At 40.5% G+C, this 107,169-nt stretch overlaps 6 protein-coding genes across 7 annotated transcripts; 2 read left to right on the forward strand and 4 right to left on the reverse strand.

Moving 5' to 3' along the window:
• Window positions 1–847: 847 nt before the first annotated feature.
• trim59 (tripartite motif containing 59) lies at window positions 848–12,104 on the reverse strand. Its single transcript, XM_028573003.1, has 5 exons — window positions 10,559–12,104; window positions 8,697–9,002; window positions 8,333–8,554; window positions 4,138–4,347; window positions 848–2,629 (listed from the first exon to the last, which is right to left on the reverse strand). The coding sequence occupies exons 2-5, from the start codon at window positions 8,949–8,951 to the stop codon at window positions 2,015–2,017; spliced, it is 1,302 nt and encodes a 433-aa protein (XP_028428804.1). The 5' UTR covers window positions 8,952–9,002; window positions 10,559–12,104; the 3' UTR covers window positions 848–2,014.
• Window positions 12,105–12,414: 310 nt separating this feature from the next.
• kpna4 (karyopherin alpha 4 (importin alpha 3)) lies at window positions 12,415–24,915 on the reverse strand. Its single transcript, XM_028573002.1, has 17 exons — window positions 24,641–24,915; window positions 22,824–22,868; window positions 22,534–22,623; window positions 20,485–20,514; window positions 20,317–20,369; window positions 19,494–19,589; window positions 19,110–19,195; window positions 17,998–18,084; window positions 17,728–17,897; window positions 17,283–17,327; window positions 16,991–17,122; window positions 16,746–16,874; window positions 15,937–16,041; window positions 15,738–15,809; window positions 14,109–14,271; window positions 13,912–14,006; window positions 12,415–13,525 (listed from the first exon to the last, which is right to left on the reverse strand). Exons 1-17 carry the CDS (start codon window positions 24,707–24,709, stop codon window positions 13,430–13,432), a joined length of 1,563 nt encoding a protein of 520 aa, XP_028428803.1. The 5' UTR covers window positions 24,710–24,915; the 3' UTR covers window positions 12,415–13,429.
• Window positions 24,916–25,591: 676 nt separating this feature from the next.
• On the reverse strand, window positions 25,592–28,807 carry LOC114552315 (ADP-ribosylation factor-like protein 14). Its single transcript, XM_028573005.1, has 2 exons — window positions 28,315–28,807; window positions 25,592–26,656 (listed from the first exon to the last, which is right to left on the reverse strand). The coding sequence occupies exons 1-2, from the start codon at window positions 28,627–28,629 to the stop codon at window positions 26,345–26,347; spliced, it is 627 nt and encodes a 208-aa protein (XP_028428806.1). The 5' UTR covers window positions 28,630–28,807; the 3' UTR covers window positions 25,592–26,344.
• Window positions 28,808–31,619: 2,812 nt separating this feature from the next.
• On the reverse strand, window positions 31,620–77,981 carry ppm1lb (protein phosphatase, Mg2+/Mn2+ dependent, 1Lb). Its single transcript, XM_028573008.1, has 4 exons — window positions 77,007–77,981; window positions 43,389–43,605; window positions 34,282–34,443; window positions 31,620–32,299 (listed from the first exon to the last, which is right to left on the reverse strand). The coding sequence occupies exons 1-4, from the start codon at window positions 77,403–77,405 to the stop codon at window positions 31,959–31,961; spliced, it is 1,119 nt and encodes a 372-aa protein (XP_028428809.1). The 5' UTR covers window positions 77,406–77,981; the 3' UTR covers window positions 31,620–31,958.
• Window positions 77,982–79,613: 1,632 nt separating this feature from the next.
• Window positions 79,614–91,982, forward strand: nmd3 (NMD3 ribosome export adaptor). 2 transcript variants are annotated; one of them, XM_028573006.1, is made up of 16 exons: window positions 79,614–79,747; window positions 80,150–80,239; window positions 81,278–81,412; window positions 81,585–81,681; window positions 82,370–82,450; window positions 82,955–83,083; window positions 84,030–84,120; window positions 84,810–84,888; window positions 85,350–85,446; window positions 86,104–86,221; window positions 89,075–89,220; window positions 89,563–89,675; window positions 89,761–89,833; window positions 90,064–90,170; window positions 91,334–91,404; window positions 91,524–91,982. In XM_028573006.1, exons 2-16 carry the CDS (start codon window positions 80,196–80,198, stop codon window positions 91,655–91,657), a joined length of 1,515 nt encoding a protein of 504 aa, XP_028428807.1. In that variant the 5' UTR covers window positions 79,614–79,747; window positions 80,150–80,195; the 3' UTR covers window positions 91,658–91,982. The 2 variants fall into 2 exon arrangements, with proteins under 2 accessions (XP_028428807.1, XP_028428808.1); XM_028573007.1 differs by having other exon boundaries at window positions 79,614–79,714.
• A 5,984-nt stretch (window positions 91,983–97,966) lies between these two features.
• sptssb (serine palmitoyltransferase, small subunit B) lies at window positions 97,967–98,209 on the forward strand. The gene has a single exon (XM_028573956.1). The coding sequence runs from the start codon at window positions 97,967–97,969 to the stop codon at window positions 98,207–98,209; it is 243 nt and encodes an 80-aa protein (XP_028429757.1).
• Window positions 98,210–107,169: the final 8,960 nt, after the last annotated feature.

Here is a 107,169-nt window from a genome sequence, read left to right on the forward strand (position 1 = left end):
ACCGCCAACAAGCCAGCAGCTTCACAGCGGCAGTCAACGAGGAGAGTATAGGTAGATACCAACATTCTGCTGATAAAGACCTGATTACAGAAGCACCGAAAGATATTTTTGTAAGTTATTTACAAAATTTTTGTGCATAAAATTTTATAAAATCTTTTGTGACTTGGTAGATTCCTAAATTATGCACGTAAACTTCATAAACCCAGTGAAACCAACTCCAAAAGGCTATATTCTAAATGTTTTATATTTATTTATTTTTTAAATACAACTTGTACACTGGTAATGTTCTGCTGTGATGGCTTGGACACCGTACATTTCACACTACAAAGACAATTGTAGCGAGCTTCATCTCACTGAACTCCGTGCACCACTTTGAGACATGCTGCAACACTAACTGACTTGTAACCTCAATCTCAAACTGGTACACAGATGGCTTTTTCTTCAAATTATGAATACAACAAAACTAATTTGTTATCACTTTTTAAAATACACAAACTGCAAAAAAGTTTAGAAAAATACAACCGCCACAATAGGTGTGGGTTAGAAAAATGGCTGAAACGTGATTTTGTTTTCGGTATGTGATGCTTGCTCAATGTATAAGGATTAAAGTTGGCATAATACCTGTGTACATAATATTTAGGAATGCAGCTTGGCATACTAATATCTGTATGGATCGGTCCTGTTGACGTCTGCTTGAGCAAAATAAAGGGTAACACTTTACTGGAAGCTATCTACATAAGAGTGACATGACACTGGCATGAACACATGACCCCTAACCCAAACTTGTCATGACAAAAACCGAATGACACTTAATAAAAGAAGCGTTATGTAATAAACGTTTATGACTGTATAATGTTTATGACATGTTCATGACAGTGTCATGTCACTCTTGTGTTGATACCTTCAAGTAAAGTGTAACCAAATGTAAAATAGACCCGGTTAAAGCTTTTCTAAAGGCTAGAATCATTTTTAAAATGTACTGTACATCAGTGCACCACCGTAGTAAAACGAGCACTGAGCTATACTGGTGGAATACGGTCCACAACAGTAAGGCTGGCTGGTGGGGCGTGGTATAGTTGTGATGGTTAAAAGGCACGGCGTGGGAGCCACTCCGAGCGGTGCGTCACTGCAACGTGATCTCAGGCCCGCCGTTGAGTCTGGTTCCACTCGCCACAGGCTCTAGCTTTCCGTTGCGTCAGAGAGCGCGCGTATCTCCTTACACGAGACTGGAGCTGGATGTGAACTTTAGTATGGAAAGCCAAAAGGGTCACAATTCGTAAGGCGTTTTGAATGGCGTTTGTCAAAACGCCTTGCGAATTGTGACCCTTTTGGCTTTCCATATACCGAAGCGTCCGGCCCGCTGCATGATGGGGAAAGGGGACTTTGCCAACATTCATCCATGTTAAAAATGTTTGATTAGTGTTTGACGTGACAAGAATCTCAGCCACTTTAGACAGCGCATGTGACGTGGCACGTTGCAGAAAAATACGCAACTAGCAACCTTTTCCGACGTTGTCACTTTTTCCCCGACGTTTTTGGGCGCTTTTTTTTCCTATGATGGCTGAGGAACTTTTTCCTGACTTCTTCGACCAAACTGTAAGTGAGAAGACTATATGACACATGCAATAAGACAGTCAAAGATATTTGACTTTTTTGATTAAATAAAAGCGTGTCAATAAATGTCTAGCCCTGGATGTGATTCTTATTTTCCAGTCTTAGTGAAGTTGAGTTTGACACCACTGATCTATGTGGTTAATGCATTTAAAAAGGTGTTGGTTATTCTTTCTACTCAAATCCGTTTTTAGTATTTCACTTTTGTTATATTGATCATTTTTGTTCTATCAATTTTCCCCTAACGTGCCTTGAATGTACTCATTGGCAGATCTTTTTTGCCAGTACAGTAGCAGCTGTTTAAAAGGTGTAATAGGGTGAATTTGTTCCTCTACTACAGGAGTGTGTACGTGAGGCTTTCTCAGCTTCTGGATGAAATCGGAGGGCTCCAGTTTGGTGCGTTTCAGTGTAATATCAGAGTTTTGAAGAAGGCCGCCAGGTGCTGGAAGACCTTTTCACCCAGTGAGGAGAGCTGAGAGCTCCATCTTTCTACCATGGCCTCCATCACTGTGTGCGCTGAGCACACCGTGTCCCAGAGAGAAGTGATCAGTTCGCTGCTTAGGCCGTGGACTAACTGACTCAACTGAGAGAGCAGAGAGAAACCGAGTGATGCCCCTCCGACCGGGTTGACCCACAGCGCTGCCAGCAGCAGCAGCAGCCCCACCAGCACCACAGAAGAAGTAGGCCGCAGCTCACGCCACAACTTGTGCGCCCAGCTGACGGACTGAGCCCTTCCGGCTTCCGCTGCCTCTCCGGCCTCCACGCAGCCACATCTGGCGCAGCAGCACACCTTAGGGACAGGCGCTTCCTCCAGGCTCCCGATGGTCACGGCAGGCCAGTGCTGCTGAAGGTGCTCCGCTGCCCGCGGGGTGACGGAGAGGTTTATCACGGAGGGCAGAGGGGTTTTAACAAACTCCTCCACCCTCTCTCGGAACAAATGCACCTGCTCCAGGAAGACCAGTGGCGAGTCCTCCTCCTCTACCGATGAACCCAAGGACACCAGGTCCAGCTGTTCTTCCTGCAGGACACATGACGGTTAGCAGTTCTTGTTCCTGCTATGTTCGGGGTTTGGATTGTCACTCAGTCCCTCCAGAAAAACGCGATTATGCGATCGCAAAATTCAATGCATAATCAGCCAAAGTCCACGTATTTATGCAGGGGCCGCATTTTTTGAAATACGCCGCACTTTTGCCGCATAAATTGCCGATTTCCACGCAAAATATGCGGGGCTTGCATGATTTCATAATCCCTGCATTTTTGTTGCAAAAAAGTCACATATATATCTTAGTAGAAAGCTCAATAATGTTGCGTTTACTTCACACAAGCGCAGCCATTTTCCCCTGTTGCCATGGGAGCGTTGTGAAGCGACACAATTACGCGATGTGAACATCATCGAAAAGCAGGGTGTTGGGGGATCACTTGTTTTTCTCTTCATCAAACCGCAGTTTTTGCAAGTTCCCGCAATTTCATCGCATAAAATTGCATAAATATCCCGCATATTCCATCGCATTTTTTAAGAAAATGTGCCGCATAATCAAGGATTTTTGCCCGCAACGATCACAAAAAAACTCCCCATTTTTCTGGAAGGTCTGATTACTACAAACAAACAGTCACTTAATATGTGACAATGATAGTGTGTGCTTAGTCTGACTATCACCAGACCAAGGCTCAATCTTTTAAGAGTGAACATTGGTCCGGGGAGTCTGCTCTGTATTTTATACTGCACAAGCAACGTGGCATCGTGACTTTGCGTAAAACATACATACTTTCCTAAAGCCAAATGGCGTGTTATCTGTACGCATTTTGAGCGGTCCACGTGTATGCCTACGCTGTATACAGCGGATGTAGACATACACGCCACGTGGCAACGCCTGTATGTTTTCATGTTCAAAGGTTGGGTTTAGGAAAAGAACAGTGGGAAAGGCTTTAGGAACACAAAAAAAATGGTCTAGGACCGGTTTGGTCTAGGAAAGAAACATTGGGGAAGCTGTTGAAAAACACCACAGGCGGGACGCGATCCCGGCTCTCCTGTGTTTTACCCATCCAACCTCCTTCCACGGACCTACGTCCTTTCATACTACTCGCTACGGCGAAAATGTACACGTAATGTAGGTCAAAGGCGGCCGAACGACGTTGATAAACACGCTAAAAAGCGATTATGTGTCTTGATAACAGACCAAAGTGGCATACGAATTGGCGTGTCATACATACGCCACTTTATGAGATCAGTCTGGCACAAGAGGCGTGATCAACGGGCGTAGTTCAAATGACTCCGTACGCAATTGGATAGTCCTTCAACCAATCAGACCAACGATCCGGGTGAGGTAGCAGCGACAGCGGCATCAACGGGTTGCTGCGCTTCGGTGGTCGCTTCTCTATCGCCATCGTGTTAAACCCGCCAATAGCGCGCCAGGTGGATAAGCCAGTTTGTGATTGGTCCCCGCAGATTCGTAACGGAAGCAGAATAGACAAATGGACAGCTTTCCAGCGACGTGTGCTATGACTGGATGTAAATGAAAAACACACCTGTAGCTCCTTCACTCGGTGAATGAGCGGGTCGTAGGCCCGGGACACCTCGGCACCAGCTTTATCCAGGGCGTCCAGGTAGGCGTGCCTCTTCCTGGCCAGCACCGCCTCCAGCGTCTGAAAAAACTGATTGACCTCCTGTCGGTCCTGCCTCACCAGACCCTCACAGCGGGCTTTCTCCTGCTCCAGCTGCTCCCCCAGCTCACACACCTGACAGGGGGAGAGGGACAGTCAGCGCAACAGGAAGGACTTTTTTTTTCCCCTCAGGGTTTCCACGGGTTCTTAAAACCTCTTAAAATTTAAAAATCCAAATGTTAGGCCTTTAAAAGTCTTAAAGGGATATTTCACTGATTTAGCATTAAGCTTAGTATCAGTAAAAACCCGGTAGTATTTTTGAATGACCGTGCTTCCCTCCCCTGAGACGGGAGATCTCTGTATTGTCGGTCTGGAAAAAAAATGTTCCGATGACGTAAAACGACAATTTTTGCGTCATTGGAAGATTTATTTTTTTGCCCAGAGGCAATGGACTACAGCCAAGGGGGTAATCTTCGCTTCAGAACTAGAACCTCCGATGGCGCCATTTTGTTGCTACAAAAGGTATCACCTCCTGTTAGCATTCCACTGACCGCCATTTTTTTTTTACATCATAACTTGACATCTGAAGCGTTTAAAGACTCTATTTGTCCATTGTTTAATTCTAAAGAAACATGACAATGTATAAAAGGCTCCATTACCTTGTACCTCACGTTATGGCTCCGTAGCAGACGCTTTTGTAAAAATAGGCTAACGATTGTGTCATAACCAAGTGACTTACAGTCGCATAGTAGAGGAATTACCGTATAGTACAGGAGAAGCTTGCAGGCAGTTTTGACTTACATTAGCTGTTTAGGTTTAATTACTAATGTTAACTAGCATGTTAGTTAGCAATAATTAGCCTTTGCTCATGTTATCTCCTTACATATACCTACACTCTCCTCTCTGTAAGATTGGAAATGATTGAGATTTCTCTTGGCACAGCTCCCAGAAGACTTACAACTTTCAGACACGTTGCTCACGTCACATTTATGTTGTCTCTGTCAGTTGGAGGCTGCGCAGTAAAGCAAGAGATCACCGGAAAAGTGCTTCTAATAGCCTTCACTGGTCTCCGGCTGTCAGTACCCGATCCGTTCCACCTGCACAATCCGTTCTGCGCAAGATGTTCACGCATGTGCAGATGATAATACCGTTTTACGACCTGCCCGATCTGTTCCACGTTAGCCTCCACCCAAGCTAACAGCTAATTCGGCTAACCGCTAGCCGACAAATAACGCATGCGCCGAATGGATCGTGCAGGCAGAACGGACAGCTAGATTCAGTCTAAAATAACGTTAAGTCAAACATAATGGGAAAAGCAGGCTACAGCAAAATTAAGACTTTACAGTAACAATAAAGACAAGTATAGAGTGATTGTATTTTAAATGAGCACAAGTAAAGTAGAACTGACGTAACAGCTGTTATATATGTTAACGTTTGTTTTGAAGTTTTATTTTGAGGGTCTTTTAAAAGTTTGCATGCTGTCTCAGCTACCGGTTAGGTGAATTAGCGGTTAGCTAAACTAACGTTAGCTTAACTGTGGAGGCTGACGGACGGCAGACCGCTACAATCAGCTAGAGGTTAGCCAAATGAACTGTTAGCTAAAGTAACGTTAGCTTCCCAGTGGAGGCTAACGCCCGAATTAGCTATTAGCTAAACTAACGTGAATTAGCTATTAGCTAAACTAACGTGAATTAGCTATTAGCTAAACTAACGTTAGCTTCCCGGTGGAGGCTAGTGTGGGAACAGATCGGGTAGTGTCGTAAATCATCGTACCACAGCGCATGCGCGAACATCTTGCGCATGCGCAGAACGGATTGTGCAGATGGAACGGATCGGGTACTGACACCTGCAGTTGGAACGGATCGGGTACTGACACCTGCAGTTGGAACGGATCAGGTACTGACACCGTCCAGAGCAACGGGGTCTATTGGTCCATTATATATATATATATGTCAATGACTACAGCCAGTAGTAGGAGCTACTTCCGCATGTTTTCAACCCGCCCACAGGAGGGTGGGACCGTCGTCTTTACCAAAGATTTCCGAAGCAAAACGAGCGTCAGCCATCTTGAAGCTTCGCTAAACAAGCTCTGTCTTTTCAGCAGAAACCTTTTACAGCAATTATGTGCGTTCAAACTAGCGCACACTTGTACCACCAGGATACATTGGTACAGATCGGAGAATATGCAGGACACTTTGTTACAGACTGAATACTCCACACACTACGCGAGCCCGATGCTGCTAGCCGGGGAAAGGGACCTCGACAGCGGTGTGCAGGAGTGGAAAGCTAACGCTAGGTGGAAAGCTAACGCTAGGTGGAAAGCCAAAGCTAGCCGGCCACCTGTCCCATCCACATTTATGAACTACTGCTCTTAACTGAAACCATTCAACGAGTCACTGTCATTTGCAAAACAAACAGTTGTACACGTTGCATTAAAAGCGAGCAGTGGAAGTTAATATAACTTAGGAAATTTATATTGTAGCCCATATGAGAGATGGAGGAACAGAGAGAAAGATATATTAACACATCATATTCTAGCGTTATAGAAAATTGATCCTCATGGTAAATTTCTGCTCACTTTTAAGGCAAAGAGTACAACTGTTAATTTGTGCAAATGATTAGTAGCCTAATCCTTGAATGGAATGATTATGCTTCAATTCAGAGCCGTGGTCAATTAACGTATATGTTTAGGCTACTTACGCATTCAGTCGGCCCGTGATTGTCCACTGCGCTTTTTCTCGCCGTTTTATTACAGCGGCCGTGTTTCTTTTCTTTTCATACAAATGTGTTTCACGTCATCATACTTCCACAAGAAGCTGCTGCTCACTCTGTATAAAGTATGCACAATGCGTATATTTGAGGAAAGCAGTGGACGCCCATCTATCGGAATTACTTCAGCCTGGCTCGACCTAGTCTCTCCTCCTCAGCCTGGCTCGGCCTTCGTGAAACACACCAAGCAACGCTGCACAGATTAGACTAGGTCAAGCCTCGCTTTATCGGTTATCCTGGATTTATATATTCTGCTTTTGTGAAACAGGCCCGAGGCCTGCTAGCCCTGCTGTGTCGCCAGATAAAACTAGTGGAGGTGGGCTGTGTTAACACGGACTGGTGCTTGTATCCAACTAACTGCTGGTGGAGTTTGTGACTGTTAAATGCCGACCATTCTACATTCCACGCAAATTCACGGCTGTGTTTATACTTGGTGTTTATAGCTCACCAAGCGCTAATGCTAGCATGCGTTCCTGAACTTTAAGGAGCCTATAATGTGTGTGCACTAAATGTAGCGTTTCGTATGTTGTTTTTATATAATGTCATTTTTATATATTTTAAATGTGTAACACCACTTGAGCCACGTTGAAACGTAGAGTATCTCACTGTCCGTCTGTCCGTAAAATGGTAGGCGTGGCTTGGGAGTGGACTCTAAAGCAGCAAAGCAAGTGCATTCTGGGATTTGGTGTCTTTCATCCATATGAGCCAAAAACACATTTTCTGGCTTATCTCGGCCTAGAAGGCACAAGTTTCTTAAAAAATAAATAAATCCCATTTCTACTACAGTACATAAGTGACCCAATTTAAAGATATATTCGTCTTTCCAACAGTGAAATATCCCTTTAATATTTGCTTAAGTACTGTGTTCTAGGTCTTCAATAATTTTAAACCGGTCTTGATTTTCCTACTTGAATGCAACGCTACCTCTGACTTTCTGTCATTCCGTGGTGTTGTAGTTATTTCGTTCGCTAGTTCAAATGTAATTCGCTGTATTATGACTACAAATGAGACCAAAATGTACCTCATATTGCAGCCAATCACCTTTCATGTTATTGTTGAGAGTCTCTTTTGGATTGTACCTCAGACATAAAACTGATTTTATTCTTAGAAAAAAACTTTAGGGCTCATTTGATGTTGTGATAAAGTCTTAAAAAGGTCTTAGAAAGTCTTAAATTTGACTTGGGGAAACCTGCAGGAACTCTGTTCCTGGAACATGCATTTATATTAATGTATTTAGTTAAACAGATTTCTAAATGAACACACCATACAGGTTTTATTTTTTTTATAGAGTATCTTTCCACATGAATTTGCCCCCAGTTGAAGCACTGGCCATAATGACAGGATTCCCCACCTGTGCCCATCTCTGCTCAGAGAGTCTGGCCAGCAGTAGCGATGGGGTCTGTTTTTCTCTGAGGAATGCCGCCTGCAGGTCATCTATGGGATGGCCCTGGTGCTGCCCGACAGTCAGACACAGTCCACAGATCAGCTGCCGATCCTGGATGCAGTACATGTTAAGAGGCTGCCTGTGGTGCTCCTGACAGGAAGGGGGTCGCGGCCCAAGGTCGCTCTGGTACTGAGACAGCAAACGAGCGAACAGACATGCAAAAGACGGGTGAGCACAAGCAGCAAAGTATCAAACCACTAAGAGGATTTCATTTTGATAGCTAGCCAAAGGCTAAACGTTTCAGTTGAACAAAAGTCATTTTCTCTCCTACTTTCTCGATGATGGCCCGCAGGCATACGTTGGTGGGCAGAGAGTCTACGCCCATCGGGGGCAGCTCCACCACGCTGCGGCAGTTGGGACATTTAAGCGGCAGGCGGAGTGGACGCCAGATGGAATAGTTGGTAGACACCTGGAGCAAGTTGTCCAGGCAGGTCTTACAGAAGGTGTGTGAGCACGGCAGGACTCGCGGATCAGAGAACAGAGAGTAGCACACAGAGCACGTCAGGTCCTCCTCGACATTGTCCATGGTGGAGACCAGAGGCCGGGCTCAGGCCTGAGGGCTTAGGGAGAAGAAGATCTGACAGGACAGCAGGACGGATGAAAATCTATATGCTGTTCAGCTAAACACATTAACTTGCTACAACTGTACAGTGAAATTAACCTGGTAGTGATGACTTTAAATGACAGTAAGGTGAATACCTTTGGGTTTTTGGACTGTTGGCCGGATATTAAATAAGATTTGATTGATTTTCCTGTGTAAAGCCCATTTTTTATTACCATCTCCAGTCTGTGACTGTCCGTGTGCATTTGTGTTATACACTCAGTGGCCACATTATTAGTAATCCAATACAACAGTCATAATTCTACCTCTATAAAGCTCATAATGTTCAGTTTTGTAAATTAAATATGTGACTGTTACGGAGGTCAAAGGTGGTGTCATACTAGACTAAATTATTTCGAGAGGTGTTTCTAATCCTCCCTATTTACATACATGAGGGAGGGGGACACACCAATATTAGAAAAAAAAAAGTAAATGTAATGGAGTCCAGTACAACACCACTTACTAAGACCCCAATGCTTGAACTACAATTTAATCAACTTATCTACTGTATATTTAAAAAAAAAAAAAAAGTATTGGATTGCACAGGTGTGTCTAATAGAGTGGCCACTGAGTGATTGATTATTAAGAAAAGACTAATTATACTAATCAATTTTATTTGTCAAATAAAAACTTGTACACATCAAATCCCATCAGCTCCTTAAACTATTAATAGAAGGTTTTAACAGTATAAATCTAACCACTGTGTACTGAAAAAAACAAGAAAACGGCCAAAAACCAGCTCAGCCCTATTAGGGGATCAGATTGTGTGTGTGTGTGTTCGTTCTCCTCTAGTTACACCAGTGACAAAAGGAGGCCTTCTGCCAGCACCCACCCAGTCCACACACACACACACACACACACACACACACACACACACACACACACACACACACACACGCTTTGTAGTCAGGGACAGGCTGTTCTGTTGTGCAACAGACACCAAAAACCTGATCCATTTACTGAGTCAAACTGCAGCCGATTTGGCGCCCATGTTCAAACAGGTAACAGGTGTCCTGCTATTGCCAGATCAATATGATCAATTCATGCTCGTTCACTTAATTTAAGGCATATCCACATAATTGATACATTTATTTTTTTCTACTTTTCTGTGAATTGCGAAATGATGTCGCTGCGTTAGCCGGTCAGGTTAAGTTTGAAGAGTTAACTGTTGCGTCAGTTTTACTTCATAACATCAGTTTTTTAATCAAATCAGACCGTTAACTGCACCGTTGTTTTCTTTCACGTGCTAAGAAGCAAATAAACTCTCTATTTGGTTCATGGAGCATCATTTCGGCGACACCTCAACCAACCATGAAATGTAGCTAGTGTCCACATGATAGTGTCTTTTGAATACTTTTATTTTTATCTAACTTTGCACTCCAAAATACTAGTAAAGTTAACGTAGTTAGCAGGGACATGTCAACCATTTGTTATGATCCCCTTTTAATCATCTATACGTTTTACTATTGGTGACACAACGTACACAATTTAAAAAGACGCTTTGAGCAAGACATCTTCATTTAGAGACTCACCGTCTGCTCGGAGCCACCTCGGAGCGAATGTCTGTCCAAAACAAAGCTTTCATTTCCTGTTCTTTCTCCTGCTGCCTTCAAGTGCTCTCAGTAAAATTCCACTGCTGAGAACAGCGGTAGTTGGAAATACTAACAGTTATTAAGCACATTCAAATGGTTGTCTAGAAACTACAAAAGAAAAAAGAAAATAGGTTTTGATTTTTTTTTTTTCTTTAGACTTCAGCTGTTTAATTATATTTCCTTTATTAAAAGGAAATGTATACTTAATGTAGTTCCACCTATGAAACGTTTTGTCTTATTTTAATCTTGAAACAAATCGTGGCCTTTTCCGCTCATGTCCGCATTTCCGATAGTTCCGAATGCATCCTTTTCTATTTTCTGTAGTACGCATGCGGATAAACGGTCTCCCTGGCCAATCAGGATACGCCTTTCCTCGATTTGAATTCAAGCTCTGCTGAGAGAAACGAACGCATTTGGCTGTTTTTTTTTTTAGGAATATAAGCAAATAAACGCAGGATTAAATCATACCACTTCTTCACAACAGACCGCGCGCGCACACACACACACACACACAGTCTCAATTTGGGTTTCACTATTTATTTTCTCGAATACAACCTATCCTGTAGCCTCCCCTCCCCCACCCCCCCCCCCAACAGGTTTTTGGGCAAACACCTTTTTTTTTTTACCTTCCATGTCATACTTTTAGATTTGAAACCACATGTTTGCTAACAAGGAATGCTGCAAAAAATACCCCCTATGTTCAACAGAAGGTTTATGAGCGCAATGAGCAATCATTTACTACAGTGTTTGAAGTTAACACAAAAAAAATGGAAGAGGGTAAGCTTGTACACCTAGCAGGTATAAGAGGAGTATGGGGCTAAGGACTCTGCAAGGTACTAAAAAGGTACAGCAAACTTGTTCATGGGTTTATTATTCAGGAGAACCCACTAAGGACATCTCCAGTCTGACATGTGGGACACCCTTGGCCTTGAGAAAAGGGAGGCTAAATCACCTCTTAGTCTAGCTGAGATACATTAGCAGATTCATTACTGCTGCTCCTGAAATTAAGTTGTTCTTTTCTCAAGTATCACTAAAAAGCATAATTGGATTACTCTAGAAAGACAACAAAGATTGTGGTTGAGTGATGCATATTGTAGAGGTTGTTGGCAAGTCAAAACCTATGAAACTGACCAACACGCCTTCAGAAAGACTTCAGGCCTCACTTTGCAGTACATGTGCAAAACCAAAGATTATTTAGCAAATTGGACACTAGTGAGGGGTAAGGGAAGAGGAAACATGTAACATTTAAGCACAGTTTTACTTAAAATGAAAAATTACACTGTATCCACAGCCTAAGGAAACTAAAATACCCTAAAAATTAACTGTGCCATAGTTTAGTACATGCAAAGGTTATGATTCACAATCCTACGTGAAATGGCCATTGTTCTCTTCTCCCTTGGTGATAAGTCAAAGCTATGGCAACAATACTGCAAAGCAGTGATTTTGCGGAAAAAATTGAAGGAGAAATAATGAAGTGTCACAGGGGGGGGGGAAGAACAGGTCATTTGGGTGATTATAGTGATGGTGTCAGAATTTCACAGCATCAAGCCCATGTCTGGTGCGTAGGTTAGGGTTCTGGTGTGAGGGTGGAATACGATCATCATCAATCACCTTTACAGAAGCAATGAAACTAAAAGCTGAAAATTAAAAAAAAAAAAAAATAATAATAATATATCATAAAAAGGAACACACTGGAGGCAAAAAGAAAAGCCCGAAAGCCACCAAATGCATCTTAACACAATGCACTGCTGCTCTACACCTGCAAATAGCATTGTCCAGTGTCAATTAATACTAACTTAATAATTCAAAACAAAAAGAATCCTTGTGATGACGATGATTTTTTTTTCTTTTTCATATCCATAGTTCTTCCTTTGAGGGATTTGCGAATCGGCCTCTTTCAAAAAGGCAGAATTTCTTTTCCTGAAACCTTTGCTAACCTCATTGTTGCAATTTTGTTTCTCTTCAGATGTTGTATTTTTTTTATTTTTTTTCCCGTCTCTGCATGCGTTCTCACCCAGTCTTGCATACTCCCAGTCACGCACGCAGCCAAGCACACAACTCATCCGTCCATTCTCTCGCACATGCGACACGCGCAGCCGGACTCCTGGCCCCGCCCACCAGGGGGAGAGGATGGTGCCCTATCGGGGCGTCTCGTTGGAGGAGATGAACCTGGCTCCTCAGCACTGAGTCCAGACATTCGTACACAATGGGTCCATTCACACACATGTCCGATAGCGTGGCCGATTGGGGGAGGGGCACATTGAGGGTGGCGCCCTCTCTAGTCGGAGGACCGCAGAATTGTGATGGTTCGTGGTTCATCTCTGTTCATAATTAAAGTTGTATTCATGTCTGCATTTTCTTTGTATAGTATTATTTCAAGATCTCTTGATTTCTTATTTTTGGATGTCCTTGGTTCTCCCCGGGCAGACATCGAGTTTTTTTTTTGTTGTTGTCGTTTGAAGTCGTTTTTCCGAAGGCGACCGCTCCAATAACACAGAAGTTATGTCGGCATGTCTCTCAACGCATTCGATGTAGATGTTTTGCTTTTTTTTGCAACATGTAGCCACTCATTCTCACTCGCACCCACTCGCCATCTCAAACTTCATTTGGGCTGGTTCCCTTGGAATGCCAAATGAAATCCACACATTTTTCCTCTCAGATAAGATGCAGCCATGGATCCCACGAGCCAAGCACAATGGATCAAATTTCTCACACTCTCGCGCTCTCTCTCGCTCTTTCTCTCCTAATTTTTTTTTATGTTGAACAGAGTGCTGCATCGTGAACAAAACTCCAGAATACCCCAGATGCCATCTAGAACTGGAATCCCTCGGCTGGCACGTTGGCTGAGTTAAAGCCGTAAGTTCCACCTTGGATGGCCTCTGGGACCAGGCTGGTGTCTTCATCAATCTATATGAAAAGACAAAGGTTTAACTTGTGAGTCATTTTATTTAATATTCATAACAATGTGATAGTACTTAAAAAGTACTAGTACTACTGAAATGTGATATCAGTCTAAAACGCTCAATGGTGTTTTTTTGCCCCCAACTGCTCCTTCCAGGCAGCGCTGCGACCGCTGCCTTCAAGGCACCTAACCCTAACCAGTCCCTCCCAACAGTGCCTTCCAGGCAGCGCTGCCTGGAAGGCACTGTTGGGGGCAAAAAAAACACAGATAAACGTCTAAACCTTCAACTTTACAACACAGCAATACTATTGAAAACCACCAGTAGACAGATCCTTCCAACGTCCGTGACAAAAACAACTTTGAAAAGGGAAATAAATCACTTTTAACTTACATCATCAGATGAGAAGAACTGATCAATAATTTCGTATGCCAATTTGTAGATATCCTCATTTTCGTGATTCTGCAGTTGCTCCACTTTTTCCAAACCTGAGGAATAAAAAAGAAAATTGATTTTATACAGCATTCAATCACAAACGAACACATAATGTTAATAAACACAAACATGATAAAACCCTTGATGGGACTTACCTCCACATTCCTCAATAAGGTTAGCAATCGTTTCAGCCTCATCATCTGCCATCTTGAGGATATTGCTGAGGCCATCCAGAACAACCTGTACGACCTGGGCGTCCTTCACTATCAGCAGGTTGCAGAATGGAGGGATCACCTGCTTCTCAATCAGGTGGGCCACCTGCAGGTAGCAGAGAGACAAAGAGGATCATCAAATGTACACTTTTTGCTGTATGATAAGGGTTTTAATAATAAAACCAGTGGCGATTTCTTTAAGACTGCAAGGGAAGCTCAGCTTCCCCTAAAATGTCTAAAATTTAAATGGTCAAATATGTACTATTGTGTTAACATTTTCTTGACTAAAATGCGTTAGAATACGTTCATCTCGAAGACGAGTTGGTTCAGAATTGGCTGACTCGATTTCCTTCTCATACATTCCCATAGCGTCTCAGTGCATTTCCCCGTTGAAGCCTAGCGTCCGTTGACTTCAATGGGGCTGCTTCGAGCAGTTTTTTTCAGCGCTTCGAAACTAGACGGTCATTGGTTAAATGCTGCGATTATGTCCCGCCCACGGACGCTCAGCGTCTCTGGGGGTCAATGGAGCAGTGGGCTGGCCTGGACGCTGGGTTTCTGCGTGGTGATTGGAGGGTCAGTCGAAGGACTATATCTCCTTTTGATTGACAGCCATTTTGTACTATAAAAAGTCGCCGAAGCTGTTCAACTTCAAGCAGAGCTCAGCTCAGTCCCATCGCGGATTTTACAAGTCTAGTTGAAAGACGAACTGCTGCAATCTGTTTCTTGGTATTTGCTTGGCGAAATTGCTAGCCAATTTTCATCATACATTTCATACAATTATACACCACATTCCTTGTTTCAGTTTAACCTAATTCCCACATTTCCTCCTTTGAGTTTAATATCGTTTTGTTAGACCGTTTGTTCATTCATTCATACAGTAGGCTAGGCTAGTGTTGTAGGGGTGAGCTAGCCAGCTAGCAAACTCCACACGATGGCAACAATGCTAATATTGTCGACCTGATTTTGGCGAAGCCATTTGAAAGTCTTCCTTATGAGGAGAAACTTAGAATTAAACAGCAGGGTTAGATCAACACTTAAGATTGATTTAGTGCAAAAGACAGGGCAAAGTAACAGGTATGTTCAGCTCTCCTGGTATGACAAAGTTAGCTGGCTGTGACAAAGAAAATGTACTGCTGGCCATTCCGCTTGATGAAACCTTCCCATGGATATATTATTTTTATTTATATATATATATATCATAAATAAATGGACAATTTGTATGATGGAGGCCAAAAATGAGCTTCCCCTCTTTGAATGACCAGCAGCCACCACTGAATAAAATTAACTAACTTTTTCTAATTTCTGTTGTATAAATTAAGAATTTCAGCAGACTAAACAAATAAAATGAGTAAAAATCAGTTTTTTTTAAAGAGTTTTGTGATGTGTATCGATGTTAGGGGAAAATATTTATTCTAATTAACATTGTGAAATGGATTTCAACCATATTGCCTATCCTTTTCTTCATACGGTTTCCGTTTCTCATTACTCAATTTCCTTTTCAAAGTAGGTGAAATTGAAAGTTTAACTCCAGCACTGGCAGAGTACAAGGTGATTTGTTGACAAGATTCTCACCTGATCTTTCCTCCCACTTATTGTCAAGTTGCTGATGGCCCAGGCAGCTTCCTTCTGAGTGCCAAAGTCACCCTGAAGAAACAAAAAAAAAAAAAATGATGCATTCAAAAGTGAGCAACGCATACTACCTATACGCTCTCCAAAAAATGATCACACACGACCCACTTCACACAGGGTTTATAGAGGGATGGACACGCACCTTATCGAGCAGGTGAATGATCATGGGAACTAGCTTGGCGTCAATGACAGCCTGCACCTGTTGCTGGTTGCCTGCTGTGATGTTGGACAGGAACCACACTGCCTCCTACAGGACAAAAAGCACAAATACAGTCAGTGACAGTTTCCTACTGCAGAGAGTCAAGCCATGGAGAGTTAAGTGTATGCAGGTTTTCTCCTAACCAAAGAAGCCAAAAGATTTTACTGTGTCACACCTTCAACTAGAGGAGGAGGAGGAACTTGCCCGCTAAAGACTTTGAATGAAAATGAGATATGACAGACTCCCCGTTTTTCTTCTCGAAGCCCGAAACACTTTTCTTTCGTTTCCGCACTGGATCAGAATCCAGAGGTCCAAGCTGAAAGTTGGACCTCTGGTCGAGACAGAGTGCTGTGGGCGGGGCAAGGGTGGCTTTTGAGGCTCTAATCATCGTCCGGGTCACAAAGTGGGCCTCGTTTTTTTAGCGACTGGACTCAGATGCACTCCGATATCAGCAGAGACACATTGTCTTCAGCACCCTCCGACCACCAACCCATGGTATCACATTCAATCACACGCAATCACCCCCCCCCCTCTGATCTGTCTCACTAACTTCTACTGGAGGTCCTCTTCGTCTTCTTCATCCTCGCGATTCTCCGTGATGCGAATATGGCTATCTGTCCCATCTATACCTTCCACACAGCTTTCATACTAGCACCAAAGTCTCTGATTTCATCACTTCCAGACAACTCATGTTGCGGTAGACAGGCGGGTACGTGGGTAGGAGGAGAAGCCGAAGCTAGAGGATGTATTACCTTGTTGATTTTCTCCTTCGGGTGTGTGAGCAGTGCAGGGAAGTGGCTGAGAGCGTCACAGTTGAGCACCACCTGGGTCTGTTCGTCTGTGCCAGTCACTATGTTCCCAACAGCCCTCAAGGCAGCAGTCTGGATGTGGAGAGGAAGTGTAACACTGTTTAATCCTAAATATAAATCTCGTCTCCAGTGTCCATGTCTGAAGTTTTATTAATCTAATCCCAAACATAAGCCGTGTCTCCTCATACCTGAACTTTGACCTCCTGGTGACTGAGCAGAGGTACCAGATGAGGGACGATGCCAGAGTCGATCACCATTTGGATCTGCTCGTTCCCAGCGTCCGTCAGATAGGACAGAGCCCACACTGTGTCTACCAAGATCTGGAGGCAGTGAAGAAGAAAAATGAATACATTCTCATCCATCCTGAACAACTTCTTAACACTTCAGACTGGGTAAGAATGGAGCTCTGCTAATAGTTAAGTGATGCCCGGGCAACATGGCCTGCTTTAAAAAAAAAAAAGTCTACTACAGTCTACTCACACTGACATCAGTGTGGTGGATCAGCACGCAGAGAGCTGGCAGGATCTGAGAAAATAATTAAATAGAAGAAAAGACAGGTGGGATCATTAGGTGGAGAAAATGACAACGAAAACATCAGTTCCCATGTGATCAATCAATAGTTGAAATGGCTTCATGTGCATGTACTCTGCAATACCTGCTACACCTTAATTCATTTCAGCACATAACAGCAACCTGTTTTAACCAGCCTTCATTTAACCATCTTAGGTAGTAGACCGTTGATAGAGCGCTTCCTCTCCTCTTTCTCCCTACCATCCAATAAACACATCTCTCTCTCTCTCTCTCTCTCTCTCTCTCTTAGAAGACTGAAATATTGCCTTTCCATAAACACCCATGTTACCCAGCAATCTGGCGCACACAGACACAAACTGCTCGCGTGTTCTCGCTTCTTAACGCGCATACACACCTCCTGGATCGTCTCCATGGGTGGTGGAGGGTCCTTGTGGCGGCACAGGTTGACCATCACCCATGTGACATTGCGGAGGAAGGTGATGGGGATGGAGGGACTGATGAAAGAGAGCAGGGGCTTGACCACACCCAAGCTGATCACATAGTCTCTGCATTGAGGGCCATCACCTGCATAACACAGACAGACACACAGATGGAGCGCATGTCCTCTCGGGATCGACTACACGCGTTTCCTTGACACACTCATGTTCACACCAACACGACTCACCTATGATGTTCCCCAGGGCCCAGACGGCCTGTTCGCAAACATTCTGGTGAGGAGAGTGAAGCAGCCTCAGGAACAATGGCACAGCATCTACACAAAGAAAACAGAAAGGTGACAATCATAAAGAAGAGCATCGAATGATCTGAGGGGTTGCTTTAATTCAGGTACAACACCATGTTCCTCACAGAATGTATTGACAGCTCTAGGAAGAGATAAAATGGTCAAACTTGAATACAACTTTAACTATCTGACCACACACACTGAGTCCACAACATGCTAGAAAAAAAAAAAAAAAGGAGGTGAAGACTACAATCTAAGTTATTTTGTTGTATATTGCTTAATGTGGATTTAAAACTAATTCATATTCTTAAAATCACAGCTTTAAAAAATAAACATGCAAGCTGAGAAAGCTGAAGATACAGATGAAAGGCTTCATTCAAAGCCAGAGATATTTAAACTCTGCTGTTAAGACTGCATAATTAATCATAGATTATGATGTTATGCATTGTCAAGATTAATAATTTTGAAGTCCACTGATTTATTTCCTTTATGTTCCAGCTTGTTGCAAGTGCTGCCATCAAGATGGAGAAACAGGCGGCTTCATAAAGAAAGAAAAAAAAAAAAACACATTGACCACTTGACGAGTGGAAAAGAATGAAGAGACCACATGTTACGGAAAAGAACAAAGAACTTCTATTTGAAAATGTCCCGTTGATGAAAATGCAATGCCACGCTTACATGTGTGTGAACACATTAGTTCTTTTTAGGAATTTGTTGACATATTACCCATAATAGGACATCATTTCATAATATATTGTTGTACAAATGTAAAAATTTACTTCTGACCAATAATTGTTTTAATGAGTTTTCTTCACCTGGTTGAAAATGTCATCAACTGACAAGGTGACAAATGTGAACATATCGTTTACTACGTAACAAAATAAGAAAATACTACAGGTTTAAATTCCAGCATAGAACTGCACACCCCACTAAAATAAAAGCACCAGTTAGTGGAGTATTCAAAATCTTCCATAAAACACGCTACAGATAAGTGAAAAAAAAAAAGGGAAAGCGAGTTAAAGAAAGTGGTTTGGTTAAGATAGAATGGCACTTACTGGACTGGACCACAGCTTGGGTCTGCTCTGATGTACCAGATGCTATGTTGGTAAGAGCCCAGGCTGCCTCAAACTGGAGAGATGGGCTGTCAAGAGGTAAGAGATGGATGGAGGCTGTGGTTAAAGTGAGTGTAACTGGACAGGGGCGTCAAACAGCAGGAGCATGCTGATGAGTCATTTATATTTCTGCCATTCCTGGAAGGTGAAAACTAGAACACATTTACATAACTGCTATAGATGTAGGCTGGGCTAAAGCCTGCTCAGTCATTTGCATAACTTTGAAGTGTACATGAACTCAACATGATCGTACTATAATTAATTATCGCACATGAAAAAGCGTGATGCCCTGCTACATGCAGACAAACTGAATTTCAGCCTGCTTACTTGTCATCTCTGTCCAGGCAGTGGACCAGTATAGGAAGGATCCCAGACTTAATCAGGTCATCTATGGGAGGGTTACGGTCACTGGACAACAACTTCCTACAAAAACAAAAGAGGATACAAAAGTCCATTACTCACACACTCATACTCACGTAGCTTTACTGACACATACCAACATGAAGAACCAATGACACACAGGGAGAAACAGCTAAAGAATTTGAAGTTAATCACAGTCCCAGTGACTGTATGACAGGAGACTCCACCTGCTCATGACCCAACATCAACAGGTAATGTGGGCATGGTAAAACGGCAGGCTAGACTTTAATGGGGGAAAAGAATGTTGATCATGTTTCATGAATTCCGCTAACGCATTCTGCACTTGACCCAACTACTGAGCTGCAGTGCCATTTACAATGTCCATTAATCAGAAGGGGCTGACTTACTGTTAATCACCGCTGTCTAAACTGAGCTGGAAAAAAACATTCCAACCCTGAAATTTCAACACTGAAACTGTATTTTGCAAGAGGCCATTCCATTTTAATCAGGGAACCTTCTTAAGTATTGGTGTATGGGTGCAGAATTTATGCCGCACAATAACCAGACAAACCAGATGTGAATCTGGATTATATTAAAACTCAAAACTTCAATATTATACAGCACAATAGTTTATTCATAGTGAAAATTAGGTTAAAGTGGTAACACGATAACATTTTACACTAAATGATTATACAGGGACAATAAACACTATTTAATTATTGGCTACCTGTGTAAACTGAAGTGATAATGAGTAGAGTCCAAAAGGGTGAGGGTGTGTGTGTGTTCCTACCTGGCAGCCTGAACAGCACTCAGCTGGACGCCCTGATTATCACTGGTGGCATTCTTAACGCAACACAGGAAAGCCAAGGACAAGGAGTTAAATTCTGATGCACAATAAACACACGGCCCATAAGAGGGGCTGAATGACAAAGAAAAATAAATCAAACATCCTACTTACTTGTACTATTGCTTCAAGAGAGGTGTTTTGCTAAAAAAAAAAGAAAAAGAAAAAAAAAAGAAACATTTGAGAGTCAATAGTCTTGAATCGTGTTTTGACACACATTTTTAACACATACAGTATGTAATGTCAAGAGTTAGAAGATTGTCAGTAACAGGTACATTTTAAACCGGTGGCTAGGCCAGAAAAAGCCATTTGAATATCCTAAAGAGTGCATAGCCTGGCAGTACCAAATGAGGGTGAGCAGTCTGTTGGTCTTTTCTAAAACTGCTTTTGTTGACAAAGCAGGAAGGAAGGCCACCAAAGCACCAATGAGAACAGGGGAGGCTCGCGGTTGGGGAAATGCCACCAGAACAATGCAGCGACCTGCATTCTCATTTTAACCAAATGTGATGTTTTGGCGCAACAGTCAGCAGGCCGCAAGTGAAGGCCAGCATCCAACGTGATAATATGCTAACTGGCAAGCTCACCGGACGCCCTCTACCGTAGCACGTGGAGTATCTTTCTTACTTTTAATCAAGCATTGACCATGACTGCCGGCCCCGTTATATAAAGTTGGCTGATGCCTCCGATAGCCAGCAGTTACAGCTGATTGCCTGTGCACCCTCAAATAAAGGGCGGCAGTAGATTTGCAACAAAAGTCAAACCAGAAAAGAAAAACATTCAAACAAAACCCTGCATACACAATATGCATGAGACATCCGTAATGGATATAAAAAACAGTGGTGACAACTCAGACAGAAACAGAAAAATAACAAAAGCTGAGGGAAAGTGACGATTTAGGAGCCATCTGATTTATCAGCAGGCCCACTTTTTTTTTTTTGTGAAAGAGCAAACCACAAATAGCATCTGACAAAAAGAAAAGGCGCAAATGTCCTCAAGGCACAATCAATGTGTTATTTTAGACAGACTGAAAGTCACAAAAGGTCATTGGATGTTTGGTATTTATACTAGATTGACCAGCATGCACAAAAGCCTATATAATGTCTTGCAGTGAGTCAGAGCAGCATGCCATTGTTGATGTATTGCTAAGCAGCCCATTTCAAGTCGGCCCTCTCAATGCCACTCCGCAGTTACTGTGATTGAATTTCTGAACTGCTGAGTGGCCTTTTTAATCCAGCAATACCACCAAACCTAGAGCCCACTTAGTGATGGTGGGATTCTAAAAACATGCACACATCAAGAGAGGATTTCTGAGACATTTACTGTTGAGCTTTAAGCTTAAACTATAACGAGCACATGGCCTAAAGTTTTGGCTCATCAGTTATGGTAAGATCGGTACTTAATTGGCCCCAATTTGCAGGCTAATTTTCAAGCTACCATCTGCATTACATTTCATGTATGTATCAAAACTGTCACCACAACCAGAACTATTACTACCAAAAGTGATTACAATATTAGGCATTTTCTTCTCTGGTCCCAACTTTATACCTGTTGTCCTTTCATCTGAAAATGGAAAAATAAAAATCCACATAGATGTTCATTGCAGAGATTACATAAGCAGGGATTTCATCATGGCAACAAAAAAATGCTGCATAACCGGAATCCGTCTCAAACATTAATGGAAGTACTGGGCCCCAAAAGCACAGAAAAAAAAAAAAAAAAAAAAAAAAAAAATAGAGGAACACAACCCTGATGAGGGATAGTTTCACTAGTTGCATTTTACCTATTTTACCAAGGAAGTTCTAGATGCATTGGTCTCTTACTTTGAGAAAATGAGACACCAACCAGCACAGAGAAAGACAGACTGCATGTTTGTTCACACTCCTGCCCCACCCAACGACATGGAGCAAGGAGCCAAGGAGGCAGCATCACAGGGACAAAATGCCGGCATGTCCTAAACCTCTGGAGTGTTTAACCATTGAGATTAACCTAATGTGCAAAACGCCTAGGACAAACATTTATGCTAAGCTGTCATTCTGAGTAGTTATCAGTTGTACCTTACAGAAGGGAAACTATTTTCTGCCTTTAAAACACAAAAGCTAAAAATGTGAACTTGGTTTTCTGGTAGCAGCAGACGTATTTTGAGCAGAGGATGCAAGACCGTACCGATCTGAAATCTCCGTCAACATCAGAGTCCTCACAGATGTCCTCGTGAGGCACATTTCTCCGCTTCAGAAGGTGCTCATCTCTTTTGTTCTGTGGTGGAGGAAACAGAAATATCACTTCCAATATGCACATTCCAGCAGAAATTAACGATGATAACAAGGAAAACGCTGCATCTTTCAGTGCATTCTTTTAAAAGACACACTGTAGGTGAAAAGGTCAGAATTTAATGTAGTTGTAAAAGTCTTAGTTGGAATAGGTAATAGCACAATATAACACAAATGTATATTTACCTTTCTGAGTTCCACCACTACCTCAGTCCTCTGTCTTCTCATAGTCTGTGGGCGAGATGGCATATTAACATTATACAACAAGAAACTTTAATCCCAACCAGCCATTGCCCAAGAGAGTGACACTAGCTACGAAATCAAATTTGGGCACAGTGTGAGATCAGGATCCATTTCATGCGACCAGAGCTGATGCGCAGTATCAGTCATACCTGGAGCATTAAGTCAAAAGCCCACACTGTCTATGACAGCACCCAAACACATTTAACACGAGTCCGGCCTAAAATGACCCATCTTAAGTTACCGCAAGACCATTTCATGTGCAGCTAACTCACATATTCTTTGATATATATACCATTTTTATTGATATTCTTACACATAAAACACATGAAGTTGCAATTAGAGACACTCAGTTGCCAATTTATTAGCCACATCTAGCAAAAACTACTGCAGTTAGTCCTTCACAAAAGGTTTTAATGATCACTCTGTTGAAACTGTTTGAAAGGTGCGGATTCTGATTTGTGGTCTATATTGGAGAGTAGTTTGTGCTGCTGTTCAATTGTAGAAGTATTGTAGATTACAAAGCAATACAATTTAACAGCAAGAAAAACTACAGCCTAAAAAATGACCATGAAGTTGAACAAAGAATGTAACATTATATTCGTAGGCTTTATTGCAGGAATGCTGTAACAGACGGCATTAGTTTGAGCTTGGTGTAATGTTAACCAACAAACTGAGTATATAACTGTGTAGGTTTATTATATAGCTCACGTAAAGAGCAGACTAGTTTCGTTTTAGTTGCAGTTAAAGAGTAGATGTTTGTCGGCAATGACAGTCCTCCGCCATGGTGGAGATTAGTTATTAACAGGTTAGCTACTATATCCATGGTTGCTAAACGCGACTCGTGTGGTGGCCTAGCTCGTAACAGATGCGACTTGTCAAACTGGATGAAAGAGTATATCCTGCTCATATACATGTCAAGGGAGCCCGCCTAAAAACAATAACATCCCCTAACAATATTAAAGCATAGGCATGCTGAGCTGACTGTAGATCAGCTGGTAACTTATGGATCCAACGTTAACGTTACCAGGTATGTGATCGTGTTAACAAGCTGGTCGTGTTAACCTGGTTTTCTAAGCACGTGTAACATTGTTAAGCCACGGAATAACATTTTAACACTACGCCACAATTTAAAAGAGCCAGATAACTGGCCAGCTAAGAGGCTAGCTAACTGGTTTCCGCCATTGTTTTTGGTGATAAAGACGGGGGATGGGTGGAACTGCAGCCACCAGCACCACCAAGCTTAACGCTAGCTGTAAGCAGGTTAGCTAGCTAGCTAACTGCAGTATCACTATAACGTTAATATGCCGCTATGTTAGCTTGACAAACAAGCAAATATTTCCACAATACAACCTGAAACTTATTTTTATTTACTTTGAGATATAGCTACAGTTAACTAGTTTTCCCTAGCTTACACGTCGACCTAAACCGGTGGACGATGTGCTTCAGTTAAACTAGCATGTCCCCCGTGGGCCTGGCTAGCACTGAGCTAGCAGAACACAACCAGCGGAGGCGATGAACTCTGACGAGCGCTTCTGACATGTTTTATAACCAACGCAGTCTAATGGCGTAACGAAACCAGTGAAACCAGAAGGGCAACCGCCCCGCCAAGGCCTGCGATCTATAACTGGTGATCGGTAAAGGCCCTGGCCGAGGCTTCGGGTAAAAAGTTCCCGATGGTGGAAATTAGAAACGACGTCACAAGGAAGCCGTGAACATAGCGGCGGAGAGGAGATCCTAGACACCAATCTGCATAACTTTACCTCCAAATCACGGCCCTTATTCTTGAAATTCTTCAACCGCTGGTTGTCCAGTTTCTCGTTGTCAGCCATGTTAACGGTTCTGGTTACGTTAAACGCAGTCTAACTCTTGGATTGAGCTGGCGAGCTACCCTTTTCTGGTTCCCTTTTCTCAGCCTTTCGTTAACGGACTATTTTTCGCTGCTCTGTCCGCGGTGCATACTGGGATTGCCGGTGGTGGAGGCAGCCTCGCTCTGGCGTAGAGGAAGGGTGGGGAAATCCCCTTCACTCTCATTGGTTTCACTGTTAACATCTATCTGCAGGGCGCGCCACATAACACCATACAAACTCATGTTTGATCATTGTAGTCAATGACAAGTAACGTCCAGAATATACATTTAAATACATGTATATTTCATACACTAGCTAGTAGAAGGAAGTACACTTACTGTAAGTACAATGTTGAGTACAGTATTTTACATCTATTTTATGCCACTACTACGTCTCTTTACTCTTTTTTTTTATTTTTTCATAGATACTTTGCAAATCAAGATTTTACATGGTCATCTTAAAAATAGATGCTATGTTTTACTGTAAATCAACTATCAATTAGTATAGCCTATAAACAAGGCTGAGTTACATACCAGGCAAAACAGACTAATTGTCTCAAATTGACTGTGAATGTGTCAATTGATTTTTGGTAAATTGAACTCAGTGTGGCCAGGAGCGACAATTACAGTGACCAATAACTCTTTCAATGTACATTTGGGCATGTGAGTATTGTTTTAAGACTTATCTTAAACTTTAAACTTATCCTTTAAGGCCCTGTCTTGTATTCTATGTCAAAATCCCAAATTTTCATTATCAGGACTTATACTGTACATGCAATGTAATATTTAGCCTACATCTTTGTATTGCAATCTTTAAAGCAAAGGATCTAAGTAGCCTACCTTTCTACTATTTATTTGATCACACACTTAGAACCACCTCCTTTGATTCCTGATATTTTAATATCTTTATTTCATTGCAATAAATGAACAACACTGAAAGAGCGCCAGCATAACATTAAACACACATGTTGAAATCATGACATGACTTGACAGATTTTACAGTTCTGCCATGGCTTTTAGTTTGATGTAACAACATGTATACTTTACAAAACTATATGTTTTAGTCCCATTTGTGTTGCTGAAGAAAATCTATACAATTTAACATTTAACGTAATTCCAAATAAATAAATAAAGCTTGTATGAAATATTAAGCACATAATAAGTTTTTATATTGCATACAAATAAATACATAACAAATAAAACTAAACTAAACTGAACAGATAATGCACAATTGAAGAACAACATTTCACTTATCAGTCCCTTTTTCATGTAAGCCTACACATACACACTCAGACTGAATTATCGCCAACATAGTATTTTTCAAGCGGCTAATATCAGCTTGTGATACATCAGCTGTCATAACCCAAGATTACTCACAGCATCCTCATGGGTTACCACCACGGTTCAAAGGCATTTTGTCTTCACCAGGATTGAGTAAAAGTTATTTGTGCCACTGAGATTAACACTTAAAACTAGGATAATCTCATCCCTTTTATTATCACCTCCTCTCATTTGAGCCTGTAGACGCCACGGTGAGGCCATTTGCTGACGACTTACACAGGCAGACGAGAAGGAATCCTGAACATCATTTGAATGAATCTCCAAGAAAGATTTTCATTTAACATCTGCTGCATCGCAAGACTTGTTTCACAGCTGTGACACTGAAGCCCTTAGACTTCATCTTAACCTTAATGTCCTCTTGAGTCTGTTTAAATGGAGTCTTCATCAGATAGACTATCCTCCTGAAACCTTCCTCTAGTCCCATGCCGGTGGTGGCTGAACAGGGCTGTATAAACCAGGCCCTGCCCTCGCACACTTTTTTCAGGTCCAGTGTCAGGCAAAGCGCTTCTGGACTCATAGCGCCATGGAGGTCCTGTTTGTTGCCAAGGACTACGAGAGGAACTCCTCTGAGACTCTCGTACCTCAGGACCTAGTAAGTGGAGAAAACAAAGTAAAGAACACTTTAATTACTACAGTGTAAAACAGAGATCTTCAACAGGGGGTCCGTGACCACTAGGGGTTCCTTAGAGTTAGGGCAAGGGGGCCGCCAAATGAGGTTTAATATTTTTTAAATATGTCTGAAAATATACATTAATATGAATTCAACATATGAATAGCAAAGATAAATTGGCATATTTTTGAAAAAAAAGAAACATTTTCACATTGAATATAAGCTTACTATAGGTAAGGTAGCCACACAGTTGACCTGTAACTACTGTGTTTACTGTTTTTTAGGTATTTATTGAGAACATGGAATGAATGTGTATGTACAAGATGAATGTTTATGTGCGAGATGTGCTTGGGTGAGAATGTGCTGGTGTATGTGTATGTATGTATATATGTGTGTGTATGTACATATATATATATATATATATATATATATATATATATATATATATATATATATATATATATCTTTTTACTCTATGCTGCTATTAGGAGAGGGTGGCTCCAACAGAATTTTGTTGTACTGCATACAATGACAATAATGATCTATCTATCTATCTATCTATCTATCTATCTATCTATCTATCTATCTATCTATCTATCTATCTATCTATCTATATTAAGGATTCACTGTGCCTTCAACATGTATATTTAACATTAAAACATTGTGTATAAAATATATAATAATATCCATTAATTTTCATCTATCTGTCCCAGTTTAATATGCAACTCAATTGTATAATATATATTTAGTACTTACTTAGTATTTACTCTGTCTCTTTTTTCAGCTAAGGGGTCCGTGGCCTAAAAAAACGTTGTAGACCCCTGCTTTAGATGAACCAGTTTATTGTGTTCAATCTTACCCTATTTAGCATTAAGCGGTATGAACACTCAATGTATGGTTTGTAACAAACTATAATACACTGTAATGTATTTATTAATATGTGGGCAAACTGTTATAACTCCTCCTATGAATAATCTGTGCATAGGCAGATCATGAGTGATTGACAATAAAACAAAGTTGCAATGAAATAGAGTGTAGCCTTTTTTTATTCATTTATTTATCAATTAAGCGTTTATTTATTAGGAAATAATTGTTCTTCACTCTACGTGACAACTGAGCAAACTCCATCCTGGTAAAGGCCTCAAGATCCTGCTGATATATCTAGTAAGTGGACCCTGAATTAAGAATGTATTTTTTGTCAAACTACTATATTACCAAGCTTAAGAATGAACCTTGAAGATCAACATGTTTTTCTGTGAATGATTTGTACATGTATAAACAAATAATGAATGCTTTTAACACACACAAGATATGTTCATGCATATATATATATATATATATATATATATATATATATATATATATATATATATATATATGTATACATGTATATGTATACATGTATACATGTTTATCATGGTTATGGAGTTATAGTTTTTGACAATTACATTAATAAAATAAACACGTGTTCTTATATTTGCTTAAAGTGTGCTATAAGCAATTTATTAAGATTAAAACTCTGCACACATCCTTCTGCACAATGAAACATCCAAATGAAGTAACACATTTTTGACTGGAGGAAGACTTTAAGTGTTACACTTATTAAGAATCAAATATATATTAATATATTTAATTACCCGGTGAAGTTCTTTGCGGGCCTCATCCAGCCGCCTCTGATCCCAGCTGTCCACTACAAACACCAGTCCGGCTGTGTCAGTATAGTGATGCCTCCAATGGGGCCTCATCTTCTTCTGGCCCCCCACGTCCCACACCGTCAGGCCCGGGCTGCTCCTGTCGGTCTCCAGTGTCTCCACGTTGAAGCCCACAGTTGGCACGGTCACCACGCTCTCGTTGTACTTCAGCCTATAGAGCAGGGTGGTCTTCCCTGATCCGTCCAGACCCAGCATCAGGACCTGTGCTTGTTTCCGAGGCTTGGATCCATGCATGCCCATGTCCTAAAAGTGCAGCTTGTGTCTATATTCAAAAAAATATATAAAAAAGTATGGCTTCTTCTTTTTGTATAGCTGTGTAAACTAGCTGCCTGCACCCAGTGGCTCCCTTTGTACTGTCTATGTGTAGGCTTAGTGTGTCTGGCCTCTTATGGAGACTGTCTACAATCAGTATGCTTTATGTACGCACAGGCAGAGTGATCCCTCCCCTCTGTTGTGATGGGATTCCTTCTGTCCCTGCGTAGCTTTCAGTAAAGCTATTTATATCCAAAGTGACATTGCAACTAAATACATACAGGTCTCTGGTTACCACAGCACAGTTAGAGGAGTCACATCACACCTGCTACAGATCATCATACACACCAGCAGCCAGGAAGTCCATGTTTGGTCAACGGGAAGATTGTGTTTCTTTCTGACTGGATGTCCTGTAGCAATGACATCACAGGGAAATTCTAGTTAGGATTATTCGCCCCAAAATGATGGGTAAATATAGTTTCATCTTTAGACTTATGACTTAGACAATATGAAGGTTGGATGTGCGGCTTCCAAAATCCTCTCAGCAAAATTTTTTTCTGGGAATTGGTTATTCATCTCGAACGAGTATGCATATACATAAAACATATTTTGAGTTACTATGATAGACTATAGCATTGCACAATATTTTACTACAGTAAGACTTGACAATATGATCCAAATGATAAATTGTCACAATTAGTAAAATAACAATAAATAAAACAATGTGTATTACATACTAAATAATAAATACATCACGTGATCTGATTAATTGTTTGACATTCAGACAATTTATTAAACTTGAATTGATTAGCGAATCATAATGTCAGTAGCAAAATAAATGCAGTATATTGGCCAGCCCTAACATCATGTGGATTGACGTAATAAACATCACATAGACGGACTAAAATCAAGCTTTTCAAACGTTTAGGGTCATTGGCCATTGTTTAATCTATTTTGCTGCAATAAACAAAACAATGACAGAGAACTTAATGGAAAAACTTGGCTAAAGAACATGATATGGATATTTAATGGGGATATTAATGTTCATTCTTTTGTTTAGTGCCTTCTTGCATGATATAGATTTAACCAACACGCAAATCTGTATGCAAATCCAGCATACTGTGTGCCCAGGATATACTTTACAATATGTAAGGCTATGGCTTTTATTTTTCTTGAATATCAGTATATAATTTTTCTTTATTCATCTACGTTATCTGTATGTGATACTTTTGATGTTCATTTTCTTTAAAAAAAACAAAAACAAACACGGGCACAGAGAAAATGATCATTTATTATTTTAATGTTACCTTTTTGATTTACATTTTAAAATTACAGAATTATTTTTTTTGTACAGTTTATTAAAGTCAACAAAAACAAGTACAAATGCCACATAAACACTCTGTAAGGTACATTATCAAGGAAGAATGTGAAATGAAAAAGCACAAACAGTTTTTTTTATATATATATATATATATATATATATATATCTGAAGTTAAACAATCCAGGAACAGGTACACTGCTTTCTTCGTTACTGTAAAAACAGTGAAGGGGTGATACTAACACGAGGACAATATGTACATTCATCTTACAATTTCATGTCTCTTGGAGACATTTCTTTCAATGCTAATCCATATGTGAGTTAACGAGGTATGACACCGAGGTCGTGCAGTGTGCCTGGCATGATCGACTGCATTACATAAAAAAACAAAAAAAATACCAGAAGTAGTTGGCAGCAGATTTCGTAACAGGAAATGAACAGTAAAAAAATAAGGCAACAATGCATTTCATTCAAGGGTTTGATAAGTTTTTTTAAATACATTTCAGGGAAATGTGATATGTGATCTGTATCAGGATGAAGATTACAGGGCATTAACATATGACATTGTAACAGTGAGTTGTCAATTTCAGTACATTTATATCTCATGTAGATTGTAGTCAATGATAATGTAAGAAAAGTCAGATAAGGAATAGCATATCAATATGTAAAAAAGAAGCCTATTAGAAGGGTTGTAAAGCTATATGGTAATCTAAATTCCTAAATAATTTTAAAATCATAACTGCCAATTATGTAAATTATTTTATGTGATAACTCATTTATTACCTTCTTCTTACATGTTTCAATTAACATTCAACGTTTTTATATTATCAGATGGCTTGTGACAAACTTTGTAAATTAATAATTAGCAGGTACAGCAGAGTCACAGCGAGATGTTACAACATTATCACCAGAAGGTATTGCTTTAAATCGTATTACATTTTAAATCACATTTAAAGTGATATTTGGTTTGACAACTACTGCATTATCCAACAGTTATTACAGTATCAGTAGTTCCATTGATTCTGATAAGATGGGGATTGAACTAGAGTCTAAGCTTTAAAAAAATCTTTAACTTTATCAACAATCAAAATATAAATGAGACTTTATCAGCACAGAAATAACAGCAATCATATAAAGTAAAGAAGGACATTCAACACCTAAACTTCCGAGACAAAACAGAGAATTCACACGTTCAGCAAGTGTGATACGGCCATTGTAATTCATTCTATTGCTGTACAATATGAAGTCTGATATTTGAACAAAGATATGCATATTCAAATGTGTGTTGCTCATGTCTATAGGGAAAAAAATATTATTTGCACAAGTGACATGTATTTGATCCGGGGAAAAAAATAACCTTTTCAGTGCAGTCGCTCGGTAGACGTCAGTTTACAATTAAATGATGCAGAAACACAAAGTTAGGAAACTAAAATTATAAAACTTAGTGGTCACACAGACTTTTAGTGAAAGACACCACCTTTGAAATAATGTGGACGTGTCCATGTCAGCTTGTATACTACAATATCTATCATTACTAGGTAGACAATGAATAGGTTAACGTTCACGTGACATCTATCACTGTTTCTCCTCTCAACCACACACACACACACACACACACACACACACACACACACACACACACACACACACACACACACACACACACACACACACACACACACACACACACACACACACACACACACACACACTTCTAAATCTGTTTATTTGCATAACAGTGACCCAGCTTGCATTAAACTGCTAAGCCTAAATGAAAGACGTTTTCGGAAGTGTCACTTTTTCAGCAGTAAAAGTAAAAGGAGGGGGATGTGGCGTGGTTTGATGCTTCGGTGGGCTAACTTCTGTAAATATCTGGGATAGAAATAGTTCTCGCTCAAAAAGTTGCAGGCTCAGTTTTTAAATCTTTCATCTTAAGCCTATCTTATTCTTACTTATATTCAAACATGATACAGATACTGTGTGTCGTAGACGGGTGGTCTACTGCTCGCTGGGCTTGCCTTTAAACTTGACCACCATGACGGTGATGTTGTCAGGGCAACCGCGATAGAAGGACTGGAGGACGATGCTCTTGGCCCCAAAATGAGGCTCGCCCAGTCGTTCCCGGATGAAGCGAACCGCCTCCTCGTTGCTGAAGGTGTCCCACAGGCCGTCCGACGCCAGGATCATGAACTCCGGCTGCAGCTTGTTCAGGTCAAATGACATGATGTCAGGATCAGGAATAACCACGTTGAGGTTCTTCAGGGGGTAATCGCCCAGAGAACGAGACATGGCCAAGATGCCCTGGACACGCCACGAGCCGTTGAAGCTGATGAACCCACCTGCGGAGGAAGACAGAAAAAAATGGTTGGAAAGGGATAAAACAAGGAGCAGGAAGTAAAATACAAGGTGGAGGGGGGAGGTGCTGGAATGTGAGGAAGTAAGCAGGATAGACGAACACAAAGGTGAGAGGAAAAGAGGAAAAACAGCTGTTGTTCATGTTACTGCCATTAAACTGTACGATTATTTTTGTTCCTGTGAACCAACTGGCAGCATTTCTATTGTTCATTTCTATCAACTATGAGAGTGCTGTGTTCACATCAAAGTGTAAATAATAATATGGATCAGTACCATTGACATGTTTTCACTCAGCATTCATGCTCACGGAATGCAATCGTTTATGTTGGATACATTTCAAATCATGTCACATCCTGCGAGTACAGCTGTGAGCCCTCTGTGGCTTCAACAGATTTGCCATGAGGGAACTGTACTGGAAATGATAAGATGAAAACTTCCATACTACGTCAGGATGCCTCCCTAGTTCCTAATGAGCAAGGCCATAGCCAGGATAAAAAAAAAAAATAATAATAAAAAAAAAAAAAAAAAAAAAGTACTGGAGGTTGAGAGTTCAGGCTATGAAAAATCCCATTATGTGTATCTTTCTATTTCCAATGCTAGTTAGCTTAAATCCCCCAAATCCCAGAAAAAGCAGAGGACATGACCTCTGTGTCCTCAACAGTAGCTACTTTAGCAGCTGCTGCCTCTTTAGTTAACTGCTTTGACATAATTGTTGGGAAATGTTATGTAGAAATTGCAATTGGAAACAAGAGTGACATTATTCATTGAGGTATTAACCTAAGCAGTTAGCTGCGGAGGGCAGCAATGAAACCAAATAAAGCACTAATTAACTAAGGAACTAACTAACTTTTCTACCCTCACATTATCATAAGATTCTATTTATTTGTCTTCACATACTGTAACATGGCTTGTAGTTATTTTCACTTCATGGATTTAATTATTTAGTTCATTTTCATTCCCGCACAGTCCGCACTAGGTTGATTGAAAATGCAATGTTTCAGTCCGAGGACTTCGAAAATTCCCCTTGAATTGTTTGTGATTTGACTCTTTTGTAATTGGGTGTTGCAGTCTGTGACTCTAGAATTAAGATGTCATTGTGCCTTTGTCATTGATTTCTTTAGCATTTAGGAGCAACAACACTGTCAACAAAATCAGGCTTCCCTCGTTAATGTGTAAATGTATGCAGCAAGGTGCTCAAAAATCTAAACAGATAATCAGCTCTTCCCATGGAGCCTTTGGTGTAGCTCTGAAGTTTATTTCAAGAATTGTTTTGGAGTATCTGTGTTTATAAGAATGTGTCGCACAGAGACAAACATGTTAACAAGATAATGAGAGGACTACTGTTTAAGCAGTCTTTATTAGTATTCTAGTGTGGTTCCTGTATATGAGAATCTATGATTAAATCATTAGATGCCCCCTTCACTAAATAAAAAACAGTAGGAGGGAAATCATCTGTAGTATCATAATTTCAAGCATGTTACATGAATAAGTAAACAGCAACATAATGCAAACTAAATGTATAAGGTTTTTAGTACCCAATCAGACCATTAGATGGAGATGGTGGGCTATCCTGACAGCGACCACACTGACTTATCTGGCAAGCCGCCATCAAACGCCTTTCAGCACAGAGAGTATGCGGATATGGTCGATGGGAGAATTATGCCTTCAAATACACCTTAAATTCTGTGCACTGTCTGGCTGCATTTGATAACATGCTGCTTTAGGAGCAGATTGTGTTATCAGTCACTAGGGTTTGATGTCAGCCTGAGCACAGAGACACAAGATGTGGAAAGAAAGGATAATGGTGCTTAGCTTTGATCGTAAGAAAACTTTTTCTTTTTTTAATGCTTTCCTGACAACAATCTAAGTTGTGATGGTTGCCTCAAGTTTGAACTAAAGCCTTGTTCTGCTGATCAGAATCAGTTGAGAAAAAGTCTACCGGTCCGGACTGCAGCGGTTTTCTCACCAGCCTTCTTGATCCTCTTGCGTTCTTTGAGCTGGTAAGGTTTGTGGTCATGTGACAGAGGAATGGCGTTGCCGTCTTTATCGCAAAGAACTCCACGCGAGTCTCCAACGTTGGCCACCGTCAACTCCTTATCAGACAGCAGTGCCACCAGACACGTAGTACCTGAAACAGATTGGGGGAGAGAGGCCAACAGAGAAAGATAGAGAGGGAGAAGGGTGGGGTAGAAGGAAGTAGATGAGATCAAAATTGGAGTGGGCTGTTTTCTACTAATATCTTTTGTAATATAGTAAATATATAGAAACTATTCACGAATAAAATAACTAGACCGAGAGAAGAATGTCTGTGTGAACGTTTGTGGCATCCAGCAAATCAAATACCTGTCAAATCAAGGTAATATTAGTAATATTAGTATTTATTTATTACATTTATAAATCATACATCAAGAGACTGGCCCTACAGCTTAGGCACAGAGGGGGCTAAATGCTAGCATCAGCATGGTAACACAGCGCATAATAACAATGCTAGCATGCTGATGTTTGGCAGGTTTACCATGTTTGTCATCTTATTTTAGTGTGCTAGCATGCTAATATTCGCTAATTAGCACTTAACACACAGGACAGCGGAGGCTGAGGTCTACAGTTTTGCAGGTATTTGGTAATGAACCAAAAGAATGGCCAATTTAAATCGACCAGATGGATCACCAAAGTTATCACAATTCATCCTGAGGGGGACAAGAATGTCTTAACCAAATTTCATGGCAGTCCATCCAATAGTTGTCGAGACATTTCACTGAAAACATTACATGTCAACCTCATGGTGGTGCTAGAGGAGAAGTCAGGGGATCACCAAGTCATAAGGGTTCATCCTCTGGGGCCCATGAAGGTCTGTATAAAATTTCAGTGCAATCTATCCAATAATTGATATATTTCAGTCTGGACCAACAAAGAGAGACCGACATTCCCCTTTCATAGAGCCACGGTGCTAGCATGGCTAAAACAATCCAACTTTGCCACAAAACAGTCCTGCTTAAAAAATGATGTGAAGGCTGACAAATTTATATCAACTCGCAGTATGGTTTGTCATATTACCAACCCTAAATATAGCAACCTAATTAAAAACTTCAGAACAATTGCCTCCTTCCCTCCTGCACTGAAGTGAAACACATGAATCATGGGCAAACATTGCAAACACTCTTTGAAGTAGCTTTTCTTCCTTGTCCTACTCTCTGAAACACTTTCATTTCTTCTCCTCCTTCCCCCTCTTTGTTTAGCTTCCCAGCCAGGCAGAACAGAGTGTGGACTCAGAATCTGAGGCCTATTGTGTGAGATCCAAAGTCCTGTAGAGAAAGAACAGATCTGCCTGTTTGGCCATCTGCTCACACAGAGCAAAGACAAAACTGGAGAGAGAGAGAGAGAGAGAGAGAGAGAGAGAGAGGGGGAGAGAACAGGAGGAGGGAGGAAAAAAAAGAGAGGAGAAAGTAGGGGGTCCTACTGGTCTGGACCACCCGGACAGAGAGGGGGGAGGAGTATACAGAGAGAGAGATGGGAAAATGGGACATATAGTTGAGACATTCTCAGGATTTTAGTATAAAAAAATGGGTAGCGAAAAGACTAACATAAAGCTGGTTTAAATGCCATCGCAAGAATGTGGATGACCTACTAACATTTGAGACTTCCCTTTAAAGTTCCACATCTTGGTGTGTTGTTGACTGACTGACAGTTTATATGTCTCAGGTGTTCAGCGTTGAACTGAATGAAATAAATCCATCTCCCCATGAAGGGTCCCTGCATTCAGTTTACAGTTACTCATTAGGGGTCCTCACATTCAAATCACAATTACTCTGTCCCACACATATATAAAATAGGTCCTACACCTGAGGCAGTAACAGTATGTGGGGAATGAGATGGGAGAGAGAGAGGTACAGTAACACAGGGAGAAATGGATGCAGATGAAGTGAAGAGTAAGAGTTGAGGAGGGATGGAGATAAGGGGAGAGATATGAGGAAAGTAAGAGAAAAGAGATTACTTTTTAGCAGGACAATGACTGTCTTACTCCCAATAGCTTGGGGTAAGAAAAAAAGGAGAGAGAAAATAACTACAAGAAAGAGCACCATCCTGAAGCGAGGCTCAGATGGAAGTGAATATTGATGCCACCTAATTGTAAACAACTTACTAAATCTTTTACAGTGTGGGAAAAATCCATTTCTATTAGTTTCATCATTGTATGCATCCCTAATCCTGATGCTCGTGCCTATAGCTGCCACTGCACTGTGCCATGCCGTCCAGCTAATTATCCTTATCTAGGTCCCATGGCGATCGAGGACTGAGGTTCCTTGCTAGCACACCATTCCCCAATTAGCCCACCCATGCCAAGTACATGTTCAGCATTCTCTATTAAAATGGCACCATGGCCTGCATGCACCCTGTGCTCATGCTAATCATTGGCTTAGCTTGGCCTGAAATACCTTCCAAACTCCAATACAATTAGCATCTCAGCCCCAGTTAGTCTCACACTCCAATTTGTATCATTGCACCGAGTCAGCAAAGACTATTAAGTGTCCATATAGCACCAGACGTGGATTTATGTTCTTAACTGAGCTGCATGGCATTGTAGGTGAAAAATGAAAGTGCAGGACTGCCACCACCCTGTTCACCCCAGCTCATTTTCTCAAAGCCTTCCTAAAAAAAAAAATTTAAAAACAATACCTGCCTATTAGTCCACCCACAACATGATTTTTCCATCCCTGTACTTGCACTGTTAACATTTATAGCAATGCTACATTTAGCATTTTGTACTGCATAAGTCAAGTCAATTTATTTATAGAGCACATTTGAAACCAACCTAGGCTGAACAAAGTGCTGTGCAAAGTTATATTATGTAATAAAAACAAAGAAAGACAATAAAAATATAGACACAATGAACATCATACAAACACCACACTGCTATACAAATAACTAACTAAAATCATACTCCGAAGAATAAAAATGTGTTTTAAGACGAGACTTCAAGATCTCGGCAGAAGAGAAGGACCTAATATGAATGGGAAGTTTGTTCCAGAGTCTCATTTTAAACTGCTTTAAAAAGTCTGCGCAGCACTCTGAATATGCATATGTCACTATGAAGCTTTAGGCAAACTCTGCTTTCTATAATGTATTGTTTTTATCCATTCATTCCTTTCTATCCTAAATAACTAGCTGCCTCTGGGCCAGCCTCAGCCTTTTTGAAGTCCTATGTGGGATTTTGCTTTGGGCTCCTGTCTACATTTGAACCAATTATTTCGCCAGAGTGTTTCTTCTTCCTCTTATAATTCTCATGATACAAAATAGATAGTAGATAATTTATCATAGACTGCATTGACTTTCAGGTCATATCTGGGCAAAGCACATGATTTGACAAGCCAATGGATCTAAGTATCTCCTCTAATTATGCAAGGCAGAACCAGAGATTCGGTCCGTTTTATTCCACAATTTTCCTTCTTTGTCAAAACCTTGTGCCTACATTACCCATAGTGCAACCTGACCACTGACAGTTCAGTGTGAGATACAGCTGTGTTATGTTAGTAGTGGCTAATGTAACCTCGAGCCGCTAGCCAGATGAGGAGCAGGCTACAGAGGTCTGGTAAGCTCACTTCTTTCTAACTACGTTACTTTTTCAAACTTGCTGCTTACTTTGCTTTAGAACTTTTTTCCCCCCACATATTCAGTAGTATTCCTTAAGACCTGTAAGTGGGTAGAGTTCCCAAATAAGATAACCAATCTACTTCCTCTTCACACAACCAACTGGGCGCAGAAGAATACAAAGCTCCGTGCACGGATTCCTTACACTTAAACAACTTTAAAAACAAAATTCTTGAATGTAATCACTGAGTTTTTCATGCGGAGGTCAGACAGTCGGACCACAACATCAAACTTGCAGGCTTGGATGTGGCTTAAGAAGATAACTCATCAACATGAAAAACATCATTATCTAATGTATCTGCAGTCATGCAGTGAGCAAGAACCGCTTTAAAAAAAAATAAAAAAATATAAAAAGAAGTCTCCTTGGTGAGCTCAGAAAACTCAGATATTGGAAATGTTAAAGTCAGCTGCTAAAAACCCCTGCAATGATGAGCTGGGTTATATAACAATAACGGTCATATCTCAGATGTCAGAACCTGTCTAACCGGTTTGGTCAAATGTTTAATCATTATTATGTTCATGTACCTAGGTTACACATTTCCCAGTGCACGTTTGTCTATACTGCACATTAATAAACCTTTCAAAAAATGGGATATTATTTTTATCTTTTTGTGTCTTCTTTCATTGAACTTTATTCCAGGAAGCATTTTGTCTTTTTGTATTCTGCAGATAACACACTTCCATGTTGTCTATCTATAGGTCTATGCCATAGTCTTGCCAAAGGCTTTATCATTTGGGCCCTTATACTGTAAAACAGGACCCAAACTGATCCGATATGCATGGATCAGTATCACTATGATTGAGGCACTTTTTGTATTGACTGCTAATAGCTATTTAAAGTTTGATCCATTTTCTATTCTTTATTGTACACATACACATTCTTTATATATTCCATATTGTGCTCATTTTCAGGTTCATATACACATTTTGGGTTTCTGCTAGAACATCTTTACATGCTTTAATGTTAAAAGAATACATTATTTTTCCATAACACAGCAGCTGTCAGAAACACCTTATTGGAACCTATTCTTTGACACAGCGCTGTGAGAAAGTGAACCACATACAGTGAATTCATCATATCCACATTGACAGCGAGCAGTAAACCTTGGGTTAAAAAAAAAAACACCAACAGTTGCTTTGTCTCTATTTTAGGAGGACAACACAGTCTCAGTCAGACATTTGTGTTTTGTCTTATTATGATAAAATTACTTGGTAGAGTCACAAGTCCTTAGTACTCTAGCTTCACTAGTACCTGTAGGTATTTTTTTATCATGTTGCTGTAGCTTCATTTCCAAAGGTGAATCAATGGCATCTATTTAAATCATTTTACTACGGTCAAATGAATGAGACAAAGTGAGTAAAGAATTGTTGTGGCCTCTCCACCTCCACCATAGTTAATATGGCAAATAACAATTAATGTCACAAAGAAATACAGTACAAAAACATTCACAGTATACATAACTGGGGCTGTAAGACTAGTGTCTATATGGCACTATTTGGTGCCATCCCAGTTCAAATGGTGTGGCTCTCTGCTGGACAAAGAAAATGAAATAAAGGAGGAAACAAGTTTGAACAAACTGCTGCAAACATACTTGGTGTGAACAAACATTTAGTTAAAGGGGAATGGAATGTAAAAAGCTTCTTCTTTTTTCTTCTCATTTTTTTAAGTAATCAGATGTTTAACAGAGAAAAACAACAGTTCAAACAAAGATTAACACCATTGGAGTCAGAGCAGAAAAATGCAACCAAAACCACTAACATCGTTAAAATTAAGCTAAAAATAATCCTAATAGCAAACAAATACAAAGCTTAGAGAAGCAAAAACTAAATCTAAAACGGTATTTAACAGATTTAAGCTGCACTTCTTTTTTGTGTGTGCAGATATTTGGTTTCTAAAAGGTTCTGCTTTCTGGGAGCTCAGCCTTTTGCCTCCTTCACATTGAAAATATGCTGTGTGTTCATGTTGCTGTGTGTGTTAAGATGGCTCAGTCGCCACTCACTGTTTTCTATCACCCGTCTTTAAAATATAAAGCACTTCATAATGCAGTCAACAAATACAGTATATAGTATGTTTAATTCCTGCTTTAAAAAAGATATTGCATTTTTAGAGCTATATTTTTCTCTTCCGAAAGATAGAGGATAAAAATGTTCTTCCCAATTTATCCTTGCACATATTACCATGAACTAATCTAAAAAATGTCCTAATCGTAACCAGGGTCGGGCGGATGGCTCAGGAGGTAGAGCGGGTCGCTCCTGTCCCATGTCGAAGTTTTGGTTTGGTTTATTTATGGTATATAAAATGTCGTTGAGCAAGACACTGAACCCCAAGTTGCTCCCGTTTGCAGGCCAGCGCATTACATGGCAGCTCCGTCACCATTGGTGTATGAATGTGTGTGTGAATGGGTGAACGAGGGGAAAATTGTAAAGCGTTTTTGTCCGGTAAGATGGAGAAGAGCTATATAAATGCTGACCATTTACCGTTCCTATCGCTTTACATTGCTGCTTGCAACAATAACTAACTATTGAGCTAATCCACTAATGGACACTGTTGTGTGCCTTTGCGGTGCAAACCTGTGCTGAGAGACATGCCACACAGCTACATAAAGGTTAGTACTAACAGAATACCACACAACATTAAGAAGACTGTTTCCATAATAGACTTTAAGCTCCTGGCCGTTCCATCAAAGTCCCATCTCCCTTATCTTTCTTTCAAGTGCTTTTGTTGGCTGATAAACAATGGAGGGATGAATGAACAGGGGGTATAAATCGGATATGCTGTTGTCCTGGGTACTGGGACCTGAATTGAGACTGTCTCTCTTTCCCACTCTCTTCCTCCCCTGCCATCTTAATTTAGGCCCTGATTGCGACAGAAATCACTTAATCAGCAGATCCCCCCCACCCCCTGCGACGCTGACAAGATTGATAGGACAAATAATGCAGCAAATTCAATCCCTGGCTGTCTAATGCTTGGATCAGACATCAAGGGAGCATTTTCATTGTAATGGAGCTGGACTGTAAATGTATCTATAAGCTCAGTGTCAGTCCTTCCTAGTTGCGCTGTTCAAAAAACAGGAAGACAGACATATAGAGGGATAAGAAAAAGATATGGACAGATCTTCGGGGCCTGGATACAACAGGTCACGTAGCTTAAGAGCTCATAAACTATAAAAGAGGATGAAAAGGTTAAGAGCAGGTGAGCGCGCAGCTGCAGCGTATATTCTGTCTGGTAATAATCAGCTGTTGCCTCCAGACTGGGCGCTCCAGAGTCCCAGACCTTTAGTTCTCTTAACAATCAGTGTATCATATGACCCATTGTTTAGAGTATGTGAGGCATTCTCAATGGCCCTTTCATACTAATGGCCCCAGCAACAACTTACACGTGAGTGACGTCAGCCGTCTGTGCACGTTGTCATTTTGGCTGCACACTGCTCAGGCGCCCCATTTGACTTCTAGTCGTAGTGTTTCTGTGTTCAAAGAATCTCAGCAATTAACTCAGCGAGTAGAACGTTGTTACCGTTATCTATACGATGATAATAAATCAATCAAAATCTATCCGCAAAACCCAGATAGTTTGGAAGTGGAAATTTCCCTTCAAGGAATGACAACGCATCTCTGTCATTAGTTACTCCGTAAAACCAAAACCTTTTCACAGCGTCTCCATTTCTCCCGTCTTTATGCTGCTTCTCACTCAGCTGAGAGAGGTAGTTTAATCCGAGGCACAGGAAGGAAAAAGTGACCTTCCCACAGGAACGCTGAATTCTTGAGGTTGCAGCATGTTACACACACTTAGTCCATGTAATCATCTTATAATCTGTAATTCAACTCTCTCCCTTGCATGGTCAATGAACCAATAATGTTTCTGCCGTAGGAAAAAATAAATAAAAAGATGAATAAATAATACATGGTCTTTGTCTAGGCCTCCTCTACTTTCTCCCTTTAGTATAGCTGTTAAATTGACAGAGGCGGTAGTTGAAAAAACAAATTAAAAAACAAGGCTGTCATGGAATCTACAACCGATATGTTAATGAATGAATCGCACTGTATGATTCTGCTGTGGGACTTTTTGTTCTCTTCCTCCCTTCCTTCACAAAAAGTATGTTTTGGTTCATTCAGATCAGACTTTTTCATCACCCTTTGTATCCATGATCTCATTCTCCTCACCCTTTCAACGCTCCTCTTTCAGTTTGTCCCTTTCCTGGCTTTCCTTGCCCTTCTCTTGAATTGCCATGCCTTCATTTAGCCATTTTGCACAGGTCTCCTATCTCTTTCTACTGTATAGCTCTTACCAGCAAAATGTCCTCCTTCCCTCTGACCCTTCTCTTACCTCTTTCCATCCATCACTCTCTCTCTCTCTGGTGTCACCCCTCCCTCCCTGCCTCTCTCCAGAGATAATTACTACAAGCCTTGTGAAGATCAGCTTGTATTTAAACAGCTGAATAAGCAAGGCCTGGGGCTGCTGACAGTCACTATTCAACAACAGTCAACTGAAACAGTAGAGTAGACAATAATTGTTTGCGTGCAGCTTTATAGGGGATATTTAAAAAACATTTCCCTGGACTTAACATTTTTGGTTAAAGTGCTCATATTATGCCCATTTTTAGGTTCATAATTGTATTTAGAGGTTGTACCAGAATAGGTTTACATGGTTTAATCATATTTTTGTTGTTCTGCACATTGCTGCAGCTCCTCTTTTCACCCTGTGTGTTGAGCTCTCTGTTTTAGCTACAGAGTGAGACAACTCACTTCTGTTCCTATCTTTGTTGGGAGTCACACATGTGCAGTAGCTAGGTAAGCACTGCTAGCTAATCAGAAGCAGAGTATGAGGGCGTGCCACACTAGCAGCTAGGCGAGCATTATAACGTGTGTTACAAAGTGACGCACGTTTGTCTCTAAAGTAAAGGCTGGACTACAGTAGATCAGTTTGGGAACAGTGTTTTCTGTTGGAGATGGTAAGTCCCTTTGGGGTGGACTTTGGGCTTTTTCACTTTGTAAACCTATTACGTGCATAAAAAAAGATATACAACACAATAAAGGAAAGGGACAAAAGCCAAAAAGCATAATATGAGCACTTTAAAATCCATCTGTATGTGGCCTCTGCACTCTATTGTGGTCACACATTCAAGCTGATAAACTGTATGCACACATTTAGATCACTGCTAATGAATGAACCAGTGTAGCATCCAGAAAGACAAACCCACTGCAGGAAAAATATCCCCAAATTGTTTTTTCCATACACACATATATTAGAACCAAACACACATATCACAAACACAACACACACACACACACACACAACACACACACACACACACACACACACACACACACACACACACACACACACACACACACACACACACACACACACACACACACACACACACACACACACACACACACACACACACACACACACACACACACACACACCTGCTTCATTGTAAGTGGCTGAGAGCTTGTCCAGCATTTCTCTGTCCAAATTCAGGATCTGCTGCTCCAGTATGGAAGGATAGGACGAGCCGCCCCTCTCCTTTTTTTCATCTTTCTCCTTGTCTTTTTCTCGGTCTCGCTCTCTCTCCCGTTCGTAGGTCAGTAGCTGCTGGCGTAGCGCCTCAGGCAGGTGGGCCTTGGCAAAGTCAGCAGCAGCCTGATAATGGAGAGCAGAGGGAGACAGAAGAAGAGTTAGAGGGCTGCAGATTTGGTCAAAAACAACTATCAGATGGGTAAACAAATATATTCGGAGCTACACATTGATGAGTGTCTTTTTCTTTTAAACTGACCATGTCCAAGCAGTGGTATACATTCACAATTAATCAGCAATCATTTTGATAATTAAATAATCGTTTAATGCATTAACAAACAAAAATGCTGAGCACTACCTGGTTTCAGCATTTCAAATATGACAATTTACTGCTAAATTCTGCTTTATAGGACTGTAAACTGACTACTTTTGGCTTTTGGTTGGTTGTTCAAAGAAAAATAGAACTTTAAAGTGGCCACATTATGCTCATTTTCAGGTTCATATTTGCATTTTGAGGTTGTACCAGAATAGGTGTACATAGTTTAATTTTCAAAAAACACCAAATTTTGTTGTACTGCACATTGCTGTAGATCCTCTTTTCACCCTGTGTGTTCAGGTCTCTGTTAGCTACAGAGTGAGATATCTCACTGCTGTAACATCTTTGTTGGCAGGCGCACATGCGCAGTAGCTAGGTAAGGATCACTTCATCTAGTTGTTTGTTTCACAACTTCAGTAGTACAAGGCAGGATTAGCCGGGAGACTTCTTCTAAACGACGGCACACTTAAAACTTTGCGTGGAATAGCTGCAGAACAGAGACATGTAAATGTTGTAGCAGTGTTTTGCCATTAAGAACGAGCTAGCATGCTACGGTTAGCCACCTCGTTTCGGCTATTGACGTAAAAAGCCGTGCCGATTTTGAACAGCTCACCTGGAGACTGCAGGTAGGACACATTCAGAAACCCGTATCTCACTCAAAACAGCATGGATGTTGTTTTTTTCCCCAAGTTTATATGCATGTGGAAGCACAAAATAACACCCCAAATCCCGGAAAAAGTGATTTTTTCATAATATGAGCACTTTAAGATATCAACTATGTTGCAGAGTGTAACCAACCTACCCCTCCGCTCACCCTACCTTTCCAAGCGTGTAATAGAACCTATAGTGGCCTTCAGGTTACATATAAAAAAAAGCCAAAGGCCCTCTGGAATCACAGATAAACAGAGATAAAGAATGAAAAAGTGCATCGCCAATCAAACGCACACAAGCTCACACTCACACCCCGCTGTGGGATAGAGCTGAGCCAGGGAAACCGTATCCTCACCTCTATCAATTCTATTCTACGAATAACACAGACTAAACCTTTTCTCACACATTCCCACCGCCGTTTCAGAGCAAATAATGCCTCTGGCTCAGTGCCAAACAGGGAAGACAAGCCAGTCCGAGGTCATAAAGTTCAAAAAGTTCAGGGTACAGATGTTGCAATATTGTGCTGACTTGCTACTGATCTGCAGCATCCATATAGCTCATATTCCTTACATGGCTTGAGCTTGTAAAAAGCAGTAATTAAAAAGCACTGGATTAAGAAAAGAGAATGAGCAAGTCAAGACAGCAGGACTGAAAAAGGTTTTCAATTTCCTGCCGCATACTGATTGAGGTCATATGACAGAGACCCATAGATTAACCATATGTCTCAAGTGCTCACAGTGTCCTCATTTAGCTCTCTTTCTCCTCTCTATACCTTCTTCTGTCTATCTATATCTCAACCTGCACAGGGAAATTACTTTCAAGGACTCAGATAACCCTGCCTCCTCTGCTTCTTCTCTACACATGAAAACAACTCAACTATTCCTCTCTTGATATATCTTTTCAGTGTTATTTAAGCATTCCTCTGCAAGCTCCGGCACTCTTCCCCTATCTTCTCCAATGAAACCCAAACGCTTCCAATTTTCCATTTCCCAAAGTCCCTTTTGTCTGCTTTCACAATGATGTTCAGTCCAAAATCACCATGGATCTTTCTGACGGACTCCTTTCTCTTGTCTCTCGACATACCTTCATCCTGCAGTTACCATGCAGAAAGCCGGAGTCATGGACCAATTTTAAGATCATTAATAGAACAAGAAGACTTTTGCCTGCTTGGGTTATTACTGTGCCAATTACCGAGCAGTTTAATTGTTTGCCTGTGAGTCCTTCTCAAAGCACTGGGGACAAAAACTTTTTCTAGCTAAATTCCTTCCGACCATTTGACTGCAATCCGTCTTTGTGACTGCATGTGTGTCTCAGCTTGGGAACAACAGCAGACAGCCTTGACAGAATGGGAAGTGAGGGCTAAGTCTTGATTATCTGACAATCTAACCTGCTGGCTAACCAGATCGACACATCGAACACCTTGGCTGCAGCCTCTGCACCGGCTTAGAGGATGAAATGAGGGATGGAAGGATGAGGGACAGAGAGCAGGGATGGATGGGGATGAAGACTGTGAGATAGAGGGATGAAGACAAGATGGCATGGATCAAGGATAGTAATACCGGATGGAACATAATGGGGGATGAGATTAGCAGTTGGCATAGGAGCACAACGCAGGAATGTAGGAAGAGCTAAAGGATGAGAGAGCAGAACCAGAATAAATGGGTTATACAGGGCTGTTTAATGGGAGAGTTATTCTAGCTGAAAGAGACAGAAAGCGGTCAAAGCAGGTTAAGAGGTTAAGAACTAAAATTCCTAAACGCTCCAATGCACAGCAGTAAAGAAACTACAGATCTGAAACTAAAAAGACTGAAAGTGTGATGAAAGACAGACACAACAAAAAGTTGTATTTACATTCAGTGTAAGTCACCAAAACACACTGTGTGTACCCTTGAGGTCTGAGAAACATGTTGAGTGCATTTGCAAAGCAGATTTTATTTAGGAGTTCAAATCATTCTTCGTTTACCGTGTTTGCTTGCTGGCAGTCCTCTTTCCTGCCTTTGTTGGTGCTCTGCTACATTTGTTGGGGCGTTACCGCCATCGATCAGCAAAATAAGTGTGAAACCAACAGGGGGTTGTGAATTTCGCCATCTGTGTGCTTGAATGTACGTCCTCGTGCACGGTCCAAACAAAACGAAAACCTAGTCGTTAAAAACTGTGGTTTATAGCGCTTCTAGTGGTCAAAATGCCTATTCGTAGGCTTTTTTCCCCCACTTGAAGCCATTTTGCAAGATGATTTAACGGTCTAAGTCTAAAGGCCTGTTCACACCGGGACGAATTTCGCGACGTTTAACGCCTCGTGACTAAACAAAGGGCGCCAATGTGAGTGTGCACACCGACGCGAAAAACGCCTCGCGTAAAAGCGTCATTTTTTTAAAAACGCCTCGGGTTCGTTTTTTTGGTTTGACGCGCCGCGTCAAAAACTATCCGACCAATGAGATTGCCGCTTTTGCTCACGTGTCTGGAGTTTCTGAAGTTACAGTAAAACACAACTTGGGTGCGCTCAACACACAAAACGGTCTTGCCGAGCACACATACGTAACGGCGAAGAAGATATACGCCAAGTAGCGCCTACACTGCCGGGAAGAAATAAGACGAGGAAGATGCCAGGCAAGATGAACGTAGAGCTGCTCGTCTCGTTGGTGTCGGAACATAAAGCACTTTATGACAAACGTGACAGCGACTACAAAAATCTTGACAAAAGAGAACTTCTATGGAGTGGTATTGCAGAGCAAATGGGCCTTGTTGGTGAGTTTCAGTTCACTTAATTGTCTTTCATGTACATAGGCTTGTAACTTTTTCCCACAAACGTTTGACAATCGCCACCTTGTGTACCGGGGTATTTCTGTTTTACATTAAGCGCCATCTAATGTCAGGGAATAAATTTGCATGTTCACTCGGCTCATCGTCAGCGAAAACCGCTTGGGGTTGAACACAAAAAACGCATTGAAAAACGCTGGCGAATAACGCGCGCCAATATTCGTCCCGGTGTGTACGTGTTCCTTTAATACTTACTCACTGATTTCCTGAGGGCAACATCTATTAGTTTTTTTAAGTTCCACAATGTTCGTCAGATACAGTAGTTTGTAGCTTTGTCGGTCTGCTGTTTGGTGCTGTGCTTTAGAGCTTTTTCACTTAAAATATATTTCTTCTGCAGTTCAAAACTATGCTGTCAACAGAAGTAAGAATTAATCAAAAACAAAGTTGGTGGCTGCAAAAAACAAAAGACAGCTGAAAACGCTCAGTGGAGCTGAGGGGAACTGCAGAATTGGGTTATAATTATCACTATGAGCAAACTATCAAACCTTATTACAGAAAAGCACGTAACCCAACACGGGAGAGTTTGCTCAGAGTGCAATCAGTCATGGCTGTGCAGAGCGTCACATTGGGCTCTCCTTCACACCGCACTTCACTCGCACCACACATGATGGCACGAAGGCTTGTAAGCACATACATAGTAAGTACATAAACCCACACACCTTCCTATCTCAACAGGGCCACCTACACACTTTCACCCTTTCTATCATGTACCCAAACACTCCCTCCTGACTGCTAACTGTGAGTCACTCAGATGGACAGCCCACAGAAATAGTCAAGCCTTTTAAACACTTCCATCTATCACGCTGCCATGCCGGCAAAAATGAGGAAAGTCATCCAAGCTTTCCACTAGAATCACCCTGAGGGAGTTTCATAACCGAAGTAGAAAAATCTCTTTCTGTGGTCTCTCCGACAGATCAAGCAGGCAGATGGAGAGAAGAAGAAAAGTGAACAGAGAGGGGAGAGACTGAGGAGGAGTGTAAGAACCATTCATTAGCATCACTCAAGCACATCATTAAAGAAAGAGAAAGAGAGAGACAGTCCCTCCAGTTTAAGATAAGTGAGAAACCCCTCAGAGCTGTGAAATACAGAGAAATCAGCAGATACTCGAGAAGAGGGAGTCTGGAGAAAGAGAGCATTTCAAAATATTTCTTTGTCGTTTGGATTTCTAATTCACAAGTTTGGAATTATAAATCACCAGAGCAATCTCTGAGGAGATGATATTTGCCATTCTACAATTTTCTACTCCCAGTATATTACGCATAGACTATAAACTGCTATGTGGTTAATGCTCTGGACAGCAAGGTTATTATTTGGCTTTACTTTAAGTTAACCAGGAAACAAATAGATAGAACAGGGAAACGGGCTAGTGCTGTATAGAAAACACATGCTGCGCACTGCAGAGGTGTAGTATGTTTCTCCTCAGGATGACATTGCAGAGCTCAGGCTGTCCACAGGGCAGAGTAAGTATGAGCCTGGATTTAATTATTTCACACCTGAGCTTTGCATGTGTCAAGTCTATGCCAAATACAGATTGTGAGTGAGCGGGAGCATGTGTGTGTGCGTGTGTGTGTGTGTGTGTGTGTTTGTGTGTGTGTGTGTTTGTGTGTGTGTGTGTGTGTGTGTGTGTGTGTGTTCGTAAAATGGCACTGTAACTGTATCTGTTCTTTTGATTATTAAAGTTTTGAGATTGTAGTTTTCTTGTATTAAAGAAATCATCCAGCCAACTGCATGGCCATTTTATCCAATTTGTTTTTGTATTTTATCTGGTTGAGAGTACGAATTACATGTTGAGCCAACCTACATTTCTAAAAAAGGTGAATAATGTGCACTGTCACCTGTAAATAAAGCAACAAATTTATGTACATTTTCTCAAATGAAGTGTAATTTTTTATGATAGTAGTGGATTCACCTGACTTATTCTGTGGTTTTAAAGTATTTCTACAATAGTCCTCTAACAGGTGCAGCAACACTGGAAAACAATTTGTTGATTTGGTTCACTTGTTTTTAGAAAAATTATTGTAAGACGAAGTATTATGATTCACTTACTTACTGCAGTGGGAGCCTGAAGCCAGAGTGGAAGTGATTGTGTGGCCTTGAAAACACCCCCTTGCGCCCAAACATACAGATTTTACCCAGGCTTCCCAAAACTATTTCACTCTCCCAGCTCTTAAATCTCACCAAAAACCACAACAAACATTCTGAGCACAGATGGGCTCAGGGATGGAGGGCTGGGGCGGAGCGACAGTGGTGGTACTGTGTGAACAGTGTGAAATCTCCTTTAGTTGCTAACACACACAAGCACACATCACCACATCAAGCTCTGAGCAACATTCATATTCAAATACCAGCCATGTCTCAGAGGGTATGAGTAATGGCCAACACTGTGCTGCATGGCTGACGGTAAATGAACTAAATGACTTCTATAAAGTGAATAAGGACTTCAGAAGTGAAAGGTAGAGCTAAAAATCAGGAATCAGTTGAATAGAAGTCCATTAAAAGTGGCAGGAAATGCTTCAGTGCCTTCAGAGAGAGAGACAGACAGACAAAGAGAGACAGAGAGAGAAAGTGAGAGGAAATACTGCCTCTTGGCAGAACCAGAGACAGCCCAGTCTCTTTTCTCTCTCTCTCTGACTGTGAAAGAATGAGAGGTGTAAGACTCGGATGATAAGAACATCTGGTGACCATGGTTTCCGGCTGCCAAAGCCTCCGACTGCCCCACCTCAGCAGACATCTCATTCAAAGTCTCCTAAAACTTGCATTAGCACACAAAGACCTGCCCCCGAGGACAACAGACCGCAGGTTGTTGGCTCATTCAATTGCCAATAAAGCAGTTTTTACAGCAAAGGTGACCGTCTAGCGACTCCAAATCTACCGCCACACACACACACACACACACACACACACACACACACACACACACACACACACACACACACACACACACACACACACACACACACACACACACACACACACACACACACACACACACACACACACACACACACACACACACACACACACACACTTTATTCATAAAGTGAAAGGAACTATTACGGAGTTGATTCACATTCAGGCAGTGAAGAGACTCCGAGCCATCAGTCTGCTTTTCCACTCGCAATGTGTGGAAGTGTCCTTCCTGCGACAGCCAGGTCCATTAGAGGAGGTGAAAACTCATATTAAACCTAAACAGTCTATTATAAAGAGGCCGTCTGGTTGATCCATAGCTTCCTGCAGCCTAAGCTCGTAGTAAGAGCACCCTGTCGGTGTCTACGGCCTGGACACTGACTCAATAATAGACTGCCGTTTAGTTTATGGAAAGGAGGCTCAGCATCACTTCCAATGCTCTGTGGTGCCAGAACGTGATTCACATAACTGCTGGAGCATGCAGGGATTTGAGCTTCTTGTATTACAGCCTGACCGATACTGGATATTTGCTGATGATACGGATATTGATATCTCAGGTAAATAAGGTAACCATATATTGGCTGATATTAATTCTTTTAACATACAGTACACATTTTGGATAAGAATCCCTTAAAAGGTCCCATGACATGGTGCTCTTTGGATGCTTTTATATAGACCTTAGTGGTCCCCTAATACTGTATCTGAAGTCTCTTTCCCAAAATTCAGCCATGGTGCAGAATTACAGCCACTAGAGCCAGTCACACAATAAACTTTCCTTAGTATGTGCCATTTCTGTGTCTGTAGCTATTGAGGAGAGAGGGGGGGGGGTGGCCTTGACCAACTGCCCCTTTGCTCGTTTGAAAGCCATGATTCTCTCTCATGGGTGGGCCAAATTCTCTGGGCGGGCAAAGCAGAGAAAGGGGAGGTAAACTTGCTCCTTATGACCTCATAAGGAGCAAGATTCCAGATCGGCTCATCTGAGCTTTCATTTTCTCAAAGGCAGAGCAGGATACCCAGGGCTCGGTTTACACCCATCGCCATTTCTAGCAACTGGGAGACCATAGGCAGGCTGGGCGAACGCATATTAATGTTAAAAAACCCTCAAAGTGAAATTTTCTAACCATGGGACCTTTAAATCTGTGTCAAATATGTATTGAGCGAGACATTTTGAAAGAAATGTATGTACCAGTATTTTGGACATTGGCTGAGGAGCTCAGTAATTCAGCATAGGCTCTGTGCCTTCGAACTTAAAAAAACCCAATTATAATTTAGTGAAAAGCAGACATGTTTAAGCTTTGACAAAACTATCTTCACTTAAGCTTTTCCCAGAGCTTTCAACTGCATCGCAAAGTCTTGAGGAACCAAAAAAAGTTCACTTTTCACTAAATTTTGAAAATAAAATGGATATTTTCACTTTATTTTTAATAAAATATGTTTTTACTCAACAGAGACTCCTGTCATTGTGCTAAGCTAGGCTAAGCAAGTCCTAAACTGTCCTGGCCACATAGAGATGAAATTGATGCCAACTGCATAAAACCGGTGTATTTCACAAAATGTTAGTAAGTTTCTTTAATATCAACCATCATGCTTTGGCTCTCTTTGACCTCACCCTCCGCCAATGTCATGCTGGTTATACTTATGTTGTTGCGAGTCGTGAATATACAGTATATGACACTATTGCATCAGTTAGACAAAATAAGTATAGATTAACAACTCATTAGCTAGCGTCAAATCTACTATGAAGACATGACGTTTAATAGCTTCACGGCGAACTAGCGAGCTAGTTTAGCAACAGAATAACTGCAAACAATGTTTTTTTAACGGCTGTTACATTGACATGGAAGACAATGATGAGGCCATTGTTCATTTACTCTCTAGCACCGTCCATCACTGACTAGGCAACAGATTAGCATAAAGTCTGTAATTCCTTATCTGCAGAGGTCTGAGTAGCAGGAGGATTGCAGAGGAAAAGCCTTGTGCTGTGTGTGCATGTGCAAATATTCATGCGTTTGTGTGTGTCACAGACAGAAACAGTTACATTTGGCCTGGGTGCTCCACATGTCACATGCCTGTCTCACAGAGTGGAGGGGTGGCAAATAAAGAATCAGCACGGGCCATAAACACCACAGTGAGGGGAAAAGAGAGAGATGGAAGACAAAAAATGAAATGGAGGAGGTGAGAGGAAGAGAGCAGAGGTGATAAAACCATTTAAGATGTGCACTCAGGTGTGAAAAATGAGGAGAAAAAAAAGAAAAACACAAAAAGGGAATCACTTCTTATTGTGATAATTTCTTGGAGGTGCGGGCGGACACACACACACACACACACACACACACACACACACACACACACACACACACACACACACACACACACACACACACACACACACACACACACACACACACACACACACACACACACACACACACACACACACACACACACACACACACACACACACACATTCACTTTCAAGCTTTATTGATATGCTTATTTCATATTTTTGCTTTCCACAGAATAACGATGATTTCTTTTACTGCACGAGTCCGTTCATTACTTCTATGTTGTGAGAATTAATAACGACGGCTGTATATATATATATATTACCAGAAGGAGCCATGAGTGACGGCAACAACCAATGGAGGTTTTTACAAGTCTGGATAACAACAGAAATCCAATTATACTGTCACTTTTAGAAACAGATAGCTCATTTCAAAAGAGGTTTCCTGCAAAGCAACAATTCAGCCATGATTAGGGGGTATACATGCTTGAACACGATGTTGAGAAGGTGGTGTTTTCGTGTTGCAATTTCAGCACAGACTATGCTTTGGACACTTTCTCATCCTCCACCCCCAGTAAGTGTATTATTATCATCAACAGCTACCAACAACGGTACATACTCCTACGCATTTACTACTGCTGCAAGAAACAAAGTGATCATTCTAAATACACATTACACATTCCTACTTTGTTACAGAGCAAAGAAAGACTTCCCACGAGTCTCCTCTTCCACAGACTCTGATCATATTGGCTGGAAAGGGGGGAGGAGGGGTTGGCGGGGTGGGGTGGGGGGGGGGGCAAGCAGAAACAAATGGAGCAATGTCACGGAGTTGCAGGGTCAACATTTCCACTGCACAGATGAGCCTCTGTCTTTTAGGCAGGGGAAATGCATTATTGATTGTTTAGTGAAAGCCAAGCCATTATACAGTGTACCAAGAATGATAGCCCGATCTGTCTTAAACGTACAACAGAATCAGGACATTGTTCTGATTATATTATGGGACATTAGTTCATTGATCAGGGTAGAGCCGAAACCATTAGGCAGTTTTCGGATTAGTCGAACATCAAAAACCTAGTTGAAAACATCTTCTGTTGGTCCGAAAAAAACAAGCAATACGACAACAGCGATTTGGGATTTCACGGACCAAACAAATAATCAATTTATTGAGAAAATAATCTCCAGATTATTGCTAATCTAAATAATCAGTAGTTCCTGCCCTACACTGCTGATTCCAGCCTCTCAAATAGGATGAGGATTTGCAGTATTTTTCTGGTTTATGTTCTATACATTGAGGTTGTGGACTGTTAGGATTAAACAAGCAATTTTAAGACATCATTCTGAACTCTGGAAAATTGCAGCTACTTGCTTTGCTGAAATAAATATCAGCAGAATAATCTATAATGAAAATAATTGATGGTTGCAGCACTCAAAAGGTAATAATATACGGGAAAAAAACTACAATGGTCGCAATCCGTGGAAATAATATATTTTCATATTGACAAGTTACTAGACCGTAAACTGATAAGGTCTGAATAATACCAAACCCTAGCTAAAAAACACTTTAGTCTGATGCTTATCGCAGATAATTATGACAGGAGGCAGACTAAATTATTGCACATTTGCAATTTTCTGAAATGAACAGATGTAAGACTGGAATGATGACTGATTGTGTTCAGGACCCAGAGGGTTTGGCTAAGCACTTCTCAGATATCCATCAGCTCACAGATGTCCTTGTGCTGAGGACAGAGCCAGCACTATTAAACGTTTCTGAAACACATAACAATAGGTTCTGAATAAAAACATTGGGAAAGTGCTGATCTATAGCTAGAAGTAAGAGAAGAGGATTGAAACACTACACTAATAAAATATAGTCAATGCTTGGCGTCTCCATAGGCTTGTCCTTTGGCATTTATTAGAATTTCACTTGTCCTTCAGACTCAAACACCCACCTCTGGTCTATTTATATACACACCCCTGCACAATTTCTGTGTGTGGGGTACTGCTGACATTTCCTTGTCGTCAGTCTCCCTTTTTGCTTTGCAGGAAAGGACAAACCTGAGGGAGTTTATTTATATTACACTCATCAGCAGCAAAACTCTTTGCAAAGTAAAAATGCGGTCTTCTTGGTTTTTCCACTTGTCGGTTTTTCTGTTGTAATTGCCTTTGTGTATTCTTACTTCGTTCCAGTCTTTCAGTGTTCACAGAAAACCACTTATTGTATTTGCAGAGACCTTTTAAAAACAAGTTCCCTGTATATAAAACTCATAATTCTTTTTTAGGGACCTTTGCTGCATCTTTTCTTGGCTCGAGAGGTCCAAGTGTAAAGTACCTGGCGGGACAATAAGTCAATATTTCCACCTTTTGCCTCTCCAAATAATGACATTGAGAAAAAAAAAAAATCATTCCTCCTGTCTGTACTTCCTGTGAAAAGATCCTTTCCTAATGCAATTGCAGTGTAAGTAATAGAGGACCAAATCAAAATCCCCTTTGTGTGCAAACATGTATCCCAAAGTTTAGCTTAAGTTAACATGAGGCTTCAGCAGTCTGTATTACTCAAACAAAGTCTTTTCAGTACAAAATTCCCTTTTGTGTTTCCCCAGATAGCAGTTTTGTGGAGAGCTGCAGTGGAGGGCTATTGTACTCAAAAGACTGTAACTTTTGATGATGGGGCTGCAACTAATGATTCTTTTTATTGAAAATTATTTTCATGATTAATCGATAAGTTGTTTGGTCTATAAAATGTCAGAAAATGAAAAATACTCAAAGCGATTAATGGATTATCAAAATAGTTGGCCAGTAATTTAATAGTTGACAACTAATCAATTAATCGTTGCAGCTCTAAACCCACTTGATTTGTCTCACCAAGACTGCTGAATCTGCATACTAGCTTCAGCTGAACTTTAGAGGTCATTTTTCACACAGAACGAGAAGTGTAGATTTAGTCCCCGACCTCTTTAATTGGGGATCCTTTAACCACCAGAAAGGGAGAATAATTACAGCAACCAATACGTCTTTTAGTGTACATATGGGGATGTGAATATTGTTTTAAAGGAACACGCCGACTTATTGGGAATTTAGCTTATTCACTGTAACCCCCAGAGTAAGACAAGTCGATACATACCCTTCTCATCTCCATGCGTGCTGTAACGCTGTCTGACGGTTCCAGCATTAGCTTAGCCCAGCTCAGATCCTGCAGGTAACTGGTTCCAACTAGCCTACTGCTCCAAATTGTGACAAAAGTGACAAAATAACACCAACATGTTCCTACTTACATGTTGTGATTTGTATAGTCACAGCGTGTACAAAAAACAACGTAACATGAGACACAGCCATCTTCTAACAGTAAACAAACCGGGAACTATATTCTCAGACAGGCTTGCTGCGAGCATATCACTCCGCCCAAGTACTATATTCTTCCGCCTGAGAATATGGTTCCGGTTTGTTTACAGTTAGAAGACGGCTGTGTCTCATGTTACGTTGTTTTTTGTACACGCCAGACTTATAAATCACAACATGTAAATAGGAACATGTTGGCGTTATTTTGTCACTTATTCGGAGCAGTAGGATTACTGGAACCATTCACCTGCAGGTTCTGTGCTGGCCTGATGCCGCTGGAGCCGTCAGACAGCCTTACAGCACGCACGGAGATGAGAAGGGTATGTATTGAGTTGTCTAACTCTGGGGGTTACGGTGAATAAGCTAAATTCCCAATAAGTCGGCGTGTTCCTTTAAGACATGACAACGACAGACTTGAACTAAATGTGAATTCATCCTTAAAATCACATGATATATAGGCAGTTTTGATATATATATATATATATATATATATATATATATATATATATATATATATATATATATATATATATATATATATATATATATATATATATATATATATATATATAATAGTGGTGTTTCACAGTCTTTCAGCTCTTTTTTCACTGTACTGTCACACACACAGCTTATTTTATCCATGTGCTCGGAACAAAACAGGATGTAATACAGTGACAGAGGCTAAGTTGTGAAGGCAGCAGGCAAAAGTTTCAAAAAACGAGAGTGAGTGTTCCTCTTCTTCTTTTGAATGTGGGGCACAAAAAGCCTAGAGGACAAGAGCTAAGTAAATGTCAGCTACGCCTCTCTTTCTCTCTCCGACACACGTGCGCATGCACACTCACACACCTACCTATCTCAATCTTACACCCTCCCAATTGCTCGGGGCCTATAATCTCTCTCTGCGCCCACACACACACACTTGGCAAGTGTTCTCATTTGTATTCCTGCAATCTGGAGTCTGTGTTCACTGGCACATATAACAACTGCATGAATATTCATTCACTATAGTCAAGAAGAGTGGCAAGTTTCAGCCCCCACTTCTCACACACACACACACACACACACACACACACACACACACACACACACACACACACACACACACACACACACACACACACACACACACACACACACACACACACACACACACACACACACACACACACACACACACACACACACAATAGAAGAAGAAATGCATCTCGGTCTCGTTCCTGCTGTGATTGAAGCTGCTGCTTATCAATCATTTCCTGGTTGATTAATTGGTGCAGTGGATCTCCTGGTAGATTAATCACATCTGTCTGAAAGCCTTTTTTATGTTTGAGCAGCTTCACTCAGGAAGCTGAAAACTGAAGGTGCATGCCCGCACAAACACGCAGTACCAATCAATCAGTCATTTTTCAGCCATTACAGAGACTAGATTAGCTGGAATTCAATCTGATAAAGAAATCAGTAAATAATTTAGAAGGTACATTTATCCCCAAACACATTATTGGACTTTAAGTTGATGACGCTGATGTTGTCAACTTCACGGGGGTGGGGGGGAGGAGTATGAATCTCCCTCACCGTTTGAGTGGGAAGCTATTAAGGTGATGGTAAGACCTCTGTCATTGTGCATTTGTCATCTCTGCTCACCAACTTCTTCTCCTACGTCTTCACTGCTCATTACACACACACACACACACACACACACACACACACACACACACACACACACACACACACACACACACACACACACACACACACACACACACACACACACACACACACACACACACACACACACACACACACACACAATTTTACATTTCTCTACACTTCACTGCAAACACATCAACGCAGCCATATATCATATCACTCTGTCACAGAGGAACCTTGTCCTTGTTCTTTTCATCCTCACTTTCTTCAGCTTTGATTTAAGGTGCGATCGTTCCTTCATGAAGCAGAATCTGAACTTAAAACTCTACCTTTCTCTCATCACTCCCCTCTTCCTCTCTTCAGGTGGATACATCCTCCGCTCTTATCAAAGACAGAAAAGGCAATGAAAGCATGGCAAGAACATGAAATAGAAATAGAGATCTAGTACAAAGCTTGCACTCCCAGTTAGATCTATAGAGGACAAAGGGAAACACAAAGATTTAGAGATTAAAGGAGCGAATGTGAGATAAAAGAATTTCAAGTGTACCAAAGCTGTAGTAGTGGAAAGAAAACCAAGTTTTCTGTTTACAGATTACCACCTCTGCTGTGATTGTGTGCTTTATCACACCACAATGTCTTCACTGTGGCCCAGAGAAACGGTGAGATAGGAAGGAAGGAAGGAGCTGTTTACATTAGTAAACACACACTGGCCCACTGTTCCTGCCGCTCCTGCTTTCCTCTCTACTTCTTCCTGCCAGAGGTAAACGCCTTCAACTAATCCAATTAGCCATCTAATATCGAATTGTGATTCAACATACAACGGTGGCATAAAGCTGGGCAGTCACCACTATTTAATTAATGCTGTATGTTTCATTCACTTTAATTTTGCATTTGAATCAACCTTTCTGAAGCGCCAAATCTTATGACTACTAGCCTACACGCATACTATATGGTACAATCAATGGATGCTCACACTAAACATAAAAATAGAATCCCCAGTCAGGTTTGTCCATTGACCATTCCATAAAAGTTTTTTTTAAGAGATGGCCACGTCTTTAACATTGAACTGCAGCTGAAAAAATGTGCACAATATGGTCGGTATGATTTGCAGTGAAGATCAGCTTTATTTATATCACATCACAGTATTGATCGAGACTACAGGTAGCCACAATATGTAAAATACTACTCCAATAACATCAAAATAAGCTCACAGATCTTTTTACAGCAGCCATGCAGGAAATTGGAATGCCAATCTTTTTAAACTGCAGGGCAGCCGACCCAAATTTTGGACATGCAAGAAATCCATCCGATCGTCCAACAGCCAGATTGTTGATCGCTCAAGCAATTAATCACACACCGCAACCCCCTTAAACTGGACGTCAAATGACAGCAAATCTAGCAGAAATTCATCTCCGTTCTCCTATGTTATCAGATTAAACATGTTTTCCTTGGCAAGACTTTTAAAATACCTCTTATGGTCTTCCATCATAAAATAAAAAAGGGAGAAATGCCATTACAATTTCCCCAGAGTCCAAGACGACTGAAACCCAAATATATTCAGTTTAACATTAAATATGACCAAGAAAAACATCAAATCCTCACATTTTAAAAGCTGTTACCAGAAGAAAAACAAAAATGAATTGCTTGTCGAAAAAGTAATAAAATCCTGTTCTTTATGTTGACTAATTTATTAATCGACTCATCATTTCCGCTCTAAATATAACATCGCTGGTATGAATACAGACACCTGATGATTATTGATATGCAGATTGAGTCGTCAAAGTAGTTGACTTCCGAAAGACTCTTGCCACCATGAGGCACACTGCAGCAAACTCTGCCAAGTAATTCCACCATCCTGAGTCGACAGCTTCCTGGACTCCATTCATCCCTTCCTCTGTCCATCCATTCATGATCGCTCTCATCTCCATACAGCTGGCTTCTTTGGCTCAACAACTCTTTGAATTAAACAACATTGCAGACATGAAAAATAACCCAACAGTGGGCATATGGTTTACAGTAATTTTTCCATATTTCATTTCACATGCACCTAATTTCCATATACACATCCAGCATGTTGAGCAGCAGAAGGCGGCAGGCCCATTTTAATAGCGCCGCACTCTGCTGGTGTCATCTGGATTACTACCTCCCTCTCACACCTTTACATTCTCCTCCTGCACCAACTCACAACTACACCTTCACACAAGTCTTCTCATCATATCTCTCTCTCTCTCATTTATGATAATCTTCCCCCGGCCCCTGCCTCCCTTGCTTATTCTGGTGCTTCCATCCCTCTCCTCCTCGTTTTCTTAACCTGACCCCCCTTTTTTCTTGCTGTCACTCTGGAGATAGATGCGGCATTTACCGCGTTGATTTAAAACTGCCTGCCTCCTCTCTTGGTCTGATTAGTGACATGGAAAAAAGCACCACTGAAGAAAGCCACATATACAAGTGCTTCACCAAGGCCTTCATCAACGTGTGCACACAGCGTTCATCACAAGGTTATCCAACACCAATCCTAACCTGTGAACTTTTGAGGATTCAGCAGGGCTCGACATTAAGGCTTGTCCGCTTGTCCGGGACAAGTGGATTTTTTGTAGGACAAGTGGAAGAGAAATTTACTTGCCCCACTGGACAAATTAAAACTCAAACAAAACAAAAGGCCACTCATTTCGTCAATGTTACAGAATTGAAACAAATACATATTTTACCCCACAATCCCAGGCAGCGGGTCGGCGGGCCGCTAACGTTAGACCCAGCCCGCTGTTCAGCGCATTCTCAAAAAGCGAAGCAGCATGAAAGCACGGCGAGCTGGCGGTGTTAGCTTGCTAACTCCACCTTAACGTTACCTCCTCGCCACATCGTTCACAGAAAACAAGCTGAAAACAGAAGTCACTCGTGGCGATAGCAATGTGCTTTGTGTGGATGAAGCATTATATACGTTATTATGTGCCACTCATTCCGTTTATGTTACAGATTTTACTTTACCGATTTGAAACAAATACATTAACTAACGTTAGACCCAGCAGCAGCGGGAGAGCGGACCGCTGACGTTAGACCCAGCCCACTGTTCAGCTCCTTCTCTGTAAGCGATACAGCAAGAAAGCACCAGCAAGCCAGGCAGACGGTGTTAGTTAACATGCTAACTCCGCTTTAACGTTACCCCGTCCCCACATCGTTCACAGAAAACGAGCCGAATAAAGCTGTCACTCGTGGCGATAGAAGTGTGCTTTGTGCGGATGAAGCATGAAGTTAATTTGACTCTTGACGGCTGGCTCTCTGCCTCGTAACGTTACTAGCTGCTCCGCTACTCGTTTGTAGCGGATTAAATATCAGGTAATAATCAACTGTAAAGTAGCTACACCTTTTTAAAGGATCCCTTGGTAAGTGAAATTGTAGAAAGGAAAAAAAAAAAACACGCTGACAACAACATTTAGTGGCAAAATCCATTGTTATGTCTACAAAATTATTTTAGATATAGTATAAGTTCAAGCCACCACTACCTCTGGTCAAAATATTGAATTAGTATCTCAATATATTGACTCAGTATCTCAGAATATAAACAAAGAATATCAAAGTAATCAGAAACTATAAAATATTGACTTAATCTCAATATATTGGCTTAGTATCGTAATATTGACTTAGTAACTCAACATATTGGTTCAGTATCTCAATATATTGACTTAGTAACTCAGTAACTTAGTAACTTAGAATATTGACTAGGAATCTGAAAGTAATGAGAAACTTTAAAATATTCACTTAGAATCTCAATATATTAACTTCTGCACACCGGCGTGCAAAGTATAACTTTGTATTATGAGTCTGGAGATCCTTTTTTCTTGTTGAAGGGGAAATCTGTTCTTGGGACACCTTTGTTTCTACTGTTTAAACTGAATTGTATTAATGTTGATAGTGTTTGGATGCTTTCAATGGTTTCTTCAAATTCTGCATTAGCAAAACACAAAAAAAAATTACAAAATGATGAATCTTTACCCGGACAAGTGACTTTTGTTCATGGACAAGTGAAACGTAAATGTACTTGTCCGAAGGACAAGTGCCTCAAAAAGTTAATGTCAAGCCCTGATTCAGTGATATGCAATGTTGGAAACGTGACTTTCCTTCACTAGTCTAAGCACTGGTCTCCTGAATCTCCCCCAGTCTGCGTTCCCATTCATCAGAGAGAAGAAGAAGGAAAGACACAGCGATCAATGCAAAGCCTGCGTGTGTGTCATGGAGCAAAACCAAACTGCACTAGCTGATAAACATACAGGCATCCATAAAAATCAATACTCATCTACTCTATTCACTGTAAAGCTTGCCAAAAATAAAGGCTTTTGTGCACCTATATGCATCACATTGCATTGTGGGACCTCCATCAATCGGAACATTGCGTTGATTCAATAGACTCTGGATACGATGGGTTTTGGTGAGTGCATATGGGGACAAGGCTTTGCATGATGAAGCTATGAATATGGGAACAACACAGTAGAATAGGACTGGGAGATATGAGAAGAAGAAGGTACTTTCAGCATGTGAGTCATGCCAGATTCAAGGACAGAAACAGAGGCAGAGGCAGAACCTGCCTAACATCCGTCTGTGTGACATGCTTGTCCCTTCCTACACTGGCTGAGTGTCACAGATGTCTCTGAAAAATAAAAACCTGATTCCGGACCCATGTGTCTTCAACGCTAGCCTTCGATCTGCAAAAGAAAACAAGGCACTGTCTGAACCCAAATCAATTACAGTCTGGAAGCAGCACAACACAATTCTAATTGGCTCAGTGACCCGCTGATGTTCATTTTCCTTTATTTGTACCTTAAACTTAACTAACTCCCTCAGGTCAAATTCATTGAAATTGGTAAACAGTATAATGATGAGGAGGGTGATGATGACACATGCTGCTCCATGATGGTTCAAATCTTCGGTACAGCCAAGTTCCCATACAACATAATGAGGACAGGATGTGTAGCCAAAGAATGAACCCAGTGCCAACTTTCCAAAACAATCCCAAACGCTGCCCATTACAGCTCAGAATTAAACCGCGGGCATTTGGGCTGGCCACGTTCAATAAGCTTTACGTGGAACGCGTCCAACAACTCTGCTTTTAGCTAATATATTGAATCGTAGGGAATCATTTTGGATTAAAAATACTTGTAATCATTTTTGTTCACTTTTGGTTTGCAAGCTCTTGACAATTTGTACATTTGTTGTCATGCCCGTGTGGCGAGGGAGGGCTCCAGGCGCAGCCGCCAGGCATCAGGCCACTGGTCTCCAAGGCAGCCCAGTTTCCGCAGCAGGTGCAGCATCATCATGGAGCAGACCCACTCCACTTTGTCCTGCTCACTATTTCCAGCCTTAGACACCACTGCCCCCCCAAGGGATTGTCTGCTAGGAATAGAAGAAGGATTTCTCGGCCTTTGCTGCATCATTTTTTTTTCTCTCCATTCTTTAGTTTTTCACAGGTCTCCCAACTTTATGGAGGTGCTTGAGGTTGTCCTTTTCCCCCTTATCTGATCTGATGGTCTAAATATAAAGAGGTTGTTCTATGTTGTACAGGTTGTAAAGCACTTTGAAGCTAATTTGTGATTTGACTAGTACAAGGCTACTAGACTACTCTTTAAAAGGCTTTATTATATCTTACCAATTACATGTCAATATCAACTCTAAGACCAAGAGGGAAAGTGCAAGGAGAGACGAAATTAGCTATTGACAACCTAACTTCTTGTGTTAGGCATTTTTGTGAGAAGAATTATTGAAACAATTACCAAAATAGCTGCCAATTATCTCCTCACGATCATCTAATTGATTAATTGATTCAATGAATTGATCAAATTCTTTCAGCTCTAGTCAGGACACCCTTGTTTTGCAAGACAAACTAATGTAATGTTAACTGGTGTCATGGAAATGGCATGTCACTTAGTCTTTCTGTCAGTGTACATGCATCTACAGAGCCCCAAAGGGGCAGACTCTGTCAGGACTCTGTCTTCAGTCGGTCAGTCTGTAAGAACTAGGGAAATGACTCTAAAACGTGTGCAGTGTAGTGCTGCAGAGTGCGTGCCATCTTCAGAAGACATTATGATTTTGGTTCTGTGTGTGTGTGTGTGTTAGTATGTGTTTGCATATGTGTGTGTGCGTGTGTTGTAAAGTAAAAGTCATGGACTCCCCTCAGGACTGGAGGCAGCAGACTCTTTAATATTTCAGAGCAGTGATAAATAAGTCAGACAAACTGCAGAGAGATAAGGTGACTCTGCGGGTAGGGTTGAGGGGGGGGGATAAGGGAGACAGAGGTAGAAAAGGAGAAGGATTGAAATGGATATAGTGAGGTGGAGAGAGATATATATATGAGGTAAAAGAGCAAAAGGTCATAGAAGACATGAAAAAAAGGTATGGGGAAAACAGAAAATACTTATTCTATAAAAAGGCATGCCAGCCAAATCCAGACACCTTTGGCAAAAAAAAGAGAGGAAATATCTGCTATACGGACAGTAAGCTTACTATTAACATTTTACCACACCAGGAACAATTATCAGTAACACGGATCAAAACCTAAAAACCTGTGTAGTTCAATAGTCCAAACATTTGTGTGTGTGTGTGTGTGTGTGTGTGTGTGTGTGTGTGTGTGTGTGTGTGTGTGTGTGTGTCCTGGAGACACTCAGGGTGAATGACAGATTTTCATTTCTAAAGACAAAAGAGATCAGAGGGGGGATCAGAAGGAGAGAAATTAGAGGAGCGCTAAGTTGGAGTGGATGAAGAGGTAGGAGGGAGGAGAAGAGAGGGAAGGAAAGCAGGCACAGTTACTGTAGGGAAAAGGTCAACAGAGACAGAGAGCAAGTGTGTGAGAGAAGATGAAAAACAGAGGAAAGAGGTGGAAAAGTATGTCATGCTTTCTCGGGGGAGGAACTGCCCCATGGTGCCGTGGCCTTCAGTCTGACAGACTTATGATCAAAAATGAAAAAAAACCTCCACTGGCACTTCACACAATCCATCTCACAGCGTGTTGTACAGTTACAGTATGTTTAGCCTCTATCTGTCAACTCTTTGCTTCACACAGACTCTTTTAAGCCTCTGAATCTACACAAACTCTCTGTGTAACACCAGTTATGCTGCAAGCCTGAAAAATTCTTAAGGCTATATGGGCGAGGCAAGCATCCCCGCATTAATGGTTTCATCCCCATCTCCTCTGAAAGAAATAACTTCTTGCCTGCCTTTTCTCTACCTTTCAAACAGCAGCTTTAAGCTCCCTCTTCCACTATCTTCATTTATACCTTTGCAAGCCTATAGCATTTGTACTTTTCGGAGTGATATGCCAATCCCTCTCTTTTCTCCTCTCCTGCCACCCCGTGCCCCCCTCTGTCCTCCTCTAGCCTGACCCGATTGAGGGCACTTATCATACCATAGTTTTCCTCTCACCCTCAATGAAGCATCTCTCCTCCTCTGAGCAGCTGTAAGTATAGCTGTCATCTCTGCTGCTGGAAAAGGTCGTTAAATCAACTCCGCAAGAGAGCAACAAACTGATTTCTCCGGATAACAAATGCTTGCAGGTACTAGATGTGTGAACACATGCACTAAAAGGAGGGGGGCATCTAAAAATACTGATAAATCCAACAGGAAGGGAATAGGACTTAATTGAGGAAATAAATAAATACAGACGCGTGGGATGGTGGAAAAAAAGAAAGTGAATCCACGGAGAGAATGTATAGTCCCAATCTCCCCAGTGGGATTAGTGTAAATCTAATCTGCCTCGCTGTCTCTTCAACTCCTCTTAGCCTCGGCTTAGAGACGCTCTCAGGAAGAGAGCTGGGATCCTAAGAGCCTTGAGCTGTTAGCATTAGCTCACATCTCCGTAAGCTTCCTCTGCACCATGCTAATCAATTACCAACCCTGCTTATCTGCCTCTTAACTTCCCATCCTGTCCAAGCCATAACCTGCCTGTGACCCTCAGCACACACACGCCAAAGCCCATTTAACTGAGACCCATTACTAACACACTGGATTTAATGTGTACTGTATATCTGTTGTCCTAATGGGTAGCACACTAACACATGCGGCAGTTTAAAATCATTACATCAGCACATAATCCAGTAACCATCTTTATCACAATAATGATAACGCCTATGGCTTTATGGTAAAAGCTTGAAACAATGAGTCGATTCATGTATTAATTATTAACAATTCATTAGGGGTCATTTATCAAGCAAGAAAAACAACGCAGTTCCAGCGTCTCCAAATCTCTGATGCTTTTCTCTGTCTTATATGGTTGTATAAAATAAGCAATTAGATGATGTCACTTTAAATGGACATTGGGATTTTTTAATGGCATTTTATAGCCAAGCAGTTAATCAAGAAAATAATTGGCAGATTAATCAGTAATGAAAGTGATCACGCTCTAAAAGTGCATGTTATCATGTTAAAAATGAATAGTTTTCATTTTTAAATGGACCAAATGTTTACATTTACTTTTCAGTACGATAAATGGTGTTGGGTTAAAGTATTTACAGTAAAAGAACTAATAATATGTAAGCAACGGACTACAGCTCTCAACTGGAAGAAAATGGAGGCACATGCAATTTGTGCTTGGATCAAGAATATGGCACAATGTATGTCCATGGAAATATTAACATGTATATTAAAAAACAATTTGGGGGTGTATGAGGACATTTCTTAAAAACCTACATTGTGTAAATTTTTGAGTCGATTCTTAGCAAAAAACCCTTTGTTTTTTCACAAATATGTGCTCATTCATGTGTAATCACTTCCACCAACTAATCAAAGTATTCTCGTTAAAACGCACTCTGAATGGGAGGGGCTAGAAAGTAATATTCAGTTAGTTGTCATATACAATTTCACCGCTAGATGGGAGAAATTCTTACACAATGTAGCTTTAACATTGTTAAAAATGTACTAATGAAAAATCATTGTCTGTGCTTTAACTCCATGTCAGCATTTACTACTGGTATGTATTGAGATATAGTACAAGGATGATTTTAAATTAGCACTGTACTAAAATGTTTCATATCAGCAAATGCTTTGATGTTAACAGGAAAATGTGTGTGAGAGCAATTAGAGCCTATGAACAACCCATTTGTGATTTTCTGTATGAGGCCAGCAATACCTCTGGAGGCCACAAACATTACGTTTTGGCAGCCAGTAGATAGTATACTACTGACTGGGACGTGGCTAAGTGCAGGGTTTACACTCAGCTTGCCATCGTGGCCTTTAGCCACTGCTGACTTGGTTCAGGATTACATACAAAAGGTCGGACATATCCAGATTGGAATCAACTTTAAATCCCATCGGAAGATTAACTTTATTTACTGCAGTTGCCCTGATGAACATGTGGCCTTTGTCTGCAATCTATTTGCAAATTACCCTCAATCTTCTCAAGCTTCTTCATCCCTTTTCCATGTTTTGTCTTTTTCATTATCTCTCCAACCTCATCAGCATTCTCTTTAGGACCAACAACTTTATCTAGCCCTTACACAGCAGATGGTTCACCAGAAACCCTTAACGGTGTTAGATTGCCCCGGCACCGCCCTTCTTACTAAGTACCCTGAAAAAAGGAGGGAACCACAGAGGAAAACAACAGGATGAAAAAACTGTGTTCACAAGGGTCATAAATCTCAAAGGACCATAATCAACAGTACATGGCAGAGATCCAGCAAGACCCTGGGATACAAACAATCACACATAATCGGACTGAACACACACACACACACACACACACACACACACACACACACACACACACACACACACACACACACACACACACACACACACACACACACACACACACACACACACACACACACACACACACACACTAGTTTAAAGCCATTTAAAAACCTTGTTCTTTTCCTCCAGTTTGTTCAGGCAGTTGCACATCTGTGTGTAAATAAGATCCTTCTTCCTCCCAATTTTAATCACAAATTAATGGCACAGTGTGGAGTCCGATTCTGACTTATCCCGTGAGCCTTTGTCAAAGTGTATATTAAAGACAACGTGGCCAGGGTTGGTCCACCGCAGAGTTTATTTGAAGGCTCACAGTGAATAGAAACCATGTGCAAATATCAAACGATTATATCGGCTGCATTCCTCCTGTCTGGATGGATCGATGTCTGGAAGGCTGTGCAGCACGTGTGCAGCAGACCAGCTCCAGAATGCAAACTTTGAACATACACCAACATGTGATAGTAGACTCATACATTTAGAGTAAGTTATGATAGAAAATTCATTCTACAACTGAAAAACATACTGTGAAAGGTTTCATTTTTTCTGACAGAACATTTTAAAGATTTTAAAATGATCGAATGGGGTATGTCCAACTTGTGGAAATGTATATGGACAGTGACCGACAAACATAACCAGGAGGCCTGTTTCCGTTTACTAGGATGCACCTGCCCTAGCCACAGGCCCATCTGGCCAGCAACAAGAGAGTAAGAGCCACAACTGTGAGCGCTACAAAAAAAAAAAACACGGCGCAGTCTCCTCGCACACACAATCACACCAATGTCGCTAACTCTGAACAGCTGCGACTTGCTACCTTCTCTCAGCCAACAATCTTCTCCCGCTGTCCTTTACTGGCAAGACAGCGAGCAAGAAAACTCCAACTGACTCATCTATTTTCTCAATCACACACAGACAAACAAACAATTGTGGAGCTGGCATACGGATTTAGGCTCCTATAGTCAGATTAAAATGGTAGACGATACTAAAAAGAAAAACATGCATTCTTTCATTTCAGCATTTTACATAACTGCCTTCTACGTGAAGAATGCCCCCTTTCAAAACAAGGTGTAGATTAGACCAAGCAGCCTAGTCCATTCCAGCCATGTGATGTGATTTAGTGACAGCTACAGACCAAAAACACACATAAGACTGTACAATCTAATAGCACTGCTTTGGACAAATATAGTACTGCTCTAGGTGAGCATTATGCATTCAGAGCCAGACTTGTAGCTTTGCAACGTCTACTGGATTTTAAACCTACACTTCGAACACAATCAGCATGCTTGGCATCTAAATAGGGAACACATCACACGGGGTTGGCGACTGAGTGTGGCAACCAGCCGAAGTAAAAGGGTGGACTCAGTGGGGCCTGGGGAGATGCTATAATGGGGTGACAGCAGGTTGACATGGCCTTGGAGGCGTTTTTATGGCCTATTCATTCACTGATAACCCCCTAAAAGAGACGAGGAGATGGAGGGACGATGGAAAAATAGGTGAAAAGAGAAAACAGGGTGATGTGGGGTGACGGGGCAAGGGGGGGGGAGGAGTTTGGCAACCAATCACAACAGCTCCATTACCAAACCCACCTTTCAGCACCATGTCAGCTCAAACTAGCCCCACTGGGAGAGGAGTGGGTGAAGGACAAAGAGCAGCTAAACACCACGAAGCTCTAACTTCGCAAGCAATTTTCCACACAAGACATAAAAAAAAACAGTTAACATACAGTGACATGTGATGTGTGTGTACAATGACACCGTCGCTTCCTTCTGCTTGGAGGTGCGTGTATATATTTAGTCAGGGGGTTTTAGCGAAAGTGTTTGACAGTAAGGGTATTCAATTATTGAGCAGTCGCTGCCAGCAGGGATGGACAGCACACTGAGGCTAAAGAAGGCACTCTTATCTGGCGCTACATGCTGCTGGCAAACACAGGCACACAATCCTGTCACACAGACAAAAACACCTATCAAACCAGAGAAGCGCAAGCTCTGTTTGACCTCCTAAATGCCCTTACAGTATATTAAGAGAGAAGGTTTTTACAAGCTAAGACACAGAGACAAACATTAAAACTAGTGGACTTTTTTAACTTCCATGTATTTTATGGAAAAGGATGATAGTGGAAAAGAAGAGACTACAGATGAGATGTTTACTCCAGGGCTTAACATGTACTGTAGGTTGCTTGACAGTCAACAGCCCGATTCGTCCATTTATTTGGCGTGTTTCACTCCGTGACTCCACTCCTCAGTCGCTTCCAGACAGTCCTCTCGCTACTATGAAAACAAACCTCGCCAATGGGGACAAATTACCAGAAGTTCAGGACTTTTCAGCAGAATGCTCAAGCTCTGCGGTCTCTTCTCCGGTGCACTAGTATTTTCCAGCAGAACATGACCTTGATTGACATCAAGAAGGGGCTGAAATGTTGAGCATCAGCTTTTGCCACAAGTGACAGAAGTAGATACAGAAGGATGACAGTAGTAATGTGCTAGTTTGCTGATCCTCATTAATTAATTCCTCTTTTTGCCCTGTACAGTTAAAGAGTAAACTGCTGGAGCTGCCAGGAACTTCATCCTACTCAAGGACACTTCAGTGTATGACTGCTTATCCCTGCTGCTGATGAGTCAGCCTCAGCCTGGTGGTACTACTCACTGTAGTACCAGTCACAAACCATGTCATAGTCATGTCATGGTTTATAGAAGGGAATAAGTTTGGCCGGTGAAACCACCTCAGCAGAGGGATTTTATGTCCTTAAACTGGCAATAAATTATTTATTGGCCAATTCGGGGCAGGAGAAACAAGCTGTAAACACACAGCACAACATATTATCACCAATACGGAAAACATTTAAGTAAACTGTTGCATCAAGCAGATATGGAGCAACATTAGCATTTATTTGGAGTTATGCTTGTGACCACTTGATGAATGTTCAATATTCACTCTCTTTTAGCTCTGTTTTGGTCTCCACCAACTCCTGAGGGAAATATCTTGCTCTTTAGCTGCTAAATCTTCCACTGTGTTCACAAACTACTTTCTAACTGCGTTGAAAAGAGAGTTCTCTGCACTTCTGCAAACCACAAAAATCCAGTGCAAGCAGGGCAGGACAAGACCGTGGGTAAAAAGATCGCCGGTGCAACACAGAGGTCTTCTTAATTTATAGCTTTTTTTTTTATTTATTTAAAAAAAAAAAAAGCATAACAGTGACTAACGTTTCGATGTAAGGTTACATCTTGACTCTGATGAAGATGTAACCTTACATCGAAACGTTAGTCACTGTTAGTCACCTTAAAAAATAAAAAAGCTATAAATTAAGAAGACATCTGTGTTGCACTGGCGATCTTTTTACTCCACTTGCTAACTGCGTCTGTCTGCGGTTTGATGTTGGGTAGGTAGTGTACAGGGAGTTTTTAGAGCCTTTTTGCTGCCTGCCCTGGCCGAAAAATTAATCACAATAGTAAAGTTGTGGGCCATAAAGTTGTGGGCTATAAAACCAAACAATGAGCCAAAGGATGCTATAAAGCTCTGTATAGCTGAGGGAAACTGCAGATTAAATTGATAATTCTGTTGGTTATTCACTACAGATAAGACCTTTCACATAAAAGTAGTCACGTTATCCATTTTCAATATAAAAATATTGATTATAGCCACTTTAACAATTCTAAGATTGTATTGAATAAGTTTCCATAAAAATTGGTCTATTTCAGAAATATGCTGAGGGCACTGATTGAGCATGTAATGTAAAATAGTGTGAAGCAGGTGTCTGGTCCTGATAGGCCTTTGGCATTTCTGTCTCTCACAGTGAAGTCGTCTCTCCCTAGAAAACCAGATAACACCAAACTGACCCGCTCATCTCCGTAGGAGAAGACACACACAGACAAACAGACACACAGACACACACACAGACACACACACACACACACACCTCATTTGCTCTCTCCCTAATCCTGTAATGCCAACAGTGCAGTTAGTCACATGGAGGCTTTCTTTCATCTCTATAGTGAGAGCGAACTCTGAAAGGAATTCAAACTTCCTAGTATATGTAACCTACCCCATACTTCTGGAGTAAACACAAATATTCACATAAACACATTAAAATATCTCAAATTCAAACACCAGCCTTTCTGACTATAAAATGTCCTTTATTGAGAAGTGACAAAGAAAGGTGATCTGTGCTGCACCACTGCTTCAAATGCTCTCAAAAGTCCCGTCTACTTTGCAATTCAAGAAGTAAATAATGAAGCTGAAACTAAAATGGCCATTCAGCCTGAATATGAAGGCCCCATAGGAGGACAAGCTAGGAGCTGAATAAAGACAGAGAGGATCTCTCTAAAAATGCTCGTTCCTGTGGCGTTAGCATTTTTCTTCTACTTCTTCACTTGGCGCTCTCCCATCACCTCCTACACAGTAAGAGACTATACGTCTATCACAACCCACTCACAAACAAACACCGCAGATCAAAACTACATGAAAGAGTGAGCCCTGATAGAAAAAGAAATCAACAGAACAAAAGCTAAAAAAAATGGCAAAACAGAAACACCCAGCCTTGTAGAGAATGTCTGCTCTGTATTCTAAAGTTGAGGTAATTTTGCAGTGCCTGAAGCTACAACCTGACCGTGAGGCAGGGAGGAGCAGAGTATGGCTGACTCTCTACATGCCAGTCAGGAACTAATGGGGGTGCTGCAGTTCTATGGATAGAGAGCCCAGGGTTATCACTTTCAGCAGGTTATTCCCATGTGTCAGCTAAAAATCAATCTCCATTTAACAAATAAATCCCACCCCCTGAGCAATTATTTAATACATGGCTGAGTACGCCGATGGATGTGTTCACATTAAACACTGATTTTCAACACTTGAATTTGCGTTGGTGTGTGCAAGTGGGCGTGTGGTACGGAGAGATAGAGAAAGGAAGAAAAAAAAAAAAAAAAAAAAAGGAGCTTTCCACATGTTATTTAGCACTGACTGATGGTTTATCTGGTAATAATCTGACCGGCTTCCTTAACTTTCTATCCTCCAGCATGCTGGACTCACATCCTGGGATTTGAATTTGTTTATTTTGCACAATAAAATCAAGACAACAGTAACACAAGAAAATAAATTATTAAAATAAAGATTGCGCAGGTGAGATTAAGAAAACACCTAGGGGCTTATAGAAGGAATCTCACCTAAGGAAGAGAAGAAGAATAAATATATAATGAGCAATAACAATTAAAAGAGTCCTAAACAAACAACAAATTGAACGCAAGTAAGCACTGAATTTAAAAAACAATCATAAGGTTGACTACTGTACATACACAACAAAGGCATAAAATAAATATATAGATCACAGGATTCGATCCACCCCGCCCCAATCATGTTGCAAATGCAGATGGAACTGTTGGGTGTAGTTTGACATTTTGGAAAACACATTTATTCACTTTCTTGAAGATATAGATGAGAAGATCATTACCACTCTCATGTTTGCATGCTAAGTACGCAGCTGGAGCCAGGTGGAGATTAGCTTAGTTTAGTAGGAAGCAGGGGGATATAGCTAGCCTGCCTCTGCCAAAAGTGGAAAACAAATACACCTACCACCTACTAGGGTAGTTGTCATATCTTGTTTGTTTAATTCTATACACATGGTTCCAGCTACATAACTGATGCACATACATGAGATTGATATTGATCTTTTCATCATTTTATCGGCAAGAAAGCAAATAAGTCTATTTCCCAAAACATCTAACTATGTCTAAAACTGCATCTAGCCTGAGGTCTATTATTAAAGATGCATTAAGTGTTTTTTTACATGCAAAATATCCATTAGCTACATAATTTTCACGGGTGCGATTGCTTTGCCAGTGGGTGCTGTGACTTCAAGCTTTCAAAAGCTCCATTTACGGTCCGAAAGACTACTCTTTTACAACACCTGCTACTGTGCAACTAGGGTTGCAAAATTCCGGGAATTTTCAAAGTTGGAAACTTTCCATGGGAATTAACGGGATTAAACAGGAATTAATTGGAATAAACTGAATATATTGCTTGTTATAATACTGTTAGTCAATAACAGGGAGCTTAAATGTAGTTGAAAGTTTTTTTTAAATTTCTGTTATTTAAAATTCTACTTCAGTTGAATGTCCTCACCATATTCGTCAATGACACGCACGCACGCAGTAATCAGCATAGGCTACTACATACTGGCCAACATTTAGTTTTTTAAAATACTGTTTTTTTTATTTATTTATTTTTTGGAGGTGGGGCGGTAATACATAACCCATTGCTTATGTGTGTATAGCCCACTTGTTCTTGACAGGCTGGAAACAATAGACAGCGCTGATGGTTGGCTTAGCACACATATAACCATAGTAAATCAAAGGCAGCATGCTAGCTACCTTCATACGTTAAGCTAAAGGTCAATGGTTTGGGCTAGTAGTTAGCCTACTACAGGGCTATTGAGGCCACACCTAGCGCACAGATCATTTCTAGAATCCAACATTCTACAGCAGATTGAAGCCGATTGAAGACAGTACTGCATTTGAGCCCAAGGACTACATCCCATCCAAATTCCCATAATTTCCATTAATTCCAATGAAAGTTTCCAAATTGGAAGGTTTCCAAAATTCCCCAGCTAAACTTTACATGGAAAGCAACATTAAAAATATCCAGTTTATTCCCATTAATTCCCGTTGATTCCCGTTAATTCCCATGACAGTTTCCAAATTGGAAGGTTTCCAAAATTCCCCAGCTAAACTTTCCATGGAAAGTTTCTGGAAATTTACCCAGAAATGTCCGCCCCTTTGCAACCCTATGCGTTACAGAAGGAAAGAGAGGAAATCTGCATCTACAGTAGGACAAGGATGAAGCTTTATTTTATTGCAATCAGAGAAGCTGGACAGAAAATCATATTAATTACTTTAGTACATTTTTAAGCAAATACCAAATGACAAACATTACCTATTTTCACCCTCTTAATTATGAGAATGTGCTGCTTTTCTTGGTCTTATGTGACAGTAAAAGTGAATAACTTTGGGTTTTGGAGTGTTGATCGGGGAAAAAAAAACAACAAAAATAACTAGCAATTTGAAGTCACATGGAGCTTTAGGAAATTGTGACAGGCATTTTAGCAATTTTTCATGACATTTTATGGATTAAATCGAGAAAATAAATCAGCATATTAATCCATAATTAAAAATAATCATTAGTTGCCGACCTAATTAATTGCATTTGGATCCACTACCTCTTCCCTTGATGTTTATGTTAAATATCTGCTCTAATTAGTTGGCACACTCATACCCCAGTGAATTATTTTACATTTCTGCCCATTACAGGCTTTGCAAACAGCGTCCAAGACCTGTTGATGTGGATGCTAGAGTCTTGGATGCTAGATAGAAGTTGGCACGAGTCCGACATTTCTTTAATGACTGTGTTATGTGCCTTGGATGAGCAGAGCGTGTGTACGGTGTAGAGAGAAATGGAAGGGACTGACACCTGGTGTAGCCTTGGGCCACACAGCATCTCTCTGCTTTATTCAATTCCCTCTGGCCATCAAAAAAAAAAAAAAATGTATCTAGATTCACTAAAGAGAGGAAGTTGTCTCTGAAGGCTGCAGTCTGGCAACCATATTTCACACACTTCAAAAGAGGGCGTGGGAATGAAAACAGACCAAATTGTTGCCCTGGACATGCAGCGATAGAACAGCTTCTCGCCTACGTGGGCAAATCTGAGCCCTCTCTTCTTGCTCTTACTCTCATAGATGCTCTCCCACTCGTTTTCTCGTTTTTCTGTAACATATATACAAACATTTATTTCCTAGTTATTTCTTCTAGTCTCTTAACGATATGTTTGGTAGCTGCAGCAAAACTCACAGGTTAGGTCACCAGTCTTTAAAAAGGAACTCCACAGAGGGAAGAAGCACAAGGAAAAAGGCCGCAGGGGAAAAAATAAAAAAATTCAATGACCACTTTTGGTCAAAAGCTGCAGCAGTCAGCACCGCGGCCTAAAATTTAATTTCCCCTACAAGAACAGCTATCCTCTATGTCTTTGGCTGCCTATTTTTAGCATGTTATCGTTCAGCCTCAATCAGACCACAGCAGTCAAACTGAAGTCAGACGCTGTCAGGCCCCAAAACAGCATGGAGCTCCTCAACAACCAGAAAATGTGTAATGTTTAATGTACAAGCTGAAGCATAGAGAAGATAAGATGAGAGATGGAGGAAAATGGGATACCCTGTCACTTACAGTTTGTGTGATTTGTGCTGTCAGATGAGGTCATAGTTTAAGTCCTGAGAAACAATGCCAGTCTTTAAGCATGCCATGACTTCATGATAAATCAGTGTTCTCATGTTCCCATCTCAAATGCTCTTTGTCCCTTCAACTGACAACTTTTCTTTTTAAAGGGTCTATTGCTTTGTAAAGCTGTTTCTTTGCTGCCCTGGATGCGCTGCCACATTCATGTTGGAGAACATCAGTTAGCACCAAGGACGCAAAAAGAAAAGGACATCATTTCCTAGCTGCAAACAAATATTGAATGGGATGGGGGGGGGAGGGGGAGCAAATCAGTGATCTAATGACCCACTTCAGTTATGCTTTGCTCATAGTATTGAGCTCATGATATTTGACTTTCTCCATATCGCCCAACCCTAGCTGCATGTATATGCCTCTATGAAGCACTCCGATTTGACTTGATCCTCCTCCTTCCAGCTATAATCATGTTAGACCATGGGGACTATGCTGTCTGCATCCTAAAAAAATTGTTTTGGCCAAAAAAAACCAAAAAACAAACATGAGAGGTGGATATTTTTGGCTTGATTTTTAGCTGTAAATAGACAAGATGCAGTTGCCTTGCCTTTTGGAAGAGAACAGACATGTGTGGTTGAATGCGTGTGCAGGGCTGTAGCAAGGAATTATGGGATCCTACGCACAGCTGTTGATCCTCGGCTCCTGCTGCATGTATCTACAAATACTCAACGACAAATGCCCAAGGCTGGATTACTAATTGCCTCCACGGCCCCAATATCTCCAGGCTTGCAGTGCTTTACCTGGTTTGGCCTTGTATGGGAATATGCACCACTAACGCACAATATCAACTGACTTGATAAGGGCCTTAAAGTGGGCCCTGCTTTATTACCGGACCTCGAGGCCCGGTCTTAAAGAGGATCTTTGTCTCAAAAAAGTAGTTTGAAGACCTTCATCAATACAGTATTGTGCTTAGGGGTTACATATTCCTGAAAGCAGCTCATCTTTGCCCCCCACCTCTGGCAGGCTGATCCAGCCCTCCAAATGTCCACAAAGTATCACCTCCACACTTAAGTAGATTTAATAAAATGCTATGAATCCGATACATCCCTCATTCATCAGCTGACACAAATATTTGCTCTGAAAAGTTAAAATTGTGGCAGCTGGTCAGAAGAATAGGTTAAGCAGTTAATTCAATTCTATCACTGGACTCTAATCCCTTCTGATGGGCTTTATTTGACATCATTTTCAACACTTGATAAAGCTATTTAGTAATTTTATTGTTTAAAAAAATACATTCATTGTTAGATGCTGTTCTAACAAGCATAGCCTACTTTCATCTTAAAAATGCCCCATTCAAAGTCTAAGGACAATTTTGGCTTAGTTGTCTTAGTTGTGGATTTAATACATTTTGGACAGTAAACCAGACATGATAAATACAAAACACTGATAGATACACAACTGGAGCTTACTTAAGGCATCTTAACCCAGACACTTTAGGGGCCCCTACAGCTCAGTTTGGGGTCCACGGGTACCCAAACAGGTGTATGTGGTGTAGAGACGTGAGAGTAATGTGGACTGGATGCCTTAAAAAGACACACATACAGACAACACCTTGTCTTTATCCCCCACACTGTAGCCTACTCACCTCTCCTCCATGGCCATCAAAAATCCCAAATATAGACGGGTGACTCTTGTTGACGATGTCGGTGAGCACCTCGAACCTGTCCTCCATGTGGTCTCGCCGGCCTTGGATGGAGTACACGGCCACGTTGTTGCTCTTGAACTCCCAGGTCTTGGAGAACTCCGCGTCCAGGACGTCCAGCCCACCGAACCGCTCGTTCTGCATCATCTCCGCCACTTTCCCCTTGACCATCTTGACCGCATCCCGGCTGGACTTGACGATGGTCTTCACTTCGTCCGTGTGAAAGAAGTAACTCCATAGAGCCAGGCTGATACACAGGAGGAACAAGGTCTCCGGTCTGAGCAGAAAATAACGCATGATCCGACCTAATAGAGACAGCAGGGTCATTGTATCCTCTATCATTTATTTATTCACATGCAGGAAATCGCGGCAGGTTGTGTGTCGCTCGCCCCAGCCGCAGATTTCAGTCCATCGTTGTTCGTGTGAGTGGTTTGGTAGCGGTGAAACAGACACATTTAACCGAGCGTTTCACACCGGGACACTATACAGATTATACTAAACGAGTGTCACTTTAGTGCATTTTTAAGGACACACCAGGCAGAAGGTAAGGTCTTAGCGTACGTACACAGACCCGGGAACAAACGCGATGCTCCGGCTGGTTCCCTTCTAGCATGCAGCCCCGCAGTGAGCCACCAGCGGCTGTCCGTTGACCATCTGATGCGGTCCGAGAACACCGACTCCTCTGGGCAGAAAACGCAGGTCGCCCGTTTGGACTTCAAATTAAGCCAGTGTGGTGGCTAAAGTACAGGTGTGGGCAGCGTCTCTTCCTGGCCAGCCCCGCTACGGTTCCCAGCTCTGAAAATAGCGGTCTGTTGAAACCCCCACATTCCCAGCTGCCACACTGGCTGCGACTCTCTGCTGCTGACTGACTAAACGGGGGTGCTGCCTTCAGGTGCAGCTCGTAATGTCCCTCAAACGAGTGAGTGACCCAGAGGAGGCAGTGTGATTAATCTCTATAGGCTTATGTATGTGGTAGGGTAAGGCATATTTAATCTTTTATAATAGTTTGCCGTGTAGGCTACATTGTCACAAAGTATCCACAAATAAGTCTGTTATATGAATGGGCTCATTACAATAAGGAAATATATAGACAAAAAAATGTCAGATTAATTGCTCACACAGCCTACACCAGACCGAATGTATTGTATGTCTAGAAACATTCAAATAACTTTGAATTATATCTTGCACAGAATAATTGATTTGAGTATAGAAATTAATGCAAAGCACCTTTAGGCCTATTTGAAAAACAGAGGCAATTTAAAGTGCTTTGCATTAAGATAATAAATGCATCAGAATGACATTTAAAAACACAATAAAACGCCAAATCCAAATGGAATAAAATTAGATTTTTAAAAAGAAGATAAAGAAATATAGCCTAATACAATCATTGAATGATAACATAATAAAATCATATCATCAGTATGAGTTCACTGAAATTGTATTATCCCCCGGCCCTACCCAACACCTGTTACATTAAGACTTCAGCTGGAGCAGTGGAATAAGAGTTCCAGCATCTTTACATATTGTGGTTTCATTTAATCACAAAATACTGCACCATAGCTCTTGAAATGATCCAAATGATCAAAATTATTGAACTTTATTCAATGTAATTCTATTAGGTTACAGTAAACTATATAAGAGTTAGGGTCAAAATTGGTATTGGTTCTGTGTTTGCTAAGCAAATTTTACATATAGCCTAACTGGGTAAAGCGATTTGGACACGGCTTTGCATATTGTCCATTAATAGTCACATCTTGGTAGTGTACATATTCCCACGCTTTCTGTCATTGTGCATTTACTTTTAGCCTACTCATAGAGCCTATTTAACGCATGATCGTTAATGTTCGCTCGTTTTGAGTTGGATATTTCCGACAGCACCCGAAGGCATTCAGGGAGCTGCCATACCACAGGTGTGCCAAAAGGCCAAAAACCGTGGTTTATAAATTCTTCAACACAGGTTCCTAATTTTGCAAATTTCATTGTAACAATTTACATAATCAGATGAATAATCGCAAAATTGAGCACTGGATTTCCAACTGTGTAACTGCCCCAGACACGCAGGGGTCCCACCACATCCCGTTGGTTGGTTTTCATAGTGTGTTAACTAAAACTGAGCTAGGCCTACATGGACCTATGGAATCTTAAATCCTATTTAAGTCAAGCTTACATGCTATACATTTCTCGACAATATTCAAGTTATGTATTCACTTCGGGGGCTTGGCCATAATGTTTAAGATAGTCATACAGTATGTAGCCTAATACATTTTGTATGGCCTATCCACATTACGTTGCAGCAGGGCAGCATTTTAGATATTGGGACATGATAAAGTTACTTCTCTCTTTTTTCTTTTCTTTTTTTTCTGTTCTTACATTTTTATTTCATTTTAAGTAGCAACTTGTGTCAAATGACCTTTTATTCTAATGTCAGATTTCTAACAGTTGTATTTATACTATTGCTCAGTACTATGAATTAGTTAATCTAACCATTAAATGCCAAATATGTTTTATTTAGCCTTTTATTAGCTTATTAAAATGTTTTTGAAGGACATTTATTCAGGCAGACAAAAACTGTCCCGGGGTCCTTGAGTATTGCATGACGTCACCAAGCCTCCCTCGATCCTCGGTGGGGAAAACGTGGAGGACTGTTTACGGTGTGTTGTGGATTTCCCACCAAAATAACTTTAGTAAGTTTTGTCATTACACGCTTGTAGCAGCTGTAGCTATCGTATACTTTTGGTTGACATTGTGTGCTTGTTTCTTTACGAATATATTTTAGAATCACCCATAAAAACTAGCAATTTAGCTTCTAATGCTAACTCTCTGATACTGAATGGTGAGCTGATGCTAGCAGCGTTATAGCCTGCCCTGCATCTTTTTTTCAGTGATCTAACATTCTTTTTTTATAGCTGTCTTTTTGTTTGTGAGTGGGAACAGCAAACCCATAGTATTATAATATTTACCTGCTGATAGAAATAATGTTTGTAGTTGTTACACAGTGCTCGCTACCAGCTGACGTTGGCTATACTCTAGCAGTCTTGTTACTGTCAAAGCTGTGCCTGTTAAATCTGGTATGTTTTTGTCCTCAGAGATCACAAAAATCCACTCATACACTGACCTGTCAAGTTGGCAAGAATGGAGTACATGCAAGCTCCTGCCACAAGCAGCCAGGGGAATATGTAAGTGAACATATATAAATGGTATTTATGTCCTCGAATCTGTTGTATTGTGTAAGGCCTGTCACATCATAGACCTTTCTCAAGACTGACTCAGTTTAGACCTGTCAAAGTAGCAAAACACATCTGTAACTATTAATATTGATTGCTCTGTAGTAGGCCAGCACATACAATGGCACACCTAAATGGTGTGTGCATTAAAGATTATTAGTGTTACATGTGTTTGTTAAGTTGAAATGCTCACAAAGAGAAAAGTTTGCCTTATTGACAGATGGATTAAAGCACACACTCCTTCGTATGTTGTGGTTACAAAGACTGGCATGCTATTTCAGTATTGAGTAATTAATTTGGATAGACTTGGGATCTGGCAATCTATCATAGTAAACATTTGGCCATTTTTGTTTTTCATATTGCATATGCTATCCTTGTATTACAGTTGAAAGTACTGATCATTGGGAAACAGTCAACAGTTGATTGCTGCACAGCAGTGGATTTACAGGTTATAAAGCACAGAACCATGGACAGCACACCGGGATAAAATGTCCCCAATCTAGCAGATGAATTTGAACAGGTTGCTGTTTGCATGCTAGTTGTCAAAACTCCAAGCTTCCCACTTGTACGGTAACACAGCAACTAGGAGTTTTCTAAACAGTCTGTGATTTCAACTGCTCTAGAGCACAATGTTAATGTCATTTTGACAAAACCATAGGCATCTAAATGTTCATTGCTGTGATTCATGATCTCATGTCAAATTGAGCTGTAACTTTAACGTTATGCTATGCAAGTGAACAGTTAGTGTTCACTTGCATAGCATGTTAAAGTTAACCAAAACATATGCCTTTTAGAAAGATGGAAGAAAACACAATAAAATAAACTGTGGTATGCCTTGGGAACTGGTCAGCAGTTATGTACAGTATAGTGGATGTTAACTTTATGAAAAACTCCCAAAACATATTTTCTTGATTGACCATTGAGGTGTAAAATGCCACATAATTTGGTTATGTCACTGAGTTTTACCAATGTTGCCTCTCTCCTCACCAGCCTGTGCTGTACATGTGGCGTCCCCATTCCTCCCAACCCAGCCAACATGTGTGTAGCCTGCCTGCGTACTCAGGTAGACATCTCAGAGGGAATCCCCAAGCAAGTCACAGTGCACTTCTGCAAGCAGTGTGAAAGGTTTGTTTCATGCTTTTTGCTCCTCTTAATTTTTTTTAACAACATGATACACAGATAGTATCATTGTTTCTCTGTAGAAAACATTTACATAAGGATTCACATAAAGTTATCTTGAGATTTTTTTGGAGGGGGTAAGTTGAGGCTTGAATGTACATCTTCTTCTTTTATGCAGGTACTTGCAGCCTCCAGCTAGCTGGGTGCAGTGTGCCCTGGAGTCCAGGGAGCTGCTCACCCTTTGTCTGAAAAAAATTAAGAGCTCGATGACCAAAGTAAGTATGATTCTTACTAATCTTCTCCACAACAGACAATTGCATATTTGCTTGTTTCAGTTCCATCTTGTTATTGAGCTTACTTGATTTTTAATATATTATTTTTAATATATTATATCTGATTGTGAAAGAAGTCAGTTTAGTACAATCTTTTTAGATTTTCCTAAGTTTTTTATGGGGTTGTGTGGAGAAAAAAGCTTACACACATGCAGTGACTCTTTTTTTTCTTTTCTTTTTATTGGCGTTCTGGTATTCAATACACACATTTCCGCTCCAGCTATGTATAGAACCACTTTTTAACACATCTTAACAAAAGAAAGAGAAAAAACACAGCAGGGATCGCACTATACACACATCATACTATTAAAAAACAAAAAAAGACCGTGTCAGACATGCAGTGACTCTTTTTATTGACAAATTAATTGGGGCTTCTTATAATATAATGCTTCCTGATACAATATCAGAAACAATGGCCTCAGAAATAACCATAAAGGTGCATTAACACCTTTTAACACAGTTCATACAAAAAAAACATTATAAACGTTATAGTATTCTTTGCAGGTCATGGATTGTGTTATGATAATATTGTGTCCACAGCATGTATCTAACTTGTTATTATGATAATGTTCACCGCAGTACTCGAGGCTCATGTTACTTTATGGATTCAACAACATCTCTGTCCTCACAGGTGCGTCTCATTGATGCTGGCTTCCTGTGGACAGAGCCACACTCCAAAAGGATTAAGATGAAACTGACCATCCAGAAAGAGGTGAGAAAACAGAGTGGAAGTGCTAAGTGTAAGATAGTGATATTCCAACGGAGGAAAACTGACCTCAGATGGACAAAAGTGTTTTTCATCTAAAGGTTACCTGGGTTCTTTTGTGAAGTAATTGTCAGCAAGCACAGTTTATGTTTGAAGGTAAAATGTTGATTTGTATATGTGAAAATAATAGTGTCATGGTGTAACACACGTGCGTGTTTGAGAGAAGTGGGTTTTTGCCAGTGGCTGTCATCTCATCTCGTTGACCTTTAGTGAGAACCTGAGTCCTGTGCTTTTTAGGGCCAACTCTTTTGTTTGTGCTGTTGGAGAGTCTGTATAATTCTGTCTCCAGATCCCACTGGTCAGATGTATCTAAATGGCTGAGAACTGGCAACATGGAAATATGTCAGGGTTCCCCCCCCCCCCGAAGTGAATGACAGAGAGAGTTTTTGTCACTGTTTGCCATGCTGTCAATAGATATGGTGTAACTTGTTGCTGTCTTTGCCTCTTCAGGTGATGAATGGCGCTATCCTACAGCAGGTTTTTGTGGTTGAGTTTGTCATCCAGTACCAGATGTGCGACGACTGCCACCGTGTGGAAGCTAAGGACTTCTGGAAGGCCGTGGTTCAAGTTAGGCAGAAGGTAGGAGTCTGTTACTGTTTTATTGTATTATTGTACTTGAACTCTACTTACATTGTCAACCTTTTAAAAAAAAACAAAAAAAACAAACATTTTTAAACACTTTGCATGCATGCACGCATGCTATATGCTTAGTTTAACATATGTATTGATTAGTTGAAACATAAAAGCTGTTTTATTTTTGCCAAAGCGTATATTCTGTGAATCTGGTTGTCAATGTAGCAAGAGGGCTTGAAAAGTAAATTGATGCTGAATGGCTACAAAGGCTGTATACACACACATTCACAGGAATGTTGGGCAATTGCATGTTTGCCTCTGCACCCCTTAATCATGACCCTGTGTTTCACTCCCATTAGAATTTGTTTATTTTGGTTCCTCTCATTTTTCCATTTTAAGTGTTCCCGGTTTACTCTCTCTTTTCACAATCCTGTTATTTTGTGTTGATTTTGCAATTGCGTGTTAAAGACTGAAGCTGTGACTGTGTGTTTTTTATGTTAAATGACCGTAGAGCTCTAGGTATATGGCAAGATAAACAACACTTGATCCTAGGGTTGCACTTTTTCCTTTTTATGACTGATGTGTGGAGGTAAATCAGGCTTAGCTACAGTGCTACAAAGACCATAGATTTATGAGATGATTACTCAGGAACAAGCTTCAGCCGCTGTTACCACTTAACTAAGCTAAGATACCCTTGGTGGACTTGATACCTTCTGCAGCTACTTCTCAATAAAGTCACTTCTCTTCACTGAAAAGTTTTTTACCGTGAAGCGACTATACAGGAAGTTAGGAATTGGCAGCATACAAAATCATGAACGGTCTACTTGTTCTCACTTGTTTCCCAACAGTGTTTTGAGGTTTATATCAATACATGTTTAAATAATTGGGGCATGAGGCTGAATAGATATGAATCTCTGTATGATGATGCTGAAAAATGTGTTTACTTTTACAGACCGTTCATAAAAAGACATTCTACTATCTAGAGCAGCTGATTCTCAAGCACAAACTCCACCAGAATGCCCTCAACATCAAAGAAATCAATGGTAGGTCAATGGCATATGGATTCATTTATTTCATTTTTGCATGTTTGATAGTATACAAATCTTTAAAGGGAGGGGCCTGCTATATTCCTCAGTGGGGACCTTGTCTGATTCGTCACTGGCGTAACTAATGTGGATTAGAACCGAGCAGAACATAATGATGTGTCGAGTGTTAATTACCTCGTACCAGACAGCAAGCCATGCATGCATATCACTGGCCCCAATCAGTCCACACGGCTGTCCTCGTGTGGGCCTCAGAGGAGTGCGTGCGCTGTGCATCTAATCAGTGTGCTGTAATCAGAGCAGGCATGGCATATCAGATTCCTGCAATGCAAGCTTGATTCATACCCTATGTAGAGACGCTAACTGCTACATCACACACATGCGCACGCACACACGCACAAAGGCTGTGCACTGAGGTTCCAGCTCAGCAGCAGCTCTCTGTGCTCTTGGATGGTGAAGTGGAGTTTTGTCTGTTGGTGTAATTTAAATCATCTCCATATCTCGGCAGGACTTAAAAAGCTTTACGAAGGCTACAACATGTGGCTGCCATGTTTTCTCCCATCTTCATCTGCTCTCATGTGTGTGTCGTATGCAGTGCATATGTATTCTGCAATGGTGTTGACCCGTGAAGCACGCCTGTGATAAATTTATGGGTGGTGATGTTTGATGGTATTTCTCTCCTCTCTCAGATGGGATTGATTTCTACTATGGCTCCAAGCAGCACGCTCAGAAGATGGTCGACTTCCTCCAGTGCACCGTGCCCTGCAGGTGAGCGTCGCCTCGGCCTGTGTCTATGACAACATCATCCGCATGCTCAGTATTAAAACAACAACATTCCCCCTTTTTATTTAAATGCTAATCACAAGAGGATTTAAACTGATTATGACACTCCAGACATTTATGACCAAATATGGCAGTGTCACAGAAAATAATTTGCTAGTAGGCGTTTAGCAAAATGTAGGTTAAAGTATAAAATGTCCTAATGAAAGAAATGCATGAACAAATAATACAGCTCTGTTAACGAACAATATTCATAATTTTTTTTTACTAGTGTGCTTTTATCACTATTTATGTTAATAATTTGCAAAAACCCTTACGCGTTTCATTAACAGTCATCTAGATGTTGTCATGTCGTGTGCTCATTATCTTCTTGCATTCAGTCCCTTTTTATTATGACAATGTATGACGTCTGATGATGATGATGATACACTTTCTTTTCTATTTTAAAGGTCAAAGACATCCCAGCGCCTCATCTCCCATGACATCCATTCAAACACGTACAACTATAAGAGCACCTACTCTATGGAGATCGTACCCGTCTGCAAGGTATACAGCTCTGTGATTTGTTTTTAATTCAAGTTTGATTTTGTTTCACTCGATTAATCCAGTGTTGGAGACACACCCATATCGGCTCAGCACCTTAGACAAGCCAGAGAGAGCAGTCCTATTTCTTTACACCTCACCTCTGGGGCATCACTTTTTTAGTTTAGTAAAATGTTGTGTCGGAAAGCTGTCTTGGGATCTGCTGACATGCAGATGAAAGCCTGAGGCATGTTATATTTGGCTTTGACCCTGGATAATAAATTAAACTCAAACATAACTTTTACATTAAAACTAAGGTAGGGATGGAGATTCTTGGCAGGTGTGTATTCGTTACTCTCGATAGTTCCTTCATCTCCTTTGACATTTAGCTTTAGTTCTGTGCTTATCGTAGCAGTACATAGACTTGGGTGTGGTTTTTTTATAGCATGTTTGAATGACATTTTCAACGAATGAGAACAGGAATCCGATTAGTGCTGTGCTTGTTTTGCCATCAACAGATAACATCTTAATTGGATTATAGTGTTTAAACTTTAGACTATATGACGAGGGCTTTTTTTTTTTCGCACACACTGTGAACTTCTAGAGCAAGTCTGAAGTCTTTTTACCTTTCCTTCAACCTCAATTTGACCCCCGGGTTGTCTGGTTTTGTCTGGTTGCCAGGACAACGTAGTGTGCCTTTCCCCACGGCTGGCGCAGAGTTTGGGGAACATGGGTCAAGTGTGTGTGTGCGTCCGTGTGACCAGCACCATCCACCTGATTGATCCAAACACCCTGCAGAGTGAGTATTTCTACTTCTTCTACTGAGTTCGCTGAGTCCTAACAGGTCCAACTGACACCACAGTCCAGTAGGGCTGGGACGATATGCTTTTGTCCCTATTCGATTCTCCTTCTTCTTTTAAGATTCTTTTTTGGGGCATTTTTAGGCCTTTACTTCCACAGGATAGATGAAGACATGAAAAGGGAGAGAGAGGGGGGAACGACCTGCAGCAAAGGGCTGCAGGTCGGAGTCGAACCTGCGGCCGCTGCGTCGAGGAGCAGACCTCAATATATGTGCGCCTGCTCGACCAACTGAGCTCAACCGGCCACTATTCGATTTTTTTCACGATACATGGCTTTCGATTTGTATGGTGATTTTCAATTATTGTGATTCTAGAAGTATTTGATATTATTGAATATTGCGATTTTCTTTTCCTTCTTTAACAAAAAACAAAAGTTGAATAATCCACTTCTGGAGACAATGTAACATGAGACATTTCTAAAAAATTTATTGTTTTCTAAAAAGAGTGCACATCAGTCAGTCAGTCTGACATTTATTTCATTTGTAAAGAAGTACCTCTGGGGTAAAGAATGGATATGTGAATTTTTTTTTTTTTCTCATCCGTACAATCCAATTTAACTACAATTTACTTGTGGTTTAATATAGCTGCTCTTGTGTATCTGGTTGTTGTCAGCTGAGTTGAAGTTTGAATCATTGCTCATCAATTCAGTAATGTGAGCTCTATATATAGACCACGTCTGAGGTTTCCAATGCTTTTTGAATTCGAATTTGTTTATTTGGCACAATAAAATCAAGACAACAATAACACAAAAGGTTAAATAATAAAAAATAAAGATTGTGCAGGTGAGTTTAAGAAAACCCCTAGGGGCTCATAGGAGTCTCACCTAAGGAAGAGGGGATTAATATAGATGATGAGTGTTTACAGGTGTCCTAAACAACAAATTGAACACAAGTAAGCACTGAATAAAAAAATAAATAAAAATAAAAACATAAGGTTGGCTACATAAACATCAAAGGCATAAAATAAATTACAATAATATAGATAAAATGAGGATATGTGGACTGATATGTGTAAGTAGAAATGGCGGACAGCAAGGCCAAACAAAATGTGATATGAATAGTTCAGATCAATACAGCTGGTTAAGTTTGGTTAATCAGACAAGTCTTAAGCCTCTTTTTATAATTCTTGACAGAAGTTCATTCTCTCTAGTGAGCGATTTTAGCCCAAGATTTAGCTCTGTGTCAATTTCAATACAGTACACTGCGGGAGTAGACATTTAAAAAAAAAAAAAATCTCACGGTCATCCCATTCTAGTTGCTTATAGTAAACCACGTCAAAAATATCAATAAGACTAGTACTGAAACAATAAGCAGATCAACCGAAAATGATTTAACAACATTGATTAATAAGGGCATTTGTCAATGAAAAATCCTAAACATTCTCTGCTTCCAGCTTCTCAAATGTGAGGATTTAGTGCTTTTCTCTGTTCTTTGTGACTGTTGGGCGGAGAAAACGGCTAATATGATGCTACCTTGGGCTCAGGGGAACAGAGATGGGAGATTTTCACTATTTTGAATTGTTAGCTGAAGTCTTAGATTAGGCAACTCCCTTCATTAGTTCTGCATCTAACGTTATCGATTAATGTGAAAATGACGATAATTTCCTGAAGGTTCGGTTTTTCGGAAAATGGTAAAAAATGAATGTTAAGGTCTTGTTTTGTGCATCCGACAGTCAAAAGCTCAAGAAATTGAGTTTACTATCACACAAGTCGCATACGATCCTTTTTTGCTTTTATAAAAACTCAGTTTTTAAATGATTATCAAAATAGTTTCCTATTTCTGGTGATTGAAAAGTTACGAATTATTTCAGCTCTATATTTACTACGGTGTTGTAGTATTATACTCTTATGTGTATTTTATGATTTACACTTTAGCGATCACTGCCACAAGTTCAGCATATTCATGCGTTTGTGTCTTTGTGTGTAAAACAAGAAACATCATAGGCATGTCCTTTTGTTACCACGGTGATATAACGGAGTCATTGCGTGAGTGAAAGCCGTCAGCGCTGCACTAAGGTGACCCCAGTCTGCTGACCACATGTTCATCACAGTCGTCTAACTCAACAGCTTCCCTCTGCTCGCTGTCACAGCGCAGCACGAGACACGCTCCCAAAAAGAAAAGAAAACATTTTTTCCACATGCTGTTATAGCCAAGTCAGCTCATTTGGAGGGATTTATAATCAATACATAAATGCTGACAAATAGCGATAATGTGTTTCCTCTGTATCTAGGGTAATCACGTACTGTATTATGTGAGAGGCCGAGACGCTCCTCAACAGAATTCTGACATTCTGTAAGCATCCCACACGTTTTTAATTACTCTTCAAAGAGCAGGCTATTTTTGTTGCCGAATGTTTTTGAGCCGGCTGAGTAGCTGTAACAGCCTCAAGGCAGAGCTCTGTTCAGCACATTTTGGCTGCAGTAGGCAATTAACTTAGTATTAAAACTATTTGTGTTGGCGTTTGTCTGCTTCAGTTTACTTGAAATATACACAGAAAAACACTGTCTGGATTATTTGGAATACTGTATTGTATGTACAGACAGAAAAACACTGACAGATAAAGCTTCCTTTTGCACCCATGTGGCTTTTAAAGATAGGAACTTAGAATATGATGGAGTGTCTGAAAAACTGAAATGCTGTCATGAAAATATGTGATTTATCTCATTTCTCAAGTAAAAATGAGATGGTGCTATATAATTTGTGCTCACGTTTTGGGCTGTCTGCTCTAATGACTAGTCTTATCAGAGTAAAACTGTCAGTAATAAATACCTAAATAATCTCTTAACTCCTTAGTTGCTGAAGTGGATGGGAGCACATATTGGCGTTACCCCTTCAATAGTCTCTGTAACCCACGGCAACTGGAGGAGTTCATCGTGATGGACACTGACATCATCAGGAACCAGAAGCTGGGAGCTGGAGCTGGCATGAGGTCCAATAAGGTGTGTGGGTGTGGGTGTGGGGGTGGGTGGGTGGGGGTGTGGACCAGATTGCATTATGAGGGAACATTGCTTTTCTCTTGGAAGCAAAATCAATAGCGAAGCATTGGGTTATCCCTGATTCTGTATGCGGGATTCAGGCCAAAACTACGGGAACACACAGGAGTGTTGGTTTCGATGGCGCGGGGGATGAAGGTTGTAGGGACACGCTTCGCTCTCTCTTTACTCTGAATATTGCATCCGTATTGATGCAACTGTCTGAACAAACTGGAGGAAAAGAACAAGGTGTTTTGAAAGACTTGAAACTACATTTATATTCCCTGTGTGTGTCTGTGTGTGTGACAGCACACCCTGGCTGAGGTGTGGGTCCAGAAAACATCCGAGATGAACACCAGTCAGCAGTATCACTGCCGTACATTCCTGGGCCACCTGCTCAACATCGGCGACCTGGTGCTAGGGTGAGTACGGTCAGGTGGGCAGTAAAGACTTGATTGCAGGCTCTACACTTGACACTTCATGGCACGTGTACTTCTCGCACTACAGATTTGACTTTGCCAATTCCAACGTCAATGACGAGTACCTGAATAAGATGAACCCTCACCACGTTCCTGATGTGGTAAGACTCAACTCCTCCGTGAATAAACCTGGGCTTCCGTGATCCCTTTTAAGTAGCTATTGTCGACTTGATTAACACTGTCCTCTAGTGGCAACATGAAATACTGACTGTAGATGTGATCAAATCCTTGGAAAGAATACTACATTCAGGCATGGCATCACATAGGGAAAACTATGTAGACAAGTTGCTGTGGTGTTTTAATTGTGCAACCTCGATGTGGACCCTCTAAGGTGCTGATCAAGAAGAGCTACGACCGCAGCAGGAGGGCGAAGCGCAGGAACTGGAAACTGCAGGAGATGGAGAGAGAGCGAGAAGGCATGGACACAGATGATGAGAGGTAGGAGAGTAATGTGGAGTTTCTGAATTCTCTTGAAGTGAATGAATTAAAGCTTCAAGAATTTGAAATGTTATTCAACTCTCATGTTTAACTAGTCATCTTTAGAGGATAAGACTAGTGATATTCTTTATTAAAATTAATTAAAAATTAAAAAGACAAAATAATTTACTAAAACAGCTGGGCACAGTAGTTTTTAGCAAAAAATTACTCGAACTGGAGAAAATACTGCATTCATTGGGGACTATTTCCAGGCTTAGAGTAATGCATATTTGGTGCTCTAGTGAGTATTTACAGCAGCAAAATGTTGTTTGTTGGACTGGCTCAATTCAAATCACAGTGCCCATGGTCCACACACATGATGAAAACGCATGGCATTTCACAGTGTGGCTCATTTATGTGTTTTAATAGTTTTTTTTTGGCATCTATGGCACAAAGGATGGCGACACAGATAATACTAAATGATGTCAGTCAGATCAATTCATGGTGGTTTTGGTCTTTTCATTGGACACGTTGACAATAAGAAAAATTTAAAATATCCCCAGACTTGTCCTTAAATGCGATAGTGCTTTGTAAAGTTCTTGTAAAATATTCTTACAAAAAATAAGGTGAATACATCTAATGGCATTTTTCCATTACATGGTACCTGCTCAACTCGCCTCGACTCTACTCGCCTCGACTCGGTGCACTGTGCGTCCCTTTTCCATTGCAGATTTTAGTATCGCCTCAGCATGGCTGGTCGTCATAGCGACTGCCGTGGGCGTGGCTTGGTAGCGTTGCATCATTTCCTGGTTCTCCTTCTCCGTAAACAACATGAAATCAACAAGATAGTTAACTTTTCCTGCTCCAGATTTCCCACCGTGGTCAGAAAGAACAGGGGAGACACTTTGTTTCTCTCACTATATGACTCTAGAGTCACTACTCGCTGCGGAGCTAATCGCCGGCACTCTCTCACTTCTCCCTCGCTCACCAGCTACACACACACACACACACACACACAAGGGTAAACGCTTAATACCTGAAATGGTGAGTAAAGACATAACGTTGTTGTGCGTATTTAGTGAATGGTCTGAAAATGTGCCAAGGATGCCATGTATCCTGTAAATATTTTCTCTGTAATGTGGCACCACATAGGTTTTCCTTTTAACTTGCTTTTCTGTTTTCAGACAATACCAGGACTTCCTGGAGGACTTGGAGGAGGATGAGGCTCTGAGGAAGAATGTTAACATCTACAGAGGTGAGCAGCTGGACGCTGCAGACTTTTCACTGCACCAGTGTACTCAGACACTTTTGTTTATTATAGATGATGAGGTGGATGGACAGGTAATGAATAGAGGTTGATTTTTTAAATTTCAGATGCGTCAAAGATTCCAGTGGAGAGCGACACTGATGATGACGGAGCACCACGTGTGTCCCTGATGGAGATGCTGGAGGAGCTCAGCCTAACGGATGCAACAGGAGAAGAGGGGGCCGAGATGATGACTGACTAGCCGGTCAGCATCCTGCCTGTGTGACGCTGACAGCGGATCTGTCAAATACAGGTCCGCTGATGACACAGTTACACACAGAACTGAACTGACAGCAGATTGAGGACTGATTGAACCATTGACAAATAATGTTTCACACAGAAACAATCCACAGTTCATCGGACTGTGATGTAATAACTCATTAGTTAAATCCCGTGTGGGTTAAATTAGTGCCACACAAATATGCTTCTAAAGTACTCTTTTCTCCCTTTGCCATGTAACATTTTTGGAGTTATGTGAAAATGAAGTGCATCTATTTCACTATATCAAAATAAATAATTGTCCTATACTTTTCCTAGATGTTTTCTGCTTGGGGATTAAAAGACATTAGCTGGGTCCCAAATCCATACTACATACTAATTATATACACGAAGTACTCAGATGGCAATACAACTGCCACTTTGGAAAGCTACTGCCAATTAAACTTCACAAAAGTATATTATTATATAATTAAGGACTTTCATTTAAAACAAAAGCTCCTGAGTTCACTCTGCAAATTCTTTTGCCACCTGTGAGCATCTGGCAAAAAATGTGCACTGAGGGAGAGTAGTGTGCATCAACAGCACTCTCAAAAAACAATGCATACTGTCTGCTTTGAGTATATATTTTGGTTACACTTTACTTGAAGGTATCTACATAAGAGTGAAATGACACTGTCATGAATGTGTCATAAACATTATAAACAAGTCATAAATGTTTATGACATAACGCTTCTTTTAGTAAGTGTCATTCGGTCATGACAGTGTCATGTGTTCATGATAGTGTCATGTGACTTTTATGTAGATACCTTAAAGTAAAGTGTTACCTTTTATTTTGCACATGAAAACATCACATACTCAAAACCTGGCAAGTACTTTTCTATACATATCCACCAGAGGGAGCTTTGGGCCACTAACAAAACCGATGTAATGCATTCAAATAGCCACACTTGTAATAAGCCCGGCCAAGCCTGTTAATGGCATTATTTGCCTACCATGGGCATTATGTAAATACTCACCTAGCTGCACCACCTTTTCAGCCAAAGAGAGTGGAAAGTAATTATTATAATGTAAACATTATCAATTTTCTTTTTTTTTCTGTATGTCTTGATTCTAATATGTACTTGTGTATATAGCCTGTTATAATGGATCAAATGCTAGGACTCGGTACACTGTCGTGGACATTTTAAGCAACTTTATGGGAACATATGAAAAAGAGGAAGGGTATACTGTGTAAAGCAGCTGCCCTAAAAAGTGTAGTTTTAAATGGCTTAAAAGGACAGAGTTTGTATACATTTTAGGAGCAAATGCTTTGGATGATCCCTGATGATTTTAGGAATGTAAAACCATGAAATGTGCACACACACATCCTTCAGCATGACATTCAAACCATAATGTAACTTACGTTTTTGTATCACTAGGTTTGTTGCATGGCTGTGCAGACCTACTGATATGAGGCTTTATGTAATCTAAGACCCCAGAGGAATGTGTGTATCCCATGTCTGTGTGACATGTCTCGCGTTCTAACTTGAAGAGGGAGGAGGCGTCTTGGTCTTGTTTTTCACAAACCTGAGCTGGTGGAACGGTAAAAGAAAGTCAGTGAGATGAATCCCCTCTTGAGTGTTTAGGTGTGTGTGGGTTTGGGCAACAACAACGAGAGTAGGGGTTCTACTTTTATTTTTTTTCTGATCACCATCCTGTTGATCTGATTTCTCTGATTTTCTCACTATCTTTGCATCATGTGCACAAACTGAGCCCTTCTGACCCATTTGCTTTGCCTCTAGCCCCCTTACGTAATTCCTACCATTACAGACCGACTTTTTCTCGGTAGAAGAAGACCAATGGCATGTTGACGGAGCTTCGATTCCCAACAGCACCTGAGCTATTAAAAAGGTTGACATTCTGATTTGAATACTGATTTCCAAACTACTTTCAGCGAAGCAGGTCAGGACTGTTTATGCAAAGACAGTCGATAATTATACTACAAAGAGGTGTTAAATCTCTACAACGGGAAAATGTTATTCAGGCAATGTGTCTGGGATTAAACCAGTCCTCATCCTTGTGACGCTGACCAAATCGCAGTGAATCCATGCGTAACCAGTGCGTGTTTACACATCAGTAAGGAATAGCGTTGTCAAGTCAAATGCAAGAATTGAGCAGGTCAGCAAACATTATGCAGATAGGAGATAATGTTTTCTTAACTCTGTGTCTACTGTAATTGCCCTAAAGCAAAAGGGACAACTTCTCAGCTTGCTTGAATTTATTTTTTAGGGTTGTTTGAGTTGTGCATTTAAAGGTTCAGGTTTTTCACATCCCTCGTTTAGGCAGGGACTTTGAAGAGAATAGAGAAAACGTTTATATATTTTGTATCAGAGTATGCATATTAGGCTTTTAGTGGTTTTCCAAGACATATTAAGAGTTAGTTAACTCTGTGGTTGGTGCATAAAACGTTTCCTGATTCACACCTGACCAGTCACACGCCTCAGTCATTTCTCGGTTTCTGAGTTCTTGTATTTAATGTAAGATTATCATTCATAATTAACATGCATAATCATATATCTACCACCAAAATGCAGAAACACATGTATGCTAAATGTATGAGGACAAAAGAGCAGAGACTAATGTCTGATCCAAGATATTATTTGCATTTCTTTTTGAAAGTGCTAATTAGTTTTCAGAATGACACTGTGGTCCTATAAATGTTGTATGCACTGCAGTGGTATTATAGAAACACTGCAAAATATTCTTATCATGAAAGTGATAAAAATATGTATAGCTTGTTAACTTTTCCTATTTAGTCGTACAGTAAGTAAGGCTTAAGAGAAGCAGGACAGACAACTAAAGACTGCAGCTGAATATTAAGCTGTCAGAATTCTTTTTACGTTCAGTGTAAGATTTTATATTTGTTCAATATTTAGTGTCCATATAATAACCCGCATGATAATAATAACTGCTGACACGGTGTGTTATCCATCCTGCTGCCCGGTGGCTACTGTGGCGCGGTGTCGGGCTGCAGCATGGTGGGACAGATGTGTCACGGACTGAAGAAAGTTTAATGATTTTGCACAAAGACTTATCACGGCTGGATAACACCGACTCCTACTGAGCCTCAAATGTTCTTCTTTTGAACACACACACACACGCACACACAGAGCCCTCGGTCACTCCACCTACAGGTGAGTGTAAGCACTAGTAGTGGGTGTGGTGTCATTTTTTATAGTCTATGACCTACTTATAGGCCAGTGACAAACTGGCGAGGCAGCTTTTTGTTTTCACACAAAGCAGCGGAGCAGCAACAGCGGGTCGGGGGCTGTTGTCTGTAGCTCGTCCTGTAATTATCTCCATCAGTAGTAGATATCCAGGGGATCTCACGTCAGCTGCTAAGGTGAGTCTCAGCATATGGATTTGATTATAGCCTACACAATACAGGCTACAGTGAGTGCTCAAGAGCTGATATATCCCCTCTACAATATTCTTTCTATTAAACTGAGGAGTGATGGAATGTATCATTGCTATGTGCAGGTCATTATTCATTAATACATTTATACCATCTTTGCAGGGAGTTTAACTTTCGCTTAAGTTCTTTTGCAGTTTTGTGGGCCAAACTTGTTAATTGAGGTAGCCTGTTTATTAAGGCATTTGAATAAAGGTACCATCCAAATTCAGGTTAAAGGATGCTGATCACCATCTAAATGCTTGTAACTTTATTACAACAGTCCTAGTTATGTCAAGGAATTGTATTTGGTTACATCCTGCAGAGTAGACTAGCTATTAAAAAAAAAAGGACCTATCCAGTTTTTTTCCAGGTCAGTAAGCTACACCTGCAAGGCAAGGTAACTTTATTTACATAGCAACTTTCAGGAACAAGGCAATTCAAAGTGCTTTACATAAAACATTAATTAAAGAGATAATAGCACAACAAAACCGCTAAAATAGAATAACCGGTATAAAATACAATAATAAAGTTACAGTACAGTGTAAGAAATAAACAACTGATTTAATAAAAGACGGTGTCAAACAGAAAAGTCTTCAGCCTTGATTTAAAAGAACTAAGCGCTGCAGTGGACATGCAGTTTTCTGGGAGTTTTTGCCAGATTTGTGGAGCATAATTATAAAAACTGAACGCTGCTTCTCCAAATTTAGTTGTGATTCTGGGCACAGAAAGCAGACTGGATGGTTCATAATGTAACAAAAGATCAGAACTGTATTTTGTCCCTGAACCATTCAGTGATTTATAAACTAAGTAGTATTTATTATTGAAATCAATTCTTTGAAGGACAGGATATAAAGAACTGCAGTAATTTTTCTTCTTTCTAATTGATTTTCTTAGGGAGACATATGTAGTGCACCCGTTGACCTGTGTGGCAGGATCTGTTAATGCCTGCAACTATTATGTAAGGTAAAGTGTCTTACTTAATAAATGAATTATTCAAGGTGACCAAAATGGTGATAAAATTAAGGACCTTTATTTCAAACCAAAGCTCCTGAGTTCACTCTGCAGAGTATGACTAAAGACATTCTAATAGCACCCAGTACTTTATACAGTGGGGGATGGACTTAATCGCACAGCATAGTACGTCATCTGACAGCACATGTCATATAAACATATAGTTTTTAATTAAATAAGGCGTATTTAGAAAACTTGTACACCAATTACAGCACCATAATTCCTGCAAACACAGCTTTAGAACAAGCGAGTGTTATTTCATCAGTTTGTTAAAGTGCAAGTTTTGGCCTGTGCACGTAGAAAACTCTTCTCATCACCCTTCTCGCATAAGTAGCTCTTTGTAGGTGCCCCAGGTGTGTGGTAAGATGTGTATGTGTGCCAGGAAAATTAGTGAAGATGTTGGGACCCCTGGGTTTAATTTCATTGGTGTTTCTCTACCCACACAAATGAATCCTATAAGACCCCATGAGGCCTGCTTGGTTTCCCCCTCAGGGCTCTGCTGTGGGTTTGGGGGGGGGGCTGGGTTTGCATCTAATTCCCTTTTACACTTCCTTATTAATAAACACACAGCCCCAAGGACTATTTCTCATGTTGGTTACACAGTTATAATATATACAGGATAATATTAACACCGGGCAGAACATAGCTTAATCCGAGTATTAGTATTCAGGATTGAAAAATTATAGTGGTAGTTGGTATTTTTTCCAAAAACGGTAAATTCCTCTTGTTCAGGGTGTCCTCATTACATTGACCAACTAAAATACAGGTTTTATGTAAGAAGTACATCGTGATGGAAAGTAACTAAGTAGATTTACTCAAGTATACTAAACGTAAGTTGAGAGTATTACCATTTAATGGTACTTTTTACTTCAGCTCCACAACATTTCAGAGGAAAATGTTGGACTTTTTACTTCACTGCATTCGTTCGACAACTTTGAGGATTAAGGATTTACAAAATATATAATCAGCTCATACAGTATGATGCAGGGGTGGCCAACCAGTTTAGCATTAAGAGCCACGTCCACATTACAACAGCAACAGTGACTTCCAGATCTAATGACAGTCATAATACATAGCAGTTTTCATAGGTATTTTTTCTTACTTAGATTGACTCAGTGTGAAACCTGACAGTCTTTGTCATCCACAATCCATTTTAGGTTTGGTTGTTCTCAGTTGTGGCCACTCGAAGCGACTCTTTCACTCATTTGTCACTAGAGGGGCTTTCAAACAATCTGATTCAGCAGTAAAAGGGTTAATGAGGAAGGTGATCTGTGGCCACTGATTTTCCTCAGGTTGCAGAATCTGTCCATAAAAAAACTCTGCTGCATTATTTTTTATTTTAAAATAATTGGCAAATGTACTGGCAGATGCATTCAAATGCTTTTTATTTATTTTTTTTTTATTATCTGAAATGTTTAAAAAAGTAACAAAACAAAATCCACCAATAACACAGCACACAGTAAGAGCCTCAAAGGAGCAGGCAAAGAGCCGCATACGGCTCAAGAGCCACAGGTTCGCCACCCCTGGTATGATGTATCATTATAGATTAAACTAGCTGACAGTAGATGAAGTAGCTTTACTCCTAGCAACACCAAATACTGCTCACACATTTCATTTCTAATGATAATCCAATAATTTAGAATATTGACAGGGGCCATTCTTCTACCTTATGAATCCTTAGATTTTTAGTATTTAATATGTCTGTACTTCACATTTTGAATGCAGGACTTGTAGTGGAGTATTTTTATCTTCACCCCTCCCCCCCCCCTCCCCCTTCCAACCATCTCTTTCTTACAACTTGAATCTCACAACACTACACCTCCATTTTCCTTCCGTCCAGTTTGAAAGATGAACTTCAAGAACTTAAGGGAGTACCTGTCATGGCTGTACTACCAGTACCTGCTCATCACTGGCATCTATGTCCTGGAGCCCTGGGAGAAGTCCATCTTCAACTCCATCCTCTTTTCCGCCATCGCCATGGTGATCTACACCTCGTATGTCTTTGTGCCCATCCACGTGCGCCTCGCACTGGAGTTTTTCTCTAAGATCATCGGCAGCCAGCCTGAGAGCACCGTGGCACTCATGAACTAAAAGATGGAGAGAATATGGAGGAAAAAGAGGCAGCAACTGGGTGGATTAGCACCTCAGATAATATGAAAATATGAAGATCTTAATGAAATGATCTGGAAATCAGAGCCTTACTATCTTCTTTACATCCCAAGCCCTCTGGCATTACCCCGTGGTATTAGACACACAACTCTACATTACTTTCACCCCTGTCGCTGTGAAACGTCTTGTGAAATGTTGATTGTCCTATTTGTTTTTGTCTTTCTCACCATATGTCCTGCGTGAGTGCATACCACCTCTGGGTTTTGCATGATAGGGTTATACATTGGTAGTACATAGTACTCGTCTCACTACAAAATACTAGACTCTCTTCTTTCCATCATGACTTTTATGCTACATTCCCACTTCCAAAAAAAAAAAAAAAAACGTGTTAGAGACAGATTCAAAAGTGTTTGTAATCAAAGCAGCAGAGGCGGAGATATCCTGACTTTTAGTCTCAAGTCAAAACCCTGAAACACCCTATTTCCCCATAAAATAACTCAATAGGGTATTTTCGTAGACCCTCCCTGACTGGTTAACACCCACACCTTTAAACCCAACACCCCAAGCCATTTACTATGTAGTGCACAAAATTCTCTGTCGTTTTATATTGTCTAAATTAGAAGTGTGAAATTTATGCAATGTTTAGTGCCCTCAAACGTGCCAACAATAGAGCAAAAAGAGTTGTGTTCTAGGACACTATTTTCTACCATAAATCCCATATAGCAATCATTGCATTTCATAGATGCAAAATGATTCCTAAGTGTCTGAATTCTAAACGTACTGCTCACTACAGAATGAAGTGGTTAGCGAGGGAGGGCATGGTTTATACACAGCCTTAGGAAAGCTCCTTTCAGAGCCACAGAAGACATCCAGCTGTTTTTACAGGCTGACTAGGACTCTGTGACAAGTAAACTGAACTTGATGTGTAAAACTGGTGGAGTTCCCCTTTAAGTATGTGTTTATCTGCTGCATGTTCGACGCCATGTTATCACCGATTGGGAATTGCTCTCTGATAAAACTGGGGAGTTAGAACGCATTCCATGATTTTTTAACATATTACTGGTTGATCTATGGTTTTGAATCAGAACCATTATCACCTTTTTAGTTGCCTGCATGCACTGGGATACTAACTGACAGGGTACAGTGCACATTTTCAGTAGCTCAAGAGAAAAAAAAAAAAAAGCCCAAGTTGTGCAATGAATCTAAAAGTGTCACAATCTGTTACACAGTTGAGGAATTTACAGATTTACTGGTCTGTGAGTAATAAAACAAATAACGGCATAGATGTGTGCCCCCCCCTCGGCACAGCAAATATTGATACAACACACCTTTGCATTTTAGGCTTGGCTTTGTTAATGATGTAGCTTTATGTAACCAACAGCCTCTCAACTCAAATCAGAACTGTTTGGTGTCACATGCAAAATGCAAATTGGCATGATTGGTCTTCCTCACCTATAGTTGATCTATAGAGAATGAAAGGGAGAGAGAATGAGTCGTATGGGGTTTCTGGTAGTTGTGATGAGCATTTCGTGCTTAAGATCATCTTTGATCATTTGTGCTTATTTGTTAAAGGGCTCGCTGACTACAGTCTAATCATGGTCTCAAGTTCCTTTTATTTATATGTACCGGTAGTTATATATTTATATACAATGGTAAATGCTTGGCTGGTTACAATGTCCATTACCAAACTTTTTTGATTATTTATATCTGTGTATCATTTGTTCTTTAGTTTGTTTTTTCCACCTGACAGTGCTTTTATATTGTTCCAGTTTGTGTCATTTCATTTCAGTTGTGTAAAACGGACATTTCCTGTTCTAAGAATGAAGCTTTTTTTCATCGTTCACCAAAATCAATGTTTCACTTATACATGATAGCAACACATCACTGCAATATTCAGAAAATAAAGACATCTGAAGATACTTAGACGACTGTTGTCTTTCTCATCCTCATTTGTTTTTTGACATGAATGTCTGTGCATACTGATGGTTTAAAATATGTATTCACGCAGTATATTAATCTTTGTTATGCCTTTAGTCAAGCAGAGCAGTTACTTTGAAACGCAAGAACAAGCAAAACAAAGGCTTTTGGGTCGCATAGTCCTGACACAATTGACTGTACCACATAAAGTGATTTTGCACAATAAGAAGCAGAGCCACCTAACCAGTTCCACCTAGACAGTGCATACATGAATACCCAGGGGCTTTGCTTTCCCTAATGCAGATACTAGGCAACGCTTCAATGCCCACAAAGCTCTGTTTACCTCAGGTCTATGTCCACAGAAACAATTCAAATCCATGTTAAGGATGATAAAAGAAACATGACTTGCTGGTAGAATAGTGTGAAATCAATAGGGATGAGCGAGCAGGACATTGTTATCTATTCCCTTCACATTTCCTCTCCTCTCTTCTCCTCTCCTCTCCTCTCCTCTCCTCTCCTCTCCCTTTCTTTTCAACTCTCCCTTTCTTTTCTTTCCTGTCCTTTCCTTTCCTTCACCTCACTTCCTCTCCCCTCAGGTCCAGGAATTTCTCGTACTGTCCTACGTGGTGCAAGTCTGTCTCGGAGTCTGTGAAGAACTTCTGATGTTAATTTGTATCCCATGAAGAAAGAGGCCAGAGGTTATCTCCATAATGACAAGGTGTAAACAAAGCAATCTTTCTTTGTTAATCTGCAGACTACAGAAAACCTGCAGGGGTGGTGTATTGTTTCTGCTGTGTTTACACAGGACTCCAAGCAACTGTCACATCCGCAGACAGAGAGGTTCAAAAAGTCTTGAATCAGGGCTGTAATCAAATCAAACATTACTATACTAGGACTTTTTCATGACATCTTCTCTTTTCAATAACATTTTTATGACATTTTTTGAGACACACAATGTCATACTATGTAGACTGGATGCAGAGTTTAAGTGACAGCTGTTTATTTCTTGTCATGAAAAAAATAATGCTGTGTGTCAGAAGTGCTGTTTTACTGTGACTGGGTATACTTCTGTGAGATTGTATGATTTACAATTACTCTATAATTTTGTGTTTCCTGTGTTTTGATGGAAGTTACAGCAACTAGAGGGGTCAAAATTACACCATTACGACAATAATGCAGAAATATATAATATATCTTTAAACACATGTATTGGGTGTGTTAGTAATACACATATTGACAATAACAGTACAGGTCCTGTAATTACAGGACGGCCTTTAAGGGTAATGATATTAACACCATCTATCTAGTTTAAAGTCACTAACAAAAAACTGTTCACTACTTGAGATAGGCACCTTGCAAGATTTCGTTCTTGTTTTTTTACAGAGCCAAGTCAATTAATTTGATTATAATTTTATTTGCTCCAGTTTATGGCTTGATAAAATGTTTGCCACAAAATCAGTATATTTTAAAGACCTCAGATTAATTTTACATTGTATTGTATGATCAACTAATGTGACCAATAAATCTGAATGTTTTCTTGTTAATTGTATAACTCAGTGTTGTGATTTATTGTGAAAACAAATCCAATTGCAATGGTTGGGTAGTTTTTGAATGTAAAAGTCTGTAACATAAAAAAGAAGAGAGACAGGACATGACAATATCCTGTTAATATAATATACTATAGCATCATTTAACAGGCCTGTTTTCAGAGAACTTTGTTTGCACGATTGTGTGTGTGTGTGTGTGTGTGTGTGTGTGTGTGTGTGTGTGTGTGTGTGTGTGTGTGTGTGTGTGTGTGTGTACGTACTGTCTTGGTTAAACACTTTTTGAACCGTATTTTTCCTTGTAATGATAAGAAAAGATTTTTATACTTTGTCAGCCAACAAGCTTCTCTACTTGTACATTTTCTTTTAATTGTTGGATTTCTCTTTTTGAGTTGAAACTCTTCAGAGAAAGCAGAGGTTCCAAAAACATTGATGGCAAACAATAAGCACAGATTAGATTAGACACAAAGGCCCAAGAAGTAACATGATTTGTGAATGTAATTGCATCCGCAACGGAGATCATGTACAGGATCACAGTATCATGGTTTGAGGATAACTTAATCTATTGTTTTATGTTCTACTGCATGTGTACACCAGCTTTATTTCTTGACTGATCCTGGTGCAATCAGACAAGGTTTGGGCTGTGGCATTTACAGTAGAGTGATTGTGCAATTATTGACATGCCTTGTTGATCAAAGATGGAGGAGGAATTCTCCTCATGACACAGCTGCCAGTTCCACAGTACATTATATCTGATCTACGAATCAGTCAATATGAGTCTAGGAGTGGTTGGCCTAATAAAAAAACAAAGCCCAGCAAGGCTTTAAACCGCAACTGGAGCCAAACCCTGACATGGTCAATGGACTTTAACTGGAAACATTTTGTGTTGTGCTACGTCTGGCTCAAACTGTAGTAAAAGCTGGTGAAGAGCAGTGTAGCTTAATAAAGAAGCAGGATGTTTGTGCTCCTAAATATAAAAAGCAACATCTTCATGGCCATCTGGATATTGTAAATATTACAGCTTAGTAGGTGTTCATATGAACTGATATATACTCAGCAATAAAAGAAACTGTCCTGTCACTTTCAACTGCTTTTATATTTTAAACAAACTTAACATTTGCAAATATTTGCAACATTAAAATATTTAACAACTAAGACATAAACTGAACAATTTTCACAGACAAGTGACTAACAGAAATGGAATAATGTGTGCCTGAACAAAGGGGGGGGTCAAAATCAAAAGTAGCCCTCAGTATCTGGTGTGGCCACCAGCTGCATTAAGTAGTACATCTCCTACTCATGTACTGCACCAGACTGGCCAGTTCTTGCGGTTGTTGTTGCCATCCTGTACCTGTCCCGCAGGTGTGATATTCAGATGTACCGATCCTGTTCAGGTGTTGTTGCACGTGGTCTGTCACTGCGAGGACAATCATCTGTGCTTCCTGTCTCCCTGTAGCGTCTCACAGTAGGGACATTGTAATGTAATGCCCTGGCCACATCTGCTGTCCTCATGTCTCCTTGCACCATGCCTAAGGTACGTTCACGCAGATTAGCAGGGACCCTGGGCGTCTTTCTTTTGGTGTTTTTCAGAGTCAGTACTTTTACATTCCTAATTTTCTTTTAACTGTGACCTTAATTTCCTACCACCTGCAAGATGTTATTGTCTTTTCGGCCGTTCAACAGGTGCATGTTCATTAATTGTTTATGGTTCATTGAACAAGCATGAAAAACATTGTTTAAACTCTTGACAGTGAAGATCTCTAACGTTATTTTGATTTTTACAAAAGTATCTTTAAAATACAGTGTCCTGAAAAAGGGGCGTGTCTTTTTTTGCTGAGTTTATATGTTTTTGTGCATGCAAGATCCTTGAGGTTAAACCTAAATCACAAGTCTGCCACCAAGTGGTCAAGTAAAGAAATCATATTTTCCCTAATGTGGTACAGATGTGATAACAATAATCTTATTGTGTACACAAGTAGAATCATCACAAGTCTCTGAATCTAGTTAAGAAAGCACTATAGAGCCAATATTTCACTTTTGACTAGGTGGTTCACATTGTGGTATATTTCAGAGTATGCTGCTGTAGGCCTATATTAATAGAAAAGAGGGACATTTTCATCAATGTGTGCAAGCTGTATAACTGAACAACAGGCTGCTGGCTGCAGCTTAACAGACAAAGAGAGTGGTATCAATATTTCCATCTGGCTCTTGGGAAGAAAGTTGAAAAATGTCAAATTATTGCTTTGAATCTATGATGCCTTCATCAGTGTAGGAAAAATACATCTCAGAAGAGGTGTCTAAGCTAATCACACAATCAAAAATCAATTATAAAAAAAGAACACAATATGGTTTTCCAAGAAATGCAAAAATACAACCCCAAACATCAATTCAAAAACAACATTGAATGATTATAATGCTGATTTCACTTTTTTGGATATACTATACTTTGACTTTTTTATACAAATACTTTACTTTCTCACTTTCCGACAAACTATACCATGACTTTCTTATCACTTTTTTCGACATACTCTACTGTGACTTTTTCAACATACTATTCATATGACTATTTTATCACTTTTTTCAACATACTATACTATGACTTTTTTTGACATATTATACTATGACAATTTTCACTTCTTTCGACATAGTATACTATGATGTTTTTATCACTTTTTTTGAGATACTCTACTGTCTACTGTTTTTTTGAATGCTATTTTATCACTTTTTTCAATATACCGTACTATAACTTTTTTTGACATAGTATACTAAGACTATGACTTTCTTATCACTTTTTTGTCACTTTTTTCGACATACTATATTATGACTTTTTTCGACACAGTGTACTATGACTTTTTTATCACTTTTTCAACATAATAAACTATGACTTTTTACTACTTTTTTAGACATACTATACTATGTCTTTTTTATCACTTTTTTGACATACTCTACTGTGACTTATTTAGACATACTATACTATGACTTTTTGATCACTGTGTTGTCAACATCCACCAAAACAAGTTCCTTCCCGAGGCTATTTTCCAGCTGCACCGGGGCTTTGTGTAGCGCTCAGCGCCACCCATGGCGATTTTGATTGGTTTAAAGAAATGCCAATAAACCAGAGCACGTTTTTCTCCCATCCCAGAATGCTGTGTGGACTAGACAGACCCTCCTCTGCAGCTCCGCAGCGTTGTCTCAGTAAACAAAAAGGTGTGATAATTAAACATCAAAGCCAGAGCAAGGCTTGATTACAGCTGGACATACCAGTTGCTGTTCTCCTATACCATGACACCGCACTTTGCCCCAGACAGAAGAATTACAATTACACACAGTAATATGAACAACAACACATTACAATTGATTTATATTTATTATTTGTATGAAAATATTGAACACAGCTGATTGAGATTTCCTAATTTGACCCACCCATTTCCCATTTTACCAACACATTCATTACTCTACCAAATTAAAGCCGACAATTCAGTTTAGCATCAGCTTTTACAAGAAAATTCATACAATATTGGTATTGTTTGTCTTTTTTTAAGACATTCTTATTAATTTGGTGTAGCAACAGGTTTAAAAAAAAAAAAAACTTAAATTATTCCAATTTTAGTTTGATACATTATTAGTATTATTCAACATTTCAATGAAATTCATTCTAATTAAAACCATTCCCACTTTTCCAACTTTTCTCACTTCTTCACCTTCTCCTGTCCAAATATGCCAGCAATCCAGTTTAGCTTTAGCAATTTAGCTTTTCAGTATTCCCAAGCATTTTCTGCAGGAAATGCATTCTCTAGTTCATTTTTAATATCCTCTTGATCTGAACTGATCTGTGTTTGTTGCACTTCTTCAAAACAGCTTTTGTGGAAAAGGCCATCATGTTTAAAAAACCAACTTTGAGCACATTAGAAACGTGTGACAGGAGAAGTTTGTTTTGTACTCTGACTACGTGAGATGTGTCTTCGCTGCCAGCAGATCTCCTGCTATAGTCATTAGCTGCTAATTCTGCAGGATCTAGATTTCCTTTGATAAGATCCCACAGTAAAAAACAACAAAACTGTCTATGGCCTTAGTAGTACTGGAATAATCATACAGAGAGTGGCTGGTTGCTGTGTTGGTTACTAAACAAGTCTCCATTTTATTGTCTCATTCTCACCCTCTCTATACACATTCAATGCAACTTCAGGATCTCCCTTACATGAATAGGGTTAATGTAAGGCAATACACCTCCATCCATCCAAGTCATCTTAGGTCCTCTCTCTGCTCGGCTGCACCCGTTGAGTAAGTTAACTCTTCCTTATCCAGCGCTCTATAGTGTGTGTGGATGGAGGCTGAGGGCAGGGCCGGTGCCAGTGTTAAATGAACGGACAGGTGAGCGGCGCCTGAGTCCTCTGTGACCAGCTGGGCACTGTAAGCTGACCGCTGCCGTTGTGTGTGGTCTGAATGGAGCTGAGAGACGACGGGGGTTGAGGTCGGGCATGGAGAACCCCAGAGGAACCCCTCTCTCAGGACTCAGCTGCATATCTTACACTCCATCTGTTTGCCTTTTATGGAGGGGTAAGTCAGGGACACTTCACCTGAGCTGCTGGGAAGGAGGGAGAAGAAGAGCATGTGAAAGGAGGTTAGGAGGTAAAGGAAAGTAGCCTACACGAGAACATAAAAAATGGTTTAAATAAACACAATCTTCTCCTATTTAGTGGCCCTCATCCCACCATCACCCCTCTCTGTTTCCCAAACTTCATTTCCCTTCTTCCTGCTCACTCATAGCTGGTCATAGATCCCTCTGAGGAGTTGTCTTTGACAACTGAAGCATGTCCGTTGCTCAAACATTCATTCACTGGCCAGTCAAGAGTTTCGACTAGACAGCTACCAGAAAATCACTTTTCTATGAAAACCCAATGCTATCTTGTTACAGCGTAATAAAGAATCTTTGTCCAGCAACACAGTATAAATCATAGTTAGCAAATGTAGCTGCCAGCAGTCTTGAGGGCTCATGTGCAGAAAGTTGGTCACAGTGATCAGGCAAGCATTGCAACTGCACTGATTTAAATGAGATAAGCTGGTTCCTTTGACAAACAGCTCAGGTTTAGCAACTGTTGAGTGAGGAGATTATCAGTGCTCTTAAGGCTAAAGCTTTCTTCTGGATGTTCACCAAGTGCCAGTAGATTGTAAATACTTAGCCCCCTTGTGCAGATCTTAGTCATTTTAAATTCAATTTCTGCAGATATCTAGGCGTAAAATGTCAACATGCAACTGAGTGGCACTATACAGTTAAAAGATCTGTAAGAAACAGTTTGCACCTTCATGCAGAATAGTGTCCAAACCTACGCTTAAAAAAAAAAAAAAAAAAAAGAGTTGTAGTGTAGTGCCCTGGCCTCTGTCATAGAACCCTCTTTGCTTGGCTTTGTCCCACCCTAAGAGCCTGGGTAGTAGGTTGGATTTTGGAGGAATGCCTCCCATATCGGGTGACCCATTGCCCCA

Source organism: Perca flavescens, chromosome 3 (genome assembly GCF_004354835.1).
Source record: "Perca flavescens isolate YP-PL-M2 chromosome 3, PFLA_1.0, whole genome shotgun sequence".
NCBI classification, from domain to species: Eukaryota; Metazoa; Chordata; class Actinopteri; order Perciformes; family Percidae; genus Perca; species Perca flavescens.

Bases quoted from the DNA above. Each gene is read 5' to 3' on its own strand.
- nmd3 (XM_028573006.1), top strand. From the start codon at position 80,196: ATGGAGTACATGCAAGCTCCTGCCACAAGCAGCCAGGGGAATAT. The intron at 83,084-84,029 runs GTAGGAGTCTGT...TTACTTTTACAG, and splicing joins TGGTTCAAGTTAGGCAGAAG to ACCGTTCATAAAAAGACATT. The intron at 91,405-91,523 runs GTGAGCAGCTGG...TTTAAATTTCAG, and splicing joins GAATGTTAACATCTACAGAG to ATGCGTCAAAGATTCCAGTG.
- trim59 (XM_028573003.1), bottom strand. From the start codon at position 8,951: ATGGACAATGTCGAGGAGGACCTGACGTGCTCTGTGTGCTACTCTCTG. The intron at 4,348-8,332 runs GTGGGGAATCCT...TCCCCCTGTCAG, and splicing joins CTGAGCAGAGATGGGCACAG to GTGTGTGAGCTGGGGGAGCA. The intron at 2,630-4,137 runs GTGTGTTTTTCA...TGTGTCCTGCAG, and splicing joins ACCGAGTGAAGGAGCTACAG to GAAGAACAGCTGGACCTGGT.
- ppm1lb (XM_028573008.1), bottom strand. From the start codon at position 77,405: ATGATAGAGGATACAATGACCCTGCTGTCTCTATTAGGTCGGATCATG. The intron at 43,606-77,006 runs GTGAGTAGGCTA...CTCCATTATCAG, and splicing joins TTGATGGCCATGGAGGAGAG to GCTGCTGCTGACTTTGCCAA. The intron at 34,444-43,388 runs GTGTGTGTGTGT...AATCTGTTTCAG, and splicing joins AGCCACTTACAATGAAGCAG to GTACTACGTGTCTGGTGGCA.
- LOC114552315 (XM_028573005.1), bottom strand. From the start codon at position 28,629: ATGGGCATGCATGGATCCAAGCCTCGGAAACAAGCACAGGTCCTGATG. The intron at 26,657-28,314 runs GTAATTAAATAT...TCCACTTACTAG, and splicing joins CCCGCAAAGAACTTCACCGG to GTCCTGAGGTACGAGAGTCT.
- sptssb (XM_028573956.1), top strand. From the start codon at position 97,967: ATGAACTTCAAGAACTTAAGGGAGTACCTGTCATGGCTGTACTACCAG.
- kpna4 (XM_028573002.1), bottom strand. From the start codon at position 24,709: ATGGCTGACAACGAGAAACTGGACAACCAGCGGTTGAAGAATTTCAAG. The intron at 20,370-20,484 runs GTAAGTAGGATG...TGTTGCGTTAAG, and splicing joins CTCTTGAAGCAATAGTACAA to AATGCCACCAGTGATAATCA. The intron at 16,042-16,745 runs GTAATACATCCT...TTTGTCCTGTAG, and splicing joins CGAAGGAGAAAATCAACAAG to GAGGCAGTGTGGTTCCTGTC.